This window comes from Saccoglossus kowalevskii, chromosome 17 (genome assembly GCF_978046115.1).
Source record: "Saccoglossus kowalevskii chromosome 17, keSacKowa6.1, whole genome shotgun sequence".
Taxonomy (NCBI): domain Eukaryota; kingdom Metazoa; phylum Hemichordata; class Enteropneusta; family Harrimaniidae; genus Saccoglossus; species Saccoglossus kowalevskii.
The window spans coordinates 5,598,505-5,742,683 of record NC_140657.1 but is presented as its reverse complement, the minus strand read 5'-3'; the positions used below and the strand labels follow the sequence as shown (position 1 = coordinate 5,742,683).

Sequence of the window (144,179 nt, the reverse complement as noted above, 5' to 3'; positions counted from 1 at the left end):
ATCGCCATTTACTGTGTTACTACATATCAATCGCCATATACTGTGTCACTATACATCATATCGCCATATACTGTGTCACTATACACCATATCGCCATATACTGTGTCACTATACATCATATCGCCATATACTGTGTCACTATACATCATATCGCCATATACTGTGTCACCGTACACCATATCGCCATATACTGTGACACCATACATCATATCGCCATATACAGTGTCACTATACATTATATTGCCATATACTGTGACACCATACACCATATCGTCATACTGTAAAATGACTAATTTTCACTGGGTTTAAATTTCACTGATTTAGCGTTTCAGGCATATTTAGTGGGTTTAAAATTGAAGGTTTTATCATTTGGATAATGTGTTCTATGCTCAATTTTACATATTCACTGGGTTTTAATTTAGCGCATTTTTCAGTCAGCGAAAAAAGCCAAATTAAAACCCAGTGAATAATTAACCCTCTTTACAGTATACTGTGACACCATACACCATATCTCTATATACTTTCACCATAGACCATATTGCCATATACTGTGTCACTATACATCATATCGCCATATACTGTGTCACTATACATCATATCGCCATATACTGTGTCACTATACATTATATCGCCGTATACTGTGTCACTATACACCATATTGCCATATAATGTGTCGCTATACACCATATCGCCATATACTGTTTCACTATACATCATATTGCCATATACTGTGTCACTATACACCATATCGCCATATACTGTTTCACTATACATCATATTGCCATATACTGTGTCACTATACACCATATCGCCATATACTGTGTCACCATACATCATATCGCCATATACTGTGTCACTATACACCATATCGTCATATACTGTGACACCATACACCATATCGCCATATACTGTGTCACTATACACCATATCGCCATATACTGTGTCACTATACATCATATCGCCATATACTGTGTCACCATACATCATATCGCCATATACTGTGTTACTATACATCAATCGCCATATACTGTGTTACTATACATTATATCGCCATATACTGTGTCACTATACATCATATCGCCATATACTGTGTCACTATACACCATATCGCCATATACTGTTTCACTATACATCATATCGCCATATACTGTGTCACCATACATCATATCGCCATATACTGTGTTACTATACATTATATCGCCATATACTGTGTTACTATACATCAATCGCCATATACTGTGTCACTATACATCATATCGCCATATACTATGTCACTATACATCAATCGCCATATACTGTGTCACTATACATCAATCGCCATATACTGTGTCACTATACATCATATCGCCATATACTGTGTCACCATACATCAATCGCCATATACTGTGTTACTATACATTATATCGCCATATACTGTGTTACTATACATCAATCGCCATATACTGTGTCACTATACATCATATCGCCATATACTGTGTCACTATACATCAATCGCCATATACTGTGTCACTATACATCATATCGCCATATACTATGTCACTATACATCAATCGCCATATACTGTGTCACTATACATCAATCGCCATATACTGTGTCACTATACATCATATCGCCATATACTGTGTCACCATACATCAATCGCCATATACTGTGTTACTATACATTATATCGCCATATACTGTGTTACTATACATCAATCGCCATATACTGTGTCACTATACATCATATCGCCATATACTGTGTCACTATACATCAATCGCCATATACTGTGTCACTATACATCATATCGCCATATACTGTGTCACTATACATCATATCGCCATATACTGTGCCACTATACACCATATCGCCATATACTGTGTCACTATACATCATATCGTCATATACAGTGTCACTATACATTATATCGCCATATACTGTGCCCCTATACACCATATCGTCATATACTGTGTCACTATACACCATATCGCCATATACTGTGCCACTATACATCCTATCGCCATATACTGTGTCACTATACATCATATCGTCATATACAGTGTCACTATACATTATATCGCCATATACTGTGCCACTATACACCATATCGTCATATACTGTGTCACTATACACCATATCGCCATATACTGTGTCACTATACATTATATCGCCATATACTGTGCCACTATACATCATATCGCCATATACTGTGTCACTATACATCATATCGCCATATACTGTGTCACTATACATCATATCGCCATATACTGTGTCACTATACATCATATCGTCATATACTGTGTCACCATACATCATATTGCCATATACTGTGTCACTAATGATATCAAATGCCAGATAGAATCATCCAATAATGAACCTCCTTTACTTTTAAACAATCATTTGTCATGTTTGATGTATGCGGATGACCTCCTCCTTCTATCACAATCTAAAAATGGTCTGCAAAATGCAATACGCACAGTGGAAACATACTGCAAACAATGGAAACTAGATATCAATGTGTCAAAATCAAAAATTATCATTTTTAACAAGCAAGGTAAAATACTAAGTAAGTTCAGATTTCAAATTAATAGCCAAAATTGGAAAACGTCTCATCATACTCCTACCTTGATGTTAAAATCAATGCTACTGGTAAACTGAACAGAGCTCAAGAAGACCTTAGTCACAGAGCAATGAAGGCACTTTTTAAACTAAAACAATTACTCTATGCAGACCCAAATATCCCAATCAAAACACATCTGAAATTGTTTGATGCTATGGTTAAACCAATTTTACTCTACTGTAGTGAAATCTGGGCAAGCGATATTATTAATATGCACTCAACAGACTTGTTTAAACAATCCTTGCCTATGGAAAAATTACATCACAAAATGTGTAAGTACCTACTACAAGTAAACTGTAAAGCCACAAACTTGGCATGTTTACTTGAACTGGGAAGATATCCACTTATCATCTCAAGCATCAAACGTATGATTAATTACTGGCTGAAAATAAAACATATGGATGAAAACACTCTGATCTCTGAGGCCTACAAACTTGGCACCAATTTGGACAAAGAAAACGTCAGTAATTGGACCACAGGCATAAAAAAATTACTGAACCTTTTAGAAATTAGTGATGTTTGCGAAAAAAACTGTATTATCCCATTAGCTACAAAAAAACTAAAAAATATGTTTGAGAAACACTGCACAGAAACAATGCATAATGACAATAAAGGCACTAATCACAAAAATAAACTTCGTACCTACAGACAGCTGAAAACTGATTTTGCACTTGAAAAATACCTTGAAATTATTAAAAACCCCATCCACAGATCATCTATGACTAAACTGAGGATAAGTGCCCACATACTTCAGATTGAAGTTGGGCGATATCACAACATAGATATCTCAAATAGAACATGCCCTGTCTGTGACTCCAATGAAATTGAAGATGAAGAACACTTTCTCTTCAATTGTAACCTGTACAAATTTGAAAGAGATGCTTTGTTTGAAAACGTAAACTTATCCGGTAATCTGAAAGCACTTCTCAATAACAAAAATTCTGAAACCGTCCAAGTAATTGCCAAGTTTATCAGCGACTGTTTCACTAAAAGAGAGAATTTCATGAAAAGCAATTTACCAGCTGCCTCAAAATAACACCAAAAAATATTTATATAATAATATTTTCACAGTATTACTATTTATTTCTTTTTTATTATTATTATTACTTATGTATTTTATTGTTCCTTATATCCTTATTGTATTCTAATCTAGATCCCAGAAGGGATACGATATCAATAAAGGTTGTTACATTACATTACACTATACATTATATTGCCATATACTGTGTCACCATACATCATATTGCCATATACTGTGTTACTATACATTATATCGCCATATACTGTGTCACTATACATCATATCGCCATATACTGTGTCACCATACATCATAGTGCCATATACTGTGTCACCATACACCATATTGCCATATACTGTGTTACCGTACACCATATCGCCATATACTGTGTCACCATACACCATATCGTCATATACTGTGTCACCATACATCATATCGCCATATACTGTGTCACTATACATCATATCGTCATATACAGTGTCACTATACATTATATCGCCATATACTGTGCCACTATACACCATATCGTCATATACAGTGTCACTATACATCATATCGCCATATACTGTGTCACTATACATCATATCGTCATATACTGTGTCACCATACATTATATCGCCATATACTGTGTCACTATACATCATATCGCCATATACTGTGTCACTATACACCATATCGCCATATACTGTGTCACCATACATCATATTGCCATATACTGTGTCACCATACATCATATTGCCATATACTGTGTCACCATACATCATATCGCCATATACTGTGTCACCATACACCATATCGCCATATACTGTGTCACTATACATCATATCGCCATATACTGTGTCACTATACATCATATCGTCATATACAGTGTCACTATACATTATATCGCCATACACTGTGCCACTATACACCATATCGTCATATACAGTGTCACTATACATCATATCGCCATATACTGTGTCACTATACATCATATCGTCATATACTGTGTCACCATACATCATATTGCCATATACTGTGTCACTATACATTATATTGCCATATACTGTGTCACCATACATCATATTGCCATATACTGTGTCACTATACATTATATCGCCATATACTGTGTCACCATACATCATATTGCCATATACTGTGTTACTATACATTATATCGCCATATACTGTGTCACTATACATCATATCGTCATATACAGTGTCACTATACATTATATCGCCATATACTGTGCCACTATACACCATATCGTCATATACAGTGTCACTATACATCATATCGCCATATACTGTGTCACTATACATCATATCGTCATATACTGTGTCACCATACATTATATCGCCATATACTGTGTCACTATACATCATATCGCCATATACTGTGTTACTATACATCATATCGCCATATACTGTGTCACTATACATTATATTGCCATATACTGTGTCACTATACATCATATCGTCATATACTGTGTCACCATGCATTATATCGCCATATACTGTGTCACTATACATCATATCGCCATATACTGCGTCACCATACATCATATTGCCATATACTGTGTCACCATACATCATATTGCCATATACTGTGTCACCATACATCATATCGCCATATACTGTGTCACTATACATCATATCGTCATATACTGTGTCACCATACATTATATCGCCATATACTGTGTCACTATACATCATATCGCCATATACTGTGTCACTATACATTATATTGCCATATACTGTGTCACTATACATCATATCGTCATATACTGTGTCACCATGCATTATATCGCCATATACTGTGTCACTATACATCATATCGCCATATACTGCGTCACCATACATCATATTGCCATATACTGTGTCACCATACATCATATTGCCATATACTGTGTCACCATACATTATATCGCCATATACTGTGTCACTATACATCATATTGCCATATACTGTGTCACCATACATCATAGTGCCATATACTGTGTCACCATACATTATATCGCCATATACTGTGTCACTATACATCATATCGCCATATACTGGTCACTATACATTATATTGCCATATACTGTGTCACTATACATCATATCGTCATATACTGTGTCACCATACATTATATCGCCATATACTGTGTCACTATACATCATATCGCCATATACTGTGTCACCATACATCATATTGCCATATACTGTGTCACCATACATCATATTGCCATATACTGTGTCACTATACATTATATCGCCATATACTGTGTCACTATACATCATATCGCCATATACTGTGTCACTATACATCATATCGCCATATACTGTGTCACTATACATTATATTGCCATATACTGTGTCACTATACATTATATTGCCATATACTGTGTCACTATACATTATATTGCCATATAATGTGTCACTAATATACCAATATATCAACGGTAGTCGTTATACCATTTCATCAAGAGTAATTGTTATACTATTATATCGAGGGTGGGTAGCGGTTATTCAATTTTTACAAAAGTAGAAACAAAGAAAAGAAAAAAAACTGTTGATAAATGTTGATAAATGTTGATAAATTTTCAGTTGGCTGCCATTCGCGTCAAAACTAACTCATCCGATCTAGCTAATCACCGGAGGGAAAATATTGAGCAGCTTTTAATTTTTCCTATTCACCGGTAATTGTTTATTTAAAACAAAATGGCCAACAATGATGACGTGATCACATCTTGTACCCATACTTTACGAGGGTACATGTTAAAACATACATTGCTAACAGAGTTAGGGAGAAGTACGACAGATCAACAGGATTTGGGTGTGCTTTTAGGGAGGTGTAGAGCATAATGGGGATATATGAGGTGGCACTTCATAGCAACCGTGGGTTTAGGGAAAGACATATTACAGCAGTAACGATGACATATTGTGTATGTATATCTATGCAGTTTAGATCAATGTAAAATAAACCGGAGACATTTTGTAAGTTTTATATTTTTATTACGTCATTACTAATATTGCACATATAATAAGAAATTTGTAATGTAGGTAGTAACAAGACAGGTGCAAAGAAGAATGCAAGGTTAGTGTTACTCATATCCTATATACGCCCAAACATAGTGTTACCCATATTCTGTGTACACATACACATAGTGTTACCCATATTCGGTGTACACCCAAATATAGTGTTTTCCATATTTTGTGTACATCCAAGCAGAGTGTTACCCATATTCGGTGCACACCCCAATATAGTGTTACCCATATTCTGTGTACACCCAAACATAATGTTACCCATATTATGTGTACGCTCAAACATAGTGTTACCCATATTCTGTGTATACCCGAACATAGTGTTACCCATATTTTGTATACACCCAAATATAGTGTTACTCATATTCGGTGTACACCCAAATATAGTGTTACCCATATTTTGTGTATACCCAAGCAGAGTGTTACCCATATTCGGTGTACACACAAATATAGTGTTACCCATATTCTGTGTACACCCAAATATAGTCTTACCCATATTCTGTATACACCCAAACATAGTGTTACCCATATTGTGTGTACATCCAAACATAATGTTACCCATATTCTGTGTACGCTCAAACATAGTGTTACCCATATTCTGTGTATACCCAAACATCGTGTTACTCATATTTTATATACACCCAAATATAGTGTTACTCATATTCGGTGTACACACACATATAGTGTTACCCATATTCTGTGTACACCCAAATATAGTCTTACCCATATTCTGTATACATCCAAACATAGTGTTACTCGTATTCGGTGTACACACAAACATAGTGTTACTCATATTCGGTGTACACCCAAACATAGTGTTACTCATATTCGGTGTACACCCAAACACAGTGTTACCTATATTCTGCGTACACTCAAACATAGTGTCGCCCATATTTTGTATACATCCAAACATAGTGTTACCCATATTCTGTGCACACCCACACATAGTGTTACCCATATTCTGTATACACCCAAACATAGTGTTACCCATATTCTGTATACACTCAAATATAGTGTCACCCACATTCTGTATACACCCAAACATAGTGTTACTCATATTCGGTGAACACCCAAACATAGTGTTACCCATGTTGTGTGTGCACCCACACAGTGTTATTCACATTCTGTATACACCCAAACATAGTGTTACCCATATTCAGTGTACACCCAAACATAGTGCCACCCATATTCTGTATACACCCAAACATAGTGTTACCCATATTCTGTATACACCCAAATATAGTGTCACTCATATTCGGTGTACACCGAAACATAGTGTTACCTCATATTCAGTGTACACCCAAACATAGTGTTACCCATATTCGGTGTACACCCAAACATAGTGTTACTCATATTCGGTGTACATCCAAACATAGTGTTACTCATATTCTGTGTACTCAAACATAGTGTCGCCCATATTTTGTATACATCCAAACATAGTGTTACCCATATTCTGTGTAAAATATAGTCTTACCCATATTCTGTGTACACCCACACATAGTGTTACCCATATTCTGTATACACCCAAACATAGTGTTACTCATATTCGGTGAACACCCACACATAGTGTTACCCATATTCTGTATACACCCAAACATAGTGTTACCCATATTCTGTATACACCCAAACATAGTGTTACCCATATTCAGTGTACACCCAAACATAGTGTTACCCATATTCGGTGTACACCCAAACATAGTGTTACTCATATTCGGTGTACATCCAAACATAGTGTCGCCCATATTTTGTATACATCCAAACATAGTGTTACCCATATTCTGTGTACACCCACACATAGTGTTACCCATATTCAGTATACACCCAAACATAGTGTTACCCATATTCTATATACACCCAAGCATAGTGTTACCTCATATTCAGTGTACACCGAAACATAGTGTTACCTCATATTCAGTGTACACCCAAACATTGTGTTACTCACATTCGGTGTACACCCAAACATAGTGTAATTCATATGATAGCTACATCCAAACATAATGTACGGTTACGTTTATTTTGGGGGCAGGACACCCTTTATAAATATAATAATGTCATCTATGTGTACAAGGTACGGTCACGTGTATTGGAGGAAGGACGCCCCTTATAAATATAATAATGTCTCTGATATATTAAACTTTTATACAACAATATACACTGTAGAATAACCATGTCACGTGACAATGATATAACCTCGCTGATATCTCGGATTAATCTCTTCTCTGCACTGTGGTCAACTGTTGGTGTTCGGCTCTGCCTTTATCCGCCATATAGTACCACGCACTGTGGTCTATGATGCACACGTGCCGTTAGGGGGCGGTGTTACTTCCATACACATACAATACATGAGTCCGCATTTGTGACAAGTGTGAGACGAATGGTGTTTGGTCGGCGTCATTATACTCGGTGGTGAGTCTAAACCTGAAAACAAACAGAGAGTATACTCAATACCGTGCGCTATAACATGTTAACATGGTTATATTTTTTTCGAAAATCAATATTTTCCTGTTATTTTATGTTATCAGATGTGTGTCAAATTAAGTCCACGTTGGTAATGTTATCGCTTCATTTAGTACATATTCGCTGAGTGCATTTTTCCGCCTGACTCGTTTAAATTACGGTGTATTCACCGGCTCTGTTCGTCATCTCATGGGTAGGCCTCCCATAATGTTAAGCAATCAAGCCTCATCAGTAGCGAGGTGGAAGCTCTCTGTGCAACCTTCACTAGTTCTTCCTCTCGTCGGATTGTTACACGCACGATTATACTTAATCGTTAACTTAATAATTTTCGATAATTTGAAAGGCAAGTCAAATGAGACCGGCGTAGTCTCTTCTTATCCACCGGTTAGACATAAATTGACGCCATTACAATGTGGCGATACTTGCAGTACAGGAAATGTACAATTCAAATCTAATTGCCCGATAAGCGTTTTGGTGAAATAAACCGGAATTGGTCGTGTTTCTCTGGATTAAACAACGAAAAAGATAAAAGTGGGCAAACGTTTGCTGTGTCATTATATGTATACGACAATAGCTGTTGCTGTCATTGTCTAACACGGAATATGACGCCGATCTTACATGCAGACATGTGCCGTTATTTAAAACGCAGACATTTAAAAAGGAATAAAACATGACAGTTACTCTCGAAATTAGAAGTTAAATTATTTTGTGAATCTATGCGACTGAGATGTTAACCACTGTCATGAACCATCGTTTAGAGAGGCGCCGACACTGCAAAGAGTAATTTTAATTCATCTAAGTTGTGTTCATTTTGTGAGTAACGTTCGCGTGGTTTTACAACGGGTGAATTGTGAACTTCGGATATGGATTCACAAAGGGGTTGTAATATATGAATAGAGACAGTGGTGCGGCACGTCAACACACTGGCCCATAATAACCTTATGTTATTAAACAGTTTAGGAGTAACAGGGACAGGTTAGTAATAAGCTCTGTTGGATTCCACCATGCGTCACGTGACTTTGTGAGATAAAATCTTATCTTTTCAAGGCGAATATTAACTTTTTATACCATTCATCAAATCAGTATTTGGTTTTAATATTTAGACAAAAGCGGCAAGGAAATCGCGCTACTGTAGACGGCGTGCTTATAAAGTTGTGTGTCATTCCCATAGCCGTGCTTGCCCACCTACTGTAGTCACTTCATATTAGATTTAATAAAAATATACAAGAGTTTCCCCCTGTGGTTGGAACACTCATTTCCTGGCCAGCACGTGGCCATGTTAATTTCACTCAAATACACGTGTTGTGTTTTTAAAACAAATAGTAAACGTCTATCATTTGTATGTTCGTGTCATATATTTGTTGACGTCATCCGAAGACATAATAAAGATAAAAAAAAATGATTTTCATCGGAATAATTAAATGTTATTGAAATAATTATTCTGTGAAACCAATCCGTGCTGACGTTCGAACGATTAGATTACGGTAACTACCGGTACCATGTGTACCGCTCGATTAAATTTTTAAATTGGCTGAGTAAATGGGAATCGAATGTTTTCTCCCGTCTGTATTTCGCTGAATAACAGTGAACACGAGTATAAAAATATTGACAATATATCAGCACAGTGTGGACCGGTATTGTAACATTCTTACTACCTGGCAGTATTTTATGAGACCCTTTTCTATACTCATTCACTTGCAACTCCCAACATGGCTTCATTGATCGGGAAGGATTACAGACGGTAAACAGCGAGGTGAAATCAGCCATGAAGTTGTGTTAGAAAATTTGGGCAAAAATCGCGTCAAGTTTTACCGAAGTGGAATAATTAGATGGAGACGTAACAAGATCAAAGTGGTATTACAAGAGTGACCAGATACTACAGCTTTATACACGAGAAACTCGCATATCATAGAACATGATATTGTAAAGGCACACATTGCAATATTCATCTTTTCAGTATAAACTCAATAGATAAAAACTAAATCTGCGCAGCTTAAATTAAGCGATACGTGAAAAAAAAAACGTTTTAGCAATGATTAAAGGCACCTCGTCAATAATTATTTTCTTCCAATTTTATTTTTACAGTATTTTATGGCACTGATTTTAAAAAGTACAAATAAGGTACAAAAACACACACTTTTCTATGTGTTTGAGTATGATTGGTAGCAAAGTAAGAATCACTAACATCATCATGATCATCGACTACAAATTGGGAATCAGTAAACGCTTTGTATCAGAGCATATGACATGATATTAATTGGAGTTAATATATCCGGTTACCATGGTGTTATTTTGTGGCTGTTACTTACCAGGCTTGTTGTTGTTGTCAGAAGGGCATGGAGAAGTTTTACTGGTAGTGTGCTTTTTCTGTCTTGCTCTTGAATTTTGAAACCAGACCTGTGTGACTCGTTTGCTGAGACCCGTGATTTGCGCTATTCTCTCCAAGTCCTGTCCATCCGGGTTACTGTCGACATTGAAGTTGGCTTGAAGAACTTGTAGCTGCTCCTCTGTGAATGTTGTCCGAACTCGTTTAGTTCTCGGATTGTGTCGACTGTGGCCATTTTCTAAAAGATGATGGTATTTTAAGTTTAAAATGCTAGTTAGATAATATAATGATCGGGGCTCCAGACACACGCCACAGTGTGTACAGACTGCTCCAGTTGAGGTGATTTGATTTGCTTGATACTATAAATAAGAGAAAGTTTGAGTTCTAAGATATTGGTTGAGTGGTTGTCAAATGGTAGTGTTAACGCGATTTCGTTGTCATCAATCACAGAAGTATTGAAACTCGCTTTCACTTATGTTACGTATAGTACGCGAAACCCACTAGATGACATATGTTGTATCCACGACATAGTAGTCCGGGTCAAAAATGTGTTTAGTGTGTGTTACTATGTATAGCCAGCAACGTCCTCTAAATTGCGCCTAGTTTTTAGACAGTCTGTTCGTTTTTATAGTAGTAAATTATTCGGAGTCGGCGAGATTGGGTCTGGATTGAAGCATGTCGCCGTAAGAAGCTTGCTCGGAACACAGTACGGTGAGAACGGGTATCGGAACACCGAACCGTGAGATCTTTGAGCTGGGCATGGCGAGATGTTCAGAGTAGGGCTCGGTCAGAGCAGGATATAATGAGAGATGGGGTGTTGAGAAAAAATTCTCCGGAGTCACGCTTTATATCGTACCCCTTGTTATTGGACAATTTGTTGCCGTTTGAGAACATTTCCCGGCCTGGTTTCTGATTTCTGAACACAGCGTCACGGTTTACTTTCATGAGCTAAAGATAAACCTAACCCCTGTGAAGGCACCGTCAACAAAAGGTGGGTCCATGCAGCGTGTTTATCGCAAGTCCCATTTCATTGTACCTTTCCACCGATTCACACGTCACAGTTTGGCGCTCAAATGTCAGAGAATTTTTTTTTTTAAGAATCCAGCAGTTCGCCAACATTTTTATGATCTAAACTATCTAAGTCTACCTATGCATGTTGATGAATAATAACATTTGTTCTCTGATGTTGACTTTATGATGCCAGATATCGATGATGAAATCATGTACTGCATAGAGAAGCCACGTTCAGTTGATCAGTTATAAGTGAAACTGACAATTGTTCATTTCATTACCCACCACAATAATACTGGATTTAAAATTGTGCGACTGACAAGCCAAAAAAAACGTGGAAGACACTGGAAGTCATCAAATATTATTCCATGTATGTTATTCATAATAACATAAAACAATCCCTCTAAACATACAATGAATAAGGTACACGTTGTTAATACCATGACGTAATGCGTTCATAAAGTAACAGCGAGTAGTGGGGACATCTATATTAGTTCGCTAAGACTGCGTACCAAATTATAATACCATTTAGGATAATAAGATAACTACATTATGCGCTAAATATCTGCGCGTTTTCAAGCTGTTTTATGTGACTATATGTGTGAAACAGCAGGTGGGGTAACGAGTTCAGAGTGTTATACACCCAGTTATCAAAAGAGTTGTGAATTAGCTTTCTGTTTTATTCACAGGCAGTGAGACTAACAATACCACACGCACAGTGCTTCAGAGTTTACTACAGATCCAATTTTAAGTGACCAAGTAAGTTGAAAATTATTCGCGATATTGTCGACGTATTGCGCTTTCTGCTTCGAAAAAAAAATGGCCGCATCAATGCGTAAAGCGCATCTGTGCATATGTAAGTACGAAGTATAGGGTCATGGTGTATATCAGTTCTAAGTCTAAGCTCCATGTATAAAGAAAAATGACAAGAAATACGTAGTACCAAAATAATGAAACAATACAAGGACTGTCTAAAATGGAATAGTACAGCGTGATGGCCCGTGAAGTGGACAAACATGATACGAACGAACATATATAGTATTTGTCGAACACGCAACATACCTTCTTTTGTTTCACTGCAGTCGGACGAATTCTCTAATAATTCTAAATAATGTGTCTTGCAAAGTACTTTATTTTCTTGCATGGCGAATTCCTCTCCCGTCGATAGTTGTCGTTTACAGTTGTCACACGCAAAGCACGCTAAGTGGTACACGTGGTTCTTTGCTTTCCTCACCCAATCATTCGACTGGATATTCCTCATACACCGGGAACACTTCGTTCCAAATTGTCTGTAAAACAACACGAATTCAGAGTTTGTATTATGTTTTAGTTTACATGTGCAATACACATTCCGATACCTGGAGGAAATAAAAAAACATATATGTCCCTATAGGCAAACATAACTTCGCTTGTTGTCTTAATGTTAAAGAGAAAATCAAAAAAAATAAACAGGACAGCGTACAGTTGTTTATTGTATAACTCACAATATCACTAGGATGTATCACTTCGGTGTTCATGCATTATAACACACGATGCACCGGTTACACACCGTCACACGATTGAGTGTAACAGCTCACAGTATACGGAATTTATATGTTTATTAATTTATGGCCGTGCACTACAATGCACCTATTGTCTTTTATATTGTACATGTCGCTTTCATCCTGACGAAATAACGATATTATGAATACCATCAAAAGTTGCGACAGTTTGACTTCAAATTTATAAACTATTTAAAAAAATTATGCGATATAAATTATTTGTTTACCCTTGTTGCATGCATATTATTTATAAATATATTGTTCTCATACAGTAGATGTTGTATGTGCGTACACACGAGGCCAACGTAACTGCACTGGTTATTACTAGCCAGTACCGCTGCACCATTCTAATCAACTACTAACTAGGGGGGGGGGGGTAAAGACATGACAGTCTCTACGACAAGGCACATACCCTCGTCACAGTGGTAAAGACAGGTTAACCGTTTCATCCAACTAAGTTGGTGCATGTGTTGGCTTGTTCAATTCCCATCGCCGACATCGCTGTACCCCGGCGCTGTACTGTTCGAGTCCGGTCTACCAATCACGTTGAATAGTAAAGGGATGGGTTGAACTGATGACAAAGTTTATTCAATATGTCCGTACATTATCTTAGAAGCTGTTCATCTAGACATAGAATAAACGATTTCGAGAAACATAAGTAACCGAACAAGGTACCATTCCAAAATATTACCGTCTATGCACTTTTAGATAAAATCTTAGCGGTAGCGAGTTTATTATTTTTTTGAAACTAAGATTACTGCATTGTGGCGCGTTTTATACCGTACACCTATATGTGAACGCGTCTATTCCGCATTATTTCTGAACAAGTGAAAGAAGTCTCTATTTTACTGTGATGTGAATGGTTTCTTTGGTGTCGATTATCTCGTTCAATCGTATTTGTCGTCGCCTCTTACTCTACCATTTCGCACTCTATATAATTTTCTCTGAGGCGATGAACGAGAATTATCTTGATTTCTGAACTATTTACATTCCATAGGGATGTCGTATATCGACGGCCTAGGTGTCATATCGGGAGTTGTTATCTCATAGGAGCACTATCTGTATTTCCTACATGGACGTGAGATGACAGCTTTCAATGCTTTCCCAACTGTAAAGGGGTAGGTTTCATTAAAGAATGACACCAATGCATTCAGGGAATGTGCGAACGAGTAACTTATAGGACCACGCCGTTCAAAAGTAATAAATACACACTCAACAATATTAACCACGTTCGTTCTCTGAGGGCATATTCTCCCCATGCCAATACAATGGATCTCAGCCCAGTGATGCAAACCACATACAACACTGTAGTGTTAGTGCAGTTGTAGCTTTGCTGGGCTGAACCCGTCCTTCCGTGATCTACTCTATGTCATAAAAGAATGACTGACAGTGAGAAAGAAATGTGACAAAACTTGCTGCGACGTCACATTAAAAAAAACGATTTTTTTTTTATCTTTGAAAACTCGGTTATCGGTACGTTGCGCAAAAACTGACCGGTCTAGTGACAGTGTACCATGTTTAACCCGACGGTAACACGATGCAACAACGGCGCCGCCGACAAACCAGGGATAATATCGACGGTACGAAACGTATAATGGTTATTTATACGTGAATAGAACGTACGAACAACGTGTTCACCCACTGATGTTTTAATCTGTACCACGAGTATTTCTGAAATGATATGATGTGAGTCAGCTTTACTCTCGTATCGGAAGCAACTTTCACCAAGTATTGCGAACACGTCGGAACTTCCTAGCAAACCTCGTCAGAATGATCTTATCGAACATCTTCGCCTCGAGCTGAATTGCATTTTGTAAGGACATAAAAGCATTTTATCTGGAATCTGCAAGACACGAACTAGCTAACAGAAAGAAAATATGAGCACATAGCTCAGAGCCATGGCCAATTTTAACCGAATTTGACCCTACGTGTGATAGATGGCTGATGTTTATCCGATTCCGTCGGCATCTATGAACCATATACCGTGTTTACTGCTATACATTGTACATTGATATTTAATCGTTTTTTTTATTCAATCGTTGAATCCTTACATTGTCGGCTGAAGTGGTTTCAACGAGACTTGTTTACTATGGTGTTTACTGATCCTCCGTAGATGACATTATCTGTAGATACACCATTCCGGGACATCAGTTTTTAAACAAAATACCAATAATTTGCCAATTCATCCGCTGTTTTTGATAAGTTTAGTTCAAAATTGATTGTGAATTCAAAAGAAACATTTCTTGCGAAAAAGCTACTCGGTCAATTTCGGTGTAGTTATGCGTGTTATACAAATAGTTCCCAATAGATTCGCATTTGAACAATGTACACCGAAGTCCATTGATACCAACTAACGTTAGCAGTACTAATAATAGAAGTCAATAATGGACACAGGAGCGTCCTTCTAACTGACATCGATATAAATACCCCGTAAGAACATTTTCCCCCATACCTTATGTAATCCATTTTACAGTATATATTATCGTCCTTCGTAAAACATGACTGTTGTCCTCCAAGACCGGTCTGGCAGATACAGCATCGCAAACAACGCACGTGCCACGATCGTGTTCCTACTTTCAGTAGGTATCTATCTTGGATCGGAGAGGTGCATCCGAGACAAACTTCCCCATCAAGCTGAAAGTAGAATAAAAACACATAAATATGTTGTGAATGAAAGATATATCGGTAGTGTCGGGGTTAAGTCGAGAGTGTCCGCCATTACATTGTAAGAAAAACGATGCTACAATGTTACTTTAATTTATAATAAAAAACATTAAATGAAAGTAAAATAGTTGAAAGGCGCACAACTAATCCGCACAACCATAGTAACTACTTACAGAGATAGCGTCTTTGATGGGTTCGCCGTTCATCTCCGAATCCGACATGGTTACGTGTAGGGGAGCCAGAGTAGCGAATGTCAGGTTCAAATTCCACCGATATAAAGGTATATTAAAAGTGACTATGATACTGAGATACACGTGTATGTGTTGACTCAGATAGGTGCAGCATACGTGCGACAAGAACGCTGAATCGTGGGCTATTGTTCCTGAGTTAGGTATTCATGGCCCCATCAACGGATACATCAGCAACCCACAATGTGATTGTGTTGTCCAATGGGAAGGCAGGGATGTTAAAGAGGACCCCCCGTCATGCTGGCGTCTTTTAAAGCATTCTCAACAGGTGGTGATGGGCTGTCGATTATGTTAACTCGTCATTCATTGGTCGTTCACACATCACGTACATTCGTTGTTTTAAAAACTCCAACTTTCAGCTAAAATGCACGAGTCAGAAAATGTTATATAACACTATTGGCAACAAATAAACAAAACATATCGTATGTTAACATTCTGTAAATTCATAACTTCCTACGTTGCAATGTATCAATAATAAGGTACACTTTCAAGATTTTCACACAAAAGACGTGGTTTACTACTGCCTCTATTGTTAAAAAAAACCACACACACACAGTATAAAACACCTCCGCTTCATAAGTGACGTCACTTTTTAATATTAATTTCTCTGTTGTCGATTGTAGCGATTATTAATTTCTTATACACTTATGTTGTTAGCAAAAAACATAACTACAGTAATCGATTCAGTTTCTTAAGTTCGCACATAGTTTTGACGTCAATTATCTTGTAAATTTGCATATGAATACAGTGAGTAATCTAGCGATCAGTGACAACAGAGATTCAATAGGAATGCACCATGAAGTAATTGCCAGGGAGGAGCAAGTAATGGGAGGGGTGGGACTCGAGGACGACTCTGTTTACCTTTTCATAGAGATCGTTTATACAGGGGAACTTAATTAAGCGCGCCCAAGCCAGACAATCAATCCGTCAGCCTTACAGCTATCCGTAATCCCTCGGAGGTTCTATGAGCAATCATGCCGTAGTTTAGGCACGACGTACTGTCGCTGCTACTCTGTACTCGTCTCCTGTTACATAAAGCTTTAGACGACATGCTACGCAAAAAACAACACAGTGAGGAAATAGTCTTGTACCACAGAAAGACGTGTATCACGCCACGCTATGATACCACGGTGAATAACAACACCAAGGCGTTAGCTTTAACTATACATGTGATTGTTATCGTTCTTCTTCTTCTTCAAAAAAAAAATGTACAAACCGCTATCGTTTGAACTCCCTGTTCCATTTTTTTCTTGAAATCTGTATATATTCGCTTACGTACGTTCGCTTCATATGTTGTAAAAACAATGCGCCATCTCGCCTCGCCAGGTTGTTGTTTACTAACGATTACTGTACCCGCGAATATTACTATAGTGAATAGTGTTGGGTTATGTGATGATGTGGCTATTTGGCGTTGTTGTGTATATACAAACAATTACTATAAAAAGATTTTCCCAATTATAAAATCATTCACGTTTACGGAGTAATACCAATCATAACTAGACAACATATTCCATGGTCGTTTTGTTATTCCTCGAAACGCTAACAGCAAACTAAACTCGGGACCCGCGCTTACACCGACGTATAATGCATATACGTGAGAGTGCGATTGAACACAAATAGATAAGAATCACGAGAATCAACTACAGTTAGTTTAAGGTATGATTTTTTGTAATAAATCAAAAAAAAAATAAATAGATAAACCGTTCTACTTCATATTTGCTGACTCTACATCACACCGTCACTTCAACACGTTGTACAGAAGAACAACACTGTCACATCCATTTTTGTCCTTGAAATGAATATACACATATACCATCGACTCCACACTGGTTACAAAAACTCACAATTATCTTCCCATTTTTCTCATAAATGCTTGTGGAACTAATTTTTCGATGAATCATGATTGCGGCGCCGTACCACGACAGACGGTGCCACCCACCCAGTCCCCCAATGAGGTGGTTCACAAAATTGTTACAATATATTAAAATGACCCACCAAGTAAAAAAGAGGAGCAAGTCTCTTTTTTTCCAGTAGACACAAACCAAAGTCTCAAATTTAACGCATGGTTATTTGAGCAAGCCGAGTTACAAGATTTTTCATACATAACAATCTACAAAAACATATTGTCATTATAGTATATTACTGTTATTGCTCAATTATGGCTGCATGTGGAGACGGTTTTACGTATGTGGTATATAAAATAGGTCGCGCCTATTGTAACCGTAGGTGGCGCTGTGGCAACCGTATTCACGATTCGCCCAATTGTAACCGCATTGTCGCATGACATCAATTGTATTAACATTAAATAAAGAAAAACAATCACTTTAACGGGGGGTGTTTGTCGCATATTATCCTGTGACTTGATATTAGCTTAGGGCAAATATATCCATGTCTCTTTTTATTTGCATTTTCAAAATGGAGTTCCAGACACATTATTTCATTATATCGAGTTAAACAAAATCGCAAAGAGTTTTTTTCTAATTGAAAACATTGTTTTCATATAGTCAAACGTATTAACCCCACAATCTACATACAAGAATATCACGTGTATCTCAAAAAATGATCCATTACCAAATTTCACATATGACCTTGTATAGCAATAAATAAGCAATCTATTCGCAAAATGTAAGACAATCATCAGTGTCTCCGAATTGTCTGCATGTCAGTGTTTCTTGGGCGATTTCTGAAAATATAATTGCATTTTAGAAGCGCGTGTTGATTGTAAATAATGAAGATATCTATGACAGGATTTCCCGTAAGACAGAATGTACACTTGTTTGTACTGATGAATGAGTAGTTGACAGAGGAGATCGATCATCCACCCTCTCTGTATTATAAGTTTTATTATTGTTTCTTTTACTCGGAAAAAAAGAATGAAATTGAGAAATAGCAAAAATTTACTATTTCGTACTTCAGCCATTTATATTGTATTTTCACATGGAAGCAAGTATAACACTATACCATGTACACTTTGAGGGCCATGACCTGACCAGTCTAGTCTGGCATTTTATGAATTACCATGGGGTGGGTGTTAAATACTATGCTTGTGGGGTTGAAGAAAAAGCATGTGCAATTAGTGTAATGATGTATGTCGGCCACAATATTCTTGTGATATATTCGAGGCGTTGCTTTGAAAATTGTCTTTTATAAAAATTGCACGTCGTACATGTGACGATAGCAACAACAACAACAGCAACATCATCATCTTCAGCGACAGCAGCAGCAACACCACCACCACCAACAACAACAACAACAACAACACCATAAAATACACAGCCACATAAGCATGGTATACCAAACACAAAGATAGCGGGATTATAACACTCATTTGTATAACATGCGGGGGTCAGTGTTCGCATAGCAAATGGCATTTTAAAGAATTGTAAAGCTTTTATCGTAGATGGCGTACTTTATATCGCCGACACTATATCTATCAGATATATTCTTTCCCACATTTACGGGAGAGTATAAATACGTTTAAAACTCAGTTAATCGATTTTACACAAACTTACAAAGCGCACTGACATTTAATGTTAATTTGTATCGACGGATATGACGTCATATATGTAAATTTATTGGCCAACGTGCAAATTAATTCCTTATCTTTCTAGACATCATTATACCATATATCAACATAAACATTTAGATTCCTGACAGACCACGCATAGATAGGGTTAAATAATTTCATAACCTCTACCTCAATCAGTAATTCTCAATTAATCGAAGTTTTTATTTTGCTATAATTAGAATACCTATATTTAATATAGGTGAGCAGTGAGCAGCAAGGAACCATATGGAGACTCCCTGTCCGTAATTGTCAAATTTCACGTGACGAAAAAAGGAAGACATTACGAAAGTCGTTAGACAAATTTGAGTGTTGCATGTAACGAGTACCTACTGCACCAGAGTTCTTGGAAACAATATATAACCAGAGTGTATCCACAGTTGCTTTTAGTAACCGTCCATAAACGAAACTTGTATGACCTTTGAACCGATGACACGTGTGTATATGAGTCAGTGTAGCGTACATGGGAGGCGTATTACTATTTCCGTATATATGTAGAGATACGGTTCAGGATTGTGATGACTTTGGGATATAAATCCGCTAAAGCAAGTACATGGTAGTGTTTAATGCCTCGGAACCACGGAGATGGGACAAACGAAAGACACTACAATTATCATCTATGCTGAATTGCAAATCACGCTTGTCAGAATAGTTGATGGAGTTCTTTCGAAGTTATGTCGTGGGGGTTAAAATACAAATTAATCATAATTCATAAATATAACCGTTATGTACGTTAGTTTTGTTTTCTTGCTCTATGTATATAAATATGATATAATGTAACACGGTGTGCTTATTGTGTGCGAGTGATCGAACGTGACTGTCGTGTATGAACAATAATAATAACGCCCCGAACCTGTGACAGATGTACCCAATTATTAAACTCAGTTGTAAGCATTTTAATCAATTAAATGACTACTATAGAGTAAGGTTAAAGGGCATGGGAAATCACACTTCATCGTTCGGTTCGGGTACCGATCTATTTATTTGAACTTTGTCATTCACATAATTCAACCTTTCGTCTAAATATAACGTAACTGTAGTTCTTTACAAATTTATGCATTTTGTACTAGTTTGTCCGTTTGCTAGATTACACTCCTAGGAAGCAAAGTCAAATTTTTAAGTGGAATGCCACAGGGAAAAAAAGACACGTGATATATTCTAAGTCTAAACAAAATTAAGCTTTAAAATAATATAAAAAAGTTCTCTGCCAGTTTGTATAATTTATGTAAAACTTAATTTTGTTCAAGTTATGAAACATGTTTCACAATACTCAGTCCATGCTTTATTCATTGTAAAGAAAAAAAATGAATTATTTTTTTCTTATCCACCAGATACACACTAATTCCAGTGTAAGTTTTCTATGATCCAACTTTATTGCACACAATTACTTTGTTCTAGATATGTTATACAATCCAATTACTATCGAACTATCAATCAAATAGAAAAACGAAAATGTGTAACCAGTAATAGAAAATAAATGACTTACAAATCAAAAAGAATTACCCTCTTCCGCACTGTTGAAATTAAGCCCCCCCCCCCGGATTTCGCTAGCCCATCCCCGGATGTAGAAACAAATAGGTTCCTCAGAAACTCATCTTCCACGCAAAGCACACCATACTATTGTAATAGCGCCACCAAGTGGCAATTATAAACTATTACTTCGAAAATGAATCTACATGGTCTGCTCTGATACACTGTACATTTGCCAAAACAAATGTCTATCCCTATGTATGTGCATTTGTGCAGCAGATATCGGTTGATGCGTTTCAGCGGCTCTGCAATTTTTACTCAGATCTGAAGTGTATTTTTACCATAATCCCCTCTCACCAAAACACTACACAATATAGTACAATACTTCTTTTTCCATGTAACAAATCCAAACTCAGAATGTTTCGTTTTTTCTCCTAATTTATTGAATGTATAAATTTGACAGTAATGCATTGTCACAGAAAACATATTCGATGTTTGTGACTACATGACAGAGCTGTGTGTCAATGTTCTCACTTTCCACATCAGTATTGAACTTTTTTTTAGCTCCATGTTAAGATGATCATGATACTGTAAAATACTTTATTTTAGCTGGAATAAATTTTCGCTGAAAAGACTTTTTGGATGTTTTGTATGAAATTTATTATCACTGATTTGTGACGAGTTGAATGTAAAATATAGGAAAAAGGGTATATTTGCTTGATTTAATTCTCACTGAATCATTCCTTCAGCAAAAACTATTTCAAGTGAAAATAAGGTAATTTACAGTAGTTGATATATTCAATAATTATTTGTCATCTATGCCCCCAAAAAAATAGTTCCAATGTGAGCAAATGTTGCACAATATGGCTATATGAATGCACATATTTCTCTTTCAATATAAACCATTCCATTTTTCTAAGTACTTTTTCAAATATAGGGATGCATGGAACTCAATTCCTGTTTAAATCAGCTCTTTGTCGCCATTTCACAATATGTTAAATATGCCATATTTTGTTCTGTGGCCATGTCCAAACTGAAAAATATGATCACTTGATTTTTTTTTTTCAAAATATTATGAATGACCATAACACTGCTATTTCACGTGATTATGGTTGGCATCTTGGTTTTCCACTTGTGTCAAAAATTTCACTAATCCCCTGATACCATCGATCAGTGAAAGTGACGTCATAAATTAGTATTATAATACAAATTCATGATGCCACTTGTACTTGTACCAGATCCAGTGTAGATTCACAAGTCAAAGACAATTTTACATAACTATACACACAGAGCATATGGTAATTTATGATAACAAGGCAGTGGACGCCGGGCGCATCAGTGGACGTCGGGCGCATCAGTGGGCGTCGGGCGCATCAGTGGACGTCAAGCGCATCAGTGGACGCCGGGCGCATCAGTGGACGCCGGGCGCATCAGTGGACGTCGGGCGCATCAGTGGACGCCGGGCGCGTCAGTGGGCACCGGGCGCGTCAGTGGGCACCGGGCGCGTCAGTGGGCACCGGGCGCGTCAGTGGACGCCGGGCGCATCAGTGGACGCCGGGCGCATCAGGGGGCACCGGGCGCATCAGGGGGCACCGGGCGCATCAGGGGGCACCGGGCGCATCAGTGGGCGCCGGGCGCATCAGTGGACGCCGGGCGCATCAGTGGACGCCGGGCGCATCAGTGGACGCCGGGCACATCAGTGGACGCCGGGTGCATCAGTGGACGTCGGGCGCATCAGTGGACGTCGGGCGCATCAGTGGACGTCCGGCGCATCAGTGGACGCCGGGCGCGTCAGTGGACGCCGGGCGCATCAGTGGACGCCGGGCGCATCAGTGGACGCCAAGCGCATCAGTGGACGTCAAGCACATCAGTTGACGTCAAGCGCATCAGTGGACGTCAAGCGCATCAGTGGACGTCAAGGCAATCAGTGAACGTCAAGCGCATCAGTGGACGTCAAACTCATCAGTGGACATCAAGCGCATCAGTGAACGTCAAGCGCATTAGTGGACGTCAAGCCCATTAGTGGACATCAAGCCCATTAGTGGACGTCAAGCGCAAGCGCATTAGTGGACGTCAAGTGTAAGCGCATCAGTGGACGTCAAGCGCATCAGTGGACGACAAGTGCATCAGTGGACGTCAAGCACATCAGTGGACGTCAAGTGCATCAGTAAATGCCAAGCGCATCAGTGAACGTCAAGTACATCAGTGGATGTCAAGCGCATCAGTGGATGTCAAGTGCATCAGTGGACGTCAAGTGCATGAGTGGACATCAAGCGCATCAGTGGATGTCAAGCTCATCAGTGGATGTCAAGCGCAGGTATCGAGTCATTGACAGTAATTAGAGCACATCATGGTCAGGGCAAAAACTGTGATTTTCATTAGGAGAGTGCATTGGATTGTGGGAAAATCAATGTTTGTCGACAAAAAAAAAAGAATGTAACCAATTCGCAGCGCGATGACCTCACGCCTTTACATATTTTCGATATTATCCTTATGGATAATACAAGCTCTTGTCATTGAATTGTTTGGGTATTTTTTCCTTTTGCAACAATAAAAAGGCAGTACTATTGCAAATTTTATTTCTCAACGTACCGGGTACTGTTCAAACATCTGATGCACGGATGGATAGCACCTGAAACAGGAAAGACAATGAATGCCTGAATGTTGATTCTTCCTAATTGGCCGAAATCTGCATTTTGTGTCCCACCTTCTTGTTCGATTTATTACACCAGTTTCTACTCTGCCTTTTTGCACTCAAAAGTTTCTCAAACTGTGTGCTTATTTAAACCCAGCTGTTCATTTTACATGCAATATACAGTTCTACCAAAACCATCCATATTGGAATTTTAATAAGATACCAAGAAAATACAAGTAGCCTCTCGGCTGAGATAGCTCCGCTGTTAGCAATGCACATTCCAATTAAAGAACAGAAGATATCATTAGAAAATGAACAATATGCATAGTATCAATGGAATGGGACTTGCTGTTTCAAAAATATCATTTTTCACCATAAATGATTGTGGTTTTTAACAAGAAAATATCACTTTTTACCAAAAATGACAAAAATATTCACCAAAATTAGATAATTAAAGATATCATTACAAAATGAACAAATCTGAGAGAGGTCCACATGTAGTACCTATATATGTAATAATATCAAAGCAATTGGACTTGTCATTTTTAACAAGAAGTCGAAAATATCACTTTTTACCAAAAATGACAAAAATATTCACCAAAATTAGAGAATTGAAGATATCAACATGAAATGAACAATCCTAAGAGAGGTCTACCCAAGGTACATATACACCAAGTATCAAAGCATTCAGGCTTGTAGTTTTCAAGAAGAAGTCGAAAAAGTAAAACATTGACACGGACGACGACGGACAATCACTAAAAAAAGAATTGCTACACACACAAAAAACAAGTAATTTTAAAACAAAATTAATTTATTGAAATCACTAAAATATACATTAACATCCTTCTCTGTCTCTGGGAGGAGTTTTGTTCATCCATTTCACTTTTTGATTTCTGAAAAATATGAAAGAATAACTGGTAAGATGCAATGAATTAACAGTGTATTCACTGTGAGGTTTGGGCAGTTAACTACATGTACCATCTGTGTTTGGTTGTGTAAAAGGTCTCGGTAGTTAACTTACTTAGGATACCATCTGTGTTTGGTTGTGTGAAACATCTGGGTGGTTAACTTACTTAGGATACCTTCTGTGTTTGGTTGTGTGAAAAGTCTGGGTAGTTAACTTACTTAAGATACCTTCTGTGTTTGGTTGTGTAAAAGGTCTGGGTAGTTAACTTACTTAGGATACCATCTGTGTTTGGTTGTGTAAAAGATATGGGTAGTTAACTTACTTAGGATACCATCTGTGTTTGGTTGTGTGAAAGGTCTGGGTAGTTAACTTACTTAGGATACCTTCTGTGTTTGGTTGTGTGAAAGGTCTGGGTAGTTAACTTACTTAAGATACCATCTGTGTTTGGTTGTGTAAAACATCTGGGTGGTTAACTTACTTAGGATACCTTCTGTGTTTGGTTGTGTGAAAGGTCTGGGTAGTTAACTTACTTAGGATACCATCTGTGTTGGGTTGTGTGAAAGGTCTGGGTAGTTAACTTACTTAAGATACCATCTGTGTTTGATTGTGTGAAAAGTCTGGGTAGTTAACTTACTTAGGATACCATCTGCGTTTGGTTGTGTGAAAAGTCTGGGTAGTTAACTTACTTAGGATACCTTCTGTGTTTGGTTGTGTAAAAGATATGGGTAGTTAACTTACTTAGGATACCATCTGTGTTTGGTTGTGTGAAAGGTCTGGGTGTATAACTTACTTAGGATACCATCTGTGTTTGGTTGTGTAAAAGATATGGGTAGTTAACTTACTTAGGATACCATCTGTGTTTGGTTGTGTGAAAGGTCTGGGTAGTTAACTTACTTAGGATACCATCTGTGTTTGGTTGTGTGAAAGGTCTGGGTAGTTAACTTACTTAGGATACCATGTGTGTTTGGTTGTGTGAAAAGTCTGGGTAGTTAACTTACTTAGGATACCTTCTGTGTTTGGTTGTGTAAAACATCTGGGTGGTTAACTTACTTGGGATACCTTCTGTGTTTGGTTGTGTGAAAGGTCTGGGTAGTTAACTTACTTAAGATACCATCTGTGTTTGGTTGTGTAAAAGATATGGGTAGTTAACTTACTTAGGATACCATCTGTGTTTGGTTGTGTGAAAGGTCTGGGTAGTTAACTTACTTAGGATACCTTCTGTGTTTGGTTGTGTAAAAGATATGGGTAGTTAACTTACTTAGGATACCATCTGTGTTTGGTTGTGTGAAAGGTCTGGGTAGTTAACTTACTTAGGATACCTTCTGTGTTTGGTTGTGTGAAAAGTCTGGGTAGTTAACTTACTTAGGATACCATCTGTGTTTGGTTGTGTGAAAGGTCTGGGTAGTTAACTTACTTAGGATACCATCTGTGTTTGGTTGTGTGAAACATCTGGGTGGTTAACTTAGGATACCATATGTTTGGTTCTGTGAAACATCTGGGTAGTTAACTTACTTAGGATACCATCTGTGTTTGGTTGTGTGAAACATCTGGATGGTTAACTTACTTAGGATACCTTCTGTGTTTGGTTGTGTGAAAGGTCTGGGTAGTTAACTTACTTAGGATACCATCTGTGTTTGGTTGTGTGAAAGGTCTGGGTAGTTAACTTACTTAGGATACCATCTGTGTTTGGTTGTGTGAAAGGTCTGGGTAGTTAACTTACATAGGATACCATCTGTGTTTGGTTGTGTGAAAGGTCTGGGTAGTTAACTTACTTAGGATACCATCTGTGTTTGGTTGTGTGAAAGGTCTGGGTAGTTAACTTACTTAGGATACCATCTGTGTTTGGTTGTGTGAAACATCTGGGTGGTTAACTTACTTAGGATACCATATGTTTGGTTCTGTGAAACATCTGGGTAGTTAACTTACTTAGGATACCATCTGTGTTTGGTTGTGTGAAACATCTGGGTGGTTAACTTACTTAGGATACCTTCTGTGTTTGGTTGTGTGAAAGGTCTGGGTAGTTAACTTACTTAGGATACCATCTGTGTTTGGTTGTGTGAAAGGTCTGGGTAGTTAACTTACTTAGGATACCATCTGTGTTTGGTTGTGTGAAAGGTCTGGGTAGTTAACTTACATAGGATACCATCTGTGTTTGGTTGTGTGAAAGGTCTGGGAAGTTAACTTACTTAGGATACCATCTGTGTTTGGTTGTGTGAAAAGTCTGGGTAGTTAACTTACTTAGGATACCATCTGTGTTTGGTTGTGTGAAACATCTGGGTGGTTAACTTACTTAGGATACCATCTGTGTTTGGTTGTGTGAAAGGTCTGGATAGTTAACTTACTTAGGATACCATCTGTGTTAGGTTGTGTAAAAGATATGGGTAGTTAACTTACTTAGGATACCATCTGTGCTTGGTTGTGTGAAACATCTGGGTGGTTAACTTACTTAGGATACCTTCTGTGTTTGGTTGTGTGAAACATCTGGGTGGTTAACTTACTTAGGATACCTTCTGTGTTTGGTTGTGTGAAAAGTCTGGGTGGTTAACTTACTTAGGATACCATCTGTGTTTGGTTGTGTGAAACATCTGGGTGGTTAACTTACTTAGGATACCTTCTGTGTTTGGTTGTGTGAAACATCTGGGTAGTTAACTTACTTAGGATACCATCTGTGTTTGGTTGTGTGAAACATCTGGGTGGTTAACTTACTTAGGATACCTTCTGTGTTTGGTTGTGTGAAAAGTCTGGGTGGTTAACTTACTTAGGATACCTTCTGTGTTTGGTTGTGTGAAAGGTCTGGGTAGTTAACTTACTTAGGATACCATCTGTGTTTGGTTGTGTGAAAAGTCTGGGTAGTTAACTTACTTAGGATACCTTCTGTGTTTGGTTGTGTAAAAGATATGGGTAGTTAACTTACTTAGGATACCATCTGTGTTTGGTTGTGTGAAAGGTCTGGGTAGTTAACTTACTTAGGATACCTTCTGTGTTTGGTTGTGTAAAAGATATGGGTAGTTAATTAACTTACTTAAGATACCATCTGTGTTTGGTTGTGTGAAAAGTCTGGGTAGTTAACTTACTTAGGATACCATCTGTGTTTGGTTGTGTGAAAAGTCTGGGTAGTTAACTTACTTAGGATACCTTCTGTGTTTGGTTGTGTAAAAGATATGGGTAGTTAACTTACTTAGGATACCATCTGTGTTTGGTTGTGTGAAAGGTCTGGGTAGTTAACTTACTTAGGATACCATCTGTGTTTGGTTGTGTGAAAAGTCTGGGTAGTTAACTTACTTAGGATACCTTCTGTGTTTGGTTGTGTAAAACATTTGGGTGGTTAACTTACTTAGGATACCTTCTGTGTTTGGTTGTGTGAAAGGTCTGGGTAGTTAACTTACTTAGGATACCATCTGTGTTTGGTTGTGTAAAAGATATGGGTAGTTAACTTACTTAGGATACCATCTGTGTTTGGTTGTGTGAAACATCTGGGTGGTTAACTTACTTAGGATACCTTCTGTGTTTGGTTGTGTTAAAGGTCTGGGTAGTTAACTTACTTAGGATACCATCTGTGTTTGGTTGTGTAAAAGATATGGGTAGTTAACTTACTTAGGATACCATGTGTGTTTGGTTGTGTGAAAAGTCAGGGTAGTTAACTTACTTAGGATACCATCTGTGTTTGGTTGTGTGAAAGGTCTGGGTAGTTAACTTACTTAGGATACCATCTGTGTTTGGTTGTGTAAAAGGTCTGGGTAGTTAACTTACTTAGGATACCATCTGTGTTTGGTTGTGTGAAAAGTCTGGGTAGTTAACTTACTTAGGATACCATCTGTGTTTGGTTATGTGAAAAGTCTGGGTAGTTAACTTACTTAGGATACCTTCTGTGTTTGGTTGTGTAAAAGATATGGGTAGTTAACTTACTTAGGATACCATCTGTGTTTGGTTGTGTGAAAGGTCTGGGTAGTTAACTTACTTAGGATACCATCTGTGTTTGGTTGTGTGAAAGGTCTGGGTAGTTAACTTACTTAGGATACCATCTGTGTTTGGTTGTGTGAAAAGTCTGGGTAGTTAACTTACTTAGGATACCTTCTGTGTTTGGTTGTGTAAAACATCTGGGTGGTTAACTTACTTGGGATACCTTCTGTGTTTGGTTGTGTGAAAGGTCTGGGTAGTTAACTTACTTAGGATACCATCTGTGTTTGGTTGTGTAAAAGATATGGGTAGTTAACTTACTTAGGATACCATCTGTGTTTGGTTGTGTGAAAGGTCTGGGTAGTTAACTTACTTAGGATACCTTCTGTGTTTGGTTGTGTAAAAGATATGGGTAGTTAACTTACTTAGGATACCATCTGTGTTTGGTTGTGTGAAAGGTCTGGGTAGTTAACTTACTTAGGATACCTTCTGTGTTTGGTTGTGTGAAAAGTCTGGGTAGTTAACTTACTTAGGATACCATCTGTGTTTGGTTGTGTGAAAGGTCTGGGTAGTTAACTTACTTAGGATACCTTCTGTGTTTGGTTATGTAAAAGATATGGGTAGTTAACTTACTTAGGATACCATCTGTGTTTGGTTGTGTAAAAGATATGGGTAGTTAACTTACTTAGGATACCATCTGTGTTTGGTTGTGTGAAAGGTCTGGGTAGTTAACTTACTTAGGATACCTTCTGTGTTTGGTTGTGTAAAAGATATGGGTAGTTAACTTACTTAGGATACCATCTGTGTTTGGTTGTGTGAAAAGTCTGGGTAGTTAACTAACTTAGGATACCTTCTGTGTTTGGTTGTGTGAAAGATATGGGTAGTTAACTTACTTAGGATACCATCTGTGTTTGGTTGTGTGAAAGGTCAGGGTGGTTAACTTACTTAGGATACCTTCTGTGTTTGGTTGTGTGAAAAGTCTGGGTAGTTAACTTACTTAGGATACCATCTGTGTTTGGTTGTGTGAAAGGTCAGGGTAGTTAACTTACTTAGGATACCATCTGTGTTTGGTTGTGTGAAAGGTCAGGGTAGTTAACTTACTTAGGATACCATCTGTGTTTGGTTCTGTGAAAGGTCTGGGTGGTTACCTTACTTAGGATACCATCTGTGTTTGGTTGTGTGAAAGGTCTGGGTGGTTAACTTACTTAGGATACCATCTGTGTTTGGTTGTGTGAAAGGTCAGGGTAGTTAACTTACTTAGGATACCATCTGTGTTTGGTTGTGTGAAAGGTCTGGGTGGTTTACTTACTTAGGATACTATCTGTGTTTGGTTGTGTGAAAGATATGGGTAGTTAACTTACTTAGGATACCATCTGTGTTTGGTTGTGTAAAAGATATGGGTAGTTAACTTACTTAGGATACCATCTGTGTTTGGTTGTGTGAAAGGTCTGGGTAGTTAACTTACTTAGGATACCTTCTGTGTTTGGTTGTGTAAAAGATATGGGTGGTTAACTTACTTAGGATACCATCTGTGTTTGGTTGTGTGAAAGGTCAGGGTAGTTAACTTACTTAGGATACCATCTGTGTTTGGTTGTGTGAAAGGTCTGGGTGGTTTACTTACTTAGGATACTATCTGTGTTTGGTTGTGTGAAAGATATGGGTAGTTAACTTACTTAGGATACCATCTGTGTTTGGTTGTGTGAAAGGTCTGGGTGGTTAACTTACTTAGGATACTATCTGTGTTTGGTTGTGTGAAAGGTCTGGGTAGTTAACTTACTTAGGATACCATCTGTGTTTGGTTGTGTGAAAGGTCTGGGTAGTTAACTTACTTAGGATACCATCTGTGTTTGGTTGTGTGAAACATCTTTGCGAGTTCCTTTTCATCAGGGCCGGCACGTTCTTTGTGTAGATACTGTACAAATTGTTTCTTCAAAACATTTTCATGAGTCTCTTCTGGTCTGGCAGGGTCTGGTCTAGGAAGAGGCTAATATAATGATATAAATATTAGTTGGTGTAATCAATGCTTTATTCACTCACAAAACTTTGTCTAGAGCTCCCTCCACCCACTCAATCCCTGGTTGTCTCATAATAAAATAAGCCCATTTGGCTGTTGCTCAACGATTTTTGCCAAAAAAGAATGCCATTTATTTGGGAGTTGGGTAGAGTACAACACTATTATTTATTTGTAACATGTGCAGATTTGGTGTATTATCACAAAGTATCATTAAAATCTAACAATTGTTTTTTGAGATATTGGTGAAACAGACATATACAGACACCCATACAAATACCTACACAGATGAACTGAACTGCAATGACTCCCGTTGTGTGCATTGCACACAGCAATCAAACACATCTCAAAACTAGGTGAAGGGGAAAATAATTTTCACAGTACATGTAGTTCTACCCTCAGAATTTTTAATGATATACCCCTTACTAAAACAAGCGACCCCATTTTTTAAATAACTCCACTGTCTTGTAGAGTGTCTCTTCCGCAAATATTAGTGATTTGCCATGTTTAGTGTTACCACAATGTTCTGAATCACAGCCATGGCAGTTTGTCTGGTTGTTGCTATGGCAATTGTTATCAAAGTAATTGACCTGGTATTTTTAAGGAAAAAGTCAAAAATAGCATTTTTTACTAAAAATGACAAAAATATTTTCTAAAAAGAGAGAATTGAAGATATCATCACTCCACTGCTCCCTCCACTCACTCCACTGCTCCATCTAATCACTCCACTGCTCCATTCAATCACTGCTCCATTCAATCACTCCACTGCTCCCTCCACTGCTCCCTCCACTCACTCCACTGCTCCATCTAATCACTCCACTGCTCCATTCAATCACTGCTCCATTCAATCACTCCACTGCTCCCTCCACTGCTCCCTCCACTCACTCCACTGCTCCATCTAATCACTCCACTGCTCCATTCAATCACTGCTCCATTCAATCACTCCACTGCTCCCTCCACTGCTCCATCCAATCACTCCACTGCTCCATCCAATCACTCCACTGCTCCCTCCAATCACTCCACTGCTCTCTCTACTCACTCCATTTCTCCCTCCACTCACTCCACTGCTCCATTCAATCACTCCACTGCTCCCTCCACTGCTCCATCCAATCACTCCACTGCTCCATTCAATCACTCCACTGCTATTACTGCAAATTATCAGTTTCTACTTACTCTGCTATGTTCATATGGGAATGGGGTTGACGGATGATAACAAACAACCATTTGTCCATCTTTGGATACAACTATTTCTGGGTTTGTATTCACACTAAGGAAACAAACATACATAAGTTGTAACATTATATTTTTAAGGAGGGGACATTCATTGGTCTCCCTCCTCATTTTAAAGCGGGGGAGTCGCCATCTCCGCAAGCAGCAAACAGCCATAGTGTGTCGTTGTTAACAAACAAGTGTCTACCCATGAGCCTTTGTGCACAAGCGCAGGTGACAAACCCTCAGCTTTAAGAAACCTAATAAACTGTGCTACATTATATGGCAATGTTTAATATGGAAAAGGAAGCCGTTAGCATAATTAGCATTAACATGTAAATTTGCATCGTTAAGTCATTTCTATACCATAAATGTAGACACAAACTCTAGTTTAGTCTAGAGATTCTAGTTAGAGAATTTTTTGATAATTTTCACTTGGTCAAAAATTTATATGATAGCTAAATTTGAAGATGATGCATATGCAAATGTTGTGTTTGGACCAATCAAATCAATGGATTACCACCGTCAGTATACTGGTATAATATACATAATGATAAATGCCATGGTGATAATATTGTTGTTAAATAAAATAAAATTTGAATGAAAAATAAAGAAAAAAAATTGTCAAATATTCATTCATGATGATACACTTTGTATCCCAATGCGAAAATACTCAATGCTATTTGGACTTAATCATATTGAAGTGTATTTATGCATGTACAAAATATTATTTTAATAAAAAAATACTCTCATTGCTTAAATATTAACTATAGTGAACATGTGGTACAAAGTGACCTTAAACAAAGTGATTGTGTGATGTAAAGAAACTTAGGACAAAGTGTACCTATGATACAAAATATCTATGTCGTGCGAACTGACTTTGTGGTATGAAGTAGGCTTTAGGTATGAAGCCACTGTGCCCCACTGTAACTGTATAAAAAAAGTTGGCAATATCAGCATCAACATTTGTTTCTCACATACATTTTCCTCCATACATTCAGCAATTTACAGAGGGCATAATTTGTGGTATCAATGCAGAATTCATTCATTCATTATCCCACCATCCATTGAGAAAATAAATGTTTTTTTACCTTGAATACCATCTTATAAAACCCAATCTGTGGACTCCGTCAAATACTGCAAATACAAGTGTATTAATTAATATAATAAATCAGTAACATTGTTGCATAAAAATAAAGTAGCTTTAATTAATAAATTATAATAAAAACATTTTTCATATTTTTTTTTATTTCTACAGATGTGATATTTTATGTTACATGATGAAAACAATTGAAATAAGTCATGTGACATCATATGACATAGTCCCTGTCTGTGTTCAGTGTGAGTTCATATTGGAATGCATGTGTCAAAACAAGGAAAAATCAGAAAGTCTCTGAATCAGTAATCATTAAAACAACATGGACAACATTCAGCCATTTTGAATTCGTTATGAAAAATAAGATGATGTTGTTAGCATGATGACATGACTTAGATCCAAAATTGTAGGAATGAATGATTTTTACTATTTTTCAGCTTTTAAATTGACACCATTTGTTCATATTGAAATGCTACAACCATTGCATGAACATATTAGTGATGTAATGTATGTGTAAAATTTGATCAGTCAAGAAATGTTACAGATATATTGTAAGGCTATAGAACAAGTTATTGTCACTGTATTATAGATGTGGGATATATATATGGTCTAATGTGTGATGTATTTGTGAAGTTTAAATTTTTAGATGTTGACAAAATATCTGATGTCTGACGTACATGTATGTGTGAAGTTTGAATTTTATCGGCCCAGGCATGTCGAATATATGGATTACGAACTGCATTCTTTAACCCTATTCGACAAATATAATGGAACGCATCAAGGTCCCATTACGTTCATCATGCATACCAAGAATTGGTTCATGCGTGACTGAGATTAGGTTCGGGATTTGCTATAAACTTGGTACATTCATTGAATGCAATTTTATTTATGCCGATCAAGTTCAAAATAGTTGACCATTTTGCTATAAAGAATTCAGTTTTAAATCCATTCATCTGACATGCCAGATCATACATCATATAATGATTCAATTCATGATGAAGGAATGGCAGCCATTTTAAGGTAAAAAATATATCAAAATAATCAGATTTCAGTCGCGCATAAACAGATTTTCATCAATTATTTTAGCTTCTAAAATTCAGACAGAATTATGCTGTTTTTAGTTCTCTCAAAATTTCCTTCACCTCAGAAGTTTCTTTTTGGACTGGATGATAATGAATACAGTACACACAAAACAACAACCAAAACATAAAAAGTGACACAACAAAGTACAACAAAGTACACATACACAAAAAAGAAACAATTAAAAATGAAAATGGCCGAAAATCCAAAAAAATTGAAGAGTATTAGGTGACATCCATGTCTAGTAGGTGTTGCTGTCTAGATTCAAAACAGATCAACAAATATTGGCCTAAAGGATTTGATAGGGATTTATTGCTCAAGATAACTCTGAATTTGTAATCATGGTTTATTTTATTGAAATTTAGGGATATTTTCCTTGCTTCCGTAAATAGAATGTTTCGGTGTTGGGCATAGGCAGGGCAAGACATCACAAAATGTTTGTTCATCTTCAATCTGATTTGTGTTACAGAGAAAACGTACCCTTTCATTTGCTGGCAACTGAGTATGGTTTCCTGTTTCAATTCTCAGTAAATGGTTACTTAGACAAAACTTACTAATTAATTCCTAGAGTTCAATATTTTTAATTTTTGTCAAATAATCCTCTCAACTTATAATTTTGTTTAAAAAGGCGGTAGGTTCTTAGATTTGTTTTCCTGTTACTGATTCTTTTATTGTCATCATGTATTTCATTTTTCAATGTACTGAAAATATATTTTTTTTAGTTTTATATGAAGGTTTAATATGTTATTGGATCATGAGAATCTATTAGTTCATGGTAGTTTGCATCATCATTAAGAATGGATTTAATTTTCATGTACTATTTGCTTTTCACTTTTCTGTTAACCAAGAATGCCTCATATAAGAGTGTGTTACTGGAGTTGGATATTCTGTTCATATATTTAATTGCCTGTTTTTGTATGAAGCAAAGAATTGGATATCTTTATTTGATTTATTACAAATCATAATTTTAGTTTTTTCAGTATTCCCTGTCATATGGCATTTTGAGGTGTACATGGCTAATTTATCTAAGCAGGTATTTTTGATTTTGATAGAATGATTACCTTGCTAGCATACATGAGCATACATGTATTATTCAATAAAGGTGAATCACAACTGTCAATGCCAGAACTATTTGGTATGTCATTGATTTTTTAAACATTTTTTCTGTGACACTATATTTTAGAAGTTTTGAATAAAGGCCATTATACCAAACACTGTCAAATGCCATTCTTAGGTCTACAAAACATGCATAAACTTTATTAGAATTTCTTGTTGGTTTGATTCTTTACTGTACTGTGAAGGTACTTATTAAAGTGAGAGGGTTGTCACCTGCGCGCGTGCAGGAATTGAGTACCAAGCGATGATAACAACAAAACACGTTTTTGTAAACAATAACATGCTATGGCCACCTGGCGCATGCGCAGGTGACGACTCTCTCGCTTTAACAATTGTTTTTAAGATGAAGAAGTTGCTAGTCATTTTTTTCTGAAACCAAACTGTTGTTTTGTAAGAATATTTTTATTTAATAATTTTCCTAGACAGCTTGAGATGGCAATACCCCTGTAGTTGAATAGGTTTGATTTTGAACCAAAATTGTTCAGGATATTTATTAGAATTGAAGTTATATTAAAGAGCTTATGTTAGGTAATCTCCACCAATTTCGAACATTTCATTACAAAGTGTTTTTTCAAGATGATTTTTTGTTTACTTTAATTTTTAATCTTTTGATAAGTTCGTTTGAAATGTTATTGCTCTGACTTTCTTCTCCTTGTTTTTCAGTTTTAACATAATTACTCATGCTTGATTCTGTTTAAGTTTGTTTTTATTACATGTATTTAAGAAGTTCTTGAAATATTTATTTGGCAGTTTAGAATTTGCACTGTTACCCAAGTCTCTCATTATTCGCCAGAATTGTGTGGGATCTTCTTTTGAGTTTTTTTTAACTTGTCCAGAATTATATTTTGAAAATTTTTTTTTTTAATAGTTTTCTCAAAAAAGCAGGTATATTTTCTCTCATTATTACCCAACCAGCTCATCCACCAGCCCATTAACACAATTCAATTCTTTTATTTCAAGTCAGTTTTAAACAATTAGGCAGAGACTACAGTAATATTACTGTTGATCAGTCGACTATCATCCACTAAATTCTGAGCCGGCCAGAATGTGCTATTTTTTCAATGGAAATATGCATGCTAGTGGTCAGAAGCCAAATGTGGACAAATACCCCTCCCCATGGTAGAACAAAGCAACATGTTTTTTCTCTGTTCAACGCGATCAGCCTAGTTACAGAATACTGGTTGTACAATTTTAATTTTATTTTAAAAAATGTAAGACAAAGCTGTCAAATTTACATGCCATAAAATAAATAGAAACATGGGAATTAATTTGGTAAATTTTGGTTTTAGAATCTGAGCCGTTTTTAAGAAATATAAAGGGTATAATTTGCTCCCGAATATCAGGGTGAATGTGTCAGCTTTAAAAAATTAAACACAGCATCAAATGAAAAGTAAATTTTATGGGATCAATCTTATACAAATAATCTGGATTTGAAAGTTATTTAAGTGACAGACACATTTTTTTCTAGATATTTGCATAATTATGTAATAGCCTGTCACATATTAAATAGGAATTCCTCAGACAAACACCATCATGTTATATATCAAATTAAAGCTATTTTGATGTAGTGTACAAATATTACGTTGGTTATTACATCGTATAATCCCTCACTTATTGACATTATGAATTCGTTAACTTTATTATAAGTTATTCAAAATCATCAAATGGCGAGACGTTGCTTGACCTAAGATTTACATAAGTAAATTACTAAACATATGTAGCAAAGAAGTTGTATTGTACGTGTAGATCCCTCTCTGATATCCATCTAACAATAAGATAATTATGAGAGAATGGGCGAGAAATTTTAAGATTAAAAAAAATCAAAATGTGGAATTCTGGATGTGGATGGTGACTAATATGGACCTTGAATGATGAATTATGAATCAAATTTGCAGGTTGTATAAACTTGTGCAATATCCCGGCTCCTGGCATTAGAGGAAGCCAGCCTACTGTACATTTGAATTAACGATATTTATCTGATAATTCTCGATGTTTTAGATCGATATTAGACAGGGTCTACAGCTAGGTGGTGGTTTAATTTTTTTAAACATGGAATTCTCCGATAATTCTCTGATAACTATCAATGTCTTAGATTGATAGGAAAATGTATAATACATGGAGGTAAACAATAAATGTTGGCCGAAAAAACAATATGAAAATACAAGAAAATAGTGTGAGACGATTGTATTTTTGGCAATCTCAAAAACTACGGAATACTAAATGCAGTGCCCATTTATCTCTTGCATAATAAATACATAAATAAATGATTTTAATTAATATGTAGATAAATTTGGAACGGTACTACCAGATGTAAACCTTGCAATTCCGTGACTGATGAATATCGAAGTACAACTTTCATAAAAAGGGTAATTGAAAAATAATTCTCCGATAATTATCGATCTAAAACTTCGATAGTTAGGCTATCGAAGGATTTAAGGTTGAAAACACTCACATCGGTATTAGACCGATACAATGGGCAACATTGTTTGATAATTCTCTGATAATTATCTGATAAAAATATGCAAGATCCTGCCTTCATGGATATACGAGCATCATGGCCGGACTCTGTTACAGTTGTATTTGCAGTATTCAGCATGCTTCAAAATGAAACAGTTATTATTCTCAGATACATATATACCAATAAAAACATATCTTAAAATGTTTGATAACATGATAAAACCAATACTTTTATACTGTGCAGAAATCTGGTCAGATAGTATAATTAAACAACAAAAGATGTATATGAATATCATGTCACCAATGGAACAATTGCACATGAAATACTGCAAATACCTACTCAAAGTTAACAGCAAAGCGACCAATGTGGCATGTCTTTTAGAATTAGGAAAGTATCCATTAATTACAACAGGGATAAAACAGGTGATCAAATACTGGTCTCGAATAAAAAAAATGCCTGAAAATTCTCCGGTATATGAAGCATACAGTCTCGGCTTAGAACTAGACAACTGTGGCACCTACAACTGGTTTTCCGGTTTAAAACTTATACTTGAAGATCTAAATATAGACCATTTGTAGCAGGAAGAATAAAATGCGAACAATGTAATTATAGATAAAATAATATCAGAGAAACTAAAAACAAAATTTGAAAAAAATTGTAAACAGATTTTAGACAATGATAACAAAAGGAAAAATCACAAAAATAAATTGCGCACTTACAGAAAACTGAAAACAGACTTTGACTTTGAAAACTACTTACACGTAGTCAAAAATACTCATCACAGGTCATCAATGACAAAATTGAGGATTAGTGCTCACAGACTACAAATAGAGACTGGGAGATATAACAACACAGATATATCTGACAGAAAATGTCTGAAAAACTGAAAACATTATAGTCAGCTATCGCAAGATAAGGTCATGTACATGCAATAGTAATCCAAACATTCACCAACCCAAATATGGAAAACAATCCAATTTACTTTTTTTTTTCACCTACTTTTATTTGCTTGTCAGTTTTTTTTTCCTGTGTGTTTTTTTATTCTCACTAATTGTATGTTTGTCTTTATTCACATCTGTATTGCATTTTAGTTCATATCCTATTAGGGATACGAATGCAATAAAGATAATTATTATTATATTAATCATGAGGGCGCTGTTCAACAATGACAGCCCCCATGGGAAAAACACTCTCTGGTAATCCATTTGAATCTTGGCTTTTTGTCCAGCATCCAGTTGTTTGGATCATTGCATCGAGATAGGCAAGAATAGGAGCAATTTTACATGTGATTTTGTTGAAATTCTGTGACTTTTTCACTGAAAATAAGATGGATGAATCGGATGGTACTCTTAGACCAAACGGGATGTCAAAAGTAAATTTATGACTGACACAAACGGTAAGCTGCAGTATAAAAATTTTGATTCAACTTTTTCTGATGAAAGTGATGAGTTACATTCAATATCAGATGAACTTGACTTAAACAAAGCCTGGATTCGTAATGTTGTGGAGAAACATAAACTGAACATCATCGTAGAATGGGGCAAATCTAAAAAGTCACCATTACGACAGAAATTCAATTCATCTAGTTGTTCAGTGGGTTCTTTCTCAAATGCATGGAGTGAGGTGTTATCAAATATGCAACCTGAATCAATCAATGATTGCAAAGACCATCGCCAGTACAAATTGAAAATTGAAAATCAGCAGCATCTCAATGTCAATGTATACCTTACAACAGGCACCATAATGTTTCAAGGGAATTAACTAGATTGGTTAATTCATAACCTGGACTCAGCATTGACATCTATGAAGGATGTACTAGAAGATACACAAGCTGATAATTCCGCAGTAGAGGCTATAATCCCAGATATAGAAACAAATCCTTCACCCACTACCGGTATTAGCAGTAAACCATTAGCAACATTATCACAGAACTGTTTGAATAATTCAACTTCTAAACAAAGAAAATCTACTAAATCCACCCTATTAAAGGAAAACACTCCATCCATAATCCCAAGAAGAAACTGTCCAAATAATCGCTCAACTCCAATATCAATAAAATCAAATAATGCATTACAGAATACCAATGAAATGGCAACCACACTGACCAACATGTTCAAAACAATTCAACAAATTGAAGATAAATACTGTCGAATAATACGAAATGAACACAATACCAGGGAGTTGATGGATAGGATGAAATCAGTTGAATCAAATCTTAACCAACAAAACAAGCAAATGAACAAACTACTACAATTGTCAGAGAAAACCCAAGATATGTTCAAGAAATCTACTCAGTCGAAATCACACGACAGCTCCAATGAATTAAAAGAAGACATAAAAATACTTGGGAATAAAATCAATCTGCTAGACACCAATATCCTAAACATGAAAGAAATGATACAGCACACCCAAGCCAAGACTGATGAAGCAATTAAACTGTCTAGTGAATATAAAGTACATCTCAAGAAATCAGAAAAAGACAAAGAAAGAGTACAAGAGGATCTATTATTAGCAGAAACGAAGATAAACAAATTAACTAAAGAAAATGAGAATCTTGAAGCTAAAATAAAAGAAGCAGAGGACAATAAACAACAATCTTGGAACAACCATAATCCACCACCACTAGTTTCAACAAATCCCTTCACTCCACTAATAAATTAGACTAATAATGAGGAGTCAAATCAAGTCAATAACACCATAACCACTCAAGCAAGTAATACAAATCAGTGGAGATCACCAAAGATAAAGTCCCATTCTAAGATGGAAACTCTTATTGTCGGTGACTCGATTCTGCAAAATATAAAGCCATCTAGAGTATACAGAAATACGCATGTGAGGACCCTTAGAGGCAGTAACGTTCCACAAGTTACAGACTATATTATGTAAGTCAAATCTTTAAATACAACAAATGTTGTCTTTGGCACAAATGACATTGATAGTAATATTTCTCCAGATGCCATAATGAGAGAGTACAATCGTCTAACTGAATCTGTGTCAACGAAATTCCCTGAGGCTACGATATATGTATCATCTATACTACCGCGAAGAAATAAAGTAAACTTTAAATTCATAGCTAACAATATAAACACAAGACTGCAAAGCATGTGTGATGGAAATACTAAATTGGTATTTATACACAATAGAAATATTTCTATCAGACATCTATCTGATGAAGTTCATCTTAATGATAGAGGTACAGCTCTATTAGTCAGAAATATTATTATAATAAATGTTATTGGTCCAAAACTGAGAATAAATAGAATACGCCACTCTGTAAATAACAAATATCCTCAATACTACAGTGAAGAAAGAGCAAAGATATCAGGAACACATCACTCTACCCAGTACAATAATTTGTTTTGAATAAATAGTAACTAAATTAACAAATTCATGATCCCACGCAAATGTAAACAAAAATCCATTTCTATTTCCTACTGGAATGTCTAGGGTATTATAAATAAACTTCAGGATACAGATTTCCTCAAAAATATCAATCATCATGACATCATAGGTCTCGGAGAAACATGGCTTACTACTGGGAACAAGAATATGTTAAATTTATCTGGTTACTATGATTACTCAGTTGTACGAAAGAATAATAAGAGAGGCGGGGTTTCCATCCTCATCAATAAATCAATAAAAAAAGGCATAAAAATTATTAATTCTAACAGTGCTGATATGATTTGGTGTAAATTATAAAAACAGTTCTTTAATATTGACAAAGATTTGCATATTTGTTTTATATATAATCCACCATAAAATTCAATTAATTAGTCAATTGATCAATTGGAAAAAATGTAAACTGGCTATAGTTCTAATGGTTCAGTTCTAACTATTTGTGTTATTAATTCCCGAACTGGTCTTCTTGCTGATTATGTCAAACATGATACTTCCATTCATATCCCAGTTCCTTCAAACTATTTTGTAGATTCTGATACAAATAGATGTAATATGGATAACAAGGACAATAATTTTGGAAAACATTTGATTGATATTTGTAAAAGTTGCAATATTCGTATCTTAAATGGCAGATTACCTGGTGATTTATGTGGAAAATTTTTTTGTTATCACTGGAATGGGAATAGTACAGTAGACTATGCTATTGCCTCCAATGATATTATTTCAGAATTTGAATACTTTCATGTTAATAATTTCACTATATACTCTGATCATTCTCAAATATCCACATTACTCAAAGTTGGTTATTTGGAGCAAAAGAGTGACAGAAATAACAATTTAAACCTGCCTCCTTCAAAATGGAAATGGAATAAGTTGTCTGTTTTCAACTATCACATGAAACTTAAATTGACTGATACCCAATTTCTAATTAATAACTTTAATAAGACTAGTTACAGTAAAACACAGGAGAACATTAACCAAGCCACTTCTTCATTTAATGATATTATCAACCATGCTGCCACTGGAATCTTTAAGAAGCAAACATTTGATAATGATTGTAAATTAACAAAAAACGATCTTGTAGCAAAATTGATTAATAGATTTCCTTTTGACAATAATCTTAGGGCAACTTATTATGCAAAAAAGAAAAAATATAAAAACAAATTAAACTTAAAAAAAAAATATTAATCCAAAAACATATTAATACTTTAAACAATCTCCATGCGAATAAATCTAATGAGATGTGGAATATTCTAAATCTTATGAAGGAGTCTAATCAAGACAAGAAAAATATTAACCATGTCTCGGGCACTGAATGGCTTGACTACTATAATAATATGAATTCAGATAACATGAACTTAAATACGTTTCATGATAGTGTTAAAAATGAATTATTAAGATTTGCAAAACAGTGTACCACACAATGATATATTAGATACAGAAATTACGCAAAAAGACATTGTTAATGCATTGAAAATACAAACAAACTAAAAAAGCAGCAGGCTTGGATGGTTTATGTATTGAACTTTTGAAATACAGTTGTAATTTCTTAAATGAACCTCCAGTTAAATTATTTAATTTAATTCATGAATCTTCAATATTTCCGAATATTTGGAATACCAGTATAATTACACATTTATATAAAAAAGGTGACAAACATGATCCCCAAAACTACAGAGGAATATCTGTATCTAGTTGTATTGGTAAACTGTTTTGTAGCATAATAAATTCTCGTCTTAATAACTATATTGAAGAGAACAAACTAATCTATAATAACCAAGCTGGTTGTAGAAAGAACCATCGTACTATTGATCACATTTTTGTCTTAAAAACTCTAATTTCAAAACAATTATGTAAGAAAAAGAGACTTTTTGTATGTTTTGTTGATTTTGCTAAAGCTTTTGATTCAATTTGGAGAATAGGACTTTTTTACAAACTTCTTAAACATAATATCAATGGAAGGGTTTACCGTCTCATTAAAAATATGTACTCTAATACTAAAGCACATATAAAAATATCAAATTTAATTACCCAGAGTTTTGATGTTACAAAAGGGGTGAAACAAGGCTGTGTGATTAGTCCAACATTATTTAATATTTTCATTAATGATTTTAAAGACCGCCTTGACAAAACAAACACAGAACCACCAACATTGAATAATACACCAGTAAATTCATTAATACATGTATATGCAGATGACATGGCTCTCATTTCCACTACATCAGATGGACTTCAACAAAGTTTGAATGAACTTGAACAATATTGCTCAAATTGGCAACTTAAAATAAACATATCTAAAACCGAAATTGTTATTTTCAATAAATCACCACTGCAAAAAAGATACTTTTTTACTATTGGCAACCATTGCATTAAATGTAATAAACAGTATATTTATTTAGAGATTATTTTCAGTTCAAATGGTAATTTCAATGAGGCAACAGCCAATATAGCAGAGAAAGCTGGAAAAGCACTTTTTGCTATGAACAAAATACTATGGGATAATAAAAATATTAAACTTTCTTTACATTTATTTAACGTTTTTATAAAACCCATCCTTCTATATGGATCACAGGTATGGGGACAAAGTTTCATCAACAACAACAAATGGGAAAAAAACATGATAGAAGAAATTCATTTGAAGTTTTGTAAGCAAATCTTGCAGATTAACAGGACCTCATGTAATCTAGCAGCAAGAGCAGAATTGGGGCAATATCCCCTTTTAATTGACATGAAAAAACAAATAATAAAATATTGGCTGCATATCGTAGAATTACCAGATGATAAACTAAACAAGCATTCTGTGAACAGAAAAAGTCATCTATATCAAATAGTTGGTTCATTAATCTTAATATTACAGGAAGCATCATTAGATTTTCTTCTGAAAAGAAAAATTCTCAAAACACAAACAGCAACAATTTGTAAAATTTTACAATCAAATTTACAAAGCAGGTATGTGAACAAGTGGACAACTGCTATATCAAATGAAAATTCTAAACTCAGAACATATTCAAAATTTAAAACAAAGTATAATTTGGAGCCTTATTTACTTAATTTGAATGGTGAAAATAGAAAAATGTTCACTAAATTCAGGGTTAGCGATCATAGTTTAGCTATTGAAAAAGGCAGACATTCTATCCCAAAAGTACCCAATAAATAGCAGACTTTGTCAATTTTGTAATAATTGCATTGAAGATGAGATCCATTTCCTTTTAGATTGTCAAAAATATGAACAGCAGAGATCTCAACTGTTACATAATATTAAAGTCCCGGCTGACAATAACATTTCTTGTTTCACATATTTACTTTCACATCAAGATAAATTAGTTCAACAAGAGATATCAAACTTTATTTTAGCTGCGACCAAAATTAGAGATTAGATTTCTTTACTAATTTATTTGTGTATTTTTTTTTATACATATTTATTTATTTGTGAATTTTAAGTACATTCATTCAAGTTATTTTCAAAATATTGTCTTGTTAACAAAAATTCTTTATTGTTGCAAACACCTTATGTAACATACTCTTTTTTTTTTACACGGGAACAATAAAGTTCATTCATTCATTCATTAATCTACAGGACATCCTGGTTACAGGTCGTATCAGTCGAAGGTCACGCAGGGAATCTTGTGCATTATAATTCCCTGTGGCCGCATGAGAGCTAGTCAGATTTAGTTTGGCACAAGTATACTGTGTGTCGGAACATAGGGCAGTCCCCAGCATCACTGGCCCTGGTCACGGTACTATTACATGCATGTCGATAACGTTACAAACATTAAGTTTCCGCTAATTAACCGCTAATTTTATTTACGCACAAACTTCCCAAGATCGCAACCCAATTAAAAATCAAACCTATTCTCTTGTGTTCGTCAATACATACCTCGTCTGTGCGAAATGTTCACACAGCTCGCAAGCACACTCGTGAATGCCGCCATCTTGAAAGGTCACATGGTTGACACCGACCTCAATGTGACCTAATTGGTGCACTTTGTTATGTTGTCAAAGAAAATTATTAAAAACCGTGTTTTCGCAAGTAAAATCAGTTTCTTCTTGCCTCTCCATATCACTCTCTGTGGCAGTCTTTCGATTGATACAGCAGTCGTCATACTAGATATGAAGAAATAATGTTACCATAGAAACTAATACATATAAGAAACATAGATAGACATGTTGCATTCAAGATCATTTTGATCCAATTTGTTTTTCTCTTTAGTAATCTGATGACATTGAATAATAATAATAATAATAATAATAATAATAATAATAATAATAATAATAATAATAATAATAATAATAATAATAGTATAACGATAATTCCATATTATCGGTGGTTCGGTGGATTGGCAATATTTATAATTGTTCATCGGAATACTACAATTAAATGGTTTCAGGTTCCCATGCATGTTGTTTATAGTCACGAATCGCATGGAATTCTTCATTGGTTCATCAGTTATGGCACTATTGTTTTTAAAGAAAAATTGGCAAAAACTACTTTTTTATTTTTTATTTTAATACAGTTTCATTGACACGTTAAATCATAACAGCATAAATACTGCAATGTAACAATAGAATATGTTTAACGAATTAACAATTTAAAATACGGCATACTATCTCAATCATAGGAGCCAAAATGCGTTCTAATTCTGACTAAATGGCAGTCTTTCACTCAAATAAATTTCAAATAAATAAAAGTATAACCTTATTGGCCTCTGCTATACTCATAACCTATGTAATATATTTCCATTCTGGCTATTCTGGTTTTAACATGGGGTCACGATTTGGGCCTCAAGATATTGATGAACTGCAAGACAGTGTGTTTCATATACTAGTATTTCATGGTTTACGATTAGAGAAAGAGACAAGCATATAGCAATCATCAAATACGGACTAACTTCATTGTACACCAACAAGTTATATAACGAACCAGATGGTCAAGTACAGTCAGCTGTAATTATGTAAAGTAATCAAGTGTACACACCTGTTATATTCATTAACATGCAAATTACTACAATAGTAATGGCATTCAACGTATTTACTCCGACACCAACTTTCCCCAGTTCTACATTGAATATCTAATAATTTATCAATTTTGCTTCTCACTTCCTCCCCTCACATGCCGGGGAAAGAAATCGATACATCTTGTCACGTGATTCCATTATTTGACTGATCACGTCATCCGGTCTCATAAAAGAAGACTGAAGTGAAACACTAGTCGGCACAGCATTCATTGTATTATTTATAACTTAGGGGTTTTCCCACTACACTTCCTGGTAGAAAGTAATTGCTGCTCAAGACAAGAACATAAAATCATGGCAGCTGCAGCTCGTCTTTTGAAGATACTCTTCATTTTTTGCTTGACTGGTAAGTTTTTTCTTTACAAATTAGGGACTCAATTTAAAACTAAACTTGTTATTCGTCAGTAATTGAGTTATTTCTCGGTTCTGGTAACGATTTTATTACAATTTCTGAAGACTTCCTTAAACACCTTAACATTCTGGAATTTTCAACTTGCACTGAAACCGACACTCAAAATCACACAAGACGTGAATTTGAAGACTCAAGGCGCACTGAAATAATAACGATAGACATGTTACCCCAGTTTTTGCGTTGTATTTATTGCTTATTTTCGGTTATTGCAAGGTGTTTTTCATTGCATATAATATATTGTACGCATGCGCCAAGACGTGAATAGTGACTCTTAGTTAAGGGCCAGCACGGAAAAGAAAACTTGAACGTCTAGTACGTTAGTTAATTGAAATATAGATTCATCGTATCTTAAGAAAATATTGTTAATTTACAAACTATATATAGTTGTATTTATACTCTGAAAACATTATCTATGCAAGAAATGAACAATACAGTTGAACTAGAAGTAATATTTAGTTAATGAAGTTATATGAACAACAAATTTAAATCACATTATCCATGTTAACAGTTTCCAATCAGTTGAAAAATTATATCTGCTATGTGCATAATATATGAGGTCATGTGACCATTTTAATAGTTTATGTAAATCTATTATATTCAGTGAGATGTAAAGGCGTATCTACAATTTATCTTTGGGAGTTATATAAGTACATGATTTGAGACACCATTAATAAACATGTATTGATAACTTCCCAAAATAAAATATGACTTCCCTGACAGCGTAAGAGACAGGAAATACAATACGGGGTGAATACAACATCACAGCGTGGACAGTGTCGTGGTTCTATACTGTTTATGGTTCACACACCGAAGAACTCAAGTGTAGTGCAATAGTTCAGATATTGACCGATACCTAGGCACTAACTCGAGTGTAGTGCAACAGTTCAGATATTGACCAACAACAGGGCACTAACTCGAGTGTTGTGCAATCATTCAGATATTGACCGATACTTAGGCACTAACTCGAGTGTAGTGCAACAGTTCAGATATTGACCAACACCAGGGCACTAACTCAGGTGCAGTGCAATAGTTCAGATATTGCCTGGTAGCAAGGCACTAACTCGAGTGTAGTGCAATCATTCAGATATTGACACACAACAGGGCACTAACTCGAGTGTAGTGCAATCATTCAGATATTGACCGACACCAGGGCACTAACTCGAGTGTAGTGCAATAGTTCAGATATTGACCGATACCTGGGCACTAACTCGAGTGTAGTGCAATAGTTCAGATATTTCCTGATACCAGGGCACTAAATCGAGTGTAGGACAATAGTTCAGATATTGACCGATACTTGGGCACTAACTTGTGTGTAGTGCAATAGATAAGATATTGCTGAAACAAGGGCACTCACTCGAGTGTAGTGCAATCATTCAGATATTGCTCTATACCTAGACACTAACTCGACTGTAGTGCAATAGTTCAGATATTGACCAATACCAGAGCACTAATTCAAGTGTAGTGTAACCATTCAGATATTGGTCAATATCGATACCAGGGCACTAACTCAAGGGTAGTGCAATCATTCAGATATTGGGCGATACCTGGGCACTAACTTGAGTGTAGAGCAATCATTCAGATATTGACCGACAACAGGGCACTAACTCGAGTGTAGTGCAACAGGTCAGATATTGACCGACACCAGGGCACTAACTCGAGTGTATTGCAATAGTTCAGATATTGACCAATACCAGGGCACTAACTCGAGTGTAGTGCAATCATTCAAATATTGACCGACACCAGGGCACTAACTCATGTGTAGTGCAATAGTTCAGATATTGACCGATACCTGGGCACTAACTCGAGTGTAGTGCAACAGGTCAGATATTGACCGACACCAGGGCACTAACTCGAGTGTATTGCAATAGTTCAGATATTGACTGATACCAGGGCACTAACTCGAGTGTAGTGCAATCATTCAGATATTGACCGACACCAGGGCACTAACACGAGTGTAGTGCAATAGTTAAGATATTGCCTGATACCAGGGCACTAACTCGAGCGTAGTGCAATAGTTCAGATATTGCCTGATACCAGGGCTCTAAATCGAGTGTAGTGCAATCATTCAGATATTGGCCGATACCAGGGCACTAACTCGAGTGTAGTGCAATAGTTCAGATATTGACCGACACCAGGGCACTAACTCGAGTGTAGTGCCACAGTTCAGATATTGACCGATACCAGGGCACTAACCCGAGTGTAGTGCAATCATTCAGATATTGACAGACACCAGGGCACTAACTCGAGCATAGTGCAATAGTTCAGATATTGCCTGACACTCGAATACCAGGGCACTAACTTGCGTGTAGTGCAATAGTTCAAATATTGCCTTATACCTAGACCGAACTCGACTGTAGTGCAATAGTTCAGATATTGACCAATACCAGGGCACTAACTTGAGTGTAGTGCAATCATTCAGATATTGACCAATATCGATACCAGGGCACTAACTCAAGGGTAGTGCAATCATTCAGATATTGAGCGATACCTGGGCACTAACTCGAGTGTAGTGCAATCATTCAGATATTGACCAATATCAGTGCACTAACTCGAGTGTAGTGCAATCATTCAGATATTGACCGACACCAGGGCACTAACTCGAGTGTAGTGCAATTATTCAGATATTGACCGACACCAGGGCACTAACTCGACTGAAGTGCAATAGTTCAGATATTGCCTGGTAGCAAGGCACTAACTCGAGTGTAGTGCAATCATTCAGATATTGACCGACAACAGGGCACTAACTCGAGTGTAGTGCAATCATTCAGATATTGGCCGACACCAGGGCACTAACTCGAGTGTAGTGCAATTGTTCAGATATTGACCGACACCAGGGCACTAACTCGACTGAAGTGCAATAGTTCAGATATTGCCTGATATCTTGGCACTAACTCCAGTGTAGTGCAATCATTCAGATATTGACTGATAACTGGGCACTAACTCCAGTGTAGTGCAATCATTCACATATTGATGATACCTGGATACTGTCTCGAGTGAATGCAATCAATCACCTATTGAACACTACCTTTCGCTACATTAAACAGGAACAAATTGTATAACGATGAGTTAGTGCCTTCAGGTATAGCAATGTGTCTTAAATATAGCTATGTGATTTTAAGTATAGTGATGTGTTTTGGAGTATGGCTAATATAACAGTTTACCGGCAACACAGTTGATTATGTTCTTACTAATGCCTTGATTATACAGAATTCGAAGACCGTCCCTAAAATCGTCAAATATCCTATTATGACATAAACATCCCTATGTGTGAAGGGTATAGTACACATAGCATTGCTAACCAATGTATAGTTGCTTCATTTTATTCAGCAGATTATGGTAATACCGCAATTAACTACAAAAAAAGGGAATTCAATGTGAAAGTTAATGAGGTAAGAAATATTGCTTAGTTTATTTTACTGGAAGACTTAATTTGATTTGTTTGACGTAACTACACAATCATAGCCAATACTTTCATATAACATGAACAATTTCTATACCATGTGTATCTGTGCTGTGAGCTCTTTATGTTTGTTTTCTTTGTCAGAGTATCGCCCTGAATTCAACGGTGTTTCGATTGCCAATAGATGATAGCACGGCAACTGTTGAGATCGAAAGAGGAAATAAGGTGAACACAATATCGTACATGTCATCCTTGCTACTTCTTGTCTACTAATCCTCATATGGTGTGATTATATTACCTTGTCTACTACACCTCATATGGTGTAATTATATCATCTTGTCTACTACACCTCATATGGTGTTATTATATTACCTTATCTACTACTCCTCATATGGTGTTATTATATTACCTTGTCTACTACACCTCATATGGTGTAAATGTATTACCTTGTCTACTACACCTCATATGGTGTTATTATATTACCTTATCTACTACTCCTCATATGGTGTTATTATATTACCTTGTCTACTACACCTCATATGGTGTAAATGTATTACCTTGTCTAATACACCTCATATGCTGTGATTATATTACCTTGTCTACTACACCTCATATGGTGTAATTATATTACCTTGTCTACTACACCTCATATGGTGTTATTATATTACCTTGTCTACTACACCTCATATGGTGTTATTATATTACCTTGTCTACTACACCTCATATGGTGTTATTATATTACCTTATCTACTACTCCTCATATGGTGTTATTATATTATCTTGTCTACTACACCTCATATGGTGTTATTATATTACCTTGTCTACTACTCCTCATATGGTGTTATTATATTACCTTGTCTACTACACCTCATATGGTGTTATTATATTACCTTGTCTACTACACCTCATATGGTGTAATTATATCACCTTGTCTACTACACCTCATATGGTGTTATTATATTACCTTATCTACTACTCCTCATATGGTGTTATTATATTACCTTGTCTACTACACCTCATATGGTGTAAATGTATTACCTTGTCTACTACACCTCATATGGTGTTATTATATTACCTTATCTACTACTCCTCATATGGTGTTATTATATTACCTTGTCTACTACACCTCATATGGTGTAAATGTATTACCTTGTCTACTACTCCTCATATGCTGTGATTATATTACCTTGTCTACTACACCTCATATGGTGTAATTATATTACCTTGTCTACTACACCTCATATGGTGTTATCATATTACCTTGTCTACTACACCTCATATGGTGTTATTATATTACCTTGTCTACTACACCTCATATGGTGTTATTATATTACCTTATCTACTACTCCTCATATGGTGTTATTATATTATCTTGTCTACTACACCTCATATGGTGTTATTATATTACCTTGTCTACTACTCCTCTTATGGTGTTATTATATTACCTTGTCTACTACACCTCATATGGTGTGATTATATTACCTTGTCTACTACACCTCATATGGTGTAATTATATCATCTTGTCTACTACACCTCATATGGTGTTATTATATTACCTTATCTACTACTCCTCATATGGTGTTATTATATTACCTTGTCTACTACACCTCATATGGTGTAAATGTATTACCTTGTCTACTACACCTCATATGGTGTTATTATATTACCTTATCTACTACTCCTCATATGGTGTTATTATATTACCTTGTCTACTACACCTCATATGGTGTAAATGTATTACCTTGTCTAATACACCTCATATGCTGTGATTATATTACCTTGTCTACTACACCTCATATGGTGTAATTATATTACCTTGTCTACTACACCTCATATGGTGTTATTATATTACCTTGTCTACTACACCTCATATGGTGTTATTATATTACCTTGTCTACTACACCTCATATGGTGTTATTATATTACCTTATCTACTACTCCTCATATGGTGTTATTATATTATCTTGTCTACTACACCTCATATGGTGTTATTATATTACCTTGTCTACTACTCCTCATATGGTGTTATTATATTACCTTGTCTACTACACCTCATATGGTGTTATTATATTACCTTGTCTACTACACCTCATATGGTGTAATTATATCACCTTGTCTACTACACCTCATATGGTGTTATTATATTACCTTATCTACTACTCCTCATATGGTGTTATTATATTACCTTGTCTACTACACCTCATATGGTGTAAATGTATTACCTTGTCTACTACACCTCATATGGTGTTATTATATTACCTTATCTACTACTCCTCATATGGTGTTATTATATTACCTTGTCTACTACACCTCATATGGTGTAAATGTATTACCTTGTCTACTACTCCTCATATGCTGTGATTATATTACCTTGTCTACTACACCTCATATGGTGTAATTATATTACCTTGTCTACTACACCTCATATGGTGTTATCATATTACCTTGTCTACTACACCTCATATGGTGTTATTATATTACCTTGTCTACTACACCTCATATGGTGTTATTATATTACCTTATCTACTACTCCTCATATGGTGTTATTATATTATCTTGTCTACTACACCTCATATGGTGTTATTATATTACCTTGTCTACTACTCCTCTTATGGTGTTATTATATTACCTTGTCTACTACACCTCATATGGTGTTATTATATTACCTTATCTACTACTCCTCATATGGTGTTATTATATCATCTTGTCTACTACTCCTAATATGGTGTGATTATATTACCTTGTCTACCACCCCTCATATGGTGTGATTATATTACCTTATCTACTACTCTTCATATGGTGTGATTATATTACCTTGTATACTACTCCTCATATGGTGTTATTATATTACCTTGTCTACTACTCATATGTTGTGATTATATTACCTTGTCTACTACTCCTCATATGGTGTTATTATATTACATTGTCTACTACTCCTCATATGGTGTAAATGTATTACCTTGTCTACTACTCCTCATATGCTGTGATTTTATTACCTTGTCGTCTAATTCTCATATAGTGTGATTATATTACCTTGTCTACTACTCCTCATATGGTGTTATTATATTACATTGTCTACTACCCCTCATATGGTGTGATTATATTACCTTGTCTACTACACCTCATATGGTGTTATTCTATTACCTTGTCTACTACTCCTCATATGGTGTTATTATATTACATTGTCTACTACTCCTCATATGGTGTTATTCTATTACCTTGTCTACTACTCCTCATATGGTGTTATTTCATTACCTTGTCTACTACTCCTCATATGGTGTGATCATATTACCTTGTCTGCTACTACTCATATGGTGTGATTATATTACCTTGTCTACTACTCTTCATATGGTGTGATTATATTACCTTGTCTACTACTCCTCACATGGTGTGATTATATTACCTTGTCTACTACTCCTCATATGGTGTGATTATATTAAATTGTCTAATACTCTTCATATGGTGTGATTATATTACATTGTCTACTACTTCTCATGTGAATATGGTTCGCATCTTTTACTCAGAATAACAGATTCAATGTTACCTTTGAAGAAGACTCGTGGGAAATACGATTACAACATTTGTTAGATTATAATATCTGTCATCGCTTTCATCTCGTTATTGTTATGTCGTCATCAGTAAGTATGTTTTAAATACTATTTAAGGAATGTTCTTCAAACGTGTGTGCTTAACAGAATGTCGTCCAATGTTGGACAACAACATTGTTCTATGGAATGACATCTCACACTATGGGATGACATATCACACTATGGGATGACATCTCACACTGTGGGATGACATTTCACACTATGGGATGACATCTCACACTATGAGATGACATCTCTCTTTAAAAGTGATGTCTCCGTTAATGACATCTGTCAATATGGGTGATATGGATGTTGCCTGCTATGGAACGATGTCTTCCATTATGGGATGATGACTTTTGTTACGGTACAATGTCTCCCATTATGGGATGATTACTTTTGTTATGGAACAATGTCTCCCATTATGGGATGATGAGTTTTGTTATGGGACAATGTCTCCCATTATGGGATGATGACTTTTGTTATTGGACAAGGTCTCCCATTATGGAATGATGACTTTTGTTATGGAACAATGTCTCCCATTATGGAATGATGACTATTGTTATGGGAGAATGTCCCCCATTATGGGATGATGACTATTGTTATGGGAGAATGTCTCTCATTATGGGATGATGACTTTTGTTATGGGACAGTGTCTCCCATTATGGGATGATGCCTTTTGTTATGGGACGATGTCTCTCATTATGGGATGATGACTTTTGTTATGGGACGATGTCTCCCATTATGGAATGATGACTTTTGTTATGGAACAATGTCTCCCATTATGGAATGATGACTATTGTTATGGGACGATGTCTCTCATTATGGGATGATGCCTTTTGTTATGGGACGATGTCTCCCATTATGGGATGATGATTTTTGTTATGGGACGGTGTCTCCCATTATGGTATGATGCCTTTTGTTATGGGACGATATCTCTCATTATGGGATGATGACTTTTGTTATGGGACGATGTCTCCCATTATGGAATGATGACTTTTGTTATGGAACAATGTCTCCCATTATGGAATGATGACTATTGTTATGGGAGAATGTCTCCCATTATGGAATGATGACTATTGTTATGGGAGAATGTCTCTCATTATGGGATGATGACTTTTGTTATGGGACAGTGTCTCCCATTATGGGATGATGCCTTTTGTTATGGGACGATGACTCCCCATTATGGGATGATGAATATTGTTATGGGACAATGTCTCCCATTATGGGATGATGACTTTTGTTATGGGACGATGTCTCCCATTATGGGATGATGACTATTGTTATGGGAGAATGTCTCTCATTATGGGATGATGACTATTGTTATGGGACGATGTCTCTCATTATGGGATGATGCCTTTTGTTATGGGACGATGTCTCCCCAGTATGGGATGATGACTATTGCTATGGGAGAATGTCTCCCATTATGGGAAGATGCCTTTTGTTATGGGACGATGTCTCCCCATTATGAGATGATGACTATTGTTATGGGACAATGTCTCCCATTATGGGATGATGACTTTTGTTATGGGAGAATGTCTCCCATTACGGGATGATGACTTTTGTTATGGGAGAATGTCTTTCATTATGGGATGATGACTTTTCTTATGGGACAGTGTCTCTCATTATGGGATGATGCCTTTTGTTGTGAGACGATGTCTCCCCATTATGGGATGATGCCTTTTGTTATGGGACGATGTCTCCCCATTATGTGATGATGACTTTTGTTATGGGACAGTGTCTCCCATTATGGGATGATGACTTTTGTTATGGGACGATGTCTCCCATTATGGGATGATGACTTTTGTTATGGGAGAATGTCTCCCATTATGGAATGATGACTTTTGTTATGGGGACGATGTCTCCCATTATGGGATGATGACTTATGTTATGGGACGATGTCTCCCATTATGGGATGATGACTTTTGTTATGGGACAATGTCGCTCATTATGGGATGATGACTTTTGTTATGGGACAATGTCTCCCATTATGGGATGATGAATTTTGTTATGGTGCAATGTCTCCCATTATGGGATGATCAATTTTGTTATGGTACAATGTCTCTCATTATGGGATGATGACTTTTGTTATGGGACGATGTCTCCCATTATGGGATGATCAATTTTGTTTTGGTACAATGTTTCCCATTATGGGATGATGAATTTTGTTATGGGACAATGTCTCCCATTATGGGATGATGACTTTTGTTATGGGACAATGTCTCCCATTATGGGATGATGACTTTTGTTATGGGACGATGTCTCCCATTATGGGATGATGACTTTTGTTATGGGACGATGTCTCCCATTATGAGATGATGACTTTTATTATGGGACGATGTCTCCCATTATGGGATGATGACTTTTGTTATGGGACGATGTCTCCCATTATGGGATGATGACTTTGGTTATGGGACGATGTCTCCCATTATGGGATGATGACTTTTGTTATGGGACGATGTCTCCCATTATGGGATGATGACTTTTGTTATGGGACGATGTCTCCCATTATGGGATGATGACTTTTGTTATGGGACGGTGTCTCTCATTATGGGATGATGACTTTTGTTATGGGACGATGTCCCCCATTATGGGATGATGACTTTTGTTATGGGACGATGTCTCCCATTATGGGATGATGACTTTTGTTATGGGACGGTGTCTCCCATTATGGGATGATGACTTTTTTATGGGACTATGTCTCCCATTATGGGATGATGACTTTTGTTATGGGACGATGTCTCCCATTATGGGATGATGACTTTTGTTATGGGACAATGTCTCTCATTATGGGATGATGACTTTTGTTATGGGACAGTGTCTCCCATTATGGGATGATGCCTTTTGTTATGGGACGATGTCTCTCATTATGGGATGATGACTTTTGTTATGGGACGATGTCTCCCATTATGGAATGATGACTTTTGTTATGGAACAATGTCTCCCATTATGGAATGATGACTTTTGTTATGGAACAATGTCTCCCATTATGGAATGATGACTATTGTTATGGGACGATGTCTCTCATTATGGGATGATGAATTTTGTTATGGGACGATGTCTCCCATTATGGTATGATGCCTTTTGTTATGGGACGATGTCTCTCATTATGGGATGATGAATTTTGTTATGGGACGGTGTCTCCCATTATGGTATGATGCCTTTTGTTATGGGACGATGTCTCTCATTATGGGATGGTGACTTTTGTTATGGGACGATGTCTCCCATTATGGAATGATGACTTTTGTTATGGAACAATGTCTCCCATTATGGAATGATGACTATTGTTATGGGAGAATGTCTCCCATTATGGAATGATGACTATTGTTATGGGAGAATGTCTCTCATTATGGGATGATGACTTTTGTTACGGGACAGTGTCTCCCATTATGGGATGATGCCTTTTGTTATGGGACGATGACTCCCCATTATGGGATGATGAATATTGTTATGGGACAATGTCTCCCATTATGGGATGATGACTTTTGTTATGGGACGATGTCTCCCATTATGGGATGATGAATATTGTTATGGGACAATGTCTCCCATTATGGGATGATGACTTTTGTTATGGGACGATGTCTCCCATTATGGGATGATGACTATTGTTATGGGAGAATGTCTCTCATTATGGGATGATGACTATTGTTATGGGACGATGTCTCTCATTATGGGATGATGCCTTTTGTTATGGGACGATGTCTCCCCATTATGGGATGATGACTATTGCTATGGGAGAATGTCTCCCATTATGGGAAGATGCCTTTTGTTATGGGACGTTGTCGCCCCATTATGGGATGATGACTTTTGTTATGGGACAATGTCTCCCATTATGGGATGATGAATTTTGTTATGGGACGATGTCTCCCATTATGGGATGATGACTTTTGTTACGGGACAGTGTCTCTCATTATGGGATGATGCCTTTTGTTATGAGACTATGTCTCCCCATTATGGGATGATGCCTTTTGTTATGGGACGATGTCTCCCCATTATGTGATGATGACTTTTGTTATGGGACGGTGTCTCCCATTATGGGATGATGACTTTTGTTATGGGACGACGTCTCCCATTATGGGATGATGACTTTTGTTATGGGAGAATGTCTCCCATTATGGAATGATGACTTTTGTTATGGGGACGATGTCTCCCATTATTGGATGATGACTTTTGTTATGGGACGATGTCTCCCATTATGGGATGATGACTTTTGTTATGGGAGAATGTCGCTCATTATGGGATGATGACTTTTGTTATGGGACGATGTCTCCCATTATGGGATGATGAATTTTGTTATGGTGCAATGTCTCCCATTATGGGATGATCAATTTTGTTATGGTACAATGTCTCTCATTATGGGATGATGACTTTTGTTATGGGACAATGTCTCCCATTATGGGATGATCAATTTTGTTTTGGTACAATGTTTCCCATTATGGGATGATGAATTTTGTTATGGGACAATGTCTCCCATTATGGGATGATGAATTTTGTTATGGGACAATGTCTCCCATTATGGGATGATGACTTTTGTTATGGGACAATGTCTCCCATTATGGGATGATGACTTTTGTTATGGGACGATGTCTCCCATTATGGGATGATGACTTTTGTTATGGGACGATGTCTCCCATTATGGGATGATGACTTTTATTATGGGACGATGTCTCCCATTATGGGATGATGACTTTTGTTATGGGACGATGTCTCCCATTATGGGATGATGACTTTGGTTATGGGACGATGTCTCCCATTATGGGATGATGACTTTTGTTATGGGACGACGTCTCCCATTATGGGATGATGACTTTTGTTATGGGACGATGTCTCCCATTATGGGATGATGACTTTTGTTATGGGACGATGTCTCCCATTATGGGATGATGACTTTTGTTATGGGACGGTGTCTCTCATTATGGGATGATGACTTTTGTTATGGGACGATGTCTCCCATTATGGGATGATGACTTTTGTTATGGGACGTTGTCTCCCATTATGGGATGATGACTTTTGTTATGGGACGGTGTCTCCCATTATGGGATGATGACTTTTGTTATGGGACGATGTCTCCCATTATGGGATGATGACTTTTGTTATGGGACGATGTCTCCCATTATGGAATGATGACTATTGCTATCGGACAATGACTCCCATTATGGGATGATGACTTTTATTATGGGACGATGTCTCCATTATGGGATGATGTCTTTTGTTATGGGACGATGGCTCCCATTATGGGATGATGACTATTGTTATCGGACAATGTCTCCCATTATGGGATGATGACTTTTGTTATGGGACGATGTCTCTCATTATGGTATGATGCCTTTTGTTATGGGACAATGTCTCCCATTATGGAATGATGACTTTTGTTATGGGACGATGTCTCCCATTATGGGATGATGACTATTGTTATGGGACGATGTCTCCCATTATGGGATGATGACTTTTGTTATGGGACGATGTCTCCCATTATGGGATGATGACTATTGTTATCGGACGATGTCTCCCATTATGGGATGATGACTTTTGTTATGGGACGATGTCTCTCATTATGGGATGATGACTTTTGTTATGGGACGATGACTTTTGTTATGGGACGATGTCTCCCATTATGGGATGATGACTTTTGTTATGGGATGATGTCTCTCATTATGGGATGATGACTTTTGTTATGGGACGATGTCTCCCATTATGGGATGATGACTATTTTTATCGGACGATGTCTCCCATTATGGGATGATGACTTTTGTTATTGGACGATGTCTCCCATTATGGGATGATGACTATTGTTATCGGACGATGTCTCCCATTATGGGATGATGCCTTTTGTTATGGGACGATGTCTCTCATTATGGGATGATGACTTTTGTTATGGGACGATGACTTTTGTTATGGGACGATGTCTCCCATTATGGGATGATGACTTTTGTTATGGGATGATGTCTCTCATTATGGGATGATGACTTTTGTTATGGGACGATGTCTCCCATTATGGGATGATGAGTTTTGTTATGGGACGATGTCTCCCATTATGGGATGATGACTTTTGTTATGGGACGATGTCTCTCATTATGGGATGATGACTTTTGTTATGGGACGATGACTTTTGTTATGGGACGATGTCTCTCATTATGGGATGATGACTTTTGTTATGGGACGATGTCTCTCATTATGGGATGATGACTTTTGTTATGGGACGATGTCTCTCATTATGGGATGATGACTTTTGTTATGGGACGATGTCTCCCATTATGGGATGATGACTTTTGTTATGGGATGATGTCTCTCATTATGGGATGATGACTTTTGTTATGGGACGATGTCTCCCATTATGGGATGATGACTTTTGTTATGGGACGATGTCTCCCATTATGGGATGATGACTTTTGTTATGGGACGATGTCTCCCATTATGGGATGATGGCTTTTGTTATGGGACGATGTCTCCCATTATGGGATGATGACTTTTGTTATGGGACGATGTCTCCCATTATGGGATGATGACTTTTGTTATGGGACGATGTCTCCCATTATGGGATGATGACTTTTGTTATGGGACGATGTCTCTCATTATGGTATGATGCCTTTTGTTATGGGACAATGTCTCCCATTATGGAATGATGACTTTTGTTATGGGACGATGTCTCCCATTATGGGATGATGACTATTGTTATGGGACGATGTCTCCCATTATGGGATGATGACTTTTGTTATGGGACAATGTCTCCCATTATGGGATGATGACTATTGTTATCGGACGATGTCTCCCATTATGGGATGATGACTTTTGTTATGGGACGATGTCTCTCATTATGGGATGATGACTTTTGTTATGGGACGATGACTTTTATTATGGGACGATGTCTCCCATTATGGGATGATGACTTTTGTTATGGGATGATGTCTCTCATTATGGGATGATGACTTTTGTTATGGGACGATGTCTCCCATTATGGGATGATGACTATTGTTATCGGACGATGTCTCCCATTATGGGATGATGACTTTTGTTATGGGACGATGTCTCCCATTATGGGATGATGACTATTGTTATCGGACGATGTCTCCCAATATGGGATGATGACTTTTGTTATGGGACGATGTCTCTCATTATGGGATGATGACTTTTGTTATGGGACGATGACTTTTGTTATGGGACGATGTCTCCCATTATGGGATGATGACTTTTATTATGGGATGATGTCTCTCATTATCGGATGATGACTTTTGTTATGGGACGATGTCTCCCATTATGGGATGATGAGTTTTGTTATGGGACGATGTCTCCCATTATGGGATGATGACTTTTGTTATGGGACGATGACTTTTGTTATGGGACGATGTCTCTCATTATGGGATGATGACTTTTGTTATGAGACGATGTCTCCCATTATGAGCTGATGCCTTTTGTTATGGCTGGTGTCTCCCATTATGGGATGATGACTTTTGTTATGGGATGATGTCTCTCATTATGGGATGATGACTTTTGTTATGGGACGATGTCTCCCATTATGGGATGATGACTTTTGTTATGGGACGATGTCTCCCATTATGGGATGATGACTTTTGTTATGGGACGATGTCTCCCATTATGGGATGATGACTTTTGTTATGGGACGATGTCTCCCATTATGGGATGATGACTTTTGTTATGGGACGATGTCTCCCATTATGGGATGATGACTTTTGTTATGGGACGATGTCTCCCATTATGGGATGATGCCTTTTGTTATGGGACGATGTCTCTCATTATGGGATGATGACTTTTGTTATGGGACGATGACTTTTGTTATGGGACGATGTCTCCCATTATGGGATGATGACTTTTATTATGGGATGATGTCTCTCATTATCGGATGATGACTTTTGTTATGGGACGATGTCTCCCATTATGGGATGATGAGTTTTGTTATGGGACGATGTCTCCCATTATGGGATGATGACTTTTGTTATGGGACGATGACTTTTGTTATGGGACGATGTCTCTCATTATGGGATGATGACTTTTGTTATGGGACGATGTCTCTCATTATGGGATGATGACTTTTGTTATGGGACGATGTCTCTCATTATGGGATGATGACTTTTGTTATGGGACGATGTCTCCCATTATGGGATGATGACTTTTGTTATGGGACGATGTCTCTCATTATGGGATGATGACTTTTGTTATGGGACGATGTCTCCCATTATGGGATGATGACTTTTGTTATGGGACGATGTCTCCCATTATGGGATGATGACTTTTGTTATGGGACGATGTCTCCCATTATGGGATGATGACTTTTGTTATGAGACGATGTCTCCCATTATGAGCTGATGCCTTTTGTTATGGCTGGTGTCTCCCATTATGGGATGATGACTTTTGTTATGGGATGATGTCTCTCATTATGGGATGATGACTTTTGTTATGGGACGATGTCTCCCATTATGGGATGATGACTTTTGTTATGGGACGATGTCTCCCATTATGGGATGATGACTTTTGTTATGGGACGATGTCTCCCATTATGGGATGATGACTTTTATTATGGGACGATGTCTCCCATTATGGGATGATGACTTTTGTTATGGGACGATGTCTCCCATTATGGGATGATGACTTTTGTTATGGGACGATGTCTCCCATTATGGGATGATGCCTTTTGTTATGGGACGATGTCTCCCATTATGGGATGATGACTTTTTTATGGGACGATGTCTCCCATTATGAGATGATGCCTTTTGTTATGGGACGATGTCTCCCATTATGGGATGATGCCTTTTGTTATGGGACGATGTCTCCCATTATGGGATGATGACTTTTGTTATGGGACGATGTCTCCCATTATGAGATGATGCCTTTTGTTATGGGACGATGTCTCCCATTATGGGATGATGACTTTTGTTATGGGACGATGTCTCCCATTATGAGATGATGCCTTTTGTTATGGGACGATGTCTCCCATTATGAGATGATGCCTTTTGTTATGGGACGATGTCTCCCATTATGGGATGATGCCTTTTTTTATGGGACGATGTCTCCCATTATGGGATGATGACTTTTGTTATGGGACAATGTCTCCCATTATGGGATGATGCCTTTTGTTATGGGACGATGTCTCCCATTATGGGATGATGACTTTTGTTATGGGACGATGTCTCCCATTATGAGATGATGCCTTTTGTTATGGGACGATGTCTCCCATTATGGGATGATGACTTTTGTTATGGGAGAATGTCTCCCATTATGGGATGTTGCCTTTTGTTATGGGACGATGTCTCCCATTATGGGATGATGACTTTTGTTATGGGACGATGTCTCCCATTATGAGATGATGCCTTTTGTTATGGGACGATGTCTCCCATTATGGGATGATGACTTTTGTTATGGGACGATGTCTCCCATTATGAGATGATGCCTTTTGTTATGGGACGATGTCTCCCATTATGAGATGATGCCTTTTGTTATGGGACGATGTCTCCCATTATGGGATGATGACTATTGTTATGGGACGATGTCTCCCATTATGGGATGATGACTTTTGTTATGGGACGATGTCTCCCATTATGGGATGATGACTTTTGTTATGGGACGATGTCTCCCATTATGGGATGATGACTTTTGTTATGGGACGATGTCTCCCATTATGGGATGATGCCTTTTGTTATGGGACGATGTCTCCCATTATGAGATGATGCCTTTTGTTATGGCTGATGTCTCCTGCTTGGGTTGCTGTCCTTTACTACTTGATGATATTTTATCTGTACGGAGACCACAAAAAATAAACTAAATGCTATTCTAGAAACTCCAGATATTGAAAACACAGTCTGTGCTATAACAATTCCTGATGTGTTGGAGGACTAAGCTGGGAAATGTCACATGATTAGATCGAATAAAAGTACTAAGCGGAATCAACCAATATGGTTTGATACGAGTTCATATAAAAGGATTTTAAACCAGAGGATTCTGTTCATATACTTTTGCCATATCTATACGTCCTGCTCAATAAGATCTTCGATTATGGTGAAATACCAATTGACTTGTCAAATGCTTTCATTATACCTATATATAAAAAGGGGTCGACGAGGGTTATACGAGGGAGCGAGAGGGCAATTTCACTACTTAATATTTTTCGAAATTTTTTTACGTTAATTCAATAATGTACGTTTAACATTTAGGACAGATGATTTAAGGAAAATAAATGAAGAACAGGCTGGTTTCCGTCATGGGTATTCGACATTCGACAACATATTTATTTTTCAGGGCTAAATATAACCATGAAATGGGGATAATTATACTGCGCCTTCGTGGATTTCTCCAAAGCATTTGCTAATGTAGAGAAACAACGTCTTTGGTATGTCCTACTTAAAGGTGGAGTAAATGGAAAAATGTTTAAGATATTACATAATATCTATGCAAATGTATAATCATGTGTTAAAACTTTAAACGGATATACTGAATACTTTCAGTGTTCTATGGGTGTTCGCCAGGGTTGTATGTTAAAACCATTTTTATTCTCCTTGTTTATCAATGAATTATGTAATGAGCCGAATAATTCGGAGCACCACGGCGTGCAATTATTGATGTAATCGAAATATTCTGTCTTCTATTTGCTGATGACATTGCACTTGTATCAGATTCAGTTGTCGGGATCCAGTGGTTACTAAATAAACTAGAATTGCATTGTGAGCGATGGAGTATGTCCGTAAACTTGAATAAGAGCAATTTTTTTTCAAGGGTAGGGGACATTTATCAAGGAACGAAAAGAGGGTTTATGGAGGGATGGAGGTCCACACCGTTTCATACTACAAATATCTTGGAATTATGTTCTCCTGTAGGCCTCACTGGTCAATGGCGACTAAACTATTGGCACAGCAAGCGAAAAAAGCTTCAGTTTATTCATTTAAAGCTCTGAATTGTTTACGCCCTCTATCCTACAGAACCTACTTTAAGGTCTTTGTTACAATGATACTACCAATACTAACGCATGGGGCAGAAATCTGGGGTTTTAGAGTATGTAAACATCTGGCACGAGTCCAATATCTCGCCTGTAGAATGTTTCTTTGTGTCTCCATAGATCACCAAATAGTAGTATTCTAGGAGAATGTGGGAGATATCCTATCTATCTGTACTCAGCGAAACGCTGCATTAAATATTGGGCTAAATTAATTTCCATGCCAAATTCAAGGTACCCAAAGAAATGTTACAATATGCTATGCTATACAATATCGAAAGGTCGGGAACCAGAACAAAACACACCTGGATCAGTGATATCCAAAACTTACTTTCAATTTGTAATATGAATGATGCTTGGCTTGCACAAGAAGTTGGAAATGTTAATGCGTTTATCAATATATTTGTGGAACGATTCAAACAGTATCTTTCCTTGGTATGGCGGGCTGACTTGTGTACTTTAGATAAGTTAGATACTTACTGCCAATTTAAAACTACCATAACACCAGAAAGATATTTGTTTTCTGTTCATATTCGAACCCATATGCATGCTCAGGCTCGTCTACGATGGTCATCAAATTGTTTACGAATTGAAAAACATGTACGTGCGATCTTTGAAATATGAATTTTATTAAAAATGATTTCCATTTTGTAACTTTTCTAATCACATTAGATGTCTCTATATCCCACACTACTACTGCACCCCACGAACTGTAAATACATTTCTTGAATTACTCAAAACTCAAAATGATGTACTTCTATGGTGTTTGACTGCTTTGTATTTAACGCTTAAGAGGGAAGCTGCCGAATTTTTTTAAATAATTTAAATATGTTGTGTTACTGTTTTGAGCCGATGATCATGTACTATGCAGTGAATACATGATGCCTCACATTTTAGAATTAGTTCTCAAAAATAATTGCAGTTATGACATTGTAGTTGTCATAGTAATCTAATTTTGTTTATTTCAACAGGAACAAGTTGATAAGTTTACCGTGAATGTGGACGTGAATGAAATAAGTGGATGGCCTCCATATTTCAACAGAAAATGCTCAAATACGTTCCCAAACTTTACAGTACCGTCGTCTGGAGTAAAGTCAGTGAGTTCATATAGTTATCATTATTATTATCAAATTAATTTATTCATAATGTATTGTAGCGGTTGTCACAATTATGGCAATATTGAAAACAACATATTTTACATATTTCCCATCATTTTACTTTACATGACAGCCTTGGGCATTTGACGCCAAAATAACTCTTGACGCACCATTTATTGGAAAAGCTGACTACTATCTATCTGAATTTGATGAACCACAAGATGTCCAGTTTGATATCGATAATGATGATTGTGAGTATTAATTATATTTCAAAATAAAACTAAACACTAGTTTATTAGTCACTTTGTTACTGTTATTCACTTAGTTACTTAGGTAAGTTTTTAATTATCTCTCTTGTGTTTACTTTTATATCAGGTGGAAACAACGCTCTTCTCAGTTTATTGGATTCTATGTTGGTACCTTGGTAGATTTGTTCATTTCGTGGCATATCATATTTCTCCATTCTTTTGACAACCATACCATAATAACCATACCAAGTTTCAAGGACGCCACTGTACAAATACAGTATAGTACTATACACTGTTTAAACCATTAGGTTACTTGTTTTAGTAAGGAGTAAATCATTACAACTCCGAAGGGCAGAAATACTGTGTAAATTATTTGTTCCCTTCACCTAGTTTTGAGAAGCATTTATATGTGGCTGTTATCTACGGATATCATAGAAATACATATAATGCTAAACCTGATAAGGGAATCCTGATTGGGAATCCACCAAATCTAGATTAGGAAGTCTGTTAGTTGAATTATTGTGGTCGGTATATGGTCATCAAGTCTTTATATTTGTCCAACATAGTTTCCTTGCCTGCTATTATTGTTTCAAAAGTTCAACTAACCTTTTGCCCCAGGCTGTAGTATCAGATGACTTCTGCTTTCTGGGACGTATAATACAACTCATGAGCTTTTATATGTGCGCATATTTTAGCGCAATATAGTAGTAGCAATATTCTATTAGTGATTTTTGGTTCACTGGCAATCTGTTTTTTGCGATAACTATACATAAAATGCCATTTTAGAGCGGTTACCATAGACCACAATGAAAACACATTTACTCGATAAAAACCTTTTTGTAATTCAACACAACAATGAATACCTTGTAAGCCACTATTATTTTTTAACATATATCACAGAACAAAATTTCGAGATATGGAAACATTGGTAAAATACCCTAAAACAGACAAAATATGCTATTTACACTCCATTTAGTACATCAATTTTCTCCGAACCGAGTACGGTGACTCCATATTTTATTCACTAAAATATAAAATATGTAAGAATGAAGAACATGACAACACATTTACTTTTATGTAGCATTCTACCTTTATTATGATAGTTTTCGGTTAGTGAACTGCCGATTCTATATGAGAGGAGTGTCTTATGTAATGTATTATCGTGTTTTCATCTGGTATGTACTCAACACTGCAAACAGACATTCAAACTCATTATCGCCATAATCACTAATGTTGCGACAAGGTCTATCTGAATTTAGCCAGCAGTTTCATAATATGTTTTCACCTCCACTCATCATTCCCGTGTCCCCCAATAAAAGATGTTTATGTGATAAACCGCTTTTGACCACTGTTCGCAAATTGTGCCATAGCAACCCGATCACTGGAATACACAATATGTTTTATCACATGCTACGTATTGTAAAAGGTGGGACACAAGACACATTCCAATTTATGCTTCTATAGCTTGTGTAAAATAGTATTAATATCAGATTTAGGGCCACTTCAGTAGTAAAAATTTCATCTGCAAGCATACCCACATGTACAGTGATGACATCATCACAGTCATCCATGGCAAAAGATTCTTGATGGATCACCAACTGCATGTCATTTATAGTGTGAATGTGTGTAAGTGGCATAGCTATAGCTGCGTTCCATTACAGTCTACACCATAACACTATTGTGTAAACCATCACATCGATGTCATACGTTGTGCAGCTTCCTTCATGGAAGTTTAGTCCACGTCTTCACACATAAATAGTTCATCTCTTTAATAGTAATAACAGTTCCAAACATCATACCAGTGATCCCCCAGAACTTATCACCCCATGGTATTCAGACAGTATGATGTTTCTTTTATGACAAATTATATAATAAAACATTGTGTTTTAAAATGTTCAATTCAGGTCAGTCAAAATACAAACATATTGATTCATTACAGGTAATATTAAAACGTTTGCAGTAGCCACTTATAACAATCATACTTTAATCGATGTCAAATCAATTCTTGACCAATTTAATCCTGAAAAAGACGTAATATGTACAACATTGTCTGGGGGAAACAAGATTCCAGAAATTAAACTTTGGAAGGTTGGTATTAATTCTCGTGGTTAAGTTAAATAAATCAGTGTCAATAAATGCTGCTTTAACAACTTATGCACCATTATTCATTCCCTGAAAATGCTGACTGAAAAATGTTTTATTAGTCGGAATAGGCAAAAATAATATCAAATGTTTCATCAGCATAAGCGTGTTCAGGTGTTGTATAGCTTGTTATTGTGGAATGTTATTACATGTAAGGAAGTCAGAATCAGGGAGAAATTTTTAAGTAGTTTTTCCCATATATTGCTACCTTAAGTAAACCTTTGAAGATTAACAACAACTCAAGTATAGATTTGAACTAAATTAGACTTTGAAAAATTTGTAATATAGTGTTTACAGAAGTGAATTTCGCCTTCACGTGTTGTTTAAGTTCAAGTGCTTACATAACTCAATTACATCTGTGGCAGAATGTAATACTAATTCAAATGTTCGCAGAAGTGATTTATTTGAATTTTCAAAGGTTTGTTATTGTTTAGAAAGATAGTAATACAGTTCTAATATTCACAAAAATGAATTGACTTCCAATGTTCAAATGTTGGTAAAAGTTCCCTTGGACCCCTCGCCCATAATTCTAATCCCCCCCCAGGGTCACTTAATCATTTGGAGGGGCATATTGAATTACATTCGGGGCTGGAGCCTTGGGGTTAGGGTTCAAGTTAGGCGTAAGAGGGCCTTGCCTTAAGGAACTCTTTCCAAAATGATTAAATATAATTAAATTAACCTTTGGGAAGATATTAGTTATGCTTACACAAGTGAATAGACTATGTAAAGGTCTGTAATAGATCAACTATTTACACAATTTGGAAGGATATTAATAGATCAAATGTTTACAGAATTGATCAAGTGATCACAGGAATGAATTGACTTTTCAAATGTTCACAGAAGTGGTCTTTCTTTTCAAAGAAAAATGATAGTTCAGGAGGTATTTACAGAAGTGAAGTATTAATCTTCAGAGAGATAGTATTAGCTAAAATGCTTACATAAGTGAATTGAATTTTCAAAGGTAATAATTGTGTTTACATCAGTGACCAATAAACATTAAATTGAAATTAATAGTATACTGGTTTTTTTTGCATGAAACGTTTTATAAGTTTATGGGCAATGAAGCAATTGAATAATATAACAATAACCGCTTTGTGTCCTCTCTATCATAAAATAAGATGGTAAAATAGATACACATTATTAATAATAGGAACATTGAATACTTCTGTCAAATTAATGAATGAGTACAACATCTAACAATACTTTTTTTAGGATCGAATGCTTCCCGTGAATAAATATATTAACCCAGAATGGCTTGAACAGACGCCGGGCAGCTTTGCAGTAATAATTGGTCTAGAATTTAAACATGTTCAAACGGAGGAAATATCTGGATGGCTTTGTTCAATTAATCCTCATCTGATAGGCATTGTGAATACGACACTGGAAGTCATTCCTACTGGTATGTAACAATCAATACCTATACATTGCGTATTAACACCACACTGCTAGTGCGTGCGTGCGTGCGTGGGTGGGTGCGTGCGTGCGTGCGTGAGTGAGTGTGTGAAATAACGTTTTATAATATTCTTCTTTACAGGTTGTGAATTAAACAGGTATGGTGGACAATGCCAATTTCAGTGTGTCTGTGAAAATGGTGCCACGTGTCATCCGTTTAATGGAGCATGTCAATGTGCTCCAGGATGGATATCACCAGATTGCACCATAAGTAAGTATATATTGCCATCATTGTTAAATGATTAGTATAAGTATACACTGCCATCATTGTTAAATCATCAGTATAAGTATATACTGCCATCATTGTTAAATCATTAGTATAAGTAGAGACTGCCATCATTGTTAAATGATTAGTATAAGTATACACTGCCATCATTGTTAAACCATCAGTATAAGTATATACTGCCATCATTGTTAAATCATCAGTATAAATATATACTGCCATCATAGTTAAACCATCAGTATAAGTATATACTGCCATCATAGTTAAATCATCAGTATAAGTATATACTGCCATCATTGTTAAACCATCAGTACAAGTATATACTGCCATCATAGTTAAACCATCAGTATAAGTATATACTGCCATCATTGTTAAATCATCAGTATAAGTATATACTGCCATCATTGTTAAACCATCAGTATAAGTATATACTTCCATCATTGTTAAATCATCAGTATAAGTATATACTGCCATCAGTGTTAAACCATCAGTATAAGTATATACTGCCATCATTGTTAAATCATCAGTATAAATATATAATGCCATCATTGTTAAATCATCAGTATAAGTATATACTGCCATCATTGTTAAATCATCAGTATAAGTATATAATGCCATCATTGTTAAATCATCAGTATAAGTATATACTGCCATCATTGTAAAACCATCAGTATAAGTATATACTGCCATCATTGTTAAATCATCAGTATAAGTATATACTGCCATCATTGTTAAATCATCAGTATAAGTATATACTGCCATCATTGTTAAATCATCAGTATAAGTATATACTGCCATCATAGTTAAATCATCAGTATAAGTATATACTGCCATCATAGTTAAACCATCAGTATAAGTATATACTGCCATCATTGTTAAATCATCAGTATAAGTATATACTGCCATCATAGTTAAACCATCAGTATAAGTATATACTGCCATCATTGATAAATCATCAGTATAAGTATATACTGCCATCATTGTTAAATCATCAGTATAAGTATATACTGCCATCATTGTTAAATCATCAGTATAAGTATATACTGCAATCATTGTTAAATCATCAGTATAAGTATATACTGCCATCATTGTTAAATCATCAGTATAAGTATATACTGCAATCATTGTTAAATCATCAGTTTAAGTATATACTGCCATCATAGTTAAACCATAAGTATAAGTATATACTGCCATCATTGTTAAACCATCAGTATAAGTATATACTGCCATCATTGTTAAATTATCAGTGTAAGTATATACTGCCATCATAGTTAAACCATCAGTATAAATGTATACATGCCATATAATGTCATATATAGAATGACTTTGACAGTGACTATACTATTTATAGGATGTGACCAGCATTTGTTGCATTACAGGCACTGCAGCTGTTGACATCACTCCAAAACTTCAAAGTTTCAAGTACGGCGACAGACTTGAGCTAAAATGCCAGTTATATCATATGAACAGCACTGGCGTTGTGTTTGAATGGAGTTTGAATGATGTACAAATTAGTAGTACAAGAAATATTACTGTAAAGAATACAAAGAGGTGAGATGATTGCAATCACTTTCATTAGTTGTCTATTTGTTTAATTGTCAGGATACACTTCATTATGAATGAATAAATGAGTGAATGAATGAGTGAATGAACATACGAAATGCCTGGCAGATGGATGAATGAATGGATGGATGGATGAATGGGTGGATTAAAGGATGGATGAATGGATGGGTGGATTAAAGGATGGGTGGATGAATGGATGGATTAATGGATGGGTGGATGAATGGATGGATTAAAGGATGGGTGGATGAATGGATGGATTAGATGATGGGTGGATGAATGGATGGATTAAATAATGGATGGGTGGATCAATGGATGGATGAATGAAAGAATGGATTAAAGGATGGATGAATGGATGGATGGATGGATGAATGGATGGGTGGATTAATGCATAGATTAAAGGATGGGTTGATTAAAGAATGGATTAAAGGATGAGTGGATGAGTGGATGAATGGATGGATTAGATGATAGGTGGATCAATGGATGGATCAATGCATGGTGGATGACTGGATGGATTAAAGGATGGATTGATGAATGGATGGATGGATTAATGGATGGATGGATGGATTAAAGGATGGGTGAATGAATGGATGGATGGATTAATGGATGGATGAATGGATGGATGGATGGATGGATTAAAGGATGGATGGATGGATTAAGGGATGGGTAGATGAATAGATGGATTAATGAATGGATGAATGGATGGATGGATGGATGGATTAAAGGATGGGTAGATGAATGGATGGATGAATGAATGGATCGATTAAAGGATGGATTAAAGGATGGTTTGATGAATGGATGGATTAAAGGATGAGTTGATGAATGGATGGATTAGAGGATGGGTGGATTAATGGATGGATTAAAGGATGGATGGATTAAAGGATAGATTAAAGGATGGTTTGATGAATGGATGGAATAAAGGATGAGTGGATGAATGGATGGATTCGAGGATGGGTGGATGAATGGATGAATTAATGGATGGGTGGATGAATGGATGGAGTAAAGGATGGGTGGATGAATGAATGGATTAGACGATGGGTGGATGAATGGATGGATTAAATGTCGGATGGGTGGATGAATGGATGGATGAATGAACTGATTAAAGGATGGATGAATGGATGGATGGATGAATGAATGAATGGATGGGTGGATGAATGAATGCATGGATTGAAGGATGGGTGGATGAATGGATGAATTAATGGATGGATGAATGAATGGATGGATGGATTAATGGATGGATGGATGGATTAAGGGATGGGTAGATGAATAGATGGATTAATGAATGGATGAATGGATGGATGGATGGATTAAAGGATGGGTAGATGAATGGATGGATGAATGAATGGATCAATTAAAGGATGGATTAAAGGATGGTTTGATGAATGGATGGATTAAAGGATGAGTTGATGAATGGATGGATTAGAGGATGGGTGGATTAATGGATGGATTAAAGGATGGATGGATTAAAGGATAGATTAAAGGATGGTTTGATGAATGGATGGAATAAAGAATGAGTGGATGAATGGATGGATTCGAGGATGGGTGGATGAATGGATGAATTAATGGATGGGTGGATGAATGGATGGAGTAAAGGATGGGTGGATGAATGAATGGATTAGACGATGGGTGGATGAATGGATGGATTAAATGTCGGATGGGTGGATGAATGGATGGATGAATGAACTGATTAAAGGATGGATGAATGGATGGATGGATGAATGAATGAATGGATGGGTGGATGAATGAATGCATGGATTGAAGGATGGGTGGATGAATGGATGGATTAATGGATGGGTTGATGAATGAACGGATTAAAGGATGGATGAATGGATGGATGGATGGATGAATGAATGAATGGATGGGTGGATGAATGCATGGATTGAAGGATGGATGAATGGATGGATGGATGAATGAATGGATGGGTGGATGAATGTATGGATTGAAGGATGGTGGATGAAGAATGCATGGATTAAAGGATGAGTGGATGAATGGATGGATGATTGAATAGATGGATTAATGGATGGATGAATGGATGGATTAAAGGATGAATGAATGAATGAATGAATGAATGAATGAATGAATGAATGAATGAATGAATGAATGAATGAATGAATGAATGAATGAATAAATGGATAATTGGATGGATGGATGAATAGATGGATTAATGGATGGATGAATGGATGTATTAAAGGATGGATTAATGAATGGATGAATGGATGGATAATTGGATGGATGAATGGATGGATGAATGGATGAATGGATGGATGAATGGATGGATGAATGAATGTATGGATTGAAGGATGGATGAATGGATGGGTGGATAAATGGATGGATTAAAGGATGGATGAATGAATGGATGGATGGATGAATGAATGGATGGATTAAAGGATTGAAAAATGGATGGATTAAAGAATGGATGGATTAAAGGATGGATGGATTAAGGATGGATGGATTAAAGGATGGATGAATGGATGAATGAATGAATAGATGGATTAAAGGATGGATGAATGAATGGGTGGATGAATTAATGGGTGGATGGATGAATGGATGGGTGGATGAATGGATGGATTAATGGATGGATGGATTAATGGGTGGATGGATGAATGGATGGGTGGATGAATGGATGGATTAATGGATGGATTAATGGGTGGATTGACTAATGGATGGATTAATGGGTGGATGAATGGATGGATGAATGGATGGATTGATGGGTGGAAGAATTGATGGATTAAAGGATGGATGAATGGTTGGGTGGATAAATGGATGGAATAAAGGATGGGTGGATAGATGGATCCACGGATGGATGTGTTGGTTGATGGGTTGGCAACTGAACAGACAGACGGATGATACGAATTGGATAAGATGGATCAGATGATACATAGATTGTATGAGATTAATTGGATACGATTGATTTGGATGGTGTGGATTGAGTGAGATAATTGGATTATAGATTGATTGCCTGATAGATTAATTGGATCAGGTTGGTGAATAAATACATTGTAGTTTGACACTCTCCTGCTAAAGCACACAATAAAACTTATTATGTATAACAACAGAAATTGACCATAATCAGCTAATGTAATTCTCTGATTGCCGTCTATAATGTACCATTCACATTTCAGCTCCAGTACTTTGACTGTGATGCATTTCAGTGATGATGATGGTGGTATATATAAATGTGTAGCATACAACGAAGCTAAACTGGTATCACAGGATATGGCAGTCACATTTGATGGTATGAATGCACTAGCTTACACGTGAAGAAAATAAAATGTTTAATGTGAACATTCGGCAAGATAGAAATCAATCATTCAATATTATTAATTCATTATTCTTTTCTTCTCCTTAATACTTGTGAGTTCCACGCCACTAAACCCATTCTAATGACTCTTTTTTTCTCATGTTATTTAATTATGTACTTATGTAACAAAGGTTGTCATGATGGTCTTTGGGGCGAAAAGTGTGACAAAATCTGTGGATGTGAACATAATGGTGTATGCCAACGTTTCAAAGGTTGTATCTGCACAGATTATCATGAAAGGTGGGGAGAGACCTGTGATAAAGGTAATTCGAATGCGAGGAAATTATTGTATCTATATTTAGTCCCCGTTCGGACGCAGTCCAAAAACGGGGACTTATGTTTTGACCTCCGTTTTGTCCGTGCGTGCGTGCGTGCGTGCGTGTGTGCGTGCGTGCGTCTGTGCGTGCGTCCGGACCTGTATCATACATATGCACGTCAATTTGTTTCACGATCTGATTCAAGATGGCCGAATGGCGGCCATTTTTGTGCTAAAAATCATCAAAATCAAGCATTTCCCGGCTGTTTACAGATGGATTCTGTTCAAACCTTGTATATCCGTTGGACATTATAGGACCTTGATGAACATCATTTTGTTTTACGATCTGATGCAAGATGGCCGAATAACGGCCATTTTTGTGCTAAAAAATCATAAAAATCAAGCATTTCTCGGCTGTTTACAGATGGATTTTGTTCAAACTTGATATATACATTAGACATTGTGGGACCTTGATGAAAATAGTTTTGTTTTTCAGATAACATTCAAAATGGCCGACTGGCGGCCATTTTGTTTTAATGAATGGGCTTCTAGACCCATATTTCCAACTTGTTTTGACTGATTATGTTCAAATTTTAAATATTCATTATACATCATGTCATAGATAGACAGATATATTGGTTTGACGATCCTATTCAAAATGGTCGAATGGTTGTCATTTTTGTGCTAAAAAATCATCAAATATCAAGCATTTCTGGCATTTATGGATGGATTTCGTTCAAACTTGGTACATACATTAGACATTACGGGTTCCTGGTGCACGTCATTTTATTTTTCAGATCAGACTCAAAATGGCTGTCCGGTGGCCATTTTGTTTTAATGAATGGGTTTCCAGACCCATATGTCTGACTTATTTTGACTGATTATGTTCAAATTTTTATTATTCATTATACATCATGTCACAGATATACGGATATATTGGTTTGACGATCCTTTTCAAAGTGGCCTAATGGTCGCTATTTTTGTTTTAAAAAACTTGTTTTATTTTTTAGATCGGATTCTGAATGGCTGACTAGTGGCCATTTTCTTTTAATGAATGGGCTTCTAGAGCCATATCTCTGACATGCTTTGACTGACTATGTTCAAATTTCATATATTCATTATACATGTATTCATAATTGTTAAACAATCATCATATTACTGACATGTTTATATTTCAGCTATATTACTATAAGCAAAACTTTGTATCTTAAATTTGATAACTAACGGGAATGTGCCATGCATGGCTTGTTACTATGTGTTTCTAGCCACAAAGACATGTTTAGACTGTTTCCAAGCCTGAATACTTTCGCCGAAATGGGGCTATTCTCACTCATGTTTGGAAATATATAAGATCAATGTACATAATGTGTATATCTGACATCAGATGCTGATTCGTTTGGGACATGAATTTAGACTCATTACAAAAAGAAACAGCTGTGGGGCTTGTTTGAAATATTCTGTGTTAATGGAAACACCTGAAATAAACATTTAACAGACACATTTCATACATTAACATGTGTTGATTATTAGCACGCATCCTACTAGCATTATGAATAAAATGCTGCAACTTCTTAAATCGGATTCCCCTGACTTCAGACATTGGTAGCTGAAAATATATAATAGCCATGAAATAATGTCTGAAATACACACCACTGAATGCATCCATGATGTGAGTAATTAATATTTCAACATGGCTGATCTCAGATCTTATTACATATCGTAAGGCATTGTGAAACTCTTATCAGTGTGGACGTCTTATATGTACACGCTTATTTTTAAGCTTTGCGGGACCAGATCGAGAAACGTTTCTAACTATCTTTGTAGTTTGAATATAATTATATAATTGAATATAATTTCTTCATTATCGCCACAGGACAGAGGTAATCTACGTAAATACTGACGTTTCTACTTTTTTTCTTGTATATGATTCATTTAGTATGTTATTGCGAGGGAAACAGTACGTGTCACGAATATGAAGGTTTCTGCCAATGTGAAGAATGGGAATGGGGTCATCTCTGTCAACATAGGTGTGATTGTGGAGGAGGCGCTGACAGATGTTTACCTAGTGATGGTGAATGTGTGTGTCGACTAGGATGGTCGGGCGAACGATGTGACTTCGGTAAGTGGAGTAAACAAACGGCAAGATGTTTCAAAATATAATTTCGCTTTAAAATCATGCTGAAAGTCAAACTATGTTTTTGTTCCACTTCCAGAAAATTACGTCGAGTTTTCAGTTATTCCGGCCGCTAGTGACCATTGTTTTAGTAAAATTATGCCAAATTCTCTTGCATTGTATTTTTAGATCTGAAGAGGCCAGCTTTTATCATTGGAATGATATTCACGGGTTTGGTTTTACTCATCGTTGCCATTGTTGTAGCAGTCAGGTATTACCGACGTCATTATAGTGGTTACACGAATGTGCATGATAGGAAACTACTAGTTACCAGCGCTGACAACAACGTCATGTAGTTGTGTATTGACCTCAAAGATCAGCTGTATTGAGGACTATATTGTTTTGTTTTGAACTTGATGCAAGTGATTTGATTGAGACATTATTCGCTTTAGGGCAACACATCGCGAATTCTAGGTTATGTGTATTAAATTTGCTTTTAAAATATATATATATGTATGAATACTATTTAGAACAACTATATTGCCATAAGTTTTGATACTCGCTCTGTGATTAAATATGGAGGTTATATTGACATAATTGAGTACAAAAAAATGGGTTTAAAAAATGCTTAACATTTCAAAGAGGATTGTTATATATTATTTTATATATTTTATTTTATCATCTTGATCGTAACACTTTTTTATTGTTGGCAGTTTGTTTTTAACTGGGCATTTACAATTTTAGGAAGCCGTAACGTATCTTCAATTATTGTCATTACGTTATAACTGCCTGGAAAAAAACTTGTATACAAAGTTATGATATGATGATACAATTTGCCAAAAAACCATGTAACACACAGGACTCTGTTCGTCACCCCGTCCCCCGATTGTGTTGCGTTGATTAGCAGTGCTTGGGAGGCTACAAATACTTCAGTGGGTTATAGCGCCCTCTCGCGGGCGGGGATAGTTTCGTTAATATCAAACTCATTATCATATGTTAGATTGGAATTGGGGTTGCTGAGATAAACTTTAGTACAATCATTTTTTATTTCCATCTTAGTGACATGTTTTGAATTTTAGGTACGTTTTTTATTTTTGCAACTGTACTTCGTAAATGCCTTTCAAAAATGAAAAAGATAGACCCTGGTTATCTTCAAAAATGACAAATGTGCATTTCAAAAATTTTAACAAGTAACATTTAGTTGGAAATGGATGGAGCTACTACAAGTTATATATTCACGGCAGAATATTTTACTATTGTTGGTTGAAGTATTGAAACAACAGTGTTTTTGTTTGAATATGTGTTTTTTGACATTCTCACATATTCATGTATATCAAAATTTGCATAAATCCTAACCTGAACTTGTTTATTCTAACCACAGTCTCTTAACGGTGTTGATTATTCACCGAGTTCAAATTGGTCATGTGACTTATTGAACATGTATAATGGATTGGTAATGAACAAATTCTTATTGTCTTTTTCTGACTATTCATATGCATTTTTTTAATATTGAAAGTAACCTACCAATACTCCTAATACATAGGTAGGATGGCATGTTAATTTGCATATTACATATATCATCATCATACCGCTAGCATTGAGTTGATTTATTGAAAAAATAAATAATATTGAAAAAACGATTTGGGGAATCTTTGCCTGAGTCACATGTATTTGTAATCATGCATACCAATGTGAAAACTATAAACTTATAGCGAAATATTACTGGGACACCTTTTATTAATAATTTGTATTTCAATAAAATTTACATGCATCAGTTAAAATCACTTACATAAGGTATCTTACGTTAGGCATAATTGTATGGAATTATATATTCAATTACCTATATACTTTGAATATTTTAGTTGTCTGTTCTCTACCTAACATCAAGACCAACTCCATGTTGTAATATTAAAATTAGCAGCTTTCATTTTTTTTAATTTATACTAGTTTAAATATTCTTCAGATGTTTGTACATATAAATCAGAATGTTTGGCTCATGGATCTGTGCTTATTTTTCACTATTCACGGGAAAAAGTGTACCCTAACGTTTTTCGACAATAATTATATGTTTTCACATGTCATGGGAAGCATCGCGAATAACGTTAAATAATTCAGACGAATCACAATTCAGAAAAATTAAAAATTGCCAATTATAGATCATGAGAAACCTCAATATGTCCATGTTCAACCAGTAAACATGTACAATGTCAAAATATTTTTTTTCTATATTACCGCGCATTTCCGCCATCAGATTGTTTACACTTATATTATACCAGCCAGTGAGTGCACGTTTGTGATAATATGAAAGGTATTATTTAGTTGGCGCTAGAGGGCGATGTCCGTGTGCCGTTGTCGAAGCATAAACATTCTATAAACCTGGGACCCGGATATATGAAATTATTGCAACAGCATTTTTAAAACGTAATATTACATACGAATAAACTAATCCTACCATTTGTGATATTGAAAAGCAAATAAACCAGCCTTTAATATACGCTGTCTATTACTGTGAAGTGTGTTCTACGCGTGGGTTTACTGTGTTCAAATACGTCCTTTTTTATATTACGCATGCTCATACTGAGTGGTTTCTCAAAATGACTACTAATTAGGTAACTTCATACTGATAAAAGATGTATTGAAAACAATTCGAGCTACTTTTACAGCAATTGTTTTTATTATTATTTGTGCAGCTTCCCCAAACACGAATATGTTCGGTACTATCAATTCAGCTGTAGTACACTCCGTAAGTGTACTTGAACAATTATTCAGCGAATAAAAAAATCTTTTCTACAAATCTGAGACTAAATATCACCTCCAAGGAATACGTTTAGTCATATCGATCCCCACTCAAATTGAACACACGCCAGTTGACTATGTGAATCAGTGCGTTGCACTAACTAAGGTTTGATTTGAGGATGTGACTCCCAAATACAGACCCAACATAAACCACTTGAAGATGAAAAGTATAATTTTAATGAAGCGCGGCAGTCGTCGAGACGCGCATGTGCGATATTTGTGTTGATAAATATTGATTTTCCCACAATCCAATGCGCCCTTTTAATGGAGATCACAAGTATGAGGTTTTACCTGGGCTCGACTTGCACTCATTACCACGTGTGACTTTTTCGATACCTTCCAATCACCTACAAAAACCTAATCAAAGTTTCGTAACGTCTCAGTTTGTACTCTTTGATCAGTCAAAGTCGCCATCTTATATGAAACCCATAGATCTTGCGTGGCGTGACGACTACCGCCCTTTAAGTATAAGTTTAGACCAAATTCCGATTTAATATACCTTATTAAAATCTTATTATTTTTGGGAAATCATTAAGATTTAATTTTTTGTCAAACATTTTGGTAATAATTAAAAAATAGGTGCCGTACGCGAGCGCCGGTTCGAGTCACGCACGCAGTACGTGTTTACTATAATTAGACATAGTCTTTACCTTGCCGTTTATTCGGTGTTATTTGCTTATTTTGGTAATAAATTTGGAAATCGTGCACACGATTGCCGTTATCGTCTCATCATAGGCCAATATGTGCGATATATATATACCCATCTTAGACACCCCGTCATCTATACAAAGTGCCCGGGCCCGGGGGGTTATACTGTGAAAAATGTTATTTTTGCTGGGAATTTATTATCGAAATTTTCCTTGAAGGTGTGATTCAGTGAAAATAAAATCTTACAAGAATAATCATTTCTGCCACGTTTTACATTTACCTCTTTAAAAGTCAAGGAAAAACAACAAAAAAGTCTTTTCATGAAAATCGATTCCAGCTAAAATAAAGTATTTTACATTATGCTGTATAAAAGACCACCCATTACAGTTCAAAACACAAATATTACCTATCCGGGATTACAAAGTAACGGTGAATTAGCGTTTCCATCGTATACCCCCGGGTTGGGCGTGCATTTAAACGCACTACCCGTGCCGTCCCCTATAATAGATTCGCTTTAATTTCCATGGCAACTGCTTTGGAGTGATAACTGTGTTGCTGGGTTACCGAGCACCTCTATTTGAGCACGCGAAAACACGAGTAAAACAATTAGTTAAAAGGTCTCTTGTAAAACAGGTAGACGTGCCTGATAGTTCAAAGGGCTATGTATGAAGCCAAAAAACATTATGGAATAAATTTAAACAATATCAAATTGTAGTTTCAGCCAAACGTAACATTTAATCTAGTATGGCGGTGTGTGGGTTGGAGTAGAGCATATTTTACGTAGTATGGCGTGTGTGGGTTGGAGTAGAGCATATGTTGCCTAGTATGGCGGTGTGTGGATTGGAGTAGAGCATATTTTACGTAGTATGGCGTGTGTGGGTTGGAGTAGGGCATATTTTACCTTGTATGGCGTGTGTGGGTTGGAGTAGAGCATATTTTACGTAGTATGGCGTGTGTAGGTTGGAGTAGAGCATATTATACGTAGTATGGCGTGTGTGGGTAGGAGTAGGGCATACTTCACCTACTATGGCGTGTATGGATTGGAGTAGAGCATATTTTACCTTGTATGGCGTGTATGGATTGGAGTATATCACATTTTACCTAGTATGGCTGTGTATGGATTGGAGTAGAGCATATTTTACCTTGTATAGCGTGTATGGATTGGAGTATATCACATTTTACCTAGTATGGCTGTGTATGGGTTGGAGTAGAGCATATTTTACCTAGTATGGCTGTGTATGGAATGGAGTATAGCACATTTTACCTAGTATGGCGGTGTGTGGGTTGGAGTAGAGCATATTTCACCTTGTATGGCGGTGTGTGGGTTGGAGTAGAGCATATTTTACCTAGTATGGCGGTGTGTGGGTTGGAGTAGAGCATATTTTACCTTGTATGGCGGTGTGTGGGTTGGAGTAGAGCATATTTTACCTAGTATGGCCGTGTATGGGTTGGAGTAGAGCATATTTTACCTTGTATGGCGGTGTGTGGGTTGGAGTATAGCACATTTTACCTAGTATGGCGGTGTATGGGTTGGAGTAGAGCATATTTTACCTAGTATGGCGTGTATGGATTGGAGTAGAGCATATTTTACGTAGTATGGCGTGTTTGGGTTGGAGTAGAGCATATTTTACGTAGTATGGCGTGTGTGGGTAGGAGTAGGGCATATTTTACGTAGTATGGCGTATGTGGGTAGGAGTAGAGCATATGTTACCTAGTATAGCGTGTATGGGTTGGAGTAGAGCATGTTTTACCTAGTATGGCGCGTGTGGGTTCGAGTAGAGCATATTTTACCTAGTATGGCGTGTATGGGTTAGAGTAGAGCATGTTTTACCTAGTATGGCGTGTATGGATTGGAGTAGAGCATATTTTACCTAGTATGGCGGCGTATGGGTTGGAGTAAGGCATATTTTACCTAGTATAGCGTGTATGGGTTGGAGTAGAGCATTTGTTACCTAGTATAGCGTGTATGGGTTGGAGTATAGAATATTTTACCTAGTATAGCGTGTATGGGTTGGAGTAGAGCATGTTTTACCTAGTATGGCGTGTGTGGGTTGGAGTAGAGCATGTTTTACCTAGTATGGCAGTGCATGGGTTGGAGTAAGGCATATTTTACCTAGTATGGCGTGTGTGGGTTGGAGTAGAGCATATTTTACCTAGTATGGCGGTGTATGGATTGGAGTAGAGCATATTTTACCTAGTATGGCGGTGTATGGATTGGAGTAGAGCCGATTTTACCTAGTATGGCGTGTATAGGTTGGAGTAGAGCATTTGTTACCTAGTATAGCGTGTATGGGTTGGAGTATAGCATATTTTACCTAGTATAGCGTGTATGGGTTGGAGTAGAGCATGTTTTACCTAGTATGGCGTGTGTGGGTTGGAGTATAGCATATTTTACCTAGTATAGCGTGTATGGGTTGGAGTAGAGCATGTTTTACCTAGTATGGTGTGTGTGGGTTGGAGTAGAGCATGTTTTACCTAGTATGGCGGTACATGGGTTGGAGTAAGGCATATTTTACCTAGTATGGCGTGTGTGGGTTGGAGTAGAGCATGTTTTACCTAGTATGGCGGTGTATGGGTTGGAGTAAGGCATTTTTTACCTAGTATGGCGTGTGTGGGTTGGAGTAGAGCATATTTTACCTAGTATGGCGGTGTATGGGTTGGAGTAAGGCATATTTTACCTAGTATGGCGGTGTGTGGTTTGTAGTAGAGCAGATTTCTCCTAGTATGGCGTGTATGGGTTGGAGTGAAGCAGATTTCACATAGTATGGCTGTGTGTGGGTTGGAGTAGAGCATATTTCACCTAGTACGGCTGTGTGTGGTTTATAGCAGAGCAGATTTCTCCTATTATCACTGTCTATGGGTTGAGTAGAGCATATTTTACCTAGTATGGCTGTGTATGGGTTGGAGTGAAGCAGATTTCACCGAGTATAGCTGTGTGTGGTTTGTAGTAGAGCAGATTTCTCCTAGTATGGCTGTGTATAGGTTGCAGTAGAGCATATTTTACCTTGTATAGCTGTGTATGGGTTGGAGTACAGCATATTTTACCTTGTATAGCTGTGTATGGGTTGGAGTACAGCATATTTTACCTTGTATAGCTGTGTATGGGTTGGAGTATAGCACATTTTACCTAGTATGGCGGTGTGTGGGTTGGAGTAGAGCATATTTTACGTAGTATGGCGTGAGTGGGTTGGAGTAGAGCATATTTTAAGTAGTATGGCTGTGTATGGGTTGGAGTACAGCATATTTTACCTTGTATAGCTGTGTATGGGTTGGAGTGTAGCACATTTTACCTAGTATGGCGGTGTGTGGGTTGGAGTACAGCATATTTCACCTTGCATGGCGGTGTGTGGGTTGGAGTAGAGCATATTTTACCTAGTATGGCGGTGTGTGGGTTGGAGTAGAGCATATTTTACCTTGTATGGCGTGTGTGGGTTGGAGTAGAGCATATTTCACCTAGTATGGCTGTGTATGGGTTGGAGTACAGCATTTTTACCTTGTATAGCTGTGTATGGGTTGGAGTATAGCACATTTTACCTAGTATGGCGGTGTGTGGGTTGGAGTAGAGCATATTTTACCTAGTATGGCGGTGTGTGGGTTGGAGTAGAGCATATTTTACCTAGTATGGCCGTGTATGGGTTGGAGTAGAGCATATTTTACCTTGTATGGCGGTGTGTGGGTTGGAGTATAGCACATTTTACCTAGTATGGCGGTGTGTGGGTTGGAGTAGAGCATATTTTACCTAGTATGGCGTGTATGGATTGGAGTAGAGCATATTTTGCATAGTATGGCGTGTTTGTGTTGGAGTAGAGCATATTTTACGTAGTATGGCGTGTGTGGGTAGGAGTAGGGCATATTTTACCTCGTATGGCGTGTATGGATTGGAGTAGAGCATATTTTACGTAGTATGGCGTGTTTGGGTTGGAGTAGAGCATATTTTACGTAGTATGGCGTGTGTGGGTAGGAGTAGGGCATATTTTACGTAGTATGGCGTGTGTGGGTAGGAGTAGAGCATATGTTACCTAGTATAGCGTGTATGGGTTGGAGTAGAGCATGTTTTACCTAGTATGGCGTGTGTGGGTTGGAGTAGAGCATGTTTTACCTAGTATGGCGTGTATGGGTTAGAGTAGAGCATATGTTACCTAGTATAGCGTGTATGGTTGGATTAGGGCATATTTTACCTAGTATGGCGGTATGGGTTGGAGTAGAGCATTTGTTACCTAGTATAGCGTGTATGGGTTGGAGTATAGCATATTTTACCTAGTATAGCGTGTATGGATTGGAGTAGAGCATGTTTTACCTAGTATGGCGTGTGTGGGTTGGAGTAGAGCATGTTTTACCTAGTATGGCGGTGTATGGGTTGGAGTAAGGCGTATTTTACCTAGTATGGCGTTTATGGGTTGGAGTAGGGTATATTTTACCTCGTATGGCGTGTGTGGGTTGGAGTAGAGCATATTTTACCTAGTATGGCGGTGTATGGATTGGAGTAGAGTAGATTTTACCTAGTATGGCTGTGTGTGGTTTGTAGTAGAGCAGATTTCTCCTAGTATGGCGTGTATGGGTTGGAGTGAAGCAGATTTCACATAGTATGGCTGTGTGTGGGTTGGAGTAGAGCATATTTCACCTTGTACGGCTGTGTGTGTTTTATAGCAGAGCAGATTTCTCCTATTATCACTGTCTATGGGTTGAGTAGAGCATATTTTACCTAGTATGGCTGCGTATGGGTTGGAGTAAAGCAGATTTCACCTAGTTTGACTGTGTATGGGTTGGAGTGAAGCAGACTGCACCTCGTATGGCCGCGTATGGGTTGGAGTGAAGCAGATTTCACCTAGTATGGCTGTGTGTGGTTTGTAGTAGAGCAGATTTCTCCTAGTATGGCGTGTATGGGTTGGAGTAGAGGTGATGTAAATTGAGAGTAGTAATGGGGTTTGTGGTTGGGTAGTGAATATTGAACATAGTATGTCATTGTGTGGGTTGGGGTAGTGAATATTGAACATAGTATGTCAGTGTTAGGTTGGGGTAGTGAATATTGAACATAGTATGCCAGTGTGTGGTTGAGTATTGAATATTAAACATAGTATGTAAGAGTGTGGGTTGGAGTAGTGCAGATTGAACATAGTGTGTCGGTGTGTGGTTTGGGGTAGTGCATATTGAATATAGTATGCCAGTATGTGGGTTGCTGTAGTGAATATTGAATATAGTATGCCAGTGTGTGGGTTGTGGTAGTGAATATTGAATATAGTATGTCAGTGTTAGGTTGGGGTAGTGAATATTGAACATAGTATGTCAGTGTGGGGGTTGGGTAGTGAATATTGAGCATATGTTAGTGTGTGGTTGGGTAGTGAATATTGAGCATATGTTAGTGTGTGGTTGGGTAGTGAATATTGAACATAGTATGTCAGTGTGTGGGTTGCGGTAGTGAATATTGAACATAGTATGTAAGTGTGTGGGTTGGGGTAGTGAATATTGAATATAGTATGTAAGTGTGTGGGTTGGGGTAGTGAATACTGAATATAGTATGTCAGTGTTAGGTTGGGGTAGTGAATATTGAACATAGTATGTCAGTGTGGGGGTTGGGTAGTGAATATTGAGCATATGTTAGTGTGTGGTTGGGTAGCGAATATTGAGCATATGTTAGTGTGTGGTTGGGTAGTGAATATTGAACATAGTATGTAAGTGTGTGGGTTGGGGTAATGAATATTGAACATAGTATGTAAGTGTGTGTGTTGGGGTAGTGAATATTGAACATAGTATGCCAGTGTGTGGTTGGGTAGTGAATATTGAACATAGTATGTAAGTGTGTGGGTTGGGGTAGTGAATATTGAATATTGTATGTAAGTGTGTGGGTTGGGGTAGTGAATACTGAATATAGTATGTAAGTGTGTGGGTTGGGGTAGTGAATATTGAACATATTATGCCAGTGTGTGGTTGGGTAGTGAATATTGAACATAATATGTAAGTGTGTGGGTTGGGGTAATGAATATTGAACATAGTATGTAAGTGTGTGGGTTGGGGTTGGGGTAGTGAATATTGAGCATATGTCAGTGTGTGGTTGGGTAGTGAATATTGAACATAGTATGTGAGAATGTGGGTTGGAGTAGTGAATATTGAACATAGTATGTCAGTGTGTGGGTTGGGGTAGTGAATATTGAACATAGTATGTTTGTGTGGGTTGGGGTAGTGAATATTGAACATAGTATGTAAGTGTGTGGGTTGGGGTAGTGCAGATTGAACATCGTATGTCAGTGTGTGTGTTGGGGTAGTGCATATTGAACATAGTATGTCAGTGTGTGTGTTGTGGTAGTGAATATTGAACATATAAGTATGTGTGTGTGGGTTGCGGTAGTGTAGATTGAACATAGTATGTAAGTGTGAGGGTTGGGTAGTGAATATTGAACATAGTATGTAAGAGTGTGGGTTGGAGTAGTGAATATTGAACATAGTATGTCAGTGTGTGGGTTGGGGTAGTGAATATTGAACATAGTATGTCAGTGTGTTTGTTGTGGTAGTGAATATTGAACATCGTAAGTATGTGTGTGGGTTGCGGTAGTGTAGATTGAACATAGTAAGTCAGTGTGTGGGTTGCGGTAGTGAATATTGAACATTGTATGTAAGTGTGTGGGTTGGGGTAGTGCAGATTGAACATAGTATGGCAGTGTATGGTTGGGTATTGCATATTGAACGTAGTATGGCTGTGTGTGCGTTGGGGTAGTGAATATTGAACATAATATGATAGTGTGTGAGTTGGGGTAGTGAATACTGAACAAAGTATGGCAGTGTGTGGTTGGGTAGTGAATATTGAACAAAGTATGGCAGTGTGTGGTTGGGTAGTGAATATTGAACAAAGTATGGCTGCGTGTGGGTTAGGGTACTGAATATTGAACATAGAATGACAGTGTGTAGGTTGGAATAGTGAATATTGAACCTAGTACGGCGAAGTGTGGGTTGGGTTAGCCAAAATGAACATAGTATGGCGGTGTGTTGGATTGGGATAGTGCAGATAGAACATAGTATGGAGGTGTGTGGGTTGAACCTAGTAAGGCGAAGTGAGGGTTTGGATAGTGTGGACTGAACATAGTATGTTATTTTGTGGGTTGGGATAGTGCAGATGGAACATATGATGTCAGTGTGTGGGGGTGGTGTAGTGGTAGTTGAACATAGTATGTTATTTTGTGGGTTGGGATATTGCAGATGGAACATATGATGTCAGTGTGTGGGGGTGGTGTAGTGGTAGTTGAACATAGTATGTTATTTTGTGGGTTGGGATAGTGCAGATGGAACATATGATGTCAGTGTGTGAGGGTGGTGTAGTGGTAGTTAAACATAGTATGGCAATGTGTGGGGGTGGTGTAGTGGTAGTTGAACATAGTATGGCAATGTGTAGGGGTGGTGTAGTGGTAGTTGAACATAGTATGTCAGTGTGTGGGGGTGGTGTAGTGGTAGTTGAACATAGCATATCAGTGTGTGGGGGTGGTGTAGTGGTAGTTGAACATAGTATGGTAATGTGTGGGGGTGGTGTAGTGGTAGTTGAACATAGTATGTGAGAATGTGGGTTGGAGTAGTGAATATTGAACATAGTATGTCAGTGTGTGGGTTGGGGTAGTGAATATTGAACATAGTATGTATGTGTGGGTTGGGGTAGTGAATATTGAACATAGTATGTAAGTGTGTGGGTTGGGGTAGTGCAGATTGAACATAGTATGTCAGTGTGTGTTGGGGTAGTGCATATTGAACATAGTATGTCAGTGTGTGTGTTGTGGTAGTGAATATTGAACATATAAGTATGTGTGGGGGTTGCGGTAGTGTAGATTGAACATAGTATGTAAGTGAGGGTTGGGTAGTGAATATTGAACATAGTATGTAAGAGTGTGGGTTGGAGTAGTGAATATTGAACATAGTATGTCAGTGTGTGGGTTGGGGTAGTGAATATTGAACATAGTATGTCAGTGTGTGTGTTGTGGTAGTGAATATTGAACATAGTTAGTATGTGTGTGGGTTGCAGTAGTGTAGATTGAACATAGTAAGTCAGTGTGTGGGTTGCGGTAGTGAATATTGAACATCGTATGTATGTGTGTGGGTTGGGGTAGTGCAGATTGAACATAGTATGGCACTGTATGGTTGGGTATTGCATATTGAACGTAGTATGGCTGTGTGTGGGTTGGGGTAGTGAATATTGAACATAATATGATAGTGTGTGAGTTCGGGTAGTGAATACTGAACAAAGTATGGCAGTGTGTGGTTGGGTAGTGAATATTGAACAAAGTATGGCAGTGTGTGATTGGGTAGTGAATATTGAACAAAGTATGGCAGTGTGTGGTTGGGTAGTGAATATTGAACAAAGTATGGCTGCGTGTGGGTTGGGGTACTGAATATTGAACATAGAATGACAGTGTGTGGGTTGGGAGAGTGAATATTGAACCTAGTACGGCGAAGTGTGGGTTGGGTTAGCCAAAATGAACATAGTATGGCGGTGTGTTGGATTGGGATAGTGCAGATAGAACATAGTATGGAGGTGTGTGGGTTGGGAAAGTGCAGATTTGGCGTAGTATGACAGTGCGTGGGTAGGGAAGTAAATTTTGAACCTAGTAAGGCGAAGTGAGGGTTTGGATAGTGTGGACTGAACATAGTATGTTATTTTGTGGGTTGGAATAGTGCAGATGGAACATATGATGTCAGTGTGTGGGGGTGGTGTAGTGGTAGTTGAACATAGTATGTTATTTTGTGGGTTGGGATATTGCAGATGGAACATATGATGTCAGTGTGTAGGGGTGGTGTAGTGGTAGTTGAACATAGTATGTTATTTTGTGGGTTGGGATAGTGCAGATGGAACATATGATGTCAGTGTGTGGGGGTGGTGTAGTGGTAGTTGAACATAGTATGTTATTTTGTGGGTTGGGATAGTGCAGATGGAACATATGATGTCAGTGTGTGAGGGTGGTGTAGTGGTAGTTAAACATAGTATGTAAGTGTGTGGGTTGGGGTAGTGTAGATTGAACATAGTATGTAAGTGTGAGGGTTGGGTAGTGAATATTGAACATAGTATGTAAGAGTGTGGGTTGGAGTAGTGAATATTGAACATAGTATGTCAGTGTGTGGGTTGGGGTAGTGCATTTTGAACATAGTATGTCAGTGTGTGTGTTGTGGTAGTGAATATTGAACATAGTAAGTATGTGTGTGGGTTGCGGTAGTGTAGATTGAACATAGTAAGTCAGTGTGTGGGTTGCGGTAGTGAATATTGAACATTGTATGTAAGTGTGTGGGTTGGGGTAGTGCAGATTGAACATAGTATGGCAGTGTATGGTTGGGTATTGCATATTGAACGTAGTATGGCTGTGTGTGGGTTGGGGTAGTGAATATTGAACATAATATGATAGTGTGTGAGTTGGGGCAGTGAATACTGAACAAAGTATGGCAGTGTGTGGTTGGGTAGTGAATATTGAACAAAGTATGGCAGTGTGTGGTTGGGTAGTGAATATTGAACAAAGTATGGCAGTGTGTGGTTGGGTAGTGAATATTGAACAAAGTATGGCTGAGTGTGGGTTGGGGTACTGAATATTGAACATAGAATGACAGTGTGTAGGTTGGGATAGTGAATATTGAACTTAGTACGGCGAAGTGTGGGTTGGGTTAGCCAAAATGAACATAGTATGGCGGTGTGTTGGATTGGGATAGTGCAGATAGAACATAGTATGGAGGTGTGTGGGTTGGGAAAGTGCAGATATGGCGTAGTATGACAGTGCGTGGGTAGGGAAGTAAATTTTGAACCTAGTAAGGCGAAGTGAGGGTTTGGATAGTGTGGACTGAACATAGTATGTTATTTTGTGGGTTGGGATAGTGCAGATGGAACATATGATGTCAGTGTGTGGGGGTGGTGTAGTGGTAGTTGAACATAGTATGTTATTTTGTGGGTTGGGATATTGCAGATGGAACATATGATGTCAGTGTGAGGGGGTGGTGTAGTGGTAGTTGAACATAGTATGTTATTTTGCGGGTTGGGATAGTGCACATGGAACATATGATGTCAGTGTGTGGGGGTGGTGTAGTGGTAGTTGAACATAGTATGTTATTTTGTGGGTTGGGATAGTGCAGATGGAACATATGATGTCAGTGTGTGAGGGTGGTGTAGTGGTAGTTGAACATAGTATGTTATTTTGTGGGTTGGGATAGTGCAGATGGAACATATGATGTCAGTGTGTGAGGGTGGTGTAGTGGTAGTTAAACATAGTATGGCAATGTGTGGGGGTGGTGTAGTGGTAGTTGAACATAGTATGGCAATGTGTGGGGTGGTGTAGTGGTAGTTGAACATAGTATGTCAGTGTGTGGGGTGAGGTAGTGGTAGTTGAAAATAGTATGTCAGTGTGTGGGGGTGGTGTAGTGGTAGTTGAACATAGTATGTCAGTGTGTGGGGGTGGTGTAGTGGTAGTTGAACATAGTATGTCAATGTGTGGGGGTGGTGTAGTGGTAGTTGAACATAGTATGTCAGTGTGTGGGGTGGTGTAGTGGTAGTTGAACATAGTATGTCAGTGTGTGCGGTGGTGTAGTGGTAGTTGAACATAGTATGTCAGTTTGTGGGGTGGTGTAGTGGTAGTTGAACATAGTATGGCAATGTGTGGGTGTGGTGTAGTGGTAGTTGAACATAGTATGTCAGTGTGTGGGGTGGTGTAGTGGTAGTTGAACATAGTATGTCAGTGTGTGGGGTTGTGTAGTGGTAGTTGAACATAGTATGTCAATGTGTGGGGGTGGTGTAGTGGAAGTTGAACATAGTATGGCAATGTGTGGGGGTGGTGTAGTGGTAGTTGAACATGGTATGGCAATGTGTGGAGGTGGTGTAGTGGTAGTTGAACATAGTATGTCAGTGTGTGGGGTGGTGTAGTGGTAGTTGAACATAGTATGTCAGTGTGTGGGGGTGGTGTAGTGGTAGTTGAACATATTATGGCAATGTGTGGGGGTGGTATAGTGGTAGTTGAACATAGTATGGCAATGTGTGGGGGTGGTGTAGTGGTAGTTGAACATAGTATGGCAATGTGTAGGGGTGGTGTAGTGGTAGATGAACATAGTATGTCAGTGTGTGGTGTGGTGTAGTGGTAGTTGAACATAGTATGTCAGTGTGTGGGGGTGGTGTAGTGGTAGTTGAACATAGCATATCAGTGTGTGGGGGTGGTGTAGTGGTAGTTGAACATAGTATGTCAGTGTGTGGGGGTGGTGTAGTGGTAATTGAACATAGTATGTCAGTGTGTGAGGGCGGTGTAGTGGTAGTTGAACATAGTATGTCAGTGTGTGGGGGTGGTGTAGTGGTAGTTGAACATAGTATGTCAGTGTGTGGGGGTGGTGCAATGGTAGTTGAACATAGTATGTCAGTGTGTGGGGGTGGTGTAGTGGTAGTTGAACATAGTATGTCAGTGTGTGGGGTGGGGTAGTGGTAGTTGAACATAATATGTCAGTGTGTGTGGGTGGTGTAATGGTAGTTGAACATAGTATGTCAGTGTGTGGGAGTGGTGTAGTGGTACTTGAACATAGTATGTCAGTGTGTGAGGGAGGTGTAGTGGTAGTTGAACATAGTATGTCAGTGTGTGGGAGTGGTGTAGTGGTAGTGGAACATAGTATGTCCGTGTGTGGGGGTGGTGTAGTGGTAGTTGAACATAGTATGTCAGTGTGTGGGGTGGTGTAGTGGTAGTTGAACATAGTATGTCAGTGTGTGGGAGTGGTGTAGTGGTAGTTGAACATAGTATGTCAGTGTGTGGGGGTGGTGTAGTGGTAGTTTAACATAGTATGTCAGTGTGTGGGGGTGGTGTTGTGGTAGCTGAACATAGTATGTCAGTGTGTGGGGGAGATGTAGTGGTAGTTAAACATAGTATGTCAGTGTGTGGGGGTGGTGTAGCGGTAGTTGAACATAGCATATCAGTATGTGGGGGTGGTGTAGTGGTAGTTGAACATAGTATGGCAATGTGTGGGGTGGTGTAGTGGTAGTTGAACATAGTATGGCAATGTGTGGGGGTGGTGTAGTGGTAGTTGAACATAGTATGTCAGTGTGTGGGTGGTGTAGTGGTAATTGAACATAGTATGTCAGTGTGTGTGGGTGGTGTAGTGGTAGTTGAACATAGTATGTCAGTGTGTGGGAGTGGTGTAGTGGTAGTTGAACATAGTATGTCAGTGTGTGTGGGTGGTGTAGTGGTAGTTGAACATAGTATGTCAGTGTGTGGGAGTGGTGTAGTGGTAGTTGAACATAGTATGTCAGTGTGTGGGGGTGGTGTAGTGGTAGTTGAACATAGTATGTCAGTGTGTGGGGGTGGTGTAGTGGTAGTTGAACATAGTATGTCAGTGTGTGGGGGTGGTGTAGTGGTAGTTGAACATAGTATGTCAGTGTGTGGGGGTGGTGTAGTGGTAGTTGAACATAGTATGTCAGTGTGTGGGAGTGGTGTAGTGGTAGTTGAACATAGTATGTCAGTGTGTGGGGTGGTGTAGTGGTAGTTTAACATAGTATGTCAGTGTGTGGGGGTGGCGTAGCGGTGTTTGAACATAGTATGTCAGTGTGTGGGGGTGGTGTTGTGGTAGTTGAACATAGTATGTCAGTGTGTGGGGGTGGTGTAGTGGTAGTTGAACATAGTATGTCAGTGTGTGGGGGTGGTGTAGTGGTAGTTGAACATAGTATGTCAGTGTGTTAGGTTGGTGTAGTGGTAGTTGAACATAGTATGTCAGTGTGTTAGGTTGGTGTAGTGGTAGTTGAACATAGTATGTCAGTATGTGTGGGTGGTGTAGTGGTAGTTGAACATAGTATGCCAGTGTGTTAGGTTGGTGTAGTGGTAGTTGAACATAGTATGTCAGTGTGTTAGGTTGGTGTCTTGGTAGTTGAACATAGTATGTCAGTGTGTTAGGTTGGTGTAGTGGTAGTTGAACATAGAATGTCAGTGTGTGGGGGTGGTGTAGTGGTAGTTGAACATAGTATGTCAATGTGTTAGGTTGGTGTAGTGGTAGTTGAACATAGTATGTCAGTGTGTGGGGGTGGTGTAGTGGTAGTTGAACATAGTATGTCAGTGTGTGGGGTGGTGTTGTGGTAGCTGAACATAGTATGTCAGTGTGTGGGGGTGGTGTAGTGGTAGTTGAACACAGTATGTCAGTGTGTGGGGGTGGTGTAGTGGTAGTTGAACATAGTATGTCAGTGTGTGGGGTGATGTAGTGGTAGTTGAACATATTATGTCGGTGTGTGGGGGTAGTGCAATGGTAGTTGAACATAGTATGTCAGTGTGTGGGGGTGATGTTGTGGTAGCTGAACATAGTATGTCAGTGTGTGGGGGTGGTGTAGTGCTAGTTGAACATAGTATGTCAGTGTGTGGGGTGGTGTAGTGGTAGTTGAACATAGTATGTCAGTGTGTTAGGTTGGTGTAGTGGTAGTTGAACATAGTATGTCAGTGTGTTAAGTTGGTGTAGTGGTAGTTGAACATAGTATGTCAGTGTGTGGGGGTGGTGTAGTGGTAGCTGAACATAGTATGTCAGTGTGTTAGGTTTGTGTAGTGGTAGTTGAACATAGTATGTCAGTGTGTTAGGTTGGTGTCTTGGTAGTTGAACATAGTATGTCAGTCTGTTAGGTTGGTGTAGTGGTAGTTGAACATAGTATGTCAGTCTGTTAGGTTGGTGTAGTGGTAGTTGAACATAGTATGTCGGTGTGTGGGGTGGTGTAGTGGTAGTTTAACATAGTATGTCAGTGTGTGGGGTGGTGTTGTGGTAGCTGAACATATTATGTCAGTGTGTGGGGGAGATGTAATGGAAGTTAAACATAGTATGTCAGTGTGTGGGGGTGGTGTAGCAGTAGTTGAACATAGCATATCAGAGTGTGGGGGTGGTGTAGTGGTAGTTGAACATAGTATGGCAATGTGTGGGGGTGGTGTAGTGGTAGTTGAACATAGTATGGCAATGTGTGGGGGTGGTGTAGTGGTAGTTGAACATAGTATGTCAGTGTGTGGGTGGCTTAGTGGTAGTTGAACATAGTATGTCAGTGTGTGCGGTGGTGTAGTGGTAGTTGAACATAGTATGTCAGTTTGTGGGGTGGTGTAGTGGTAGTTGAACATAGTATGGCAATGTGTGGGTGTGGTGTAGTGGTAGTTGAACATAGTATGTCAGTGTGTGGGGTGGTGTAGTGGTAGTTGAACATAGTATGTCAGTGTGTGGGGTTGTGTAGTGGTAGTTGAACATAGTATGTCAATGTGTGGGGGTGGTGTAGTGGAAGTTGAACATAGTATGGCAATGTGTGGGGGTGGTGTAGTGGTAGTTGAACATGGTATGGCAATGTGTGGAGGTGGTGTAGTGGTAGTTGAACATAGTATGTCAGTGTGTGGGGTGGTGTAGTGGTAGTTGAACATAGTATGTCAGTGTGTGGGGGTGGTGTAGTGGTAGTTGAACATATTATGGCAATGTGTGGGGGTGGTATAGTGGTAGTTGAACATAGTATGGCAATGTGTGGGGGTGGTGTAGTGGTAGTTGAACATAGTATGGCAATGTGTAGGGGTGGTGTAGTGGTAGATGAACATAGTATGTCAGTGTGTGGTGTGGTGTAGTGGTAGTTGAACATAGTATGTCAGTGTGTGGGGGTGGTGTAGTGGTAGTTGAACATAGCATATCAGTGTGTGGGGGTGGTGTAGTGGTAGTTGAACATAGGATGTCAGTGTGTGGGGGTGGTGTAGTGGTAATTGAACATAGTATGTCAGTGTGTGAGGGCGGTTTAGTGGTAGTTGAACATAGTATGTCAGTGTGTGGTGTGGTGTAGTGGTAGTTGAACATAGTATGTCAGTGTGTGGGGGTGGTGTAGTGGTAGTTGAACATAGCATATCAGTGTGTGGGGGTGGTGTAGTGGTAGTTGAACATAGTATGTCAGTGTGTGGGGGTGGTGTAGTGGTAATTGAACATAGTATGTCAGTGTGTGAGGGCGGTGTAGTGGTAGTTGAACATAGTATGTCAGTGTGTGGGGGTGGTGTTGTGGTAGCTGAACATAGTATGTCAGTGTGTGGGGGTGGTGTAGCGGTAGTTGAACATAGCATATCAGTATGTGGGGGTGGTGTAGTGGTAGTTGAACATAGTATGGCAATGTGTGGGGTGGTGTAGTGGTAGTTGAACATAGTATGGCAATGTGTGGGGGTGGTGTAGTGGTAGTTGAACATAGTATGTCAGTGTGTGGGTGGTGTAGTGGTAGTTGAACATAGTATGTCAGTGTGTGTGGGTGGTGTAGTGGTAGTTGAACATAGTATGTCAGTGTGTGGGAGTGGTGTAGTGGTAGTTGAACATAGTATGTCAGTGTGTGTGGGTGATGTAGTGGTAGTTGAACATAGTATGTCAGTGTGTGGGAGTGGTGTAGTGGTAGTTGAACATAGTATGTCAGTGTGTGGGGGTGGTGTAGTGGTAGTTGAACATAGTATGTCAGTGTGTGGGGATGGTGTAGTGGTAGTTGAACATAGTATGTCAGTGTGTGGGAGTGGTGTAGTGGTAGTTGAACATAGTATGTCAGTGTGTGGGGTGGTGTAGTGGAAGTTGAACATAGTATGGCAATGTGTGGGGGTGGTGTAGTGGTAGTTGAACATGGTATGGCAATGTGTGGAGGTGGTGTAGTGGTAGTTGAACATAGTATGTCAGTGTGTGGGGTGGTGTAGTGGTAGTTGAACATAGTATGTCAGTGTGTGGGGGTGGTGTAGTGGTAGTTGAACATATTATGGCAATGTGTGGGGGTGGTATAGTGGTAGTTGAACATAGTATGGCAATGTGTGGGGGTGGTGTAGTGGTAGTTGAACATAGTATGGCAATGTGTAGGGGTGGTGTAGTGGTAGATGAACATAGTATGTCAGTGTGTGGTGTGGTGTAGTGGTAGTTGAACATAGTATGTCAGTGTGTGGGGGTGGTGTAGTGGTAGTTGAACATAGCATATCAGTGTGTGGGGGTGGTGTAGTGGTAGTTGAACATAGGATGTCAGTGTGTGGGGGTGGTGTAGTGGTAATTGAACATAGTATGTCAGTGTGTGAGGGCGGTGTAGTGGTAGTTGAACATAGTATGTCAGTGTGTGGTGTGGTGTAGTGGTAGTTGAACATAGTATGTCAGTGTGTGGGGGTGGTGTAGTGGTAGTTGAACATAGCATATCAGTGTGTGGGGGTGGTGTAGTGGTAGTTGAACATAGTATGTCAGTGTGTGGGGGTGGTGTAGTGGTAATTGAACATAGTATGTCAGTGTGTGAGGGCGGTGTAGTGGTAGTTGAACATAGTATGTCAGTGTGTGGGGGTGGTGTTGTGGTAGCTGAACATAGTATGTCAGTGTGTGGGGGTGGTGTAGCGGTAGTTGAACATAGCATATCAGTATGTGGGGGTGGTGTAGTGGTAGTTGAACATAGTATGGCAATGTGTGGGGTGGTGTAGTGGTAGTTGAACATAGTATGGCAATGTGTGGGGGTGGTGTAGTGGTAGTTGAACATAGTATGTCAGTGTGTGGGTGGTGTAGTGGTAGTTGAACATAGTATGTCAGTGTGTGTGGGTGGTGTAGTGGTAGTTGAACATAGTATGTCAGTGTGTGGGAGTGGTGTAGTGGTAGTTGAACATAGTATGTCAGTGTGTGTGGGTGATGTAGTGGTAGTTGAACATAGTATGTCAGTGTGTGGGAGTGGTGTAGTGGTAGTTGAACATAGTATGTCAGTGTGTGGGGGTGGTGTAGTGGTAGTTGAACATAGTATGTCAGTGTGTGGGGATGGTGTAGTGGTAGTTGAACATAGTATGTCAGTGTGTGGGAGTGGTGTAGTGGTAGTTGAACATAGTATGTCAGTGTGTGGGGTGGTGTAGTGGTAGTTTAACATAGTATGTCAGTGTGTGGGGGTGGTGTAGTGGTAGTTGAACATAGTATGTCAGTGTGTGGGTGGTTTAGTGGTAGTTGAACATAGTATGTCAGTGTGTGCGGTGGTGTAGTGGTAGTTGAACATAGTATGTCAGTTTGTGGGGTGGTGTAGTGGTAGTTGAACATAGTATGGCAATGTGTGGGTGTGGTGTAGTGGTAGTTGAACATAGTATGTCAGTGTGTGGGGTGGTGTAGTGGTAGTTGAGCATAGTATGTCAGTGTGTGGGGTTGTGTAGTGGTAGTTGAACATAGTATGTCAAGGTGTGGGGGTGGTGTAGTGGAAGTTGAACATAGTATGGCAATGTGTGGGGTGGTGTAGTGGTAGTTGAACATGCTATGGCAATGTGTGGAGGTGGTGTAGTGGTAGTTGAACATAGTATGTCAGTGTGTGGGGCGGTGTAGTGGTAGTTGAACATAGTATGTCAGTGTGTGGGGGTGGTGTAGTGGTAGTTGAACATATTATGGCAATGTGTGGGTGTGGTATAGTGGTAGTTGAACATAGTATGGCAATGTGTGGGGGTGGTGTAGTGGTAGTTGAACATAGTATGGCAATGTGTAGGGGTGGTGTAGTGGTAGTTGAACATAGTATGTCAGTGTGTGGGGGTGGTGCAATGGTAGTTGAACATAGTATGTCAGTGTGTGGGGGTGTTGTAGTGGTAGTTGAACATAGTATGTCAGTGTGTGGGGTGGGGTAGTGGTAGTTGAACATAATATGTCAGTGTGTGTGGGTGGTGTAATGGTAGTTGAACATAGTATGTCAGTGTGTGGGAGTGGTGTAGTGGTAGTTGAACATAGTATGTCAGTGTGTGTGGGAGGTGTAGTGGTAGTTGAACATAGTATGTCAGTGTGTGGAAGTGGTGTAGTGGTAGTGGAACATAGTATGTCAGTGTGTGGGGGTGGTGTAGTGGTAGTTGAACATAGTATGTCAGTGTGTGGGGTGGTGTAGTGGTAGTTGAACATAGTATGTCAGTGTGTGGGAGTGGTGTAGTGGTAGTTGAACATAGTATGTCAGTGTGTGGGGGTGGTGTAGTGGCAGTTTAACATAGTATGTCAGTGTGTGGGGGTGGTGTTGTGGTAGCTGAACATAGTATGTCAGTGTGTGGGGGAGATGTAGTGGTAGTTAAACATAGTATGTCAGTGTGTGGGGGTGGTGTAGCGGTAGTTGAACATAGCATATCAGTATGTGGGGGTGGTGTAGTGGTAGTTGAACATAGTATGGCAATGTGTGGGGTGGTGTAGTGGTAGTTGAACATAGTATGGCAATGTGTGGGGGTGGTGTAGTGGTAGTTGAACATAGTATGTCAGTGTGTGGGTGGTGTAGTGGTAGTTGAACATAGTATGTCAGTGTGTGTGTGGGTGGTGTAGTGGTAGTTGAACATAGTATGTCAGTGTGTGGGAGTGCTGTAGTGGTAGTTGAACATAGTATGTCAGTGTGTGTGGGTGGTGTAGTGGTAGTTGAACATAATATGTCAGTGTGTGGGAGTGGTGTAGTGGTAGTTGAACATAGTATGTCAGTGTGTGGGGGTGGTGTAGTGGTAATTGAACATAGTATGTCAGTGTGGGGATGGTGTAGTGGTAGTTGAACATAGTATGTCAGTGTGTGGGAGTGGTGTAGTGGTAGTTGAACATAGTATGTCAGTGTGTGGGGTGGTGTAGTGGTAGTTTAACATAGTATGTCAGTGTGTGGGGGTGGTGTTGTGGTAGCTGAACATAGTATGTCAGTGTGTGGGGTGGTGTAGTGGTAGTTTAACATAGTATGTCAGTGTGTGGGGGTGGTGTTGTGGTAGCTGAACATAGTATGTCAGTGTGTGGGGGTGGTGTAGTGGTAGTTGAACATAGTATGTCAGTGTGTGGGGGTGGTGTAGTGGTAGTTGAACATAGTATGTCAGTGTGTTAAGTTGGTGTAGTGGTAGTTGAACATAGTATGTCAGTGTGTTAGGTTGGTGTAGTGGTAGTTGAACATAGTATGTCAGTGTGTGTGGGTGGTGTAGTGTTAGTTGAACATAGTATGCCAGTGTGTTAGGTTGGTGTAGTGGTAGTTGAACATAGTATGTCAGTGTGTTAGGTTGGTGTCTTGGTAGTTGAACATAGTATGTCAGTGTGTTAGGTTGGTGTAGTGGTAGTTGAACATAGTATGTCAGTGTGTGGGGGTGGTGTAGTGGTAGTTGAACATAGTATGTCAGTGTGTTAGGTTGGTGTAGTGGTAGTTGAACATAGTATGTCAGTGTGTGGGGGTGGTGTAGTGGTAGTTGAACATAGTATGTCAGTGTGTGGGGTGGTGTTGTGGTAGCTGAACATAGTATGTCAGTGTGTGGGGGTGGTGTAGTGGTAGTTGAACATAGTATGTCAGTGTGTGGGGGTGGTGCAATGGTAGTTGAACATAGTATGTCAGTGTGTGGGGGTGGTGTTGTGGTAGCTGAACATAGTATGTCAGTGTGTGGGGGTGGTGTAGTGGTAGTTGAACATAGTATGTCAGTGTGTGGGGTGGTGTAGTTGTAGTTGAACATAGTATGTCAGTGTGTTAGGTTGGTGTAGTGGTAGTTGAACATAGTATGTCAGTGTGTTAAGTTGGTGTAGTGGTAGTTGAAAATAGTATGTCAGTGTGTGGGGGTGGTGTAGTGGTAGCTGAACATAGTATGTCAGTGTGTTAGGTTCGTGTAGTGGTAGTTGAACATAGTATGTCAGTGTGTTAGGTTGGTGTCTTGGTAGTTGAACATAGTATGTCAGTCTGTTAGGTTGGTGTAGTGGTAGTTGAACATAGTATGTCAGTCTGTTAGGTTGGTGTAGTGGTAGTTGAACATAGTATGTCGGTGTGTGGGGGTGGTGTAGTGGTAGTTTAACATAGTATGTCAGTGTGTGGGGTGGTGTTGTGGTAGCTGAACATATTATGTCAGTGTGTGGGGGAGATGTAGTGGTAGTTAAACATAGTATGTCAGTGTGTGGGGGTGGTGTAGCGGTAGTTGAACATAGCATATCAGAGTGTGGGGGTGGTGTAGTGGTAGTTGAACATAGTATGGCAATGTGTGGGGGTGGTGTAGTGGTAGTTGAACATAGTATGGCAATGTGTGGGGGTGGTGTAGTGGTAGTTGAACATAGTATGTCAGTGTGTGGGTGGTGTAGTGGTAGTTGAACATATTATGGCAATGTGTGGGGGTGGTATAGTGGTAGTTGAACATAGTATGGCAATGTGTGGGGGTGGTGTAGTGGTAGTTGAACATAGCATATCAGTGTGTGGGGGTGGTGTAGTGGTAGTTGAACATAGTATGTCAGTGTGTGGGGGTGGTGTAGTGGTAATTGAACATAGTATGTCAGTGTGTGAGGGCGGTGTAGTGGTAGTTGAACATAGTATGTCAGTGTGTGGGGGTGGTGTTGTGGTAGCTGAACATAGTATGTCAGTGTGTGGGGGTGGTGTAGCGGTAGTTGAACATAGCATATCAGTATGTGGGGGTGGTGTAGTGGTAGTTGAACATAGTATGGCAATGTGTGGGGTGGTGTAGTGGTAGTTGAACATAGTATGGCAATGTGTGGGGGTGGTGTAGTGGTAGTTGAACATAGTATGTCAGTGTGTGGGTGGTGTAGTGGTAGTTGAACATAGTATGTCAGTGTGTGTGGGTGGTGTAGTGGTAGTTGAACATAGTATGTCAGTGTGTGGGAGTGGTGTAGTGGTAGTTGAACATAGTATGTCAGTGTGTGTGGGTGATGTAGTGGTAGTTGAACATAGTATGTCAGTGTGTGGGAGTGGTGTAGTGGTAGTTGAACATAGTATGTCAGTGTGTGGGGGTGGTGTAGTGGTAGTTGAACATAGTATGTCAGTGTGTGGGGATGGTGTAGTGGTAGTTGAACATAGTATGTCAGTGTGTGGGAGTGGTGTAGTGGTAGTTGAACATAGTATGTCAGTGTGTGGGGTGGTGTAGTGGAAGTTGAACATAGTATGGCAATGTGTGGGGGTGGTGTAGTGGTAGTTGAACATGGTATGGCAATGTGTGGAGGTGGTGTAGTGGTAGTTGAACATAGTATGTCAGTGTGTGGGGTGGTGTAGTGGTAGTTGAACATAGTATGTCAGTGTGTGGGGGTGGTGTAGTGGTAGTTGAACATATTATGGCAATGTGTGGGGGTGGTATAGTGGTAGTTGAACATAGTATGGCAATGTGTGGGGGTGGTGTAGTGGTAGTTGAACATAGTATGGCAATGTGTAGGGGTGGTGTAGTGGTAGATGAACATAGTATGTCAGTGTGTGGTGTGGTGTAGTGGTAGTTGAACATAGTATGTCAGTGTGTGGGGGTGGTGTAGTGGTAGTTGAACATAGCATATCAGTGTGTGGGGGTGGTGTAGTGGTAGTTGAACATAGGATGTCAGTGTGTGGGGGTGGTGTAGTGGTAATTGAACATAGTATGTCAGTGTGTGAGGGCGGTGTAGTGGTAGTTGAACATAGTATGTCAGTGTGTGGTGTGGTGTAGTGGTAGTTGAACATAGTATGTCAGTGTGTGGGGGTGGTGTAGTGGTAGTTGAACATAGCATATCAGTGTGTGGGGGTGGTGTAGTGGTAGTTGAACATAGTATGTCAGTGTGTGGGGGTGGTGTAGTGGTAATTGAACATAGTATGTCAGTGTGTGAGGGCGGTGTAGTGGTAGTTGAACATAGTATGTCAGTGTGTGGGGGTGGTGTTGTGGTAGCTGAACATAGTATGTCAGTGTGTGGGGGTGGTGTAGCGGTAGTTGAACATAGCATATCAGTATGTGGGGGTGGTGTAGTGGTAGTTGAACATAGTATGGCAATGTGTGGGGTGGTGTAGTGGTAGTTGAACATAGTATGGCAATGTGTGGGGGTGGTGTAGTGGTAGTTGAACATAGTATGTCAGTGTGTGGGTGGTGTAGTGGTAGTTGAACATAGTATGTCAGTGTGTGTGGGTGGTGTAGTGGTAGTTGAACATAGTATGTCAGTGTGTGGGAGTGGTGTAGTGGTAGTTGAACATAGTATGTCAGTGTGTGTGGGTGATGTAGTGGTAGTTGAACATAGTATGTCAGTGTGTGGGAGTGGTGTAGTGGTAGTTGAACATAGTATGTCAGTGTGTGGGGGTGGTGTAGTGGTAGTTGAACATAGTATGTCAGTGTGTGGGGATGGTGTAGTGGTAGTTGAACATAGTATGTCAGTGTGTGGGAGTGGTGTAGTGGTAGTTGAACATAGTATGTCAGTGTGTGGGGTGGTGTAGTGGTAGTTTAACATAGTATGTCAGTGTGTGGGGGTGGTGTAGTGGTAGTTGAACATAGTATGTCAGTGTGTGGGTGGTTTAGTGGTAGTTGAACATAGTATGTCAGTGTGTGCGGTGGTGTAGTGGTAGTTGAACATAGTATGTCAGTTTGTGGGGTGGTGTAGTGGTAGTTGAACATAGTATGGCAATGTGTGGGTGTGGTGTAGTGGTAGTTGAACATAGTATGTCAGTGTGTGGGGTGGTGTAGTGGTAGTTGAGCATAGTATGTCAGTGTGTGGGGTTGTGTAGTGGTAGTTGAACATAGTATGTCAAGGTGTGGGGGTGGTGTAGTGGAAGTTGAACATAGTATGGCAATGTGTGGGGTGGTGTAGTGGTAGTTGAACATGCTATGGCAATGTGTGGAGGTGGTGTAGTGGTAGTTGAACATAGTATGTCAGTGTGTGGGGCGGTGTAGTGGTAGTTGAACATAGTATGTCAGTGTGTGGGGGTGGTGTAGTGGTAGTTGAACATATTATGGCAATGTGTGGGTGTGGTATAGTGGTAGTTGAACATAGTATGGCAATGTGTGGGGGTGGTGTAGTGGTAGTTGAACATAGTATGGCAATGTGTAGGGGTGGTGTAGTGGTAGTTGAACATAGTATGTCAGTGTGTGGGGGTGGTGCAATGGTAGTTGAACATAGTATGTCAGTGTGTGGGGGTGTTGTAGTGGTAGTTGAACATAGTATGTCAGTGTGTGGGGTGGGGTAGTGGTAGTTGAACATAATATGTCAGTGTGTGTGGGTGGTGTAATGGTAGTTGAACATAGTATGTCAGTGTGTGGGAGTGGTGTAGTGGTAGTTGAACATAGTATGTCAGTGTGTGTGGGAGGTGTAGTGGTAGTTGAACATAGTATGTCAGTGTGTGGAAGTGGTGTAGTGGTAGTGGAACATAGTATGTCAGTGTGTGGGGGTGGTGTAGTGGTAGTTGAACATAGTATGTCAGTGTGTGGGGTGGTGTAGTGGTAGTTGAACATAGTATGTCAGTGTGTGGGAGTGGTGTAGTGGTAGTTGAACATAGTATGTCAGTGTGTGGGGGTGGTGTAGTGGCAGTTTAACATAGTATGTCAGTGTGTGGGGGTGGTGTTGTGGTAGCTGAACATAGTATGTCAGTGTGTGGGGGAGATGTAGTGGTAGTTAAACATAGTATGTCAGTGTGTGGGGGTGGTGTAGCGGTAGTTGAACATAGCATATCAGTATGTGGGGGTGGTGTAGTGGTAGTTGAACATAGTATGGCAATGTGTGGGGTGGTGTAGTGGTAGTTGAACATAGTATGGCAATGTGTGGGGGTGGTGTAGTGGTAGTTGAACATAGTATGTCAGTGTGTGGGTGGTGTAGTGGTAGTTGAACATAGTATGTCAGTGTGTGTGTGGGTGGTGTAGTGGTAGTTGAACATAGTATGTCAGTGTGTGGGAGTGCTGTAGTGGTAGTTGAACATAGTATGTCAGTGTGTGTGGGTGGTGTAGTGGTAGTTGAACATAATATGTCAGTGTGTGGGAGTGGTGTAGTGGTAGTTGAACATAGTATGTCAGTGTGTGGGGGTGGTGTAGTGGTAATTGAACATAGTATGTCAGTGTGGGGATGGTGTAGTGGTAGTTGAACATAGTATGTCAGTGTGTGGGAGTGGTGTAGTGGTAGTTGAACATAGTATGTCAGTGTGTGGGGTGGTGTAGTGGTAGTTTAACATAGTATGTCAGTGTGTGGGGGTGGTGTTGTGGTAGCTGAACATAGTATGTCAGTGTGTGGGGTGGTGTAGTGGTAGTTTAACATAGTATGTCAGTGTGTGGGGGTGGTGTTGTGGTAGCTGAACATAGTATGTCAGTGTGTGGGGGTGGTGTAGTGGTAGTTGAACATAGTATGTCAGTGTGTGGGGGTGGTGTAGTGGTAGTTGAACATAGTATGTCAGTGTGTTAAGTTGGTGTAGTGGTAGTTGAACATAGTATGTCAGTGTGTTAGGTTGGTGTAGTGGTAGTTGAACATAGTATGTCAGTGTGTGTGGGTGGTGTAGTGTTAGTTGAACATAGTATGCCAGTGTGTTAGGTTGGTGTAGTGGTAGTTGAACATAGTATGTCAGTGTGTTAGGTTGGTGTCTTGGTAGTTGAACATAGTATGTCAGTGTGTTAGGTTGGTGTAGTGGTAGTTGAACATAGTATGTCAGTGTGTGGGGGTGGTGTAGTGGTAGTTGAACATAGTATGTCAGTGTGTTAGGTTGGTGTAGTGGTAGTTGAACATAGTATGTCAGTGTGTGGGGGTGGTGTAGTGGTAGTTGAACATAGTATGTCAGTGTGTGGGGTGGTGTTGTGGTAGCTGAACATAGTATGTCAGTGTGTGGGGGTGGTGTAGTGGTAGTTGAACATAGTATGTCAGTGTGTGGGGGTGGTGCAATGGTAGTTGAACATAGTATGTCAGTGTGTGGGGGTGGTGTTGTGGTAGCTGAACATAGTATGTCAGTGTGTGGGGGTGGTGTAGTGGTAGTTGAACATAGTATGTCAGTGTGTGGGGTGGTGTAGTTGTAGTTGAACATAGTATGTCAGTGTGTTAGGTTGGTGTAGTGGTAGTTGAACATAGTATGTCAGTGTGTTAAGTTGGTGTAGTGGTAGTTGAAAATAGTATGTCAGTGTGTGGGGGTGGTGTAGTGGTAGCTGAACATAGTATGTCAGTGTGTTAGGTTCGTGTAGTGGTAGTTGAACATAGTATGTCAGTGTGTTAGGTTGGTGTCTTGGTAGTTGAACATAGTATGTCAGTCTGTTAGGTTGGTGTAGTGGTAGTTGAACATAGTATGTCAGTCTGTTAGGTTGGTGTAGTGGTAGTTGAACATAGTATGTCGGTGTGTGGGGGTGGTGTAGTGGTAGTTTAACATAGTATGTCAGTGTGTGGGGTGGTGTTGTGGTAGCTGAACATATTATGTCAGTGTGTGGGGGAGATGTAGTGGTAGTTAAACATAGTATGTCAGTGTGTGGGGGTGGTGTAGCGGTAGTTGAACATAGCATATCAGAGTGTGGGGGTGGTGTAGTGGTAGTTGAACATAGTATGGCAATGTGTGGGGGTGGTGTAGTGGTAGTTGAACATAGTATGGCAATGTGTGGGGGTGGTGTAGTGGTAGTTGAACATAGTATGTCAGTGTGTGGGTGGTGTAGTGGTAGTTGAACATAGTATGTCAGTGTGTGTGGGTGGTGTAGTGGTAGTTGAACATAGTATGTCAGTGTGTGGGAGTGGTGTAGTGGTAGTTGAACATAGTATGTCAGTGTGTGTGGGTGGTGTAGTGGTAGTTGAACATAGTATGTCAGTGTGTGGGGGAGATGTAGTGGTAGTTAAACATAGTATGTCAGTGTGTGGGGGTGGTGTAGCGGTAGTTGAACATAGCATATCAGTATGTGGGGGTGGTGTAGTGGTAGTTGAACATAGTATGGCAATGTGTGGGGTGGTGTAGTGGTAGTTGAACATAGTATGGCAATGTGTGGGGTGGTGTAGTGGTAGTTGAACATAGTATGTCAGTGTGTGGGTGGTGTAGTGGTAGTTGAACATAGTATGTCAGTGTGTGTGTGGGTGGTGTAGTGGTAGTTGAACATAGTATGTCAGTGTGTGGGAGTGGTGTAGTGGTAGTTAAACATAGTATGTCAGTGTGTGTGGGTGGTGTAGTGGTAGTTGAACATAATATGTCAGTGTGTGGGAGTGGTGTAGTGGTAGTTGAACATAGTATGTCAGTGTGTGGGGGTGGTGTAGTGGTAGTTGACCATAGTATGTCAGTGTGTGGGGATGGTGTAGTGGTAGTTGAACATAGTATGTCAGTGTGTGGGAGTGGTGTAGTGGTAGTTGAACATAGTATGTCAGTGTGTGGGGTGGTGTAGTGGTAGTTTAACATAGTATGTCAGTGTGTGGGGGTGGTGTTGTGGTAGCTGAACATAGTATGTCAGTGTGCGGGGGAGGTGTAGTGGTAGTTAAACATAGTATGTCAGTGTGTGGGGGTGGCGTAGCGGTGTTTGAACATAGTATGTCAGTGTGTGGGGGTGGTGTTGTGGTAGTTGAACATAGTATGTCAGTGTGTGGGGGTGGTGTAGTGGTAGTTGAACATAGTATGTCAGTGTGTGGGGGTGGTGTAGTGGTAGTTGAACATAGTATGTCAGTGTGTTAGGTTGGTGTAGTGGTAGTTGAACATAGTATGTCAGTGTGTTAGGTTGGTGTAGTGGTAGTTGAACATAGTATGTCAGTGTGTGTGGGTGGTGTAGTGGTAGTTGAACATAGTATGCCAGTGTGTTAGGTTGGTGTAGTGGTAGTTGAACATAGTATGTCAGTGTGTTAGGTTGGTGTCTTGGTAGTTGAACATAGTATGTCAGTGTGTTAGGTTGGTGTAGTGGTAGTTGAACATAGTATGTCAGTGTGTGGGGGTGGTGTAGTGGTAGTTGAACATAGTATGTCAGTGTGTTAGGTTGGTGTAGTGGTAGTTGAACATAGTATGTCAGTGTGTGGGGGTGGTGTAGTGGTAGTTGAACATAGTATGTCAGTGTGTGGGGTGGTGTTGTGGTAGCTGAACATAGTATGTCAGTGTGTGGGGGTGGTGTAGTGGTAGTTGAACATAGTATGTCAGTGTGTGGGGGTGGTGTAGTGGTAGTTGAACATAGTATGTCAGTGTGTGGGGGTGGTGTAGTGGTAGTTGAACATAGTATGTCAGTGTGTGGGGGTGGTGCAATGGTAGTTGAACATAGTATGTCAGTGTGTGGGGGTGGTGTTGTGGTAGCTGAACATAGTATGTCAGTGTGTGGGGGTGGTGTAGTGGTAGTTGAACATAGTATGTCAGTGTGTGGGGTGGTGTAGTGGTAGTTGAACATAGTATGTCAGTGTGTTAGGTTGGTGTAGTGGTAGTTGAACATAGTATGTCAGTGTGTTAAGTTGGTGTAGTGGTAGTTGAAAATAGTATGTCAGTGTGTGGGGGTGGTGTAGTGTAGCTGAACATAGTATGTCAGTGTGTTACGTTCGTGTAGTGGTAGTTGAACATAGTATGTCAGTGTGTTAGGTTGGTGTCTTGGTAGTTGAACATAGTATGTCAGTCTGTTAGGTTGGTGTAGTGGTAGTTGAACATAGTATGTCAGTCTGTTAGGTTGGTGTAGTGGTAGTTGAACATAGTATGTCGGTGTGTGGAGGTGGTGTAGTGGTAGTTTAACATAGTATGTCAGTGTGTGGGGTGGTGTTGTGGTAGCTGAACATATTATGTCAGTGTGTGGGGGAGATGTAGTGGTAGTTAAACATAGTATGTCAGTGTGTGGGGGTGGTGTAGCGGTAGTTGAACATAGCATATCAGAGTGTGGGGGTGGTGTAGTGGTAGTTGAACATAGTATGGCAATGTGTGGGGGTGGTGTAGTGGTAGTTGAACATAGTATGGCAATGTGTGGGGGTGGTGTAGTGGTAGTTGAACATAGTATGTCAGTGTGTGGGTGTTGTAGTGGTAGTTGAACATAGTATGTCAGTGTGTGTGGGTGGTGTAGTGGTAGTTGAACATAGTATGTCAGTGTGTGGGAGTGGGGTAGTGGTAGCTGAACATATTATGTCAGTGTGTGGGGGAGATGTAGTGGTAGTTGAACATAGTATGTCAGTGTGTTAGGTTGGTGTCTTGGTAGTTGAACATAGTATGTCAGTGTGTTAGGTTGGTGTAGTGGTAGTTGAACATAGTATGTCAGTGTGTGGGGGTGGTGTAGTGGTAGTTGAACATAGTATGTCAGTGTGTTAGGTTGGTGTAGTGGTAGTTGAACATAGTATGTCAGTGTGTGGGGGTGGTGTAGTGGTAGTTGAACATAGTATGTCAGTGTGTGGGGTGGTGTTGTGGTAGCTGAACATACTATGTCAGTGTGTGGGGGTGGTGTAGTGGTAGTTGAACATAGTATGTCAGTGTGTGGGGGTGGTGTAGTGGTAGTTGAACATAGTATGTCAGTGTGTGGGGGTGGTGTAGTGGTAGTTGAACATAGTATGTCAGTGTGTGGGGGTGGTGCAATGGTAGTTGAACATAGTATGTCAGTGTGTGGGGGTGGTGTTGTGGTAGCTGAACATAGTATGTCAGTGTGTGGGGGTCGTGTAGTGGTAGTTGAACATAGTATGTCAGTGTGTGGGGTGGTGTAGTGGTAGTTGAACATAGTATGTCAGTGTGTTAGGTTGGTGTAGTGGTAGTTGAACATAGTATGTCAGTGTGTTAAGTTGGTGTAGTGGTAGTTGAAAATAGTATGTCAGTGTGTGGGGGTGGTGTAGTGTAGCTGAACATAGTATGTCAGTGTGTTACGTTCGTGTAGTGGTAGTTGAACATAGTATGTCAGTGTGTTAGGTTGGTGTCTTGGTAGTTGAACATAGTATGTCAGTCTGTTAGGTTGGTGTAGTGGTAGTTGAACATAGTATGTCAGTCTGTTAGGTTGGTGTAGTGGTAGTTGAACATAGTATGTCGGTGTGTGGGGGTGGTGTAGTGGTAGTTTAACATAGTATGTCAGTGTGTGGGAGTGGTGTAGTGGTAGTTGAACATAGTATGTCAGTGTGTGTGGGTGGTGTAGTGGTAGTTGAACATAGTATGTCAGTGTGTGGGGGAGATGTAGTGGTAGTTAAACATAGTATGTCAGTGTGTGGGGGTGGTGTAGCGGTAGTTGAACATAGCATATCAGTATGTGGGGGTGGTGTAGTGGTAGTTGAACATAGTATGGCAATGTGTGGGGTGGTGTAGTGGTAGTTGAACATAGTATGGCAATGTGTGGGGTGGTGTAGTGGTAGTTGAACATAGTATGTCAGTGTGTGGGTGGTGTAGTGGTAGTTGAACATAGTATGTCAGTGTGTGTGTGGGTGGTGTAGTGGTAGTTGAACATAGTATGTCAGTGTGTGGGAGTGGTGTAGTGGTAGTTGAACATAGTATGTCAGTGTGTGTGGGTGGTGTAGTGGTAGTTGAACATAATATGTCAGTGTGTGGGAGTGGTGTAGTGGTAGTTGAACATAGTATGTCAGTGTGTGGGGGTGGTGTAGTGGTAGTTGAACATAGTATGTCAGTGTGTGGGGATGGTGTAGTGGTAGTTGAACATAGTATGTCAGTGTGTGGGAGTGGTGTAGTGGTAGTTGAACATAGTATGTCAGTGTGTGGGGTGGTGTAGTGGTAGTTTAACATAGTATGTCAGTGTGTGGGGGTGGTGTTGTGGTAGCTGAACATAGTATGTCAGTGTGTGGGGGAGGTGTAGTGGTAGTTAAACATAGTATGTCAGTGTGTGGGGGTGGCGTAGCGGTGTTTGAACATAGTATGTCAGTGTGTGGGGGTGGTGTTGTGGTAGTTGAACATAGTATGTCAGTGTGTGGGGGTGGTGTAGTGGTAGTTGAACATAGTATGTCAGTGTGTGGGGGTGGTGTAGTGGTAGTTGAACATAGTATGTCAGTGTGTTAGGTTGGTGTAGTGGTAGTTGAACATAGTATGTCAGTGTGTTAGGTTGGTGTAGTGGTAGTTGAACATAGTATGTCAGTGTGTGTGGGTGGTGTAGTGGTAGTTGAACATAGTATGCCAGTGTGTTAGGTTGGTGTAGTGGTAGTTGAACATAGTATGTCAGTGTGTTAGGTTGGTGTCTTGGTAGTTGAACATAGTATGTCAGTGTGTTAGGTTGGTGTAGTGGTAGTTGAACATAGTATGTCAGTGTGTGGGGGTGGTGTAGTGGTAGTTGAACATAGTATGTCAGTGTGTTAGGTTGGTGTAGTGGTAGTTGAACATAGTATGTCAGTGTGTGGGGGTGGTGTAGTGGTAGTTGAACATAGTATGTCAGTGTGTGGGGTGGTGTTGTGGTAGCTGAACATAGTATGTCAGTGTGTGGGGGTGGTGTAGTGGTAGTTGAACATAGTATGTCAGTGTGTGGGGGTGGTGTATTGGTAGTTGAACATAGTATGTCAGTGTGTGGGGGTGGTGTAGTGGTAGTTGAACATAGTATGTCAGTGTGTGGGGGTGGTGCAATGGTAGTTGAACATAGTATGTCAGTGTGTGGGGGTGGTGTTGTGGTAGCTGAACATAGTATGTCAGTGTGTGGGGGTGGTTTAGTGGTAGTTGAACATAGTATGTCAGTGTGTGGGGTGGTGTAGTGGTAGTTGAACATAGTATGTCAGTGTGCTAGGTTGGTGTAGTGGTAGTTGAACATAGTATGTCAGTGTGTTAAGTTGGTGTAGTGGTAGTTGAAAATAGTATGTCAGTGTGTTAGGTTGGTGTAGTGGTAGTTGAACATAGTATGTCAGTCTGTTAGGTTGGTGTAGTGGTAGTTGAACATAGTATGTCAGTCTGTTAGGTTGGTGTAGTGGTAGTTGAACATAGTATGTCGGTGTGTGGAGGTGGTGTAGTGGTAGTTTAACATAGTATGTCAGTGTGTGGGGTGGTGTTGTGGTAGCTGAACATATTATGTCAGTGTGTGGGGGAGATGTAGTGGTAGTTAAACATAGTATGTCAGTGTGTGGGGGTGGTGTAGCGGTAGTTGAACATAGCATATCAGAGTGTGGGGGTGGTGTAGTGGTAGTTGAACATAGTATGGCAATGTGTGGGGGTGGTGTAGTGGTAGTTGAACATAGTATGGCAATGTGTGGGGGTGGTGTAGTGGTAGTTGAACATAGTATGGCAATGTGTGGGGGTGGTGTAGTGGTAGTTGAACATAGTATGTCAGTGTGTGGGTGGTGTAGTGGTAGTTGAACATAGTATGTCAGTGTGTGTGGGTGGTGTAGTGGTAGTTGAACATAGTATGTCAGTGTGTGGGAGTGGGGTAGTGGTAGCTGAACATATTATGTCAGTGTGTGGGGGAGATGTAGTGGTAGTTGAACATAGTATGTCAGTGTGTTAGGTTGGTGTCTTGGTAGTTGAACATAGTATGTCAGTGTGTTAGGTTGGTGTAGTGGTAGTTGAACATAGTATGTCAGTGTGTGGGGGTGGTGTAGTGGTAGTTGAACATAGTATGTCAGTGTGTTAGGTTGGTGTAGTGGTAGTTGAACATAGTATGTCAGTGTGTGGGGGTGGTGTAGTGGTAGTTGAACATAGTATGTCAGTGTGTGGGGTGGTGTTGTGGTAGCTGAACATAGTATGTCAGTGTGTGGGGGTGGTGTAGTGGTAGTTGAACATAGTATGTCAGTGTGTGGGGGTGGTGTAGTGGTAGTTGAACATAGTATGTCAGTGTGTGGGGGTGGTGTAGTGGTAGTTGAACATAGTATGTCAGTGTGTGGGGGTGGTGCAATGGTAGTTGAACATAGTATGTCAGTGTGTGGGGGTGGTGTTGTGGTAGCTGAACATAGTATGTCAGTGTGTGGGGGTGGTGTAGTGGTAGTTGAACATAGTATGTCAGTGTGTGGGGTGGTGTAGTGGTAGTTGAACATAGTATGTCAGTGTGTTAGGTTGGTGTAGTGGTAGTTGAACATAGTATGTCAGTGTGTTAAGTTGGTGTAGTGGTAGTTGAAAATAGTATGTCAGTGTGTGGGGGTGGTGTAGTGTAGCTGAACATAGTATGTCAGTGTGTTACGTTCGTGTAGTGGTAGTTGAACATAGTATGTCAGTGTGTTAGGTTGGTGTCTTGGTAGTTGAACATAGTATGTCAGTCTGTTAGGTTGGTGTAGTGGTAGTTGAACATAGTATGTCAGTCTGTTAGGTTGGTGTAGTGGTAGTTGAACATAGTATGTCGGTGTGTGGGGGTGGTGTAGTGGTAGTTTAACATAGTATGTCAGTGTGTGGGGTGGTGTTGTGGTAGCTGAACATATTATGTCAGTGTGTGGGGGAGATGTAGTGGTAGTTAAACATAGTATGTCAGTGTGTGGGGGTGGTGTAGCGGTAGTTGAACATAGCATATCAGAGTGTGGGGGTGGTGTAGTGGTAGGTGAACATAGTATGGCAATGTGTGGGGGTGGTGTAGTGGTAGTTGAACATAGTATGGCAATGTGTGGGGGTGGTGTAGTGGTAGTTGAACATAGTATGTCAGTGTGTGGGTGGTGTAGTGGTAGTTGAACATAGTATGTCAGTGTGTGTGGGTGGTGTAGTGGTAGTTGAACATAGTATGTCAGTGTGTGGGAGTGGTGTAGTGGTAGCTGAACATATTATGTCAGTGTGTGGGGGAGATGTAGTGGTAGTTAAACATAGTATGTCAGTGTGTGGGGGTGGTGTAGCGGTAGTTGAACATAGCATATCAGAGTGTGGGGGTGGTGTAGTGGTAGTTGAACATAGTATGGCAATGTGTGGGGGTGGTGTAGTGGTAGTTGAACATAGTATGGCAATGTGTGGGGGTGGTGTAGTGGTAGTTGAACATAGTATGTCAGTGTGTGGGTGGTGTAGTGGTAGTTGAACATAGTATGTCAGTGTGTGTGGGTGGTGTAGTGGTAGTTGAACATAGTATGTCAGTGTGTGGGAGTGGTGTAGTGGTAGTTGAACATAGTATGTCAGTGTGTGTGGGTGGTGTAGTGGTAGTTGAACATAGTATGTCAGTGTGTGGGGGAGATGTAGTGGTAGTTAAACATAGTATGTCAGTGTGTGGGGGTGGTGTAGCGGTAGTTGAACATAGCATATCAGTATGTGGGGGTGGTGTAGTGGTAGTTGAACATAGTATGGCAATGTGTGGGGTGGTGTAGTGGTAGTTGAACATAGTATGGCAATGTGTGGGGGTGGTGTAGTGGTAGTTGAACATAGTATGTCAGTGTGTGGGTGGTGTAGTGGTAGTTGAACATAGTATGTCAGTGTGTGTGGGTGGTGTAGTGGTAGTTGAACATAGTATGTCAGTGTGTGGGAGTGGTGTAGTGGTAGTTGAACATAGTATGTCAGTGTGTGTGGGTGGTGTAGTGGTAGTTGAACATAATATGTCAGTGTGTGGGAGTGGTGTAGTGGTAGTTGAACATAGTATGTCAGTGTGTGGGGGTGGTGTAGTGGTAGTTGAACATAGTATGTCAGTGTGTGGGGATGGTGTAGTGGTAGTTGAACATAGTATGTCAGTGTGTGGGAGTGGTGTAGTGGTAGTTGAACATAGTATGTCAGTGTGTGGGGTGGTGTAGTGGTAGTTTAACATAGTATGTCAGTGTGTGGGGGTGGTGTTGTGGTAGCTGAACATAGTATGTCAGTGTGTGGGGGAGGTGTAGTGGTAGTTAAACATAGTATGTCAGTGTGTGGGGGTGGCGTAGCGGTGTTTGAACATAGTATGTCAGTGTGTGGGGGTGGTGTTGTGGTAGTTGAACATAGTATGTCAGTGTGTGGGGGTGGTGTAGTGGTAGTTGAACATAGTATGTCAGTGTGTGGGGGTGGTGTAGTGGTAGTTGAACATAGTATGTCAGTGTGTTAGGTTGGTGTAGTGGTAGTTGAACATAGTATGTCAGTGTGTTAGGTTGGTGTAGTGGTAGTTGAACATAGTATGTCAGTGTGTGTGGGTGGTGTAGTGGTAGTTGAACATAGTATGCCAGTGTGTTAGGTTGGTGTAGTGGTAGTTGAACATAGTATGTCAGTGTGTTAGGTTGGTGTCTTGGTAGTTGAACATAGTATGTCAGTGTGTTAGGTTGGTGTAGTGGTAGTTGAACATAGTATGTCAGTGTGTGGGGGTGGTGTAGTGGTAGTTGAACATAGTATGTCAGTGTGTTAGGTTGGTGTAGTGGTAGTTGAACATAGTATGTCAGTGTGTGGGGGTGGTGTAGTGGTAGTTGAACATAGTATGTCAGTGTGTGGGGTGGTGTTGTGGTAGCTGAACATAGTATGTCAGTGTGTGGGGGTGGTGTAGTGGTAGTTGAACATAGTATGTCAGTGTGTGGGGGTGGTGTAGTGGTAGTTGAACATAGTATGTCAGTGTGTGGGGGTGGTGTAGTGGTAGTTGAACATAGTATGTCAGTGTGTGGGGGTGGTGCAATGGTAGTTGAACATAGTATGTCAGTGTGTGGGGGTGGTGTTGTGGTAGCTGAACATAGTATGTCAGTGTGTGGGGGTGGTGTAGTGGTAGTTGAACATAGTATGTCAGTGTGTGGGGTGGTGTAGTGGTAGTTGAACATAGTATGTCAGTGTGTTAGGTTGGTGTAGTGGTAGTTGAACATAGTATGTCAGTGTGTTAAGTTGGTGTAGTGGTAGTTGAAAATAGTATGTCAGTGTGTGGGGGTGGTGTAGTGTAGCTGAACATAGTATGTCAGTGTGTTACGTTCGTGTAGTGGTAGTTGAACATAGTATGTCAGTGTGTTAGGTTGGTGTCTTGGTAGTTGAACATAGTATGTCAGTCTGTTAGGTTGGTGTAGTGGTAGTTGAACATAGTATGTCAGTCAGTTAGGTTGGTGTAGTGGTAGTTGAACATAGTATGTCGGTGTGTGGGGGTGGTGTAGTGGTAGTTTAACATAGTATGTCAGTGTGTGGGGTGGTGTTGTGGTAGCTGAACAAATTCGCTAGTACATGAAGCTTACAATCTTGGGATACATCTTGATAAAAAAGGAAAAGACAACTGGGTAACAGACATAAAACAAATTTTAGAAAATTTAAATATGGGTAATATTTGGGAAAACCATAAATCTCTTGATGAAAAACAAATCACTGAAACAGTAACGCGCAAACTAGAACAATCCTTTGAAATACATAGTACAGAAACATTACACGATGACAATAAAGGTAAAAACCATAAAAACAAGTTACGAACCTATAGGAAAATTAAAACAGAATTTGCATATGAAAAATATCTCACCACAATCAAAAATCCAAATCATAGAGCAGCTATGACAAAACTCAGAATAAGTGCTCATACCCTTCAAATCGAAAGGGGCAGATATAATAACATTTTAGCGGAGGACCGAATTTGCCCAGTTTGTGACAAACAGGAAATTGAAAACGAAAAACATTTTCTTCTCAATTGTGATTTATACAAGAAGGAACGAGAAATCATGATCAAGAATATTAAATACAATATAAGCAACTTGGGGACGGATGACGAAAAACTTACAAATATACTAAAAATTAAAAATGACAAAACAATCATTGAACTAGGAAAATTCATCCACACTTGTTTCAAATTACGACAAGAAAAAATCTTAAAATGCCAGTTGCCTCAACCAACCGCCAAATAATTTAATTTTATTTTTTATTTTCTATTGTCTTTGAATTTCTTGTGTTATTTTTTATCTTTTTTGTATTACTTTATTGTATTTTCAACTAAGATCCCACTCCGGGATACGGTTTCAATAAAGATTATTATTATTATTATTATGTCAGTGTGTGGGGGAGATGTAGTGGTAGTTAAACATAGTATGTCAGTGTGTGGGGGTGGTGTAGCGGTAGTTGAACATAGCATATCAGAGTGTGGGGGTGGTGTAGTGGTAGTTGAACATAGTATGGCAATGTGTGGGGGTGGTGTAGTGGTAGTTGAACATAGTATGGCAATGTGTGGGGGTGGTGTAGTGGTAGTTGAACATAGTATGTCAGTGTGTGGGTGGTGTAGTGGTAGTTGAACATAGTATGTCAGTGTGTGTGGGTGGTGTAGTGGTAGTTGAACATAGTATGTCAGTGTGTGGGAGTGGTGTAGTGGTAGTTGAACATAGTATGTCAGTGTGTGTGGGTGGTGTAGTGGTAGTTGAACATAGTATGTCAGTGTGTGGGAGTGGTGTAGTGGTAGTTGAACATAGTATGTCAGTGTGTGGGGGTGGTGTAGTGGTAGTTGAACATAGTATGTCAGTGTGTGGGGGTGGTGTAGTGGTAGTTGAACATAGTATGTCAGTGTGTGGGAGTGGTGTAGTGGTAGTTGAACATAGTATGTCAGTGTGTGGGGTGGTGTAGTGGTAGTTTAACATAGTATGTCAGTGTGTGGGGGTGGTGTTGTGGTAGCAGAACATAGTATGTCAGTGTGTGGGGGAGGTGTAGTGGTAGTTAAACATAGTATGTCAGTGTGTGGGGGTGGTGTAGCGGTGTTTGAACATAGTATGTCAGTGTGTGGGGGTGGTGTTGTGGTAGTTGAACATAGTATGTCAGTGTGTGGGGGTGGTGTAGTGGTAGTTGAACATAGTATGTCAGTGTGTGGGGGTGGTGTTGTGGCAGCTGAACATAGTATGTCAGTGTGTGGGGGTGATGTAGTGGTAGTTGAACATAGTATGTCAGTGTGTGGGGTGGTGTAGTGGTAGTTGAACATAGTATGTCAGTGTGTTAGGTTGGTGTAGTGGTAGTTGAACATAGTATGTCAGTGTGTTAAGTTGGTGTAGTGGTAGTTGAACATAGTATGTCAGTGTGTGGGGGTGGTGTAGTGGTAGCTGAACATAGTATGTCAGTGTGTTAGGTTCGTGTAGTGGTAGTTGAACATAGTATGTCAGTGTGTTAGGTTGGTGTCTTGGTAGTTGAACATAGTATGTCAGTCTGTTAGGTTGGTGTAGTGGTAGTTGAACATAGTATGTCAGTCTGTTAGGTTGGTGTAGTGGTAGTTGAACATAGTATGTCGGTGTGTGGGGGTGGTGTAGTGGTAGTTTAACATAGTATGTCAGTGTGTGGGGTGGTGTTGTGGTAGCTGAACATATTATGTCAGTGTGTGGGGGAGATGTAGTGGTAGTTAAACATAGTATGTCAGTGTGTGGGGGTGGTGTAGCGGTAGTTGAACATAGCATATCAGAGTGTGGGGGTGGTGTAGTGGTAGTTGAACATAGTATGGCAATGTGTGGGGGTGGTGTAGTGGTAGTTGAACATAGTATGGCAATGTGTGGGGGTGGTGTAGTGGTAGTTGAACATAGTATGTCAGTGTGTGGGTGGTGTAGTGGTAGTTGAACATAGTATGTCAGTGTGTGTGGGTGGTGTAGTGGTAGTTGAACATAGTATGTCAGTGTGTGGGAGTGGTGTAGTGGTAGTTGAACATAGTATGTCAGTGTGTGTGGGTGGTGTAGTGGTAGTTGAACATAGTATGTCAGTGTGTGGGAGTGGTGTAGTGGTAGTTGAACATAGTATGTCAGTGTGTGGGGGTGGTGTAGTGGTAGTTGAACATAGTATGTCAGTGTGTGGGGGTGGTGTAGTGGTAGTTGAACATAGTATGTCAGTGTGTGGGAGTGGTGTAGTGGTAGTTGAACATAATATGTCAGTGTGTGGGGTGGTGTAGTGGTAGTTTAACATAGTATGTCAGTGTGTGGGGGTGGTGTTGTGGTAGCAGAACATAGTATGTCAGTGTGTGGGGGAGGTGTAGTGGTAGTTAAACATAGTATGTCAGTGTGTGGGGGTGGTGTAGCGGTGTTTGAACATAGTATGTCAGTGTGTGGGGGTGGTGTTGTGGTAGTTGAACATAGTATGTCAGTGTGTGGGGGTGGTGTAGTGGTAGTTGAACATAGTATGTCAGTGTGTGGGGGTGGTGTAGTGGTAGTTGAACATAGTATGTCAGTGTGTTAGGTTGGTGTAGTGGTAGTTGAACATAGTATGTCAGTGTGTTAGGTTGGTGTAGTGGTAGTTGAACATAGTATGTCAGTGTGTGTGGGTGGTGTAGCGGTAGTTGAACATAGTATGCCAGTGTGTTAGGTTGGTGTAGTGGTAGTTGAACATAGTATGTCAGTGTGTTAGGTTGGTGTCTTGGTAGTTGAACATAGTATGTCAGTGTGTTAGGTTGGTGTCTTGGTAGTTGAACATAGTATATCAGTGTGTTAGGTTGGTGTAGTGGTAGTTGAACATAGTATGTCAGTGTGTGGGGGTGGTGTAGTGGTAGTTGAACATAGTATGTCAGTGTGTGGGGTGGTGTTGTGGTAGCTGAACATAGTATGTCAGTGTGTGGGGGTGGTGTAGTGGTAGTTGAACATAGTATGTCAGTGTGTGGGGGTGGTGTAGTGGTAGTTGAACATAGTATGTCAGTGTGTGGGGGTGGTGTAGTGGTAGTTGAACATAGTATGTCAGTGTGTTAGGTTGGTGTAGTGGTAGTTGAACATAGTATGTCAGTGTGTTAGGTTGGTGTCTTGGTAGTTGAACATAGTATGTCAGTCTGTTATGTTGGTGTAGTGGTAGTTGAACATAGTATGTCAGTGTGTTAGGTTGGTGTAGTGGTAGTTGAACATAGTATGTCAGTGTGTGGGGGTGGTGTAGTGGTAGTTTAACATAGTATGTCAGTGTGTGGGGGAGATGTAGTGGTAGTTAAACATAGTATGTCAATGTGTGGGGGTGGTGTAGCGGTAGTTGAACATAGCATATCAGAGTGTGGGGGTGGTGTAGTGGTAGTTGAACATAGTATGGCAATGTGTGGGGGTGGTGTAGTGGTAGTTGAACATAGTATGGCAATGTGTGGGGGTGGTGTAGTGGTAGTTGAACATAGTATGGCAATGTGTGGGGGTGGTGTAGTGGTAGTTGAACATAGTATGGCAATGTGTGGGGGTGGTGTAGTGGTAGTTGAACATAGTATGTCAGTGTGTGGGTGGTGTAGTGGTAGTTGAACATAGTATGTCAGTGTGTGTGGGTGGTGTAGTGGTAGTTGAACATAGTATGTCAGTGTGTGGGAGTGGTGTAGTGGTAGTTGAACATAGTATGTCAGTGTGTGTGGGTGGTGTAGTGGTAGTTGAACATAGTATGTCAGTGTGTGGGAGTGGTGTAGTGGTAGTTGAACATAGTATGTCAGTGTGTGGGGGTGGTGTAGTGGTAGTTGAACATAGTATGTCAGTGTGTGGGGGTGGTGTAGTGGTAGTTGAACATAGTATGTCAGTGTGTGGGAGTGGTGTAGTGGTAGTTGAACATAATATGTCAGTGTGTGGGGTGGTGTAGTGGTAGTTTAACATAGTATGTCAGTGTGTGGGGGTGGTGTTGTGGTAGCAGAACATAGTATGTCAGTGTGTGGGGGAGGTGTAGTGGTAGTTAAACATAGTATGTCAGTGTGTGGGGGTGGTGTAGCGGTGTTTGAACATAGTATGTCAGTGTGTGGGGGTGGTGTTGTGGTAGTTGAACATAGTATGTCAGTGTGTGGGGGTGGTGTAGTGGTAGTTGAACATAGTATGTCAGTGTGTGGGGGTGGTGTAGTGGTAGTTGAACATAGTATGTCAGTGTGTTAGGTTGGTGTAGTGGTAGTTGAACATAGTATGTCAGTGTGTTAGGTTGGTGTAGTGGTAGTTGAACATAGTATGTCAGTGTGTGTGGGTGGTGTAGCGGTAGTTGAACATAGTATGCCAGTGTGTTAGGTTGGTGTAGTGGTAGTTGAACATAGTATGTCAGTGTGTTAGGTTGGTGTCTTGGTAGTTGAACATAGTATGTCAGTGTGTTAGGTTGGTGTCTTGGTAGTTGAACATAGTATATCAGTGTGTTAGGTTGGTGTAGTGGTAGTTGAACATAGTATGTCAGTGTGTGGGGGTGGTGTAGTGGTAGTTGAACATAGTATGTCAGTGTGTGGGGTGGTGTTGTGGTAGCTGAACATAGTATGTCAGTGTGTGGGGGTGGTGTAGTGGTAGTTGAACATAGTATGTCAGTGTGTGGGGGTGGTGTAGTGGTAGTTGAACATAGTATGTCAGTGTGTGGGGGTGGTGTAGTGGTAGTTGAACATAGTATGTCAGTGTGTTAGGTTGGTGTAGTGGTAGTTGAACATAGTATGTCAGTGTGTTAGGTTGGTGTCTTGGTAGTTGAACATAGTATGTCAGTCTGTTATGTTGGTGTAGTGGTAGTTGAACATAGTATGTCAGTGTGTTAGGTTGGTGTAGTGGTAGTTGAACATAGTATGTCAGTGTGTGGGGGTGGTGTAGTGGTAGTTTAACATAGTATGTCAGTGTGTGGGGGAGATGTAGTGGTAGTTAAACATAGTATGTCAATGTGTGGGGGTGGTGTAGCGGTAGTTGAACATAGCATATCAGAGTGTGGGGGTGGTGTAGTGGTAGTTGAACATAGTATGGCAATGTGTGGGGGTGGTGTAGTGGTAGTTGAACATAGTATGGCAATGTGTGGGGGTGGTGTAGTGGTAGTTGAACATAGTATGTCAGTGTGTGGGTGGTGTAGTGGTAGTTGAACATAGTATGTCAGTGTGTGTGGGTGGTGTAGTGGTAGTTGATCATAGTATGTCAGTGTGTGGGAGTGGTGTAGTGGTAGTTGAACATAGTATGTCAGTGTGTGGGGGTGGTGTAGTGGTAGTTGAACATAGTATGTCAGTGTGTGGGGGTGGTGTAGTGGTAGTTGAACATAGTATGTCAGTGTGTGGGAGTGGTGTAGTGGTAGTTGAACATAGTATGTCAGTGTGTGGGGTGGTATAGTGGTAGTTTAACATAGTATGTCAGTGTGTGGGGGTGGTGTTGTGGTAGCAGAACATAGTATGTCAGTGTGTGGGGGAGGTGTAGTGGTAGTTAAACATAGTATGTCAGTGTGTGGGGGTGGTGTAGCGGTGTTTGAACATAGTATGTCAGTGTGTGGGGGTGGTGTTGTGGTAGTTGAACATAGTATGTCAGTGTGTGGGGGTGTTGTAGTGGTAGTTGAACATACTATGTCAGTGTGTGGGGGTGGTGTATTGGTAGTTTAACATAGTATGTCAGTGTGTTAGGTTGGTGTAGTGGTAGTTGAACATAGTATGTCAGTGTGTTAGGTTGGTGTAGTGGTAGTTGAACATAGTATATCAGTGTGTGTGGGTGGTGTAGTGGTAGTTGAACATAGCATGCCAGTGTGTTAGGTTGGTGTAGTGGTAGTTGAACATAGTATGTCAGTGTGTTAGGTTGGTGTCTTGGTAGTTGAACATAGTATGTCAGTGTGTGGGGTGGTGTAGTGGTATTTGAACATAGTATGTCAGTGTGTGGGGTGGTGTTGTGGTAGCTGAACATAATATGTCAGTGTGTGGGGGTGGTGTAGTGGTAGTTGAACATAGTATGTCAGTGTGTGGGGTGGTGTAGTGGTAGTTGAACATAGTATGTCAGTGTGTGGGGGTGGTGTAGTGGTAGTTGAACATAGTATGTCAGTGTGTGGGGGTCGTGTAGTGGTAGTTGAACATAGTATGTCAGTGTATGGGGGTGGTGTAGTGGTAGTTGAACATAGTATGTCAGTGTGTGGGGGTGGTGTAGTGGTAGGTGAACATACTATGTCAGTGTGTGGGGGTGGTGTTGTGGTAGCTGAACATAGTATGTCAGTGTGTGGGGTGGTGTAGTGGTAATTGAACATAGTATGTCAGTGTGTGAGGGCGGGGTAGTGGTAGTTGAACATAGTATGTCAGTGTGTGGGGGTGGTGTAGTGGTAGTTGAACATAGTATGTCGGTGTGTGGGGGTGGTGCAATGGTAGTTGAACATAGTATGTCAGTGTGTGTGGGGTGGTGTTGTGGTAGCTGAACATAGTATGTCAGTGTGTGGGGGTGGTGTAGTGGTAGTTGAACATAGTATGTCAGTGTGTGGGGTGGTGTAGTGGTAGTTGAACATAGTATGTCAGTGTGTTAGGTTGGTGTAGTGGTATTTGAACATAGTATGTCAGTGTGTTAAGTTGGTGTAGTGGTAGTTGAACATAGTATGTCAGTGTGTGGGGGTGGTGTAGTGGTAGTTGAACATACTATGTCAGTGTGTTAGGTTGGTGTAGTGGTAGTTGAACATAGTATGTCAGTGTGTGGGGGTGGTGTAGTGGTAGTTGAACATAGTATGTCAGTGTGTTAGGTTGGTGTAGTGGTAGTTGAACATAGCATGTCAGTGTGTGTGGGTGGTGTAGTGGTAGTTGAACATAGTATGCCAGTGTGTTAGGTTGGTGTAGTGGTAGTTGAACATAGTATGTCAGTGTGTTAGGTTGGTGTCTTGGTAGTTGAACATAGTTTGTCAGTGTGTGGGGGTGGTGTAGTGGTAGTTGAACATAGTATGTCAGTGTGTTAGGTTGGTGTAGTGGTAGTTGAACATAGTATGTCAGTGTGTGGGGGTGGTGTAGTGGTAGTTGAACATACTATGTCAGTGTGTTAGGTTGGTGTAGTGGTAGTTGAACATAGTATGTCAGTGTGTTAGGTTGGTGTCTTGGTAGTTGAACATAGTATGTCAGTCTGTTAGGTTGGTGTAGTGGTAGTTGAACATAGTATGTCAGTGTGTGGGGTGGTGTAGTGGTAGTTGAACATAGTATGTCAGTGTGTGGGGGTGGTGTAGTGGTAGTTGAACATAGTATGTCAGTGTGTGGGGTGGTGTTGTGGTAGCTGAACATAGTATGTCAGTGTGTGGGGTGGTGTAGTGGTAGTTGTACATAGTATGTCAGTGTGTAGGGGTGCTGTAGTGGTAGTTGAACATAGTATGTCAGTGTGTGGGGGTGGTGTAGTGGTAGTTGAACATAGTATGTCAGTGTGTGGGGTGGTGTAGTGGTAGTTGAACATAGTATGTCAGTGTGTGGGGGTGGTGTAGTGGTAGTTGAACATAGTATGTCAGTGTGTGGGGGTGGTGTAGTGGTAGTTGAACATAGTATGTCAGTGTGTGGAGGTGGTGTAGTGGTAGTTGAACATAGTATGTCAGTGTGTGGGGGTGGTGTAGTGGTAGTTGAACATAGTATGTCAGTGTGTGGGGGTGGTGTAGTGGTAGTTGAACATAGTATGTCAGTGTGTGGGGGTGGTGTAGTGGTAGTTGAACATAGTATGTCAGTGTGTGGGGGTCGTGTAGTGGTAGTTGAACATAGTATGTCAGTGTATGGGGGTGGTGTAGTGGTAGTTGAACATAGTATGTCAGTGTGTGGGGGTGGTGTAGTGGTAGGTGAACATACTATGTCAGTGTGTGGGGGTGGCGTTGTGGTAGCTGAACATAGTATGTCAGTGTGTGGGGTGGTGTAGTGGTAATTGAACATAGTATGTCAGTGTGTGAGGGCGGGGTAGTGGTAGTTGAACATAGTATGTCAGTGTGTGGGGGTGGTGTAGTGGTAGTTGAACATAGTATGTCGGTGTGTGGGGGTGGTGCAATGGTAGTTGAACATAGTATGTCAGTGTGTGTGGGGTGGTGTTGTGGTAGCTGAACATAGTATGTCAGTGTGTGGGGGTGGTGTAGTGGTAGTTGAACATAGTATGTCAGTGTGTGGGGTGGTGTAGTGGTAGTTGAACATAGTATGTCAGTGTGTTAGGTTGGTGTAGTGGTATTTGAACATAGTATGTCAGTGTGTTAAGTTGGTGTAGTGGTAGTTGAACATAGTATGTCAGTGTGTGGGGGTGGTGTAGTGGTAGTTGAACATACTATGTCAGTGTGTTAGGTTGGTGTAGTGGTAGTTGAACATAGTATGTCAGTGTGTTAGGTTGGTGTCTTGGTAGTTGAACATAGTATGTCAGTCTGTTAGGTTGGTGTAGTGGTAGTTGAACATAGTATGTCAGTGTGTGGGGTGGTGTAGTGGTAGTTGAACATAGTATGTCAGTGTGTGGGGGTGGTGTAGTGGTAGTTGAACATAGTATGTCAGTGTGTGGGGTGGTGTTGTGGTAGCTGAACATAGTATGTCAGTGTGTGGGGTGGTGTAGTGGTAGTTGTACATAGTATGTCAGTGTGTAGGGGTGCTGTAGTGGTAGTTGAACATAGTATGTCAGTGTGTGGGGGTGGTGTAGTGGTAGTTGAACATAGTATGTCAGTGTGTGGGGTGGTGTAGTGGTAGTTGAACATAGTATGTCAGTGTGTGGGGGTGGTCTAGTGGTAGTTGAACATAGTATGTCAGTGTGTGGGGGTGGTGTAGTGGTAGTTGAACATAGTATGTCAGTGTGTGGAGGTGGTGTAGTGGTAGTTGAACATAGTATGTCAGTGTGTGGGAGTGGTGTAGTGGTAGTTGAACATAGTATGTCAGTGTGTGGGGTGGTGTAGTGGTAGTTTAACATAGTATGTCAGTGTGTGGGGGTGGTGTTGTGGTAGCTGAACATAGTATGTCAGTGTGTGGGGGAGGTGTAGTGGTAGTTAAACATAGTATGTCAGTGTGTGGGGGTGGTGTAGCGGTGTTTGAACATAGTATGTCAGTGTGTGGGGGTGGTGTTGTGGTAGTTGAACATAGTATGTCAGTGTGTGGGGGTGGTGTAGTGGTAGTTGAACATAGTATGTCAGTGTGTGGGGGTGGTGTAGTGGTAGTTGAACATAGTATGTCAGTGTGTTAGGTTGGTGTAGTGGTAGTTGAACATAGTATGTCAGTGTGTTAGGTTGGTGTAGTGGTAGTTGAACATAGCATGTCAGTGTGTGTGGGTGGTGTAGTGGTAGTTGAACATAGTATGCCAGTGTGTTAGGTTGGTGTAGTGGTAGTTGAACATAGTATGTCAGTGTGTTAGGTTGGTGTCTTGGTAGTTGAACATAGTTTGTCAGTGTGTTAGGTTGGTGTAGTGGTAGTTGAACATAGTATGTCAGTGTGTTAGGTTGGTGTAGTGGTAGTTGAACATAGTATGTCAGTGTGTGTGGGTGGTGTAGTGGTAGTTGAACATAGCATGCCAGTGTGTTAGGTTGGTGTAGTGGTAGTTGAACATAGTATGTCAGTGTGTTAGGTTGGTGTCTTGGTAGTTGAACATAGTATGTCAGTGTGTGGGGTGGTGTAGTGGTATTTGAACATAGTATGTCAGTGTGTGGGGGTGGTGTAGTGGTAGTTGAACATAGTATGTCAGTGTGTTAGGTTGGTGTAGTGGTAGTTGAACATAGTATGTCAGTATGTGGGGGTGGTGTAATGGTAGTTGAACATAGTATGTCAGTGTGTGGGGTGGTGTTGTGGTAGCTGAACATAATATGTCAGTGTGTGGGGGTGGTGTAGTGGTAGTTGAACATAGTATGTCAGTGTGTGGGGGTGGTGTAGTGGTAGTTGAACATAGTATGTCAGTGTGTGGGGGTGGTGTAGTGGTAGTTGAACATAGTATGTCAGTGTGTGGGGGTCGTGTAGTGGTAGTTGAACATAGTATGTCAGTGTGTGGGGGTGGTGTAGTGGTAGTTGAACATAGTATGTCAGTGTGTGGGGGTGGTGTAGTGGTAGTTGAACATACTATGTCAGTGTGTGGGGGTGGTGTTGTGGTAGCTGAACATAGTATGTCAGTGTGTGGGGTGGTGTAGTGGTAATTGAACATAGTATGTCAGTGTGTGAGGGCGGGGTAGTGGTAGTTGAACATAGTATGTCAGTGTGTGGGGGTGGTGTAGTGGTAGTTGAACATAGTATGTCAGTGTGTGGGGGTGGTGCAATGGTAGTTGAACATAGTATGTCAGTGTGTGTGGGGTGGTGTTGTGGTAGCTGAACATAGTATGTCAGTGTGTGGGGTGGTGTAGTGGTAGTTGAACATAGTATGTCAGTGTGTGGGGTGGTGTAGTGGTAGTTGAACATAGTATGTCAGTGTGTTAGGTTGGTGTAGTGGTATTTGAACATAGTATGTCAGTGTGTTAAGTTGGTGTAGTGGTAGTTGAACATAGTATGTCAGTGTGTGGGGGTGGTGTAGTGGTAGTTGAACATACTATGTCAGTGTGTTAGGTTGGTGTAGTGGTAGTTGAACATAGTATGTCAGTGTGTTAGGTTGGTGTCTTGGTAGTTGAACATAGTATGTCAGTCTGTTAGGTTGGTGTAGTGGTAGTTGAACATAGTATGTCAGTGTGTGGGGTGGTGTAGTGGTAGTTGAACATAGTATGTCAGTGTGTGGGGGTGGTGTAGTGGTAGTTGAACATAGTATGTCAGTGTGTGGGGTGGTGTTGTGGTAGCTGAACATAGTATGTCAGTGTGTGGGGTGGTGTAGTGGTAGTTGTACATAGTATGTCAGTATGTAGGGGTGGTGTAGTGGTAGTTGAACATAGTATGTCAGTGTGTGGGGGTGGTGTAGTGGTAGTTGAACATAGTATGTCAGTGTGTGGGGGTGGTGTAGTGGTAGTTGAACATAGTATGTCAGTGTGTGGGGTGGTGTAGTGGTAGTTGAACATAGTATGTCAGTGTGTGGGGGTGGTGTAGTGGTAGTTGAACATAGTATGTCAGTGTGTGGGGGTGGTGTAGTGGTAGTTGAACATAGTATGTCAGTGTGTGGAGGTGGTGTAGTGGTAGTTGAACATAGTATGTCAGTGTGTGGGAGTGGTGTAGTGGTAGTTGAACATAGTATGTCAGTGTGTGGGGTGGTGTAGTGGTAGTTTAACATAGTATGTCAGTGTGTGGGGGTGGTGTTGTGGTAGCTGAACATAGTATGTCAGTGTGTGGGGGAGGTGTAGTGGTAGTTAAACATAGTATGTCAGTGTGTGGGGGTGGTGTAGCGGTGTTTGAACATAGTATGTCAGTGTGTGGGGGTGGTGTTGTGGTAGTTGAACATAGTATGTCAGTGTGTGGGGGTGGTGTAGTGGTAGTTGAACATAGTATGTCAGTGTGTGGGGTGGTGTAGTGGTAGTTGAACATAGTATGTCAGTGTGTTAGGTTGGTGTAGTGGTAGTTGAACATAGTATGTCAGTGTGTTAGGTTGGTGTAGTGGTAGTTGAACATAGCATGTCAGTGTGTGTGTGGGTGGTGTAGTGGTAGTTGAACATAGTATGCCAGTGTGTTAGGTTGGTGTAGTGGTAGTTGAACATAGTATGTCAGTGTGTTAGGTTGGTGTCTTGGTAGTTGAACATAGTATGTCAGTGTGTTAGGTTGGTGTAGTGGTAGTTGAACATAGTATGTCAGTGTGTGGGGGTGGTGTAGTGGTAGTTGAACATAGTATGTCAGTGTGTTAGGTTGGTGTAGTGGTAGTTGAACATAGTATGTCAGTGTGTGGGGGTGGTGTAGTGGTAGTTGAACATAGTATGTCAGTGTGTGGGGTGGTGTTGTAGTAGCTGAACATAGTATGTCAGTGTGTGGGAGTGGTGTAGTGGTAGTTGAACATAGTATGTCAGTGTGTGGGGGTGGTGTAGTGGTAGTTGAACATAGTATGTCAGTGTGTGGGGGTGGTGTAGTGGTAGTTGAACATAGTATGTCAGTGTGTGGGGTGGTGCAATGGTAGTTGAACATAGTATGTCAGTGTGTGGGGGTGGTGTTGTGGTAGCTGAACATAGTATGTCAGTGTGTGGGGGTGGTGTAGTGGTAGTTGAACATAGTATGTCAGTGTGTGGGGTAGTGTAGTGGTAGTTGAACATAGTATGTCAGTGTGTTAGGTTGGTGTAGTGGTAGTTGAACATAGTATGTCAGTGTGTTAAGTTGGTGTAGTGGTAGTTGAACATAGTATGTCAGTGTGTGGGGGTGGTGTAGTGGTAGCTAAACATAGTATGTCAGTGTGTTAGGTTGGTGTAGTGGTAGTTGAACATAGTATGTCAGTGTGTTAGGTTGGTGTCTTGGTAGTTGAACATAGTATGTCAGTCTGTTAGGTTGGTGTAGTGGTAGTTGAACATAGTATGTCAGTCTGTTAGGTTGGTGTAGTGGTAGTTGAACATAGTATGTCAGTGTGTGGGGGTGGTGTAGTGGTAGTTTAACATAGTATGTCAGTGTGTGGGGGTGGTGTTGTGGTAGCTGAACATATTATGTCAGTGTGTGGGGGAGATGTAGTGGTAGTTAAACATAGTATGTCAGTGTGTGGGGGTGGTGTAGCGGTAGTTGAACATAGCATATCATTGTGTGGGAGTGGTGTAGTGGTAGTTGAACATAGTATGGCAATGTGTGGGGGTGGTGTAGTGGTAGTTGAACATAGTATGGCAATGTGTGGGGGTGGTGTAGTGGTAGTTGAACATAGTATGTCAGTGTGTGGGTGGTGTAGTGGTAGTTGAACATAGTATGTCAGTGTGTGTGGGTGGTGTAGTGGTAGTTGAACATAGTATGTCAGTGTGTGGGAGTGGTGTAGTGGTAGTTGAACATAGTATGTCAGTGTGTGTGGGTGGTGTAGTGGTAGTTGAACATAGTATGTCAGTGTGTGGGAGTGGTGTAGTGGTAGTTGAACATAGTATGTCAGTGTGTGGGGGTGGTGTAGTGGTAGTTGAACATAGTATGTCAGTGTGTGGGGGTGGTGTAGTGGTAGTTGAACATAGTATGTCAGTGTGTGGGAGTGGTGTAGTGGTAGTTGAACATAGTATGTCAGTGTGTGGGGTGGTGTAGTGGTAGTTTAACATAGTATGTCAGTGTGTGGGGGTGGTGTTGTGGTAGAAGAACATAGTATGTCAGTGTGTGGGGAGGTGTAGTGGTAGTTAAACATAGTATGTCAGTGTGTGGGGGTGGTGTAGCGGTGTTTGAACATAGTATGTCAGTGTGTGGGGGTGGTGTTGTGGTAGTTGAACATAGTATGTCAGTGTGTGGGGGTGGTGTAGTGGTAGTTGAACATAGTATGTCAGTGTGTGGGGGTGGTGTAGTGGTAGTTGAACATAGTATGTCAGTGTGTTAGGTTGGTGTAGTGGTAGTTGAACATAGTATGTCAGTGTGTTAGGTTGGTGTAGTGGTAGTTGAACATAGTATGTCTGTGTGTGTGGGTGGTGTAGTGGTAGTTGAACATAGTATGCCAGTGTGTTAGGTTGGTGTAGTGGTAGTTGAACATAGTATGTCAGTGTGTTAGGTTGGTGTCTTGGTAGTTGAACATAGTATGTCAGTGCGTTAGGTTGGTGTAGTGGTAGTTGAACATAGTATGTCAGTGTGTGGGGGTGGTGTAGTGGTAGTTGAACATAGTATGTCAGTGTGTTAGGTTGGTGTAGTGGTAGTTGAACATAGTATGTCAGTGTGTGGGGGTGGTGTAGTGGTAGTTGAACATAGTATGTCAGTGTGTGGGGTGGTGTTGTGGTAGCTGAACATAGTATGTCAGTGTGTGGGGGTGGTGTAGTGGTAGTTGAACATAGTATGTCAGTGTGTGGGGGTGGTGTAGTGGTAGTTGAACATAGTATGTCAGTGTGTGGGGGTGGTGTAGTGGTAGTTGAACATAGTATGTCAGTGTGTGGGGGTGGTGTAGTAGTAGTTGAACATAGTATGTCAGTGTGTGGGGGTGGTGTAGCGGTAGTTGAACATACTATGTCAGTGTGTGGGGGTGGTGTTGTGGTAGCTGAACATAGTATGTCAGTGTGTGGGGGTGGTGTAGTGGTAGTTGAACATAGTATGTCAGTGTGTGGGGGTGGTGTAGTGGTAGTTGAACATAGTATGTCAGTGTGTTAGGTTGGTGTCTTGGTAGTTGAACATAGTATGTCAGTGTGTGGGGTGGTGTAGTGGTAGTTGAACATAGTATGTCAGTGTGTGGGGGTGGTGTAGTGGTAGTTGAACATAGTATGTCAGTGTGTGGGGGTGGTGTAGTGGTAATTGAACATAGTATGTCAGTGTGTGAGTGCGGTGTAGTGGTAGTTGAACATAGTATGTCAGTGTGTGGGGGTGGTGTAGTGGTAGTTGAACATAGTATGTCAGTGTGTGGGGTGGTGCAATGGTAATTGAACATAGTATGTCAGTGTGTGGGGGTGGTGTTGTGGTAGCTGAACATAGTATGTCAGTGTGTGGGGGTGGTGTAGTGGTAGTTGAACATAGTATGTCAGTGTGTGGGGTGGTGTAGTGGTAGTTGAACATAGTATGTCAGTGTGTTAGATTGGTGTAGTGGTAGTTGAACATAGTATGTCAGTGTGTTAAGTTGGTGTAGTGGTAGTTGAACATAGTATGTCAGTGTGTGGGGGTGGTGTAGTGGTAGTTGAACATAGTATGTCAGTGTGTTAGGTTGGTGTAGTAGTAGTTGAACATAGTATGTCAGTGTGTTAGGTTGGTGTCTTGGTAGTTGAACATAGTATGTCAGTCTGTTAGGTTGGTGTAGTGGTAGTTGGACATAGTATGTCAGTGTGTGGGAGTGGTGTAGTGGTAGTTGAACATAGTATGTCAGTGTGTGGGGGTGGTGTAGTAGTAGTTGAACATAGTATGTCAGTGTGTGGGGGTGGTGTAGTGGTAGTTGAACATAGTATGTCAGTGTGTGGGAGTGGTGTAGTGGTAGTTGAACATAGTATGTCAGTGTGTGGGGTGGTGTAGTGGTAAGTTTAACATAGTATGTCAGTGTGAGGGGGTGGTGTTGTGGTAGCAGAACATAGTATGTCAGTGTGTGGGGGAGGTGTAGTGGTAGTTAAACATAGTATGTCAGTGTGTGGGGGTGGTGTAGCGGTGTTTGAACATAGTATGTCAGTGTGTGGGGGTGGTGTTGTGGTAGTTGAACATAGTATGTCAGTGTGTGGGGGTGGTGTAGTGGTAGTTGAACATAGTATGTCAGTGTGTGGGGGTGGTGTAGTGGTAGTTGAACATAGTATGTCAGTGTGTTAGGTTGGTGTAGTGGTAGTTGAACATAGTATGTCAGTGTGTTAGGTTGGTGTAGTGGTAGTTGAACATAGTATGTCAGTGTGTGTGGGTGGTGTAGTGGTAGTTGAACATAGTATGCCAGTGTGTTAGGTTGGTGTAGTGGTAGTTGAACATAGTATGTCAGTGTGTTAGGTTGGTGTCTTGGTAGTTGAACATAGTATGTCAGTGTGTTAGGTTGGTGTAGTGGTAGTTGAACATAGTATGTCAGTGTGTTAGGTTGGTGTAGTGGTAGTTGAACATAGTATGTCAGTGTGTGGGGGTGGTGTATTGGTAGTTGAACATAGTATGTCAGTGTGTGGGGTGGTGTTGTGGTAGCTGAACATAGTATGTCAGTGTGTGGGGGTGGTGTAGTGGTAGTTGAACATAGTATGTCAGTGTGTGGGGGTGGTGTAGTGGTAGTTGAACATAGTATTTCAGTGTGTGGGGGTGGTGTAGTGGTAGTTGAACATAGTATTTCAGTGTGTGGGGGTGGTGTAGTGGTAGTTGAACATAGTATGTCAGTGTGTGGGGGTGGTGTAGTGGTAGTTGAACATAGTATGTCAGTGTGTGGGGGTGGTGTTGTGGTGGTAGCTGAACATAGTATGTCAGTGTGTGGGGGTGGTGTAGTGGTAGTTGAACATAGTATGTCAGTGTGTGGGGGTGGTGTAGTGGTTTTTGTACATAGTATGTCAGTGTGTGGGGATGGTGTAGTGGTAGTTGAACATAGTACGTCAGTGTGTGGGGGCGGTGTAGTGGTAGTTGAACATAGTATGTCAGTGTGTGGGGGTGGAGTAGTGGTAGTTGAACATAGTATGTCAGTGTGTGGGGGTGGTGTAGTGGTAGTTGAACATAGTACGTCAGTGTGTGTGGGTGGTGTAGTGGTAATATGTGCGTTTTGTTTAACGCTTTGTTGTCGTTTTATATTACAGGTTAAATAGGAGAGACATTCATGTAGCTAAGTGCAGTGTCCGATCACATGACCGTTCAACTCATGTCTGCAACATTACTTGAACACGATGTCGTGAAATCAACAAACACCATTCACTTGAACAATACGCAGTGAGATTTATATGTTGACATCTTGACCTCTTGACCCACAGGGGTTGATTTTTCAAATTCCCGGAATTGCAGGGCAGTAACTTTATTTCGTTGAATGAAGTCATTGAATTGTACGTAGTGTTTAGTATTTTTGCAGTTTTCTATTTTGTAAATACTTATTAGTGCGATCGGTATTATGAATTCGGCACATACTTGGAGTAGTAGATTTGTCGTAGATGGCGCACTGTCCATACATCGATATGTAATTGTTATACCAAACACACGCAAGCCCATGTGGTAGAATCTAATTACTCGGATTCTTTACAAAACAAGATTTCTTGCCTACCTGATTGATAACTAACTACCAAAACCACGCAATAGCATTGATGACAAAATATAAAAGTAAGATATACATGCTTGGGGATTTATTACTTGTTCTCCTTATATCCCCAAACGCCGTGATTAGACTATTAATATTAATTATATTTGTTTGTTTTTAATTTATTCATTTATTTCATTTCTCAGAAGACATACATGCACTCAAACTAACCACAGGGCACGAAAAACAAAATATTTACTTGTCTCTAGGCTCAAAATAAAATTCAATAAGGTCTTGATTTTCCCCATATATATATATATACATGTACATGTACTATATAATTGATAAATTATACACCGGTGGTGCAGGTGATGTAGCGTGAAGACAAGCCATGATGTTACTGGTTATAATTCCTCGATGCAAACTATAAAGCAGCTGGCCCGACAGTTTCAGTCCCGAGTGTGTTGTTCAGAAGGTTATTTTAAACAGTGAAGTCACGTGTTGTCCTGGCACCTGATAGGTCAGTGTCATCATATGATGGAAAACAGAAAGTGATTTGTTAAGAGAGGAATTATGTTTACCTTGCCAAGTAATTTAATCAAATTACAACAGCCAGTCAGATAAGTAACTAACACTACGGGACATTAGTGAGTTGATTCGGGCTACGCCCTCACACCACCACTCTGCCACGTGGTGTTTCCTGCACTAATTGCCTAACGCATAATGCAAAAGCTGATTTTTTCTATTATCTGAGGCTAGCTTGTCAGATACCTTGTATTTTTCAGAATAAGCAACACAAATTTTATTTTACAAATATTTCTGCTAATAACAGGGAATATCTGCCATTGTTGCCATATTGGATGTCTTAACCATTGTAGCTGATACTATTTATTGACTATGGGAATTTTCTATGGCACCAGCCGTGTAATTTATAATTGGGTTTAATTCTGTATAGGAAATGCTTCAAAGTAATTTGGGGATAATTCATATTTCAATTCAATCTTGAGTAAAACGTATTGCTTTGACGCATTACAGACCAAAATGTTGCACATAAATTCGAATAAATAATTTTCTATATAAAAAAACACTAAAACATCTATTATCTACACCCATTCACAATTATAATTGCTTACCAACTTATTTGAAAGTTAAATATAAACTGAATTGAATATCAAAAATGACTTCAGTTTCAGTGGTGATCACAAACAGTTTTGAAATAAGTAATTTTCAAGTCTTGTCAGTAACAGCCGAAGTCCATTATTTGAGTCATGTGTATACATGAGACAAAGCTGATTTAAGATCATTTTGAGAGAGAAAAAACAAAACAAAGAAGATTGATAAAATTGTTCAATTACTTAGGTGATTTTATGAATTTTATAAATTAGTATGGCGCGATTGACATTGTCAAATACAAAGTTCATAAATCATGCGTATAATATTTTCGAACATCTCTATAGTTTACTATTAATATTAACAACATTATGACAGTACCTTCGGAAACCGGCATTATCATCGATTAGAATATTGGGCATGTTCGATAATTCAGTCAGTATTTCTATTTTAAAATTTAATTTTCAAATAAATCTTTTTTCAGTACTGTACTTGGTAAACTTAGATGGAACCGTCGAATATATGCAAATATATTCTACATAAAGTGCTGAGGTATTAGATGAAAGTTGTTACAAGATCGGGTTTTGGGTTCTATGCATTTTGTATAAGAAGTGTCCGTGGTACCGTATGGCTTTTCAGAATTCTCTGATTGACGATCGAAGTTATTACAAAATCAATATTTTATGAGAAGAATTTGAGAAAATTCATGAGTTGTTTTTTGTACAAATATTGGTCCCTCATTTTTTTAAATTAAAGGACGACTGTTTTAATTGTGCTACCACCGTGGCAGCGTCTAAACGAATTTCAGAGGTACTCCCTAGGTTAGTTATGCTTAGCACGCCCCCGAAGCAGAATCCGAACAGCAGTGCATGACGGGATTTATTGTGCTGAAGACAATAACTAAATCGATAAAAGCCACAACCTTCTTATTTGATTTTGATTTGAGTTTTTTAAAGTTTTCCGTCAATACAACTTCATTCCCGTCATATACATAATTTATAGCGTTGTTTAAGGTAGAAATTTATTAATTTTGAAATAAATTGTATATTGACGTAAACAAAATTGGGTCACCAGCCTGATGAGAAAATGATGGTTTTACCATAGATTTCTATGGCAGAGATGTTACGTCATATCTCAAATTGTAGGCTGGTGGCAAATAATATACTAGTATTGTTGGGGACAGGATACTTTTTGTTGTCCTGAATTATTGTAAAAATCTGCGTCAAAATGTGTCAAAACAATTTCTTTTAACATTGTATTCCATGGAATTGAAAATAACCATTTTTGAAAAATATAAGGGCAAGTTTCTCAAAAAATTGTAACTGTAACACACAAAATAATGCGTTTTTCATTGTGCCGTGGGACAATAGCGCCATGAATGTACACAATAAACTAATGAACATCGTCATACGATTTATGATCGACTTTCACAAGCCTGCAAACAACAGTATTGAAGTCAATTACGAAAGCGAAATGCGAAAGAAGCCCGGAGTTAAAATTTATTAAATGCAGTGAATACTTGAATTGACAATAGAAATAAACAATATCCATGTTAGTGTGATCAACTTTGCTTGTTTATTTCTATGTACAAACTGCTCTGCTACCTAAACATGCAAATAAAGCCTTCCTAGTTGTCCAATTTTTTCATGGAGAATTATGTTTGCCCTCTGCGAATAGCAAACGAATTAACAACTTGCGTTGATTGGCTGTCATGTATGATGTCATAACCCTGTTAAACGCTCATTTCTCCAACCTAATGAATATTTTATAACATTGTATTATGGTAATTCTTTAAAGAAAGGTAGTTAATTGTCATCCTCTGCTTCCGAGCAAGTGGATGTTATCAAGATGAAATGATACAGAGGCCGAGTCATTCATCGACCCAATGCTAGCCATCGTCACATCACCTATTCTATTGTGTTGAATACACCCACCATGTGAAACGAGCCGATTTAGATAAAGAAATAAACTTGGAATAATTACCATAATAATTAAGAGAAAGAAGGAGAGAAAAATAATATCTGGCAGCGAGCCGGTTAGATTAAGTACGTTTTGGGGATATAAAAGTATATGTTTATCGTAAAGCGATCTAAATGAGGACCGCCATCTGCATCGATGCTGTCTAGAAATCAAAACGTAGACGCGTGCCTCTTCAAAATCCTGCAGCATATAGCAAACGAGAGATGAAATTACTTATATTTTATATATTTTCTAGCCGTATCGTTACATCTTTTAGACATTTTGCCTTTTATTTTGATTTTCTAACTTCACTATTAGAAAAACAAGATAATATCTCATTAAATTTACGTCCCCCTCGCAATTCGTGGCAATATTCTGACACCCGCATCCGATCCGTGTCTGTATGTGCGCGCGCGCGTGTGTGTAGGGGTTGTACTATATATGTACTATATATATATATATATATATATATATATATATATATATATATATATATATATATATATATATATATATATATATATATATATATATATATATATATATATGTATATATATATATATATGATTTATATACGTAGAAATATAAATATTTCTGAATGACATTTATTTGTGTGTCGCATCTGATAAGAGACACGAAAACTGTGACATGAATGCAAAGACTTACCACATCATTAATCAATTTCACCGTCCAATTATCTTCACGATTGTTTGCTTTGCTAGTCACATGACCCTCACCGGACTCGTTCCGATTCTGTTGACGTGCTGTGTCACGTGTTTCCACAGCTAAGTGTTTTTAACAATCTCTATCTGTTGATCATTCGTGTTGTTTTGTTTAGAGACAAAGTGATTACCATATCAGGGACAGAATCTCTCCTTCTTTAACAACAAAACTGATGCATGCAATCGGACACCTATTGCATCCCGCAACCGTAATGCACTTTTGAAAAATCTACCCGGGTAATCTGCAAGGATCTCTTTCATTTTGTCCCAATTTTGATAAGAACTCGAGCCCATTGTGAATTTCACTTAATCATAAAAATTAATTGCCAATATGCATGATGATAACATGTACTCAGTGTTACATCACATTGCATGGTCCGTCAAGCGGTATTCATGTAAATCTAGTTCGGGTACTATGACTTAAATTTTTTATTTCTTTTTCTTCATCGTTTCGTAAATAGAAATAAACTGACTTGTATACCGTATGTATTTTGCTTTTTACAACCAATTCTTTCGTCACTAAATAACAAATACGTTCATTTTTGGACAGGCAACTTCAGTCAACTCAAGTGCCACCTAAACATAATAATTATTCACGATCAAATGAACCCATCGATCGTCGCCTTGATCATATACATCCAACACTATTTTACGATGATTTTCTTATTAGACAATTCCATCCAAGACCTTACCCCGGGTTAGGTATACTGGTTTGCACAGGACAAGTAAATCTATATATCAGTGGTTAAATATATTGACATAAAACGATTTCATCCAATACTCCACTCGTGGTTAAATGTATTGGTAGGTATTAGACAATTTCATCCAAGACCTTACCCCGCGTTAAGTATACTGGTTTGCACAGGACAAGTAAATCTATATATCAGTGGTTAAATATATTGACATAAAATGATTTCATCCAACACTCCACTCGTGGTTAAATGTATTGGTAGGTATTAGACAATTCCATCCAAGACCTTACACCGGGTTAGGTATGCTGGGTTGTACAGGAAAAGTATATTTGTTTATCAGTGGTTAAATATATTGACATAAAACGATTTCATCCAATACACCACTCGTGGTTAAATATATTGGTATGCATAGGAGAGGTACATCAACTATTTCCCTCCATGGTTGAATATATCCCCATAAAACAATTATATTGGCATACGACAAGTCCATCCAATATTTCACTCCATAGTTATGACATCAGTATGCATGAAAACGAATCATCAACTATCTAACTTCAATGGTTAAATGTACTTGTTTGTACAAAAAAGTCCATCGAATATCTTTGTCCGTTGTTGAAAATATTGGCAAAGGAGAACTCCCTTTAATGAAGCACTTCATGGTAAAAGTTATTATTATGCATTGGAATATATTTCTCCATTTTATTCATGGAAACAGATCAACCATGTCTCTCGGTGTCTCATGCTATTTGGGTAAGTATATTGAATTAAGATTATTACAATCAATACCTCATTTAACGGTTAAATATATTGGCATGAAATCAATTATCTAGTTAACTATATTGGCAAGAGAAAATAATTACCGGAGTATATTGCTTTGCATGGGAAACGCTAATACAATGCCTCATTCCATGGTTGAATAAATTGGGTTGCATTGGAGAAGCAAACACCTTATCCTTTGCTTACATATGCTAACTCTATGGATAAATATATTGATATAGATTAGGAAGAATAGTAAGATATCGTACTCCTAGAATAAATATATTTGTATGGATTAGAACTTTCAGTCAGATATCGTATTCTATAAAAAATATATTGGTATGAATTAGAAAGATCAGTCAGATATTGTACTCTACGGATAAATATATTGTTATTGATTAGGAAGAATAGTAAAATATCGTACTCCTAGAATAAATATATTTGTATGGATTAGAACTTTCAGTCAGATACCGTATTCTATAAAAAATATATTGGTATGAATTAGAAAGATCAGTCAGATATTGTACTCTACGGATAAATATATTGATATTGATTAGAAAGGTTAGTCAGATATCGTACTCTATGGATAAATATATTGATATTGATTAGAAAGGTTAGTCAGATATCGTACTCTATGGATAAACATATTGATATTGATTAGAAAGGTTAGTCAGATATCGTACTCTATGGATAAATATATTGATATTGATTAGAAAGATTAGTCAGATATCGTACTCTATGATTAAATATATTGATATTGATTAGAAAGATTAGTCAGATATTGTACTCTACGGATAAATATATTGATGTTGAATAGAAGAATTAGTCAGATATCATACTCTATGGATAAATATATTGATAATGATTAGAAAGATTAGTCAGATATCGTACTCTGTGGATAAATATATTGATATTGATTAGAAGGATTAGTCAGATATCGTACTCTATGGATAAATATATTGATATTGATTAGAAGAATTAGTCAGATATCGTACTCTATGGATAAATATATTGATATTGATTAGAAAGGTTAGTCAGATATCGTACTCTATGGATAAATATATTGATAATGATTAGAAAGATTAGTCAGATATCGTACTCTATGGATAAATATATTGAATTTGATTAGAAAGATTAGTCAGATATCGTACTCTATGGATAAATATATTGATATTGATTAGAAGAATTAGTCAGATATCGTACTCTATGGATAAATATATTGATATTGATTAGAAAGGTTAGTCAGATATCGTACTCTATGGATAAATATATTTATATTGATTAGAAAGGTTAGTCAGATATCGTTCTCTATGGATAAATATATTGATATTGATTAGAAATGTTAGTCAGATATCGTACTCTATGGATAAATATATTGATATTGATTAGAAAGGTTAGTCAGATATCGTACACTCTGGATAAATATATTGATATTGATTAGAACGATTAGTCAGATATCGTACTCTATGGATAAATATATTGATATTGATTAGAACGATTAGTCAGATATCGTACTCTATGGATAAATATATTGATATTGATTAGAAAGGTTAGTCAGATATCGTACTCTATGGATAAATATATTGATATTGATTAGAAAGGTTAGTCAGATATAGTACTCTATGGATAAATATATTGATATTGATTAGAACGATTAGTCAGATATCGTACTCTATGGATAAACACATTGATATTGATTAGAACGATTAGTCAGATATCGTACTCTATGGATAAATATATTGATAATGATTAGAACGATTAGTGAGATATCGTACTCTATGGATAAATATATTGATATTGATTAGAACGATTAGTCAGATATCGTACTCTATGGATAAATATATTGATATTGATTAGAAAGGTTAGTCAGATATCGTACTCTATGGATAAACATATTGATATTGATTAGAAAGGTTAGTCAGATATCGTACTCTATGGATAAATATATTGATATTGATTAGAAAGATTAGTCAGATATCGTACTCTATGGATAAATATATTGATATTGATTAGAAAGATTAGTCAGATATCGTACTCCATAGATAAATATATTGATATTGATTAGAAAGATTAGTCAGATATTGTACTCTACGGATAAATATATTGATGTTGATTAGAAGAATTAGTCAGATATCATACTCTATGGATAAATATATTGATAATGATTAGAAAGATTAGTCAGATATCGTACTCTATGGATAAATATATTGATATTGATTAGAAGGATTAGTCAGATATCGCACTCTATGGATAAATATATTGATATTGATTAGAAGAATTAGTCAGATATCGTACTCTATGGACAAATATATTGATATTGATTAGAAAGGTTAGTCAGATATAGTACTCTATGGATAAATATATTGATATTGATTAGAAAGGTTAGTCAGATATCGTACTCTATGGATAAATATATTGATATTCATTAGAAAGGTTAGTCAGATATCGTACTCTATGGATAAATATATTGATATTGATTAGAAAGGTTAGTCAGATATCGTACTCCATGGATAAATATATTGATATTGATTAGAAAGGTTAGTCAGATATCGTACTCTATGGATAAATATATTGATATTGATTAGAAAGGTTAGTCAGATATCGTACTCTATAGATAAATATATTGATATTGATTAGAAGGATTAGTCAGATATCGTACTCTATTGATAAATATATTGATATTGATTAGAAAGGTTAGTCAGATATCGTACTCTATGGATAAATATATTGATATTGATTAGAAAGGTTAGTCAGATATCGTACTCTATGGATAAATATATTTATATTGATTAGAAAGGTTAGTCAGATATCGTACTCTATGGATAAATATATTGATATTGATTAGAAATGTTAGTCAGATATCGTACTCTATGGATAAATATATTGATATTGATTAGAAAGGTTAGTCAGATATCGTACTCTCTGGATAAATATATTGATATTGATTCGAACGATTAGTCAGATATCGTACTCTATGGATAAATATATTGATATTGATTAGAACGATTAGTCAGATATCGTACTCTATGGATAAATATATTGATATTGATTAGAAAGGTTAGTCAGATATCGTACTCTATGGATAAATATATTGATATTGATTAGAAAGGTTAGTCAGATATCGTACTCTATGGATAAATATATTGATATTGTTTAGAACGATTAGTCAGATATCGTACTCTATGGATAAACACATTGATATTGATTAGAACGATTAGTCAGATATCGTACTCTATGGATAAATATATTGATAATGATTAGAACGATTAGTCAGATATCGTACTCTATGGATAAATATATTGATATTGATTAGAACGATTAGTCAGATATCGTACTCTATGGATAAATATATTGATATTGATTAGAAAGGTTAGTCAGATATCGTACTCTATGGATAAATATATTAATATTGATTAGAAAGGTTAGTCAAATATCGTACTCTATGGATAATATATTGATATGGATTAGAAGGATTAGTCAGATACCGTACTCTATGTATAAATATATTGATATTGATTAGAACGATTAGTCGGATATCGTACTCTATGGATAAATATATTGATATTGATTAGAAAGGTTAGTCAGATATCGTACTCTATGGATAATTATATTGATATTGATTAGAAAGATTAGTCAGATATCGTACTCTACGGATAAATATATTGATATTGATTAGAAGGATTAGTCAGATATCGTACTCTATGGATAAATATATTGATATTGATTAGAAAGGTTAGTCAGATATCGTACTCTATGGATAAATATATTGATATTGATTAGAAAGAATAGTCAGATATCGTACTCTATGAATAAATATATTGATATTGATTAGAAAGATTTGTCAGATATCGTACTCTATGGATAAATATATTGATATTGATTAGAAAGGTTAGTCAGATATCGTACTCTATGGATAAATATATTGATATTGATTAAAAGAATTAGTCAGATATCGTACTCTATGGATAAATATATTGATATTGATTAGAAAGGTTAGTCAGATATCGTACTCTATGGATAAATATATTGATATTGATTAGAAAGGTTAGTCAGATATCGTACTCTATGGATAAATATATTGATATTGATTAGAAGGATTAGTCAGATATCGTACTCTATGAATAAATATATTGATATTGATATTGATTAGAAAGGTTAGTCAGATGTCGTACTCTATGGATAAATATATTGATATTGATTAGAAAGATTAGTCAGATATCGTACTCCATAGATAAATATATTGATATTGATTAGAAAGATTAGTCAGATATTGTACTCTACGGATAAATATATTGATGTTGATTAGAAGAATTAGTCAGATATCATACTCTATGGATAAATATATTGATAATGATTAGAAAGATTAGTCAGATATCGTACTCTATGGATAAATATATTGATATTGATTAGAAGGATTAGTCAGATATCGCACTCTATGGATAAATATATTGATATTGATTAGAAGAATTAGTCAGATATCGTACTCTATGGATAAATATATTGATATTCATTAGAAAGGTTAGTCAGATATCGTACTCTATGGATAAATATATTGATATTGATTAGAAAGGTTAGTCAGATATCGTACTCCATGGATAAATATATTGATATTCATTAGAAAGGTTAGTCAGATATCGTACTCTATGGATAAATATATTGATATTGATTAGAAAGGTTAGTCAGATATCGTACTCCATGGATAAATATATTGATATTGATTAGAAAGGTTAGTCAGATATCGTACTCTATGGATAAATATATTGATATTGATTAGAAAGGTTAGTCAGATATCGTACTCTATGGATAAATATATTGATATTGATTAGAAGGATTAGTCAGATATCGTACTCTATGGATAAATATATTGATATTGATTAGAAAGGTTAGTCAGATATCGTACTCTATGGATAAATATATTGATATTGATTAGAAAGGTTAGTCAGATATCGTACTCTATGGATAAATATATTTATATTGATTAGAAAGGTTAGTCAGATATCGTACTCTATGGATAAATATATTGATATTGATTAGAAATGTTAGTCAGATATCGTACTCTATGGATAAATATATTGATATTGATTAGAAAGGTTAGTCAGATATCGTACTCTCTGGATAAATATATTGATATTGATTCGAACGATTAGTCAGATATCGTACTCTATGGATAAATATATTGATATTGATTAGAACGATTAGTCAGATATCGTACTCTATGGATAAATATATTGATATTGATTAGAAAGGTTAGTCAGATATCGTACTCTATGGATAAATATATTGATATTGATTAGAAAGGTTAGTCAGATATCGTACTCTATGGATAAATATATTGATATTGATTAGAACGATTAGTCAGATATCGTACTCTATGGATAAACACATTGATATTGATTAGAACGATTAGTCAGATATCGTACTCTATGGATAAATATATTGATAATGATTAGAACGATTAGTCAGATATCGTACTCTATGGATAAATATATTGATATTGATTAGAACGATTAGTCAGATATCGTACTCTATGGATAAATATATTGATATTGATTAGAAAGGTTAGTCAGATATCGTACTCTATGGATAAATATATTAATATTGATTAGAAAGGTTAGTCAAATATCGTACTCTATGGATAATATATTGATATGGATTAGAAGGATTAGTCAGATACCGTACTCTATGTATAAATATATTGATATTGATTAGAACGATTAGTCGGATATCGTACTCTAAGGATAAATATATTGATATTGATTAGAAAGGTTAGTCAGATATCGTACTCTATGGATAATTATATTGATATTGATTAGAAAGATTAGTCAGATATCGTACTCTACGGATAAATATATTGATATTGATTAGAAGGATTAGTCAGATATCGTACTCTATGGATAAATATATTGATATTGATTAGAAAGGTTAGTCAGATATCGTACTCTATGGATAAATATATTGATATTGATTAGAAAGAATAGTCAGATATCGTACTCTATGAATAAATATATTGATATTGATTAGAAAGATTTGTCAGATATCGTACTCTATGGATAAATATATTGATATTGATTAGAAAGGTTAGTCAGATATCGTACTCTATGGATAAATATATTGATATTGATTAAAAGAATTAGTCAGATATCGTACTCTATGGATAAATATATTGATATTGATTAGAAAGGTTAGTCAGATATCGTACTCTATGGATAAATATATTGATATTGATTAGAAAGGTTAGTCAGATATCGTACTCTATGGATAAATATATTGATATTGATTAGAAGGATTAGTCAGATATCGTACTCTATGAATAAATATATTGATATTGAGATTGATTAGAAAGGTTAGTCAGATGTCGTACTCTATGGATAAATATATTGATATTGATTAGAACGATTAGTCGGATATCGTACTCTATGGATAAATATATTGATATTGATTAGAAAGGTTAGTCAGATATCGTACTCTATGGATAAATATATTGATATTGATTAAAAAGGTTAGTCAGATATCGTACTCTATGGATAAATATAATGATATTGATTAGAAAGGTTAGTCAGATATCGTA

General features: G+C 38.7%; 3 protein-coding genes across 4 annotated transcripts; 1 reads left to right on the top strand and 2 right to left on the bottom strand.

Annotated features, from left to right (window-relative positions):
• Positions 1-8,619: 8,619 nt before the first annotated feature.
• LOC100372943 (LIM/homeobox protein Awh-like) lies at positions 8,620-16,893 on the bottom strand. The gene is made up of 5 exons (XM_078013910.2): positions 16,797-16,893; positions 16,412-16,593; positions 13,481-13,707; positions 11,391-11,645; positions 8,620-9,042 (listed from the first exon to the last, which is right to left on the bottom strand). Exons 1-5 carry the CDS (start codon positions 16,842-16,844, stop codon positions 8,912-8,914), a joined length of 843 nt encoding a protein of 280 aa, XP_077870036.1. The 5' UTR covers positions 16,845-16,893; the 3' UTR covers positions 8,620-8,911.
• Positions 16,894-25,331: 8,438 nt separating this feature from the next.
• Positions 25,332-32,697, bottom strand: LOC102810341 (large ribosomal subunit protein mL42-like). The gene is made up of 3 exons (XM_085492386.1): positions 32,530-32,697; positions 31,175-31,329; positions 25,332-25,434 (listed from the first exon to the last, which is right to left on the bottom strand). Exons 1-3 carry the CDS (start codon positions 32,695-32,697, stop codon positions 25,377-25,379), a joined length of 381 nt encoding a protein of 126 aa, XP_085348512.1. The 3' UTR covers positions 25,332-25,376.
• A 14,223-nt stretch (positions 32,698-46,920) lies between these two features.
• Positions 46,921-79,947, top strand: LOC102810236 (uncharacterized). 2 transcript variants are annotated; one of them, XM_085492479.1, is made up of 14 exons: positions 46,921-47,072; positions 50,469-50,527; positions 50,683-50,763; positions 54,063-54,176; positions 66,033-66,158; positions 66,292-66,409; positions 68,346-68,494; positions 69,761-69,947; positions 70,083-70,211; positions 71,603-71,774; positions 74,906-75,018; positions 75,216-75,347; positions 77,277-77,459; positions 77,643-79,947. In XM_085492479.1, exons 1-14 carry the CDS (start codon positions 47,021-47,023, stop codon positions 77,807-77,809), a joined length of 1,782 nt encoding a protein of 593 aa, XP_085348605.1. In that variant the 5' UTR covers positions 46,921-47,020; the 3' UTR covers positions 77,810-79,947. The 2 variants fall into 2 exon arrangements, with proteins under 2 accessions (XP_085348605.1, XP_085348604.1); XM_085492478.1 differs by having other exon boundaries at positions 50,466-50,527.
• Positions 79,948-144,179: the final 64,232 nt, after the last annotated feature.

Coding starts and splice junctions, on each gene's coding strand:
- LOC102810341 (XM_085492386.1), bottom strand. CDS start 32,697: ATGAGGAGGGAGACCAATGAATGTCCCCTCCTTAAAAATATAATGTTA. Junction 31,330..32,529: donor TCCCATATGAACATAGCAGA/GTAAGTAGAAAC, acceptor TCATTATATTAG/CCTCTTCCTAGACCAGACCC. Junction 25,435..31,174: donor AAACACAGATGGTATCCTAA/GTAAGTTAACTA, acceptor CATATTTTTCAG/AAATCAAAAAGTGAAATGGA.
- LOC102810236 (XM_085492478.1), top strand. CDS start 47,021: ATGGCAGCTGCAGCTCGTCTTTTGAAGATACTCTTCATTTTTTGCTTG. Junction 66,159..66,291: donor CGTCGTCTGGAGTAAAGTCA/GTGAGTTCATAT, acceptor TTTACATGACAG/CCTTGGGCATTTGACGCCAA. Junction 66,410..68,345: donor TGATATCGATAATGATGATT/GTGAGTATTAAT, acceptor GATTCATTACAG/GTAATATTAAAACGTTTGCA.
- LOC100372943 (XM_078013910.2), bottom strand. CDS start 16,844: ATGTCGGATTCGGAGATGAACGGCGAACCCATCAAAGACGCTATCTCT. Junction 13,708..16,411: donor TGTAAAATGGATTACATAAG/GTATGGGGGAAA, acceptor GTTGTTTTACAG/ACAATTTGGAACGAAGTGTT. Junction 11,646..13,480: donor CTGCAGTGAAACAAAAGAAG/GTATGTTGCGTG, acceptor ATCATCTTTTAG/AAAATGGCCACAGTCGACAC.